General features: G+C 45.9%; 4 protein-coding genes across 6 annotated transcripts; 2 read left to right on the forward strand and 2 right to left on the reverse strand.

Annotated features, from left to right (window-relative positions):
- Positions 1-22,040: 22,040 nt before the first annotated feature.
- On the forward strand, positions 22,041-41,706 carry LOC307211883 (GTP cyclohydrolase 1-like). Its single transcript, XM_079969014.1, has 6 exons — positions 22,041-23,190; positions 31,318-31,427; positions 34,178-34,233; positions 36,422-36,453; positions 38,426-38,510; positions 40,879-41,706. Exons 1-6 carry the CDS (start codon positions 22,851-22,853, stop codon positions 41,003-41,005), a joined length of 750 nt encoding a protein of 249 aa, XP_079825140.1. The 5' UTR covers positions 22,041-22,850; the 3' UTR covers positions 41,006-41,706.
- Positions 41,707-46,325: 4,619 nt separating this feature from the next.
- On the reverse strand, positions 46,326-50,516 carry CRIPT (CXXC repeat containing interactor of PDZ3 domain). The gene is made up of 5 exons (XM_079969100.1): positions 50,388-50,516; positions 49,065-49,130; positions 47,987-48,041; positions 46,526-46,629; positions 46,326-46,428 (listed from the first exon to the last, which is right to left on the reverse strand). Exons 1-5 carry the CDS (start codon positions 50,401-50,403, stop codon positions 46,364-46,366), a joined length of 306 nt encoding a protein of 101 aa, XP_079825226.1. The 5' UTR covers positions 50,404-50,516; the 3' UTR covers positions 46,326-46,363.
- Positions 50,517-50,570: 54 nt separating this feature from the next.
- On the forward strand, positions 50,571-87,655 carry PIGF (phosphatidylinositol glycan anchor biosynthesis class F). Of its 2 annotated transcripts, none has more exons than XM_079968991.1 (6): positions 50,571-50,753; positions 52,136-52,393; positions 54,721-54,812; positions 56,426-56,542; positions 73,721-73,829; positions 87,293-87,655. In XM_079968991.1, the coding sequence occupies exons 1-6, from the start codon at positions 50,589-50,591 to the stop codon at positions 87,404-87,406; spliced, it is 855 nt and encodes a 284-aa protein (XP_079825117.1). In that variant the 5' UTR covers positions 50,571-50,588; the 3' UTR covers positions 87,407-87,655. The 2 variants fall into 2 exon arrangements, with proteins under 2 accessions (XP_079825117.1, XP_079825118.1); XM_079968992.1 differs by having other exon boundaries at positions 50,660-51,015.
- Positions 82,564-120,048, reverse strand: RHOQ (ras homolog family member Q). Of its 2 annotated transcripts, none has more exons than XM_079969042.1 (5): positions 119,037-120,048; positions 117,919-117,977; positions 95,566-95,730; positions 90,902-90,997; positions 82,564-87,999 (listed from the first exon to the last, which is right to left on the reverse strand). In XM_079969042.1, exons 1-5 carry the CDS (start codon positions 119,182-119,184, stop codon positions 87,967-87,969), a joined length of 501 nt encoding a protein of 166 aa, XP_079825168.1. In that variant the 5' UTR covers positions 119,185-120,048; the 3' UTR covers positions 82,564-87,966. The 2 variants fall into 2 exon arrangements, with proteins under 2 accessions (XP_079825168.1, XP_079825167.1); XM_079969041.1 differs by having other exon boundaries at positions 82,564-88,003; positions 119,037-119,995.
- Between the last annotated feature and the right edge of the window lie 1,848 nt (positions 120,049-121,896).

Below are 121,896 nucleotides of genomic sequence, written 5' to 3' on the forward strand. Positions count from 1 at the left end.
TGAGTGAGATGGGCGCACAACCCCAGAGTCTGTCAAGACTGTCCCGTACGGGCAGGGGTACCTTTACCTTTACCTTTTATACCTCGGCTTACTGTGGATTCTGAACCACTTGTGCCTGATTTAATTCCCCATCGACCATTGCTGCATTCTTTTCCAACTACTGTTGTCCAATACTTAAAGGTAAAGGGACCCCTGACCATTAGGTCCAGTCGTGGCCGACTCTGGGGTTGCGGCGCTCATCTCGCTTTATTGGCCGAGGGAGCCAGCGTACAGCTTCCGGGTCATGTGGCCAGCATGACTAAGCCGCTTCTGGCAAACCAGAGCAGCACACAGAAATGCCGTTTACCTTCCCGCTGGAGCGGTACCTATTTATCTACTTGCACTTTGACATGCTTTCGAACTGCTATGTTGGCAGGAGCAGGGACCGAGCAATGGGAGCTCACCCCGTTGCGGGGATTCAAACCGCTGACCTTTTGATCGGCAAGTCCTAGGCTCTGTGGTTTAACCCACAACGTCACCCACGTCCCAGTCCAATACTTCCTCCTCCTTAAATCCAGAGAGCCCCTATGCCTTGGAAATCCAAACAGGAGAGCCACACCGATTGCAAAGGGAATCTGGATTTCGGGAGGAGAAAGCGTGCAATGAACATCGCGTTTGTGGCTAGCAGTCTTATCCTCCATTAATCTTCCCAATCTTCTTTTAAAGCCATTTAAGGGCTTACCCACACTTCGCTACTTTCCCCTGGGGAAAACAGCTCTTTAGCACTCCATCAGACCCAGCAGTAATTTGGGCCCCGTCCCCTGCAGTGATTGCCATCTGTCACAGGTTTTCCTTTGCAAAGGAATGGAGCTAGGGGACAGCCACTCAGACCCATGCTTGGAAAGTGAGGGTCAAGCAAAACCCGCTCAGACCCATGCTTTCTAAGTCTGGCACAAGCAGAGAGGAGTTAGAGTGCTAAGTTAGTGGGTATTACTGCCTCCTGTGGGAGCAACCTCCATAATTTGACTATGCACTGCATGAAGCAATAATAATAATAATAATAATAATAATTTATTATTTATACCCCGCCCATCTGGCTGGGTTTCCCCAGCCACTCTGGGCGGCTTCCAACAAAACATTAAAATACAATAACCTATCAAACATTAAAAGCTTCCCTAAACAGGGCTGCCTTCAGATGTCTTCTAAAAGTTTGGTAGTTATTTTTCTCTTTGACATCTGGTGGGAGGGCATTCCACAGGGCGGGTGCCACTACTGAGAAGGCCCTCTGCCTGGTTCCCTGTAACTTGGCTTCTCGCAGTGAGGGAACTGCCAGAAGGCCCTCGGTGCTGGACCTCAGTGTCTGGATAGAACGATGGGGGTGGAGACGCTCCTTCAGGTATACTGGGCCGAGGCCATTTTGGGCTTTAAAGGTCAGCACCAACACTTTGAATTGTGCTCGGAAACGTACTGGGAGCCAGTGTAGGTCTTTCAAGACTGGTGTTATATGGTTTCGGTGGCCGCTCCCAGTCACAGTCTAGCTGCCGCATTCTGGATTAGTTGTAGTTTCCGGGTCACCTTCTTTTATCCCTCCTGAATCTTCCAACATTTGGCTTCGTTTTATTTCCATGAGTTCTAATGCTACGAGAGAGGGAGAAAAAAAACTCTGAACGTCTACAAAAACAAACCAACCCCTGGCAGCAGAAAGCATCGTTTGCAACCAGCTCATTCTCCCACCTCCATTTAAGGCAATACAGTACCATAAAACAGCAACATAATCCCCCTCTCAGGTTGTTAAGGGCTTTATATACTAACACAGAAACTTTAGATGTGGCCCGGCAGCATAATAGCAGCCAGGGCAAATCCATCAACAAAGGTGTTACTTGTAGCGGCCTAGTTTCTGCATTCTCCTTTAGCCGCAGGGTCTACACAGAGCACATTCCATTGTCTGACAAAGTTCTTTCTTTTCTCTGTCCTGGTATTTCACATCCCCCTAGTGTTCCTGTTTTCCAGGGACAGTCTCGGAATTATAGAAGCCATCCCAGTCTCTGATTTGATTCTGGAATGCCCCTGATTTCCATTTTTTCCTCCCCTCCACATTTCGCAGAAGAACTTAAAGTGGCGCATGTGTGTGTAGGTGCAAAGAGTCCTGTTTATACTGAAAATAAAAATAAAGGAAATGGTGAATCTGGCATAGGAAGCCCTTCCTATAATTGTGAAGGAAAATGTCACCAACTCACTTTCAATTCCTTAATTGCAATACTTCAGCAGCCGGCCATTTTTTTTTTAGAAAACACACAGAGTGTAAATGGAGTCTTACGCTGTCTACTGAGAAGCAAGTCCCGCTGTATTCAGTGGAGCTTACTCCCAGGTAACTAGGTAAAGACTGTGGAGCCTTACACTGCAATCCTAAGCACTTCTACTCAGAAGTAAGTCCCACTAAGTTCAATAGGATTTACTCTCTGGTATGTTCCTGATCAGATGGGACGCGGGTGGCGCTGTGGGTTAAACCACAGAGCCTAGGACTTACCGATCAGAAGGTTGGCGGTTCGAATCCCTGCAACGGGGTGAGCTCCCATTGCTCGGTCCCTGTTCCTGCCAACCTAGTAGTTTGAAAGCACGTCAAAGTGCAAGTAGATAAATAGGTACCGCTCCGGCGGGAAGGTAAACGGCGTTTCCGTGTGCTGCTCTGGTTTGCCAGAAGCGGCTTAGTCATGCTGTACTCCAGCTCCCTCGACCAGTAAAACGAGATGAGCACCGCAACCCCAGAGTCGGTCACAACAGTACCTAATGGTCAAGGGTCCCTTTACCTTTACCAATATTTCTGATAATTCTCACAGTTTCCATTATTATTAGTATTATTAGTATTAGTATTATTTCCTGCCCTTTTCCCGGGCAAGGTTCCATTCTGTTTATCTGTGGAAGGTGTTGTACATGATCCCTTCCCTCACACATTTTTTTTTCTTTACAACAATCCAGTGAGGTAGGTTAGGCTGAGAGGTTGTAATTGGCTAAGGGTGACAGATGTCTATGTGTATATGACTTCTATTGTGTGCGGCGAGATCAAATGTGGGAGAATCTTTCTGATGCAGAATAGAATTCCCCTATTTGCATCGGAAAAATGTTGGAGGGTGGGGAATTTCATCCAGTCTGCTTCAAAAGTGTCCCTGTGGGATTTAACCTATGGAAAGGCTGCATCATTGTGTAAGTCAGTCAGATACTACAGTGTGGTGTAGTGGTTAAGAGCGGTAGTCTCGTAATCTGGTGACCTGGGTTCGCGTCTCTGCTCCTCCACATGCAGCTGCTGGGTGACCTTGGGCCAGTCACACTTCTCTGAAGTCTCTCAGCCTCACTCACCTCACAGAGTGTTTGTTGTGGCGGAGGAAGGGAAAGGAGATTGTTAGCCGCTTTGAGACTCCTAAGGGTAATGATAAAGCAGGATATCAAATCCAAATCCAAACTCTTCTAAATACCAAATTCTGTCATATACCATCTCTGAACAGTGCAGGCTCCTGCAGTTTTTCAATGGCACACCATTTTCATATGAGCAGCTGCGAGGAGATGAGCCATCAGAGAGTTCTATGCAATATAATTTTATTTCGCCCACAAAATGAAGGTAATGCCAACCCAAGCTTTGCCTCAGTCTCCAAATGGAGCAACCTCAGAAGCACTTTAAAAAATGCTTTGCAAAAATGCCTACATTTTGGGCCACTCCAGTCCCACCAGGTGAGAGTTCCTGACATCTGACTCTGCAAGTGTTTGTTTAATAATAATAATAATAATAATAATAATAATAATAAATCTCTTCTATTTGCCTAAGGAAACATGCATTGTTTATTGGCACAAGCATCAGCAAACAGCCTTCTTTCAGGGTCAAAAAGGGGTAACATCAAGAGATTCTATAACCAGCTCATTTTGAGATCTGGGCAAGCACTTTGGAGTCCCGCAAGGCTCAAATAGTTATCCAAAGGCAATTAAATCAGTCCTTTGGAAGAGCTCCCTGTTTTCAAGTGCTGGCCTATAATAAGTGTACATAGTTAATCAGCTTGCATAGTGCGAACTTGTAAATATTCCGGGGAGATCCAAGCTGTGAATAAAAATAACCCGTTGGGATTTACGTGGGACGACAAACAATGATCTGTTTATTTAGGGGCCAGAGTTTTGGTCTTGAGTCATCCACTAGGCGTATCATGCTTACGAAAAACACATGCTCGATTTTAATACAAAGAGAGAGACTTTAGCAGAAACAACAGCTGCCCCCTGCTTGCCCCCAACAGCCTGAAATGCCTGTTCCAGTGACGCTTGAATTTAGGTTTTGTGCATTTGGCAGGATCAAGTGGTAAAAGTTTTTCCTGGCCTGCACTGCACCCCTTGAGCCTGCTTTGTTTGTAAGATCTAAAATGGATTCCTTGCACATACAAGACTGTTATGACAAGGAGAAAGGTTGAGTCCAGCCCTTTCGTGTGTATGTGTGCTAATGTGCTATTATTTTTCTATATACAGGGCATTTTATTGTGGAAAAGTTTTGATTTCTTTCCTCTCCCCTCCCTGTTCCTTTCCCCTTGTATGTCTTACTTACTTACTTACTTACTTACTTATTTTAAAAAATATTGTAAGCTTGTCTTGTTTTAATTCATTTCATGTAACCCACTCTAGATGAGGAGCTGAGTACAATTGCTTCAAATAAACAGACACATCACTTTGAACTGCACCTGTTGTCAGGAGCTCAGCTTACACTCGAGTAGGAGCCTGGTAGAGACACATGCCCGACTGGCATGTTCTCTCCCTCCTGGTCAATCATTCGGGAACTTCAAAAGCTTTCTTCAGCCCAAACATCACAGCGACCGATGCCAACAGACAACGGCACACTCAGGGATCCGCAGAGTTTGCGCATCATGCGTAACGGACCTCAGCAACTCAGCATTTTGGCTAATCTACTTTATTTACATATAAACACACACGGAGCACTGCAACATGGCTCCCTCTCTCTCTAGCATCAGACAGCAAAGAGAGAGAAAACAAAGGACAACAATCCCACTTCCCAGAACACAGTAACACAAACATCCTGTCTCCATCACTTTCCACTCTGTGGAGTCAAAACATATACCGTCATGTGATAGACAACAATTCCATGACTGCAATCATGGAGCAGGAATTCTAACACCTGTAACCAGTGTTCAAAATTAATTTCCGGAACCAAATTGCTTTTTCTGTGCAGCCTGAGCAGGAGCAGGAGCCGTTAAGAAAAAGAGGCTGGCATAGGCCAATAAGTGGACTGTCCCTTGATCATCTAACTTCTTTAAGTTCTCAAAGCTCTTAACCTAACTCAAGGTAGTCATCTGAACTTGGCAGGTGTTTAATTGAAGAATCAATCAGAGTCAGTCCATCATGTGAAAAATAAGACTTTAGAGCAACCAGACGTTCTGTTTTGGCCGACTGTAACCTTGGTTTAAAGAGCCATTTGCTGGCTAGCTTATCTATCTGAGTTTCTAACACTGTCTGTGATGCTCGCAGTTAACTTCTCAGTCAGCAGATGACACTCTCCAGCCGTGGAAGGGAGGAAGCAGGGAAGTGGGAGGTGAGCCCATTTTGCCATTATTATTCCCATGTGAAAGAAGCAAGAGAAGGAGATGCAAGGCAGGCAGTTTCTGGGCAAGGTGCTCAAGTGTGTCAGGAACCTGGGTCCTTCTAGATGCTGTTGGGCTCCAAAACTTGTCAGCCCCAGCCAGGATGGCAAATAATTACAGGTAAGGAGAGTGGTAGTCCAGGCAACACTTAGGACTAATCCAGAATGTGGCAGCTAGACTGGTGACTGGGGTCGGCCGCTGAGACCACATAACACCGGTCTTGAAAGACCTACATTGGTTCCCAGTATGTTTCTGAGCACAATTCAAAGTGTTGGTGTTACCTTTAAAGCCCTAAATGGCCTCGGCCCTGTATACCTGAAAGAGCATCTCCACTCCCATCGTTCTGCCCGGACGCTGAGGTCCAGTGCCGAGGGCCTTCTGGCGGTTCCCTCACTGCAAGAAGCAAAGCTACAGGGAATTAGGCAGAGGGCCTTCTCGGTAGTGGCGCCCACCCTGTGGAATGCCCTCCCATCAGATGTCAAAGGGATAAACAACTACCTGACATTCAGAAGACATCTTAAGGCAGCCCTCTTCAGGGAAGTTTTTAATGTGTGACATTTTAGTGTATTTTTGGTCTATGTGGAAGCCTCCCAGAGTGGCTGGGGAAACCCAGCCAGATGAGTGGGGTACAAATAATAAATTATTATTATTATTATTATGAGATTCACAGGCTCCCTCCCTCTATTGGAAAATAATTTGTCCCCATTTTGTTTTTCATTCTAAGGAAACCCCACATATTTTCCACTGGCAGGTTTGTTCACATTGAGACAACTGTGTGGCAAAAGAGGGAGAGGGTGGATTTCCTGTTCCTAATCTTAATGGAGTCAGAGTACAGTCGTACCTTGGATCTCAAACGCCCTGGAACTGAGACGTTTCGGCTCCCAAACACCGCAAACCCAGAAGTGATTGTTCCTGTTTGTGAACGTTCTTTTGGAACCCGAACATCTGACGAGGCTTCTGTGGCTTCTGATTGGCTGCAGGAGATTCCTGCAGCCAATCGGAAGCCGCAATTTGGTTTTCGAACATTTTGGAAGTCGAACAGACTTCCGGAATGGATTCCGTTTGATTTCCAAGGTATGACTGTATTATGGGAAAGCAAGCTTTTATTTCACCAGCACGTAAAATGGGGGAAAGGAATGCCATGTTTCTGGTGATGGCTGTAATGCAACTTAAAATGCCAGCTTATGAAAGGATTCGTACCTTGGGAACAAGCGACTAATACACCTAAATAGTAATGATGAATGAGAATAATGACCCAAGTACAAACCCACATCTTTATTAATATTTGGGTGGCAGTCAGATAAGTTTTATGCAGAGTAAACCCATTGAAATAAATGGGCTGGACTTAAGCCTCATCTGCATCATGCATTTAAAACACTGTTATGCCACTTTAAACAGTTGTGGTTCCCGCCCAAGAATCTTGGAAACCGTGGTTTGTTAAGCGTGCTGAGAGTTAGCCCCCTTCCCAAGAACTTTGGGAACTGTAGCTCTGTGGGGGGGGGGGAATAGGGGCCTGCCAACGCCTCTCAGCACCCATAGCAAACTTCTTGAATACAAATTCAGCAGCCGTGTATGTTGTTGTTGTTGTTTAGTCGTTTAGTCGTGTCCGACTCTTCGTGACCCCATGGACCAGAGAACGCCAGGCACTCCTGTCCTCCACTGCCCCCCGCAGCTTGGTCAGACTCATGCTGGTAACCTCGAAAACACTATCCAACCATCTCGTCCTCTGTCGCCCCCTTCTCCTTGTGCCCTCCATCTTTCCCAACATCAGGGTCTTCTCCAGGGAGTCTTCTCTTCTCATGAGGTGGCCAAAGTACTGGAGCCTCAGCTTCACAATCTGTCCTTCCAGTGAGCACTCAGGGCTGATTTCCTTCAAAATGGAGAGGTTTGATCTTCTTGCAGTCCATGGGACTCTCAAGAGTCTCCTCCAGCACCATAATTCAAAAGCATCAATTCTTCGGCGATCAGCCTTCTTTATGGTCCAGCTCTCACTTCCATACATCACTACTGGGAAAACCATAGCTTTAACTATACGGACCTTTGTTGGCAAGGTGATATCTCTACTTCTCAAGATGCTGTCTAGGCTTGTCATTGCCCTTCTCCCAAGAAGCAGGCGTCTTTTAATTTCGTGGCTGCTGTCACCATCTGCAGTGATCATGGAGCCCAAGAAAGTAAAATCTCTCACTGCCTCCATTTCTTCCCCTTCTATTTGCCAGGAGGTGATGGGACCAGTAGCCATGATCTTCGTTTTTTTTAAGGTTGAGCTTCAGACCATATTTTGCACTCTCCTCTTTCACCCTCAATAAAAGGTTCTTTAATTCCTCCTCACTTTCTGCCATCAAGGTTGTGTCATCTGCATATCTGAGGTTGTTGATATTTCTTCCGGCAATCTTAATTCCGGCTAGGGATTCATCCAGCCCAGCCTTTCGCATGATGAATTCTGCATATAAGTTAAATAAGCAGGGAGACAAAATGCAGCCTTGTCGTACTCCTTTCAGCCGTGTATACAAGAAAGCAAATGATTCAAGAAACTGCCAAGTCAAACCAATGACCGATTGCCTATTATTCAAATCCAGCTCGCAATTTCATTTGACTACAGTTTCTCTCTCTCAAATAGTCTGAAAAGAACCTCCACTCTTCAACAAAGGTCTCATCTTTTTGCTCTCTTATTTTTGCTGTCAACTTTGCCATGTCGGCAAGGGATGCGGGTGGCGCTGTGGTCTAAACCACTGAGCCTCTTGGGCTTGCCGATCAGAAGGTCGGCGGTTCGAATCCCCGCGACGGGGTGAGCTCCCGTTGCTCGGTCCCTGCTCCTGCCAACCTAGCAGTTCGAAAGCATGCCAAAAAGTGCAAGTAGATTAATAGGTACCGCTCCGGCGGGAAGGTAAACAGTGTTTCCGTGCGCTGCTCTGGTGTCGGTGTTCCATTGCACCAGAAGCAGTTTAGTCATGCTGGCCACATGACCTGGAAAAACTGTCTGCGGAAAAATGCCAGCTCCCTCGGTCTGTAAAGTGAGATGAGCACCGCAACCCCAGAGATGTCTGCGACTGGACTTAACAGGGGTCCTTTACCTTTTTTTGCCATGACGGCATAGTCCATTAACTTTAAAATCCATTCTTCCTGGATCTTGGGTTCCTGATATTCACTCAGTGGTTCTGCCTGGGAGGAGTGGCTAACTGCCTGCCCAGGGGCCCAATCCAGCTCAACAAGCATTCCTTACCGCAGGGGCTGGGGGCTGAGCTGCCTCCTCCCAAAGAATCTGGAAGCCATTCCTGGGTGGTAAGGATTCAACTGGCTGTTGTTCCTGGTTGCTGTCCAAGGTCCTGCACTCTCCTAAAGTGACAGATCGTTCTGTACCTGCAGTTGTATCTGCTTCCTGTTACAGATTGCCTTCAGGCATGTTCCCCAGATCCCAATAATAATAATAATAATAATAATAATAATTTATTATTTATACCCCGCCCTTCCCGGTTCAGAAAACCGGGCTCAGGGCGGCTAACAACAAATTTAAAACACTTAATTGATGCAACAACAAAAAAGCATAAAATACAGTATAAAACGTGAATAACAATAAATTCAGAATTCAAAAATCAATTTAGGGGGGAAATCCATCCAATAAACATTAGATGATCACCAGGCCTAGCTGGCTAAATTAGTCCTATTTGGGCCAGCGAGGAGACCAGGGGAGAATTAGCTGTGGGATCCCAGAGTGGGTAATCTTCATAAAAAGGGGAGGGAGAGGGAAGGAAGGGGAATAAAAGATCAGGCAGAAAGCTAGGCAGAATAGCTCTGTCTTACAGGCCCTGTGGAAGGAAGTTAAATCCTGCAGGGCCCTGTTCTCATGGGACAAAGCATTCCACCAGGTCAGAGCCATCACTGAGAAGGCCCTGGCCTTGGTGGAGGATAATCTGACTTCCTTAGGGCCTGGGACCTCTAAACTGTGATTATTCATTGACCTTAAGGTCCTCTGCAGGGCATACCAGGAGAGGCAGTCCCGTAAATACCATAAAATCCAGCACCAGGAGTGCCAACTTGGCCCCGTGACCATGGGTTCCCATGGGCTATGGGTACCATGCAGCATGCATGGTCCTGGCACCACATTTTGTGTGTGCACGGACCCTTCATGGGGAATTTTGTGGGTGCTTGGGTATCCAGGACCTAGGGAGTTGGGACCTATATCCAGCACCCTGGCAGGAACAAGACTCCTAAGACTTCATATAGGTGTCAGGATGCTGTCAGCGGCTCCTGGCTGGTTGCCCAGGAATTATAAAAACAAGGAAAAGTTTCTTACAGTCCTTTTTTATTTCAGTCTTTACAGAGAGAGGCTATAGAGGACAGCCTCTTGGTTAATGGTGTTGTCCCAAGTGAAGCTCTACCCCCCGTCTCTTCCACTTCCTCATTTGTCATTCTCATCATCTCCTCTATGGGTGCTGCTACATGCCCTCTGTCCTTGAGCTCTTTGCTCTCCTCCTTTTTTTTTTTTTTAAAAAAAAAATAATTTTTATTAACTGGCCAATCACATCAAATTAAATCACATCATATAAATTCCGAATTACAAAGCCAAATTTTTAAACTTTGTTGGGGGAACCCATACTTCAAGATCCAAAGGGGGATTCAGATCATCTTATTACTGCGTTAATGTCCAAATCAGTCCCAATCAGTCCAAACAAAGTTCATAATTCTATCCAGTCTTATCTTGGTGTTGCCACATCATATCTTGTTCGTATAATTTCTCTTTTTCCTTTACGATCTCTTCTGTTAGTCTCCTTAAGCCGATAGCAAGTGTAATAATCCTGTGTGGATTTCCCGTTCCTCCACTAAGTCCAGATGGTTTCCATATATCTCCTTCGTAGATAACATCACTTTTTCCATCGTAAATTTTGGCATTTGTCGCTCTTAAGTCCCACCGAGGAGTTGATTCACGATGTGTAAACAACTCTATTTCTCTCTTTCTCCTCCCAGACCCAAGAGCTCCCACAATGCCTCACAAAATGGCGAACGGCATTTTTTCCTGACTGCGTCACTCCAAAACTCTTAGCTTTCCAGCTTCATCTTGAAACATTGCTTTGGATCGAAAGTTTATCTCCACACAGCCTTAAATCCACAGCTTAAGTCCTTAATTTCTGACTCATTAGGGGAGGGGGATTCTTGTTAAGTCACATAAAAAGGTAGAGGCAGGTTTTTTCCCCCCTCCCCCCTCAGTCATTACCGTATCTTGACGTTCTTCTCGTATTTTATTGTTGTCTTGTTATCAGAGATCTCTTCTGTCAGCAGTATTTACTCCCCTTTTTCCTTGATGTATGTGCAATTAATCACATCCAAATTTGTTCCTTTTAAAGATCATTGCAACCAGCGGCGCAAATCGGGGACGGCGTCGAGGAGTGCCGAAAATCCCACAGGAGGGCTTTGTGCCTAGTGCCCCCACCCCCACAAATTCGGGGGTGGTATAGGGCACAGCAGGCAAGGGCCGTCCCCCCCATAATCCTGGGGGGGGGGTTAAGGAGGCTAATTACCCCCATCATAGCCTCCAAATTACCTCGTGTGGGTCGGAGAGATGTTATTGTCAGCCATCTTCCGATGCGCCACCTAGTGGCCCCCCCTTTGCTCTCCTACTTTTAACGCTTGCCGGATTCTGGGAGAGGGAGGGTCTGGAATGCTTTCTAATGACATGTCAGCCAGGTGTTGCTCTGGCTCTCACATGATTTCCCAACTTTCCCTCTCATCTGCCTTTGAGCTGTGACCTCCTGCAAACTTCTGGGGGTTTTTTTTGTGTGTGTGTTTTTATTATTATTATTTTTGAGAAGAAGAGTTTGGATTTGATATCCTACTTTATCACTACCCGAAGGAGTCTCAAAGCGGCTAACATTCTCCTTTCCCTTCCTCCCCCACAACAAACACTCTGTGAGGTGAGTGGGGCTGAGAGACTTCAGAGAAGTGTGACTGGCCCAAGGTCACCCAGCAGCTGCATGTGGAGGAGCGGAGACGTGAACCCAGGTCACCAGATTATGAGACTACTGCTCTTAACCACTACACCACACTGGCTCACCCCGCAAACCCCTCTTGTCAATCTAGACTCTCTTCCTCTTCCTCCTCCCTGGAAGGGCCAGGATGGGGAGGAGGTCTCCACCGTTCCTCCTCTGACAATAGGCCAAGCATATATTGCAGAGCTTTGCCACTTGTGGTTCGGACATCTCATTTATTAACAAATGGATGAGTTTGATTCTCATTCAAACGCCTGGGAAGTGATGGCGATGCAAGCCCTTTGCCCCACCCTGCTGATGAGCCCAGCTTTTGCCAACGTAAAACTCCTCTGCCAACCTAGGCAGATTCCCAGTCTGGTGTCCTCCAGGCATTGTGGGTTACATGGCTCATCACCCCTGCTAACTAGGGTTAATCCAAAACATCTGGTTGGGGATATGGTTTCTTGTCCTGATCTGGCCACAGTGATCCATGCGATGGTCACCTCCAGTCTTGATTATTGTAACTCACTCTACGCGGGGCTGCCCTTGAAGCTGACCCAGAAACTCCAGCGGGTGCAGAATGCCGCAGTGAGGCTCCTTACTGCGTCCTTGCCACAGGATCACAGTCATCCAGTGCTTTACCAACTGCACTGGCTCCTGGTGGAGTACAGGGTCAGGTTTAAGGTGCTGGTTTTGACCTTTAAAGCCCTATGAGGCCTAGGACCAACGTACTATGGGACCGTCTCTCCTGGTATGCCCCGCGGAGGACCTTAAGGTCCACAAATGACAACATTTTGGAGGTCCCAAGTCGCAAGGTGGTTAGATTGGTCTCAACTACGGCCAGGGCCTTTTCAGTACTGGCCCTGACTTGGTGGAACGCTCTGTCACAAGAGACTAGGGCCCTGCGGGACTTGACATCTTTCCGCAGGACCTGCAAGACAGAGCTGTTCTGCCTGGCCTTTGGTTTGGACTCAGTCTGACCCTTATGTTTTCCCTCCCCTTGCGGTTTTGATCCATGGGCTACTTTTAAAATGAGGCTGCATTTCAAATTGTATTTTAATCCGTATTTTAATAAACTGGTTTTTGTTTGTTTGTTTGTCGTCGTCCCCCCCCCCATTATGTTTTAATTGTAATTTTATTGGTGTTAGCTGTCCTGAGCCCAGCTCTGGCCGGGGAGAGTGAGGTATAAATAAAAAATTATTATTATTATTATTATTATTATTATTATTATTATTATTATTAATTAAAGGATGGTTCAGGAGCAGGCAGTGTGCAACCACCCTAGGGTTGCATCCCACCCCATGCTATTGGATTGCAGCCCACAACTATAACTGAAAACAGCATTCCAGTTTTCTGGCTTTTCTGTTTGTTACACTTCACCACCATACCTTCTGGATGGAAGTGGTGCAGTTCACTCTAGTAATTTGCGTCCCATGTGTCTTGCATTAAACGTAGCAGAGAAGTTCAGCCGAGAACATTTGACTCCATATGAGCAAGCTGTTCGTTACTACCAAAGAGTCTCTTGCAACTACGCTGCATAAATCACTCTGGATCCTAAGAGACTTTCCATCTGAGTATTTCCAAAAGGTTTAAAAATGAAAGAAGCGGAACTCTGTATGATAATCGGGGAATGTGTAGCCATCAGCTTATCAGACCAAGGAAAGTCTCGGGAGATGAATGGGCTTTGCTGGAGGGTTGAGAGAAAGAGTATCATGGGAAGACCTTGTGATTCCTGCCCCTTCCATGCTTTGACAAGTATAAAATGTTGTTATGTTTCTTGCGCATGTAATCCCTTTTACCTTGCCTTCATCGTCCTGAAACCTCTTGGCTTGATGTCCATTAACTGCACAGTGTGACTGTAAGTGCTATAAGAAAAAGGATTTTGAAAGGATTGAAAAGAGCGACATTAAATGGAACTACGCTTCTTGGATGCAACAGCATGTATAAGCGTATTTGCAATGGGGTTCCCGCAAATAGCTGTCACAAGATGCTCCCCTCTTCATCTCGGCATGTGGGACACCCGAGCCTTTAACTGTTGTTGCTCAGTGTTGGTGTAAACAGATAAAATGTGTTGGCTATCCAAGAGCTGTGCACATTCCCTGCTTTCTTCCCTGCACCTCAGTTTTGCTGAGAGGGGACGGATGCCACATTTTAGTAATGGTGGAGGTGATCTGATTATGCTGCTGCTGCCCTTTAAGCCAGGGTGTGGGATGTTTTTTCAGCCAGGTGCCATGGGTTGGCTGGATTCAAAAGAATGGTGGGAGGCACCTGCTGGGGAACCCCCAAGGAGAGAAGGCTCAGAACCAGGAGATTGGTGGTGGGTCGATAATGAGTGGTCAGAGGGAGAAGACTGGGGAGGAGGAGATGTCAGAAGCTGAAGAGGCAACTGGGTTTAGTGAGCAGGAGGATACTGTGGCAGAGAATGGTTCAGACTCAGACGCAAGAGAGGAGTGGGGCTGAGAGGCAGAGATGAGTCAGGATGCGACGGTAGCCACACCCCAGGACTTCCCCTGCATATCAAGGCAGACTCTGGCAGATGGAGCGGATGAGACCAATATTGGGTCCAACGGTCAAGAAGATATTTTCTGTGCATGCTATAGAGCAGCCTTTCTCAACCTGTGGGTCCCCAGATGTTGTTGGACTACAACTCCCATCACCCCTAGCTAGCAAGGCCAACAACATCTGGGGACCCACAGGTTGAGAACCGCTGCAGAAGTGAGGGGGAGATGGGGCTCGTCAACCTGCTAAGGTAGCCCATCTAGGGGAAGGAAAACTCTGGCCCTAAATCTCCTAAATCCTGTCTTGCAGGATATCTTCAGGAGATATCTTCAGAAGAAGAAAAGGCTAAGGAGTAAACTCTACACAAATCTGGAGTAGAGTCTTAAGATGGTTGGATGGTGCCTTGTACGCCTCCTTCTGGAAACTCCTGCAGCCAGACTGGTGCCAAATGTATTGCTGTGCTCTCCTTTGGACCACATTGGCAAGGCCAAGGGGTGTGTGTCTTGTTCTCTGGGTGGTCCAGAGCCTTCATACACACTGCCCAGGCTTGCATCCCAGAGAGGTCATTTGGTTTGACTTCACCCCTCCGAGGTGCACTCCAGTGTCTCTTGAGACAGATGTATGGCAACAAAAAATATTGTGTAAGAAGTATGTATACACAAATCTGATAATAACTTTTCTCCATCTATGTTCCTGGTTTATTCCGTGGATTCATTCTAATTTTGCTGGAAGGCCCTCTCCAACTTTCCACCCATCTTTAATACGTCAACATGCATGAAGATGAACTGCATCCAAGAGTATTAAAAGAACTGGCAGATGTGATCTCAGAACCACTGGCAGTCATCTTTGAGAATTCCTGGAGAACAGGCGAAGTCCCGGCAGACTGGAGGAGGGCAAATGTTGTCCCTATTTTCAAAAAGGAGAAAAGAGAGGACCCAAATAATTACCGCCCAGTCAGTCTGACATCAATACCAGGGAAGATTCTGGAGCAGATCTTTAAGCAAACAGTCTGTGAGCACCTAGAAAGGAATACTGTGATCACCAATAGTCAGCATGGATTTCTGAAAAATAAGTCATGTCAGACTAACCTGATCTTGTTTTTTGACAGAATTTCAAGCCTGGTAGATGAAGGGAACGCAGTGGATGTAGCCTACCTTGATTTCAGCAAGGCATTTGACAAGGTGCCCCATGATATTCTTGTAAAGAAGCTGGTAAAATGCGGACTTGACTATGCTACCACTCAGTGGATTTGTAACTGGCTGACTGACTGAACCCAAAGGGTGCTCATCAATGGTTCCTCTTCATCCTGGAGAAGAGTGACTAGTGGGGTGCCACAGGGTTCTGTCTTGGGCCCGGTCTTATTCAACATCTTTATCAATGACTTGGATGATGGACTCAAGGGCATCCTGATCAAATTTTCAGATGACACCAAACTGGGAGGGGTGGCTAACACCCCAGAGGACAGGATCACACTTCAAAACGACCTTGACAGATTAGAGAACTGGGCCAAAACAAACAAGATGAATTTTAACAGGGAGAAATGTAAAGTATTGCACTTGGGCAAAAAAAATGAGAGGCACAAATACAAGATGGGTGACACCTGGCTTGAGAGCAGTACATGCGAAAAGGATCTAGGAGTCTTGGTTGACCACAAACTTGACATGAGCCAACAGTGTGACGCGGCAGCTAAAAAAGCCAATGCAATTCTGGGCTGCATCAATAGGAGTATAGCATCTAGATCAAGGGAAGTAATAGTGCCACTGTATTCTGCTCTGGTCAGACCTCACCTGGAGTACTGTGTCCAGTTCTGGGCACCACAGTTTAAGAAGGACACTGACAAACTGGACCGTGCCCAGAGGAGGGCAACCAAAATGGTCAAAGGCCTGGAAACGATGCCTTATGAGGAACGGCTAAGGGAGCTGGGCATGTTTAGCCTGGAGAAGAGGAGGTTAAGGGGTGATATGATTGTTGTTGTTGTTTAGTCGTTTAGTCGTGTCCGACTCTTCGTGACCCCATGGACCAGAGCACGCGAGGCACTTCTGTCTTCCACTGCCTCCCGCAGTTTGGTCAGACTCATGTTTGTAGCTTCGAAGACACTATCCAACCATCTCGTCCTCTGTCGTCCCCTTCTCCTTGTGCCCTCCATCTTTCCCAACATCAGGGTCTTTTCCAGGGAGTCTTCTCTTCTCATGAGGTGGCCAAAGTATTGGAGCCTCAGCTTCACAATCTGTCCTTCCATTGAGCACTCAGGGCTGATTTCCTTAAGAATGGATCGGTTTGTTCTTCTTGCAGTCCATGGGACTCTCAAGAGTCTCCTCCAGCACCATAATTCAAAAGAATCAATTCTTCGGCGATCTGCCTTCTTTATGGTCCAGCTCTCACTTCCATACATCACTACTGGGAAAACCATAGCTTTTACTATACGGACCTTTGTTGGCAAGGTGATGTCTCTACTTTTTAAGATGCTATCTAGGTTTGTCATTGCTTTCCTCCCAAGAAGCAGGCGTCTCTTAATTTCGTGGCTGCTGTCGCCATCTACGGTGATCATGGAGCCCAAGAAAGTAAAATCTCTCACTGCCTCCATTTCTTCTCCTTCTATTTGCCAGGAGGTGATGGGACCAGTGGCCATGATCTTCTTTTTTTTGATGTTGAGCTTCAGACCATATTTTGCGCTCTCCTCTTTCACTCTCAACAAAAGGTTCAATGAAGCAGAAGTAGATGTCTTTCTGGAACTCTCTAGCTTTCTCCATAATCCAGCGCATGTTTGCAATTTGGTCTCTGGTTCCTCTGCCTCTTCTAAATCCAGCTTGCACTTCTGGGAGTTCTCGGTCCACATACTGCTTGAGCCTTCCTTGTAGAATTTTAAGCATAACCTTGCTAGCATGTGAAATGAGTGAAATTGTGCGGTAGTTGGAGCATTCTTTGGCACTGCCCTTCTTTGGGATTGGGATGTAGACTGATCTTCTCCAATCCTCTGGCCACTGCTGAGTTTTCCAAACTTGCTGGCATATTGAGTGTAGCACCTTAACAGCATCATCTTTTAAAATTTTAAATAGTTCAGCTGGAATACCATCACTTCCACTGGCCTTGTTATTTGCAGTGCTTTCTAAGGCCCATTTGACTTCACTCTCCAGGATGTCTGGCTCAAGGTCAGCAACCCCACTACCTGGGGTGTACAAGACATCCATATCTTTCTGGTATAATTCCTCTGTGTATTCTTGCCACCTCTTCTTGATGTCTTCTGCTTCTGTTAGGTCCTTACCACTTTTGTCCTTTATTATGGTAATCTTTGAGCGAAATGTTCCTTTCATATCTCCAATTTTCTTGAACAGATCTCTGGTTCTTCCCATTCTGTTGTTTTCCTCTATTTCTTTGCATTGCTCATTTAAGAAGGCCTTCTTATCTCTCCTTGCTATTTTTTGGAAATCTGCATTCAATTTCCTGTATCTTTCTCTATCTCCCTCGCATTTTGCTTGCCTTCTCTCCCCCGCTATTTGTAAGGCCTCGTTGGACAGCCACTTTGCTTTCTTGCATTTCCTTTTCATTGGGATGGTTTTCGTTGCTGCCTCCTGTATAATGTTACGAGCCTCCATCCATAGTTCTTCAGGCACTCTGTCCAGCAGGTGATATGATAGCCAAGTTCAAATATATAAAAGGATGTCACATAGAGGAGGGAGAAAGATTGTTTTCTGCTGCTCCAGAGAAGCGGACACGGAGCAATGGATCCAAACTACAAGAAAGAAGATTCCACCTAAACATTAGGAAGAACTTCCTGACAGTAAGAGCTGTTTGACAGTGGAATTTGCTGCCAAGGAGTGTGGTGGAGTCTCCTTCTTTGGAGGTCTTTAAGCAGAGGCTTGACAACCATATGTCAGGAGTGCTCTGATGGTGTTTCCTGCTTGGCAGGGGGTTGGACTCGATGGCCCTTGTGGTCTCTTCCAACTCTATGATTCTATGAAGGTTAATTACAACTTAGTTTCGGCAGTTTGGGAATAGACCTCACGAGTGTGGCATGGTCTGTTTGGTCTCTGAATGAAATAATTCATAAAACCAAGACCATTTCATGCTTCTTTTCACCCCCCATTTGCAATAATTGAGAGTGGCTTCAATGAGAAGGTTGGTTAAAGGCACCACATTATATGCCATTCTGTAACCAAACCTTAAGTTCTTGTAAAAGTCTTTTTTTTTTTTTTTTGGTAGAGGGTGTACGGTAGAGGAAATCACATTTTCATAGCCTTTTGCTCCATCAATAGGAGTCTTTATGGGTAAAAGCATCAGTAGGCTTGTGGTATGTCTTATTGGTATTCTGTGGAAAGTTTTAGGACATGCCTACAGCAAGCCTACAAAACAAGAAATATAGCAAAGGCTACAAAAGTCTACAAAATGTTTAACGTTCTGAATGACCAACTGAAACTCACTGGATTTGCTTGTTTGCCTTATTCCCCTTACCAGTATAGCATGAATCTCCAAACTCTGGGTGTTTCCACACTGGGGAGTTTAATGTGGAATTGCCACTCTTTGTTCACTCACTTTTTAGAGAGCACCCACACAATGCCATCATCCAATCAACGTCAACTTGTATTTTTTAAAATTAGGTTGTGTTTTTTTAAACAAAAACAAAAACAAACCACAAATAGTGGAGAACTGATTTCAAAGATGGGGAAAACGAGACGCAGATATAAACTGAAATTGACAGATTTCCCCATCCCCAGTCTTCACTCAAACTATCCCAGAGGGATAGGGCCAGATGCACCTCAGTCGGGAGGGAGTTCCACACATGAGGAGCCACCACCAAAAAGTCCCTTTCCTGGACACCCATATCATGTACCTCGCGGAGAGGAGGGACTAGCAATCTATGCCCTCAACTGAGCAGCCAAATCTAGAGCAGCACTATATACATGAACTGTTGCTAGCTAAAACTAAGCAAGAATGCTTTCAATCTGGTGGCTGAAATGGCTCCTTTCTGAAGTAGCAAAGAGCTGTTTGTGCAATCCACTCACACAGACTATCACAGGGCAGATGCTACATTATGAGGTACCACTGAAGAGCAGCAAAATGTCAATTTTTATAATAATAATAATAATAATAATAATAATAATAGTTTTATTACTACCATGGATTGGCTCAGATACACAAAAAGTCAAGCACTTTTCAGTCTTATTGATTGAAAGAGGAATTCAAGAAAGTTGTGACCACTGTGACTGAAGTGAGTGGAAAGTGCTTATCTTTGGCATACTATGCCTATAATCTGTTGCCAGGGCAGGAACTCAGTGATACACAATCTAATTAACACACAGAAAGATGGGTTTAAGATGTGCTTTTCTGAAGCGTACATGTTACTAATTTTAAATATACACGCAGTGTGCTGAAAAGCAAACTCAATTATGGTTCCATTTCAGGCCACATCAGTCTGGGGAGATGCAACGAGCCTCATCTTTTGATCAGCCTGCATCGTGCGATTTTGCAGAAGGCTCGTGGACGTCTTCTACGCAGGCCCGTGCTCACATGTTTCTCACATGTGTCTGCAGCCTATGCTCACATGTTTAGTCAAATGTAACACAAAGCAGAGCCCCTCCACTGCATTTCAGGCCAAAAGGCAGCAAGCCGAGAACTGCTTCAACCTCCTGCGCCCCTTTGTTTGTGGATCACTGATGACACTGTCATAGGATCATAGGAAGGTGTTGTGTTGGCAGAGTAGCTAAATCACAGCTAGGAAGCCCAATCTTCTGCAATACTAACTCTTTTCTTGAAATTAAAACAATGTCCAAACATTTGTTCAAAAGCTTTTACTTGAAGAACATATAGCTAAAGTAAGGTTACCAGATTTTTTTCAAAGAATCTGGGGACACTTTTTTTTTTGGAAAGAGAAAAAAAAGTTATTAAAAAAAGTTATATATATATATACATATTAAAAAGAAGTAATATATTTTCTTCTGTGGTCTCCTCTGTCACGTGGCCTTCTTCTGGGCCCCACCCTGCTCTCTTGGAGCACCTTGAGTCAGGCATGGGCTCGGCCACATGTCCTTGCCATTCTGGTGCTCTTATACCCCTCCTCCTCAGTGGCAGCGGTGGTGGTGGCACGGCAAGGTCGGGGCTCCCCTCTTTTTTCTCCTTCCTCTTTCTCTCTCTTCCTTCTCCTTCTCTCCTCCTTCTCCCTGTGTCAGCTCCAGGGTTTTCCTAGCCCCGGAGCACTGCTGGGCAGTCGGCCGGGTGGCCAAGCACTCTTGCTCCCTGCTCGATTTGGGTCACGGGGGGGGGGGTCAGCGGTTCCCCCAGTTGATGCACTAGGCGTCCCTGGTTCCCCCCAGCAGGGGTAGCGGCAGTCTCAGCAGCCTGGAGCCAGCCTGGTAGTGCAGATGGCTCTGGCTGACTTCAGGAGCTGCTCGCTGCCGTGGCGCCCACCATTTTGCCTTGCCGTAAGTCCCCATATGATGTGTCTTGTGCCGTTCAACCAATCACACAACATTCATTCCCTACTAATAAATCCACAACACTTAAAATATAAATCCGGTGACATTAAGTGAAATCTAGGGACATTGCTTGGATGGATTTTGTCCAGGGATAAATTTGTAAATCTGGGGACTGTCCTCAGGAAATGGGGACGTCTGGTAACCATAAGCTAAAGACGAAGTAAGCAAAGTATTTACATTCACATGCTTATACAAGTATGGGCTTTTTCCTTTTTTTTTTTTTAAATTGAAGATTATAGCTTCTTCCTTCGAACTGGAACTTAATTTGAATGTTCCCTTTTTAGGGAGTGGAGTGTCCTTCTGCCATTTTAATGGATGTTCTGGTCAAGGATGCTTTTATGGGATTCCACATTCCAGTGTCAGGATGTGCCACTGCAATTTGGAAAGCATAAAACACAGGGTGAATTCAGCCTAGCTCAACACAAGGTTCTTAAATCCTCTGGAACACTTTTCATATGGTCTCAGACCACAAGAGTGTCAGCTGCTGCAATAGCTTTTCAAACGTATTGTTGTGAGTTTGTCTGTGTTTGCGGGGTAGGTCTGTATGACGCTTGGGTCCCTTCTAATTCCGGCTGGATCCCGGATCCAGCCAGGGTGAAAATCCTATTTATCTACTTGTACCTATTTATCTACTTGCACTTTGACATGCTTTCCAACCGCTAGACTGGCAGGAGCAGGGACAGAGCAATGGGAACTCACCCCGTTGCGGGGATTTGAACTGCCGACCTTCTGATCAGCAAGCCCAAGAGGCTCAGTGGTTTAACCTACAGCGCCACCTGCATCCCTTCAACTAGCTGTTAGAAGGACAATAATTGAGGGCAGTGGTGTGTGAGAGCTGGAAGCAGGCTGTAGGCAGATGCCAGAAAGCAAGAGCCCTCCTTTGCACAGCTTGTCAATATCTTTCTTAAATTGTGGTACCCAGAACTGGACATAGTGTTCCAGGTGTGTTCCGACCAAGGCAGAATAGAGCAGGAATGAGGAAGCTGGCATTCTCTGGTTGCTCTTTGGAATAAAATTCCCAACATCCAAATAGTTGAGATCATAGGAGCCAATTCCTAGGGGCTGAGATCCCTTTGCTCCCCCAATAAAATGTTTGTGTGTGTGTGTGTGTGTGTGTGTGTGTCCAAAGTTGACGGGCATTTCCATTCAAATGGTGTGTGTGCACCGTGTCTTGTGATCACTTATGTGGGGCTTACCTCCCCACCCCCATATTTTATTCAAATTGGCCACGCTGTCTGAGACTGATGGGAGTTGGAGTCCAATAGAACTTGGAGGCCCGCAGCTTCGCCATCTCTGCTTCTGGGGCGAGGCAGTAGCCAGTGGCGTAGCGTGGGGGGTGCAGGGGGGCCCGGCCGCACCGGGCGCAACATCTGGGGGTTAGGGAAATCCACGGGTTAGGGGGCGCAAATCCACGGGTTAGGGGGCGCAAATCCATGGGTTAGGGGGCGCAAATTACTTGCCTTGCCCCGGGTGGTGATAACCCACGCTACGCCACTGGCAGTAGCTGAGTGATTGGAGAAGGTCCGTAGCTGAGCATCTGGAAAAGACAGGACTCAGGGAGACGGAGCTCGGAGGGAGGAATACTGCCACGGTGGCGGAGAGGGAAGCGGACCCGATTCCTGAATCGCAGGAGGTTGGACTGAATGACCCTTGGTGCCCTTTAGTCCAACGCTACCATTTTACCATCGTAAACGCAAAGGCGGCGAGTTTGCTGTTGCCGTTCGTTGCGCGCATTAGCCGCGTGCAGCGTGCATAACACTCGTGTCCCGAGCTTGTTTCCTGCGATTACCAAGCGAGGAAGAGGAGGGACGGCAGGTGACAAAGGGCGCCTCAGTGTAGCTTGCCCAGCTGACAGTCCCAAGACGTCGCCTTCTGACAGAGGAGAGGAGGGCTGCCGTGGCAAAACGGCGCGATAAATACCAGATGGCCGGCGCGCAAGCAGCCCTGCACCAGGCGCAACCCTGACGCCGCGGGCGAGCCGTCCACTCCACTCCTTTGCGCAAGGCGCGCCGCAGCTCAGCTCCGCAGTAAAGCAGCCCTCCTTTGGACCTCCCTGCCCTTCCACCTCTGCAGAAGGTGGGGACCCAAAGTCCCCTGCAGAAACCTCCGCTCCCAGCGTCGTCGGGGACGCTCTCCAGATACCCTTAGATCTCCCCTTTGGGATGCACCAGCGCGCTGCCCTTGCAAACGCCGCCGCCGCAGCTTTGCCAGGCACTTTGGCGCAGCCTTAGAAAATCTCCCTCGTAAATTCCCCCTCGAAGCCTGGGCTGTGCCGTCGGTTGCGCCCCTCCTCCGAAGCGCCTCGCACGTGCTGCGCCATGGAGCGCCCGCGGCTGGAGGCGCAGTGCTACCGAAACGGGGACTGCCACCCCGGACGCCTCCTCGGGGGCTTGAGCGAGCTGGCGGCTGGCAGCAACCCCTGCGAGATCCGCAAGCCGGCGGCGAAACTCCCGCGCCCGCCGTCGGACAAAGGCAGCCGGGCCCGGGAAGGCGAGGAGCGGGAAGAGAGGGACGGGCTGCCTGCCCTGGAGGATGCGTACACTACCATCCTGGAGGGGCTGGGCGAGGACCCCACCCGGGAAGGGCTGCTGCTCACGCCCCGTCGGGCCGCCAAGGCCATGCAGTTCCTCACCAAGGGCTACCGCGAAACCGTTGGAGGTGAGATGCCCGCCCGCCTTTCTTTCTTTTCTTGTTTTGACAACAGCCGCCAATGGTCTGGTTGCACCTTAAAGGCTTCCTATATTTATTAAGTCCTAAGCCTTCGTGGGCTAGATCAGCTGCGTAAAAATAAGTGTCTCTCCTCGTTTCATCTTTTGAAGACCCGCTAAAATCACTTCTGTTCCGTCGGGAACCATTCAGAATACTGTACATCTTCCCACAATTTTCTGATTTTAAAAATGCAGGCAATTAAGAATTCACCTTCCCATAATGTCTTTATTTTAATACTTTTTATGTTTTTACTGCATGGCTTTTGTTATTATTTTTATTTTATTTACAATAAAATATATTATTTTATTGTAAAGAATATATTGCACATTTTTATTATATAGCTTTGTTGTAAACCACTCTGGTGTTTTTAAAAAAATGAATGAAATAAAAATATTTTAAATGAACGAATAAATATTACTATATTAGATTTCTTACCCACCTTTTGCCGTGAGGTGTTGGGGAAGATAAGGGTAATTTTAAAATGCGGTATTGAAATTGGTTAAAACAAATTGCAATCCAGGGAATAGGATGGGCCCTAAAAATAATCTGCAGTGCTGCTGATTGTTGTTGTTTAGTCGTTTAGTCATGTCTGACTCTTTGTGACCCCCTGGACCAGAGCACGCCAGGCACTCCTGTCTTACACTTCCTCCCGCAGTTTGGTCAAACTCATGTTGGTAGCTTCCAGAACACTATCCAACCATCTCGTCCTCTGTCGTCCCCTTCTCCTTGTGCCCTCCATCTTTCCCAACATCAGGGTCTTTTCCAGGGAGTCTTCTCTTCTCATGAGGTGGCCAAAGTATTGGAGCCTCAGCTTCACAATCTGTCCTTCCAGTGAGCACTCAGGGCTGATTTGCTTAAGAATGGAGAGGTTTGATCTTCTTGCAGTCCATGGGACTCTCAAGAGTCTCCTCCAGCACCATAATTCAAAAGCATCAATTCTTCGGCGATCAGCCTTCTTTATGGTCCAGCTCTCACTTACATACATCACTGCTGGGGAAACCATAGCTTTAACTATACAGACCTTTGTCGGCAATGTGATGTCTCTGCTAATGCTGCTGATATATTCATCAAATCATAGAATTGCAGAGTTGCAAGGGACCCCAAGATGCTGGGGTCATCTAGCCCAACCCTCTGCAATGTAGGAATATTTTGCTCAAAGTGAGGCTCGAACTCACGACCTTGAGATTAGGAGTCTCATGCTCTACCAACTGAGCTAAAGGCATTTTCTTTTGTATTGGCACTGAACAATCTGGTCATCACTTTATTAAGTATATCCAGTATTGTTCCTCCTCTTGGAAGACTGCGTCTGTGTGATCTCTTTCGCATGCCTTTCTTTCTTTTAAAAAGTGGGTTTAGTCAGCAGCAGTTCTCATCCTGCCTCACCACTGATTATGCTTGGAGCTGTAGTTATTTTAAATAATAAAAAAAACAGATTTTATACATACATGAGAATAGGTAATCATAAATTGTGTAATAATAGGCCTGACCTGGAAATATTGAAATATCAGCAAGCCTGTAATGCTATACTGAGCTGCTTGGGATGGATTTTACTTATATGCTGCTTTTCTGCAGCAAACCTGTGCCCTGACTTAAAGCAAACATTCAGAGACCTCGAAATAGAGAACACTTGGAAATAAAATTATACAAAATACGGAATGTGTCAGTAAATTCACAAATAGCAAAAATCAACAAAAAAAAAAAATTGTAAACATGCACATTCTCTCTGCCGTAGCTGACACACTTCATATCTCTTTATTCTTTACTGCCAACCCTTGAGGGACATAGCAAATATACAGACTTTTGCCGTTTTCATTTCAGGGCCACATTAATCTCTGGCTATAACAATCAGCTCCTTGGTTCTTGCTGCCTGGAAGCAAGTTGATTAGCAATCCTCTTAAACCTTGTTCCAGGGTTACTGGATTATTTCTATAATGTAGCCATTCAACACTATCTGGGAACTGAGGGTGTTTGTGTATGAATGAATGAACAAGGTTCATAACTCAGTAAGCGTTGGAAGTTTACTTGCGTTTGTTTTACAGCAATGTGCAACTTTGTTTTTTTAAAAAATAATATTTATTACTTTTAAATCTTACAAAAAAAGAAGAAAAGAAAAAGAAAAGAAAAAAGAAAAAAAGGCAAAAGAAATACAATACAATACAATATACAATGCACAACACAACATTAACACATTAAACTAAACATAAAAAAAATACATCATACCGTTTCAATGCCCTATCTTTCATTCCCTCATTTCATCGACCTCCTCTCACCTCCCTTTTCGTATTCCACTTCTATTAATTATTTCAGCAATTCCTTTCCCTCTTTCTCTATTTTCTGTCATATAATTAACTTAACTTATTTTAACCTTATCTTCCATTAATACCATAATACTTATTTATACTTAACTCCTTATAACATTTCTACTAAAGCCTTATAATTTCATTCCAACATTTTTCTAACACTCATTAATTTTACAATATTTCTATAAATAAACTTTAAACTTTTTCCAATCTTCTTCCACCATCTCTTCTCCCAGGTCTCGGATTCTGCCAGTCCTTTCCGTCTATTCCATACGGTCCATCAACCTGGTGATCTTCTGTCCGAGGCTCTTAACTCTTTTCCAAGTCCCTTCTGCAGATCTTCTTCATATTTATACATGCACTTTACTTTGTCTTCTGTTGATCTTATTCTTAATTTCCTTCCTTTGATGCCGAGGAGTAGATCTCGGGGAGGCTCCAACCTAGCAATATTTTTATTCCTTCTCGACAGGTCAGCCAAATCTCCGTAGTTAGCACTAAAGTCCAAAAGATGTTTCAGGACGTGTTTCAAAATCCCTCCAAAACTGAAAGTCCCCACAACTCCAATCTCCTCCTGGCCCAAGTCCAAATCCCAAAGGTCAGTACATCCCTGCATGAGGGAATCTATCCAACTTTCCTTCTCAAATCCAAGCAGGGCTCCAATCCTCAAAATCTGACTTTCTCTAAATTCAGTCATAGAAGGCAACAACTTATATTCATCAAATTGCCTCTGTAAGACTGGGACTCTCTCCACTTGTATTACTTTAGGTTCAACAACAACTTTCTCCCTTGCCTTCTCAACAATTTGCCATGTCAAAGTAGATTCCTGAAACAATTCCTGAATAGTTTCTGTATAGATGTTCACTTTTTGTCCCAAATCAGTCACTTTTTGTCCCAAATTGTCAATTTTGATAGTCATCACATCTGTCCTCTTATGAAGCTGTTCCAATGAGGCACTTATCTTGCATAATGCAATCACCAAGGCTTCTTCTGTCGACATTCTTACCAATCCAAGGTCAATCCCTGGTTCTCACAGTTTTTTTATCTCTGCAGCTGGTAATCTCCCCAGCTCCACTCCTGTAACAGTTTCAAAGGCTCCCTCTAGAGGGAAACAATTTCTATTTGTATCAATCCTTTTAAACACAGTTCAAGCAACAAAATTAGTTTCAATTTTCAGTTATTTTACTCCTTTTTCAAAGCAGAAGGAAATAATGGAAACAATATATTTCTCTTATTTAGCTATCTGTCCACATACGTTTTATTCACAGTCAATGAACTTTCCCAAAACATCAGTCTTACTAGCAGCCCGTTTCCAGGTTTGAAGCAGTGGTAATTTATCTTTCTTCGCTCTCTCTCCTGCAGGCTTACACGATCCAAAATTTCCCCCCTCTTCTCCTGCTTCCAAGGGGGGGTTTAATGATTTTAACCGATGGAGGTTTAATCCTTTACAGAAGACTTTCCGAGACTTTAGCTTGCAGCCTCTTTGCTTCAGTCTATTTACAAAAGGGGAATGCGGACTTCCTGTTTTAAACCTCCCCGTTTCAGTGCCAAATTAAGACGTTTAAAAATCCAATTTTCCGTTCTACTCATGGGTAGTTGTTTTAAGATCAAATTGTCCACAGGAAAAAGTCAGCGCTCTCCGACAACAGCTATGCGGCTTCACTCCGTGAAAGAAGCAGTCAATTCTAAGCACCGCGCCACTCACCCCACGTCGCTCCGGATCCCCGAAACCGGGTTTCCCCACGAGTAGGGGAGGCGCAAAAGGTGCCAGCCAAATCCCACGTTCACAGGCTTCTCCCGCCTGTGATTTTTGGTGGGTCCCCGCCTTCGCCGTGGTGGCCAGACCCTAATTTCCACGAAGCAAATTCCTCCCGATCAGAGGAATTCAGCCATTGCTGGAGGCGCCAACCCGGAAGTCCAGCAATGTGCAACTTTGAACACACAGACACAATTCTCGTTTCAAGGGATAAGACTTGTTGTAGAACTTGTCTGAGGACCCTGAAGCAGGAGCCCCGATCCTACATGAGCATTGTACACGCCCCATACTAGTGGTTCAGTGGGATTTAGGGTACTACTTTGACTAAAATAGCTTCCATCCTCAAGGCAGAACCCCAGAATCTGAAGGCACCATGCCAAGCTGACAACTAAAAATGTAACACTGGCACTTAGCAATTTCCTTGCTGAGGACCAGGTTACAGTGGTACCTTGGGTTACAAACGCTTTGGGTTACGTGTTTTCAGGTTGCGGACCGCGGGAAACCCGGAAGTACCGGAAAGGGTTACTTCTGGGTTTCACCGCTCGCGCATGCGCAGGAGCGCCAAATCGTGTCACATGCGTGCACAGATGCAGCGTTGCAGGTTATGAACGCTACAGGTTGTGGACGTGCCTCCGTCACAGATTACATCCGCAACCCGAGGTTCCACTGTACTTTAGGGACCATCTTAACCCATCTAAACCTGCCTGGGCCCTGAAGGAGGACTTGCTCTTTTAGCTCATTCTCACTGGATATGTGATTGGCAGGTACAGTGGTACCTCAGGTTAAGAACTTAATTTGCTCTGGAGGTCTGTTCCTAACCTGAAACTGTTCTTAACCTGAGGTACCACTTTAGCTGATGGGGCCTCCTGCCGCCATGCGATTTCTGTTTTCCTCCTGAAGCAAAGTTCTTAACCTGAGGTACTATTTCTGCGTTAGTGGAGTCTGTAACCTGAAGCGTTTGTAACCCAAGGTACCACTGTACCAGGAACAGGGCCTTATCAGTGGTGATGCCGCCGGACTAATGAAAGCCATTCCCTGGAGAAATAATCTCCCACTTGTTGACAGGTTTTATTTGGGTCATGAAGAGTTGGGCATGACTAAATGACTAAACAACAACAACAAAAACTGTTCTATGCTCTTTCTAGTGCCACTGATAGCTTTTAAATGCATTTTTAGATTCATTTTTACTGTTTTTAATATTTTGGTTTTCATCGTTTTTATGTTTAGATCACTTTTGTGGAAATGTGGCATGAAAAGAAATTGAAATGAATGGAAGAGAGAACATTTTTACAGTTCGCTGCAGCACGTGGCCACTAGGAATGTGAAATATTTTTCTAGGCCTGCCTATCTAGTTTGACCTAAACATTCTTGGTCTGTTACCCGTGGGGTATTTAAAATGCAGTCAAACGAACAGTTCATGTTTTGCTAGATAGGCACATAATAGGAACTGAAGCTCACAGAGTTTCCCTGTAAGTTTGCTAGAGAGAACTCTGTGAGAGACACTCCCACTGTGCCCTGACAGAGGAAGGGCATAGCTACACACACACACACACACACACACACACATACTTAACTGCCTGGTCACAGCCTCTCTTTTCTCTCTCTTCTTCATCTCTTCATCAGCAAGCCAGAAATGTGAGAACATCTGCTAAGTCTAAGCTTCAATGCCCAGACACTGTTCAAAACTAGACTAAAGCACATCTTTGTAGCTGAATTACCATTTTAAGCCGGCCTGAACAAAGCTGTTATCTCTGTTACTCTGTTCTGAGTGAGCAAATGTTATTTTTCACCTTTTACAAGACTGTGTGATTATTGATTTAAGGGGGAGAAATGAGGAAAATACCAGGAGAATCCAGTCTGCCTTAAAGCACGCAGGATTCCTTAAACTACAAGGTTCAAACTAAACTATCTAGGTGTTAGGAAAACATTCTACAAGAAACAGATAAAAGTTCCTGTAAGATTTAAAGAGGGTTCCAGATTTTTTCTTTAAGGTGTACGAGTGGCACTCTAGGCTTGATTGGTGTCAGCTGGAGGTGCACATAAAGGGAGGAAGGTGCAGGGTGCAATTTCCGCACGAGGAAAGCACACACACACACACACTGTCAGCACGCACGCTGACAGCAAGGTTGGAAGTAAGAGAATGTGTGCTGCTAATAACTGAGTTTTGCTGCGTCAGGATTGTTAATTACTGGACTGAGATTATACTGTGCTGGAGAGATAAAGAAAGAATGTAAATAGCTTGTACAGTGGTACCTCAGGTTACATACGCTTCAGGTGCCCCATGATATTCTTGTAAAGAAGCTGGTAAAATGGGGACTTGACTATGCTACCACTCAGTGGTTTTGTAACTGGCTGACTGACTGAACCCAAAGGGTGCTCATCAATGGTTTCTCTTCATCCTGGAGAAGAGTGACTAGTGGGGTGCCACAGGGTTCTGTCTTGGGCCCGGTCTTATTCAACATCTTTATCAACGACTTGGATGATGGACTCAAGGGCATCCTGATCAAATTTGCAGATGACACCAAACTGGGAGGGGTGGCTAACACCCCAGAGGACAGGATCACACTTCAAAACGACCTTGACAGATTAGAGAACTGGACCAAAACAAACAAGATGAATTTTAACAGGGAGAAATGTAAAGTATTGCACTTGGGCAAAAAAAATGAGAGGCACAAATACAAGATGGGTGACACCTGGCTTGAGAGCAGTACATGTGAAAAGGATCTAGGAGTGTTGGTTGACCACAAACTTGACATGAGCCAACAGTGTGACGCGGCAGCTAAAAAAGCCAATGCAATTCTGGGCTGCATCAATAGGAGTATAGCATCTAGATCAAGGGAAGTAATAGTGCCACTGTATTCTGCTCTGGTCAGACCTCACCTGGAGTACTGTGTCCAGTTCTGGGCACCACAGTTCAAGAAGGACACTGACAAACTGGAACGTGTGCAGAGGAGGGCAACCAAAATGGTCAAAGGCCTGGAAACGTTGCCTTATGAGGAACGGCTAAGGGAGCTGGGCATGTTTAGCCTGGAGAAGAGGAGGTTAAGGGGTGATATGATAGCCATGTTCAAATATATAAAAGGATGTCACATAGAGGAGGGAGAAAGGTTGTTTTCTGCTGCTCCAGAGAAGCGGACACGGAGCAATGGTTCCAAACTACAAGAAAGAAGATTCCACCTAAACATTAGGAAGAACTTCCTGACAGTAAGAGCTGTTCGACAGTGGAATTTGCTGCCAAGGAGTGTGGTGGAGTCTCCTTCTTTGGAGGTCTTTAAGCAGAGGCTTGACAACCATATGCCAGGAGTGCTCTGATGGTGTTTCCTGCTTGGCAGGGGGTTGGACTCGATGGCCCTTGTGGTCTCTTCCAACTCTATGATTCTATGATTCTATGATTCTAGGTTACAGACGCTTCAGGTTACAGACTCCGCTAACCCAGAAATAGTACCTCGGGTTAAAAACTTTGCTTCAGGATGAGAACAGAAATCGTGCTCTGGCAGCGTGGCAGCAGCGGGAGACCCCATTAGCTAAAATGGTGCTTCAGGTTAAGAACAGTTCCAGTTTAAGAACGGACATCCAGAATGAATTAAGTTCTTAACCTGAGGTACCACTGTATATAATAGTAACAGAAATGCTTGTGCAACCAGTCAAGCAATAAAGAAGCTATTGACTGTGAATTTGAGTATGACTCCCGTTCTTGTCCTCTGCCTCCAGGGAAAACTCTGCTACAAACAGTAAGAAGTGGTTTTACCAAGGTGCGACCACACAAGCAGAAAAGTGCAGCGGAAGTGTGTGGGCAGTTAACCTCTAATACTAAGCTCCCCTTTTAAGCTGGCAAGTGGATGGTACCCTGCTGAACTCCCAAACATGAGGAAGGAAGGATAACATCTAATAAATATATCCTCTCCTAGCATCTATCTACACCCCAATATTACTAATTATTCTTTAGTCAAGGCCAGAACTTGTAGATGGAACAAAGTGCACTTTCCCACTATTCCATGAAAAGCTTCTGTTTTGTCTTTTCAGACATACTCAACGATGCAGTTTTCGACGAGGACCATGACGAGATGGTGATCGTGAAGGACATTGATATGTTTTCCCTCTGTGAACATCACCTGGTACCTTTCTTCGGCAAGGTACTGGTTACATGAAACGCTTTGTGGTCTAAACCAGTGTTGGCCCCCTGCTGGAGTGGCTGGGGAAACCCAGCCACATGGGCGGGGTATGAATAATAAATTATTATTATTATTTAAATTATTATTATTATTTAGCCTGAGTTGGCTTCACAGGTGTGTGCTGGATTCTCCCCAGCCAAGTTGCTTGGGACGGAAGATTCTGCCGTCCACACTGCACATTGCCCATTGCCCAGCCTTTGCAGACGTATCCAGGAATCCGTGTTTTACATGCAAAGGGCTCAATGCCTGCCATTTTCCCTGACGGCTGGGAAAGATTCCTGTCTGAAATAGGACTGGAAATAGGAGCAGGAAACCTGTGCTGCAAAAGGCTTTGCCAGCCCCTGCCTTTCTCCCCATTCAACTGAGCTTTAAACCTCTCCGCCAAATTTGGCAGTGTGATGCAGGCGAGCGTGATGTGTGCTTGCGTCTTTGTGAGAGTGGCGTGTGCCTCTGTGTGTGTGTGTCAAAGAGAGGTGTGAGTGTGCCTCGGTCCTGTATACCTGAAGGAGCGTCTCCACCCCCATCGTTCAGCCCAGACACTGAGATCCAGCGTCGAGGGCCTTCTGGCGGTTCCCTCATTGCGAGAAGTGAGGTTACAGGGAACCAGACAGAGGGCCTTCTCAGTAGTGGCGCCCACCCTGTGGAATACCCTCCCTTCAGACGTGAAGGAAATAAGCAGTTATCTTATCTTTAAAAGACATCTGAAGGCAGCCCTGTTTAGGGAAGTTTTTAATATTTAATGCTGTACTGTTTTTAACATTTGATTGGGAGCCTCCCAGAGTGGCTGGGGAGACTCAGCCAGATGGGCAGGGTATAAATAATAAATTGTTGTTGTTGTTGTTGTTGTTGTTGTTATTATTATTATTATTATTATTATTATTATTATTTCCTGGTTGTTTTGCGGCACGCATGTGTGGCGAGTATCTGTTTGTTGTGTGTGTGCATTCGTGTGTATTCATTTTGCTTGTGGTGCGCGTGCATTCACGGCAAGCACATTGCCCACACATGCGGGTTTGGTGGTCACTTGGATACCACCCGCAAAGGCTTGGCCAGCATTGAATACGGCCTTGGTGTCCAAAAGAGTTAGTCCTTTGGCAGATCATACTGACTGAACTGGATAGGCAAGTAGCAGCTTCCTAGATCCCTAAGAATTCTCTGTGGCTCAGAGTTCTTTGGGTGACCTTTCGTTTGCACTCCGTCAGGCAGCAGAGGAACCAGCCTCCACGGCAGGCTGCCAGGAATGGACAAGACAAGGGAAAGTCCTTAACATCTGCTTTTATTCAGTATTCACAGAGAGAGGCTTAGAAACGCATCAACTTGGAGCAATGGCGTTGCTCCGAGTCAAACCCCACCCCCTCCGTTTCTCCCATTATGCGTCATCACTACGGTGGCTGAGCTGTGCCTTCTGCCTCTGAGCTTTCTGCTCTCCTACTTTCAATGCCTGCCAGGTTCTGGGAGAGGGGGGCTGTCTGGAATGCTTTCTAAAGACATTTGAGTGCGTCAGCTGTACCCCCTCTGGTGCTGCTCCTTCCTCTCCCATTATTTGAAGAAGAAGAAGAAGAGTTTGGATTTGATATCCCGCTTTATCACTACCCAAAGGAGTCTCAAAGCGGCTAACGTTCTCCTCTCCCTTCTTCCCCCACAACAAACACTCTGTGAGGTGAGTGGGGCTGAGAGACTTCAGAGAAGTGTGACGAGCCCAAGGTCACCCAGCAGCTGCATGTGGAGGAGCGGGGAAGCGAACCCGGTTCACCAGATTATGAGACTACTGCTCTTAACCACTACACCACACTGGCTCTTTCCCCTCATCTGCCTCTCCCTCAAACCCTGTTGTAATTCTGAACTGTCTCCTTCTTTGGAAGGGTCAGGCTGGGGAGGTGGTCTCTACCATTCCTCCTCTGCCCAGTCCCTGACATACTGCTGTGTTGAACTACAAACATGGTATATTGTTTATTTACCAAAGAAACCCTCTTCCCTACTCCCTGTTAGATGTGCTATCCTGCTTTTATTTTAAGGGGATGACACAGGGGTGTATCGCTGTCCGCCAGCGCCTGGGGCAGATGCTCCTGTGCTGGGCAGGATGAAGAGGGTCTCTTCACCCCCCGCAATCACCCAGCCCTCACTGCCAGGTGACGGGGGTCTCTGTGGGGGGTGCCTGTTTTGTGTGTCTCTCCCCCCCCCCCCAGCATCCTGCACGTTATGCCACTGGGATAACGTTTGCTTCTAAGCCACCGGTTCTCAACCTGTTGGTCCCCAGATGTTGTTGGACTACAATTTCCATCATCCCCGAGCTCTGGCCTTGCTAGCTAGAGATAATGGGAGTTGTAGTCCAACAACATCTGGGGCCCCACAGGTTGAGAAACGCTGTATTTAAGCCAATAGCACTGAAGACTTGTGAGTTTGAATCATTGACAGAGATTTGAGGGAAGTATCCTCGATTGCTTTGGGGAAGAGGATTGTTTTGATTTTACTTGCCCTTGGCAGTCAGATCAGACAGGCCGCTGTAACGCAGACCAACAAGGCAAATCCACAAATCCCTTTGAAACGAATTGTGCATTAGCAATATTTCAGAATCGCAGCATTAGTGACTAGAGCAGGGAGTGTGTTGGAGAAACCTATTCCCTGCAACATAACTGGTGTGTTGCGGTGGGGATAGACTCCAATTGTGAACCCAGTATTAACCATTCTTCCCTCTCTGTTTGAATCTGCAGGTGCACATTGGATACTTACCGAGGAAGAAAGTGGTTGGCTTAAGCAAACTTGCAAGGTTCTTATTATTCAACTTATGTTCTTGTCTGTTTTATGGAATTCACCGGTGCAACGTGTACTGATGGCCGCTGTCTCAGATGGCTTTGAAAGGGAATTAAGACAAATTTGGGGAGGAGAGGTTGTGCCAGTGGCTCTTAGCCAGCATGGCCATTCACAACCTCCAGGTTCAGTAGCGGCTTATCACTGAATAAGACTTGCTGGAGAGCAGTAACAAGAAATCATTGTCTTCAGACCATGCTTGCTCACTGTGGGGAAATGGGGTGTTGCACCCGGTGGACCAACCTGCTGTCTCTGTGGCGCAATGGGCCATTGCGTCCGGCTGTTAACCGGAAGGTTGGTGGTTCGAGCCCACCCAGGGACGGCTGTGGGCAGGATTCCTGCATTGCAGGGGGTTAAACTACATGACCCTTGGGATCCCTTCCAACTCGACCTTGTGTCTGATCCATCATGACTCTTCTTAGGTTTTTGAAGCATGCATCAGTGTACACTTATGTGCATTTTGTGTGTATGTGAAATTAGAAGTTACATGCGATCTGGGATGTTAACACTGATAAGTGAGATGATTCATTTATTGGCCACGGGTGCCTCCTAAACTGCTGAGTTCAGGACCACACACATGGGGGTTATCCCTTTTCTTCTTTCGTCTTTGCAACAGTCCAGTGATGCAGATTGAATCGGACTCTGCTGCCTTGCCCAGCTCCAGATTTCTGTACTGCAGGCGGTATGAGGACATGCACCCTCTGCTGCGGGAGGCCAGTGGCTGGGAAACACAAGTATCCAAAGAAACTCCTGTGTTGCAAGGAGAATGTCAACAATGTCTAGGCAACACGGTGACCATATACATACGTAATAGGCAATCTTTATAGAATTCCTTCAAATCACAAAAAGTTCAGAATGAAATCTTTAGTCTCAAAGTCTCTGAAAATCTTTAAATGAAGCGAGGTACCAAACTTTGTACGCTGGAAGACAAGCTGTGAAGCTTTGTGTATTCAACAATGATGTCCAACACTGAACGGTAATTCCGGATATTGACTACCGTTTCGTAGAATTCTTCATCATCGGACACGGAGCAATGGTTCCAAACTACAAGAAAGAAGATTCCACCTAAACATTAGGAAGAACTTCCTGACAGTAAGAGCTGTTTGACAGTGGAATTTGCTGCCAAGGAGTGTGGTGGAGTCTCCTTCTTTGGAGGTCTTTAAGCAGAGGCTTGACAACCATATGTCAGGAGTGCTCTGATGGTGTTTCCTGCTTGGCAGGGGGTTGGACTCGATGGCCCTTGTGGTCTCTTCCAACTCTATGATTCTATGATTCTATGATTCTATGATTCTATGATTCTATGATTCTATGATTCTATGATTCTATGATTCATCAGTGCGGTGGGTGGATATAGAATGCTTCATAAAACCATCTTATTTTGAATGAATGTATATAAATGAAAATATCAAGTCACTGCATTATTTGAACATTTCATGATTTTAAAGATTTTCTATTACGTATGCATATGGTCATCGTGTTGCCTAGACATTGTTGAGGGAAACACAAGTAGGCAGAGAGCTGTTGCACTCCGGGTCCTGCTGGCAAGCTTCCCAGAGGCATCTGAGAGCTGAACTAGATGGGTCTTTAACTTGATCCAGCAGGGCTTTTCTTAAGTTCCTACATATTATTGTTCTGAGGAATTCTGGGGACCGCAAATGGCAGTCTCCAGTTGGGAGAAGCTGTTGGTGCTGATGTGTTTTGACCCTGCCCCACCCTCAAGAGAAGCGATTACCTCATGCTTTTATTTGAAAGCATGAGTACAGTTGTACCTTGGAAGTCAAATGGAATCCGTTCTGGAAGTCCGTTTGACTTCCAAAACATTTGAAAACCAAATGTCAGCTTCTGATTCGCTGCAGTAAGCTCCTGCAGCCAATCAGAAGCCTCAGAAGCCCCGTTGGATCTTCAGGTTCCAAAAGAACGTTTGCAAACCGGAACAATCACTTCCGGGTTTGCGATGTTCAGGAGACAAAATGTCCGAGTTCCAGGGCGTTCGTGATTCAAGGTACGACTGTACTCCAAAGGTAAAACCTTGACAACTGCAGCCTGAGAGTGAGTCTTGCTTTTCCCCGTTTTGCATTCCATTTGCTCATCTGTTTCTTGACACCATGCCATTTATTTTCTCTCACCGTTATCTTTTCTCCCTCCAGAATCGTTGAAATATTCAGCCGAAGGCTTCAAGGTTTGTATCCTTTCTGCCATATGATGCAGCTCTGCCTTCTTGCTAACTCCCCTATGTTCCTCTAATGCCACCCCTAGGAGTCACTCTAGGGCAAGAGTGGCTAACCTGTGGACATCTTGACCAGGGGTTCCCAAACTTTTGTCTTCAGCTGTTTTGGACTACATTTCCCATCATCCCTGACCACTGGTCCTGCTAGGTAGGGATGATGGGAGTTGTAGTCCAACAACAGCAGAAGACACAAGTTTGGGGAAACCCTGATCTAGACCTTCTTGAACTATAACTCCCAGACTGTTGGTCGTGCTAGCTGGGGCTGTTGGGAGTTGGTGTCTGACACCACCTGGAGGGGCAGTAGCTAGGCACCCCTTCTCAGGGGCATGAATTTCCCTGAGTGTGCTGTGAGAAACAAAATTACTTTAAGAATCCTGCGGGCCTCTGGATATTGTGGAATTCCAAATCCCATTGGTCTTATTATCCAGTATAGCCAGTAGTAAGGGAGTTGTAGCCCTATAGCACCTGGAGGGCCACAGGTTCCCCATCCCCAATAACTGCCAGCAGGGCTGCTTTGCTCTCCGGTCCTCCAAATGCCCCCCATATCCGCTTCATACTGAGAGCTGGAGGGGAAAGGCAGTGGGAGGTCAGCGCAGTGCGCATGCAGTGGCAGGAGCAGCAAAATGGGAAGATGGCAGCCTTGCCTGTCAAATCTTCCAAGACAGGAATGTGCAGATCAGGACAAGTTGGTCAGTCTCTGTTTGATTTGCAGCAGAGCGGCAAAGGTTTTTAATCTTCAAATGAAAAACAAAAAAAGATAGCTAGACAAGGTATGTCAATGGGAACTCACGTTGAGTGCTGAAAGCAAATTCCTGGGCTGAGTAACTCCTCAGAGGAATTGTTCTCCTTGATTCTAAGTCAGAGGGGAGCGCTCAGGGGCGGAGGAAGGGGGACGGTGGGGGCAGTTTGCCCCGGGTGCCATCACTGAGGGGGGTGACATTTGGCGCACCGCCCGCCCACGACTCTCAAGCCTACCCCGAGCCATCGGGGGATGGGGCGGAGCTGTGCCGCCTTGCCGGTGGCCTTCCCCTCTTCCTCCTTCGTTTTGACAGCTTAGGGGAGGTTTGGGACTTGCGGGGGGGGGGATGCGCCATTGCCCCCCACTCCTGAGCTGCTTCCTGGGTGGGGGAGCCTCCCCCATGCTGTCAAAAGGAAGAGGGAAGGGAGGAAGGCTGCTGGCAAAGTGGCGCGGCTCCCTCCCCCCTTGCCCAGGAAGCAGCCCGCCATGGGCAGCTCCCTCCGCCCCCCTGGGCAGCACCCCCCTGGGACGCTTGCCCCACCCTGGAGAGCACAGCATGTGCGCCGCTCTGGGTGCTGGAGTAGCTAGCTCCGCCTCTGGGAGCGCTAGTGAGTTTTGTCCTTTTCTCTCAATATCTGACACACACACACACCCTGAATGTGAGGAGGGAGACAGTCTTTCCCCCCTTTGCCTGTGAAAGCCCCCTTCCCCCCAGCTTAGCTGAAAGTTCTCCTTTGAGAACAATTGGCTCGGACCAAATTGATTCAGAAGTCAGTAAGTTCATTTATTCCAAAGTTAGCAATTTACAGTGGTACCTCGGGTTAAGAACTTAATTCGTTCCGGAGGTCCGTTCTTAACCTGAAACTGTTCTTAAGCTGAGGTACCACTTTAGCTAATGGGGCCTCCTGCTGCCGCCACGAGGCCACCACGCAATTTCTGTTCTCATCCTGAGGTAAAGTTCTTAACCTGAAGTACTATTTCTGGGTTAGCGGAGTCTATAACCTGAAGTGTCTGTAACCTGAAGCGTCTGTAACCCAAGGTACCACTGTATTAAGGAAAAGAATGTATTCAAAAGTTAACCAAAGCATATATCCGTAAAATAGCAGTGAGCGTGTATTTGAAGTTGCCAACCAATTAAAGACCATAGCCTTTTCCCCCCCTCACAATGCACCATTATTTTTCTAGTCCAGGAGCGGCTTACCAAGCAGATTGCCCTGGCAATTACTGAAGCCCTGAAGCCTGTTGGAGTGGCTGTGGTCATTGAAGCATCGTAAGTTCAGCATGTCCTGTCCAGCTTGCATTTTCATTGCATTTTCCCCATTTCCCTCTTTTGCTGGGGGCGGGTGAGTTTGCATATTATCACTATTAAAAACACACGCTATAAATAATCTAAGAAACCCAGCATGATCCTATACTCAGGAAGTGCCATTGATCTCAGTACAGCTCACTCAAAGGTGAGCAATAGGATTACAATCTTGCTTAGTTGCATGTTGCTGTACACAAAACAGGTTGAATGACCACCTATCATGGATGCTTTTTATTTTTTATTTTTATTTTTCAAATTTTACATTTCAAATCAAACGTCTATTAAACCATACATTCATTGACTTTCCTCTCTCCCCTACCAAGGTACATTTAATATATCCATCATTCCTGCATATTGTAATATACCCATCTAATTCTGTTTTCCTATCTTGCATCTCTTCAACATATGTTATATTGTTGAATTTTACTTTAATACTGCCAGCGTTTTCAACTGTACACAATTATTTTCAAAATATTCGACAAGAATTTTCCATTCCTCTTTTAAATACCTGTTCTTCTTGCTCTCTAATTCTATTTGTTAGACCTGCTAATTCTGCATATTATGTCATCTTCAGTTGTCCGTCTTCCTTTACTAGGGACTTCACTCACTTTCCATTTTTGGGCTAAAATCTGAGCTGCTGTTGTTGCATACCTAAATAAACGCCCCCCCCCCGACTCCTGGAAACCTCCGTATTAACAATTCCTAACAGAAATGCCTCCGGTTTTGGGGGGGAAAGTTTTTAAAACTTTTTCTTCATCTCATTAGATATTATTTCCCAATATTCTTCAGCTGTCTGTCATGGATGCTTTAGCTGAGATTCCTGCATTGTAGAGGGTTGGGCTAGATGAAACTTGGGATCCCTTCCAACCCTAAGATTATACACCAGAGAGGGAGCAGGGATGTTATCACCCAACCTGTTCATCTCCCCACTCCTGCACCCCCACCTGAACTCCTATTGGTGAAGCTGCCATCTGAGCATGTGCAGCAGCTGTCCCAATGGCACACACCTCAGCATAACTGCGAAGGGGAAGTGGTTTTTATTTTCAAATCGGGTGCAAACAGCTGTGTTTCTCAAGAAACTACATCAGGGATCAGCAAACTAAGGCCTGGGGGCTGGATGCGGCCCACTCGGACCCTGTCGCCCGCTCGGTCAGTCCCCGCACTAAACTGGCGCGGAGGCCTCACTGTGTGGGGACTGACTTCCGCTATGCTGGCACGGCCTGCTGCCAATCCGAAGCCATGGATGCCTCTGGGTGGGCAGCGACACTGACGCGGTTTTGGATTGGCTGCAGGAAGCTCCTGCAGCCAATCCGAGCTGTGGACGCCTCTGGGCGGCGCCCCTTCCTTCCCACTGAGGAGGCCACGTATGGCCAAGAACCGAGCAGGAGGAAGTGGCAGCGGCGGGGGGGCTGTCTCCGCTGCCCAGGCCAGAGGCATGAGCTCTGCGCCCCGTGGACCTCTGGCTGAGGCAGAGGACGATGATGACACTGCCAAATATGAGGTGGCAGGAGCATAAGTGGTGATGGCGGGGGTCCTTTTGGGAGGGGGGTCCGGCCCCCCCACAAGGACTGAGGGACCGTGGACCGGCCCCCTCCTGGAAATGTTTGCTGACCCCTGAACTAGTCGTACCTCATGTTACGTTTGCTTTAGGTTACGTGTTTTCAGGTTGCGTCCCGCGGGGACCTGGAAGTACCGGAAAGGGTTACATCCGGGTTTCGCCGCTCACGCATGCGCAGATGCGCAAAATGTCATGCGCATGCGCAGAAGCGGCAAATTGTGACCCGAATGTGCGCAAACGCAGGTTGCGTTCTTTTCAGGTTGCGGACGGGCCTCCCGAACGGATCCCGTTTGCAACCAGAGGTACCACTGTACAGGATAGGTAGGGATTGTGGCTGACTTCACGTGTACACGGCATCGGACACCACCGATGGAAGTGCACCAGAGCCAGTGTAAACAGTGTAAAATGCGTACATAACTGGACTGAGTTCTGAGTAGATATTTATGGGCTTGCACCGTAAAGTAGCTTGGGAGGCATTGTATGTCTGTGGGCAACATTTTAAAATTCATACGCACCCCTGCAGTGGTATAGCGCCATGTGATTTTGCAGCTTATGTAACTCAGCATTTATTTATTTTTTACAAAAATGTGTAGCAAGCTCTGAATTATTCTTTGCAATCTGACTGTTATTTTATTGTGCGGTTCTTGACCTTCTGAAGTTGTCAGCTGCTTTGGACATCGTTCACCGTGGAAAATAAACCACAATGGTATGGGTGTTAGCAATTCCTGCTGCTAATTTGATACTAAAAATGCCTCTTTGAATGTTCCCCGGCAGGCACATGTGCATGATCATGAGGGGAGTTCAGAAGATGAGCAGCAAAACCGTTACCAGTGCCATGCTTGGAGTCCTGCGGGAAGATCCCAAAACCAGGGAGGAATTTCTCGCCTTGATCAAGAATTAAACGACAGCAGCTTGCGGCTCTCTGTGGGTTTGGATCCCACACTTGAAACCAGTTGCCAAGACTTAATTGCCTTCTGTGAGCCAGAATCTGTGCCATAAAAGAAGAGGAAGAAGCAGACAAAAAAAAAAAGGTGAAAGCAAAAAAAGAGAAGAAACTAAATAACTGCACCACAGCTTTGTTCTCGCTTCTGGGTAACACCTTAGAGTGTCGTTAAACATTAGCTAGGCAGCACAAGCACCGAACTCCCATTTCGCAGCAAAGAAATTGGGTATCCCTGATCCGGCAGCATCTTGTGACATGGTGAGCCAAGGGCCCCTTTGCACCCTGCATCTTCTAACCCTTTGAGAACAAAGCAAGAGATCCATCCTCTCCTGTGAGTTTCCATGCATCACAAGAGTCGCACATCGAAGCACACAAAATGTGAATGCAAGAAATGCTTATTTGCAAAGGTGTGTTGTGTAGGTGCATTTAGGATTGGCTCCAGCTCTCTTTGTCAGCTGTATGCTCAGTGGATGGTCCAGGTGTGGCCTGTTATTCTAGTGTAGGTTAGGGGAGCCTCAGGCCCAAATGTGGCCTCCTAGGTCTCGTATTTCCAGTTCTAGAAAGCCTGCCAGGCCCCTTCTCCCAGGCCCCACTCCTTATTGGTCCCACTCTGTGTCTTCCTTAGGTACTTTTGCCTTTGTGGCATGAGAGCCTCACTTTTTTTTCTTTTTTAAAAAAGCACAAATACCAGTCAAAATACATCTACTTTACAAACTTTTATTGGTTTAATATTGACTGACTTGTTTTGGCTGACTCTCAGGCAGGCATAGGCAAACTCGGCCCTCCAGATGTTTTGGGACTACACCTCCCATCATCCCTGACCACTGGTCCTGTTAGCTAGGGATGATGGGAGTTGTAGTCCCAAAACGTCTGGAGGGCCGAGTTTGCCTATGTCTGCTCTAAGGGATCATGGGAATGATAGTTTGGTTAGGGTGATGAGAGTTATGTTAAAAGATAATGTGTCAATCCATTCCCCCCTGGGATTATCCAGAGAGCATAAATTGCTGGTTAACTAGTTCATAGTGGCAAACCTTTGCATGTTTGCTTTGGAACCAGGGTTGTATCCTGCTAAGCCGTTGCATGGCTGGAATGATTTTTAGAGGCGCAACAGAATGTCCCCACTCTCTTCCCCTTGCACCAGCCAAATCTGGCCCGGGTTTTTTTTTGGGGGGAAGAGACATTCTATTGCACTTGTGAAAGCTATAGTTGTTCCGCTTGCACAATGACTTGGCTGAGTGCATTAGATTGTGCTGCATGGGGGGGGGGGGCAGCTGTCCCCTCCCCAATCAAGTAAAACAATAGAAATACTTAACTAATTGTTAAGTATTATGTCGGTTCTGTCCCTCCATAACAAGAGTCCTGCCCCCCCCCCCAACAAAAATACTGGCTACACCCATGTTTGCACAAAAGGCTTTCCAGTGGGTGATACCAAGCCAATTAAAGGTAAAGGTAAAGGTACCCCTGCCTGTACGGGCCAGTCGTGTCCGACTCTAGGGTTGTGCCGCCATCTCACTTAAGAGGCCGGGGGCCAGCGCTGTCCGGAGACACTTCTGGGTCACGTGGCCAGCGTGACAAGCTGCATCTGGAGAGCCAGCGCAGCACACGGAAACGCCGTTTACCTTCCCGCCAGTAAGCGGTCCCTATTTATCTACTTGCACCCGGGGGGTGCTTTCGAACTGCTAGGTTGGCAGGCGCTGGGACCGAGCAACGGGAGCGCACCCCGCCGCGGGGATTCGAACCGCCGACCTTTCGATTGGCAAGTCCTAGGCACTGAGGTTTTACCCACAGCGCCACCCACGTCCCGCACCAAGCCAATTACTGTTGCCAATTTTCTAACTGGGATTAGAAGGGGATGAGGAATCTTGACTCTCGAGATGTCAATCCTGTGCACACCTACCAGGGAACAAGTCCCACTAGACACAGTAGGATTGGTTCTCAAACTTTTTTCTCCGGGCCACACTTTCAGAATAAAAATTTGCTTTTGACACACTGAATTTTTTATTGATAATACATTGGAAAACAAAAAGAAACAGCTGCTAGCAGTGCTTGATTTATAACATAGAACACAACTAATTTTTTTAAAAAATGATTCTATACTATACTACGCTGAAATGTTTAAATGTTTCTTTGATTGTCCTTGAGACTTCCTACCACACTTGCCAATCCCTCCTGCCACACTGTGCGGCAGGACTCCCTTCTGAGTAAAACATACAGCATTGCAGTATTCTTGAAAACCTGTTTTAAGTAGGGATTCTTTCCATTGGTTCTCTTTAGCTAGAATTGTTGCTAAGTGTTTCATGGCCCATTATGACTGCATTTGGGGGGCTGTGGCTTTTTATGTTATACAAAGTATTGTAAACACAATCAAATCTGTACTGTACAACAAAACTTGAGATGTGCCCTGTGATCTAGAGACTTGAGACAACACAGAAAGTGCTGGCATTTCCTGAAGAATATTCCTTTGTTATGACATACATACTGTGTATACACACAGGAGTTCACTTAAATCAGGTGTTTAAGAGGAAAACAGGGTTGCGCTGACCTGTATGTTGTCCGAGTGGCTCTTTGTATAGGAACACATTGGGAACCTGCCCATTCACACACCAGCAGCAGAAACTTTGAACTCTCTAGCAGTGGGAGGCTATCTCCTTTTCCTCTTAACTAATAGTTTGTTTTTTATATTTAGTAAGAGAAAATAGCTGCGTAAAAGTGGTGCTAAAATGTATACTAACTGAAAAAGTCGTGTTACTAGTAGATTTATTAAATGCTTTATAATGCAGAGTTATAGTTTGGCATTCCAACTCTGTTATTGTACTGAAAAGATTGAAGAGTTTTATTGTACCAAAACTATTAAAAATAGCCATATTACATGCTTCATATTTAGGTTTGCATATTGTACTGTATTTCCTTGTATTTTGTATCTGCATTACCCCTTAATGCCATGCAAGAAATTTAAGACTGAATGAATCGCAATAGTAGTTTTTTGTCCAAGTAATGTATGCATTAGAGTCAGCACTGGGCACAAACTAACCTAATCAGTGAAGAAATCCTTGAATTGCCTTTGTAAAGAAGGGCAAAGTAACCGTGCCAAGAGCAAAGGAAAGGATGGCAAGCATATTTGCACCATTTGGACAAAAAGCCTACTAGCATTGCATGGGTACAAGCAGAGAACCTGTGGCAGCCATTTTGTTTGGACCACTGGATGGAGCTACAAACTTACAGAATTCACGAACTGCTTTACAATCACATTTAGCATTTTTGGCCAGCATTTATTTTTTTACAAACACATCATTTAAACTCCAGAACACTTCAATCCAGTGTTTAGGAATGTTGCCTTGCAGTTACATTTTTAAAATAAATTTATAAAAATGTACAAACTGCTTCATCAATAAACTAACATAATGGAGTAACCAGTGAAATCAGTAGACAGCAAGAACCAAAATTCAACCACCAAAAGCATCAGAAAATAAAGATATTTAAAGTCTTCAAAAGTAATAGGGAGGGGGGACATAGGAATCTCTGGTCATAAACCCCCGCCACATAGTCTTGCCCAGATCAGCAGGGACAGGGGATGATTTTTTATTGAGGGGCCTGATGACTTTCAGAGAACACCAACATGAATCCTGTTACAAAAAGTGCACTGACTATCATGTCCACCAGGCCTGCCAATTTCTCCTGCCAGGTGTTACAAGCTAGGAAGGACAAAGTTTGAGATAGCAAGTTGTGGTTCACACTGCACTTACGCACCTTGTCCATGAAATAACTGATATTCATCCAAGTAACAGTTTTGATTCCAAGTACCCTAATCAACATGGTATTCAGGTCAAAATGCTTATTTTAAAAACATTTTACAAATAAGTTGCTGTTCCGGCTCCACAGAATAACTTTCAAATGAGCTCTGAAACATGTTTGCATGGATCTGGTCCAAGACTTCTGCCATCTGAGTTTTGTTCCAGCCATTTACATCTCAAGCATAAATTAAACCAGGAATTGAAATTACAAGGATTATAAAAGCAGAAAGATAAAATAAATATATATGCAGAAGGTGTTGAGAACCTTGAAAAAGAAAATATATTTGCCTGGCACTGAAAGTAGGCGCTACGCAAGCTTTCCTGGTGACCATATACTAGAGTTGGAGTGAGACTACTGAAAAGGCCCTCTCTTCAGCCATCACCTCTCTAACCTCAGAAGGTGGATGACTCCCAGAGAATAGCCTCTGAAGCGAACTCCAAAGTATGGGCAGGCAAGAGGGCAAGTGGTATGCCCTGCTGCCACATCTAGCCAGACCAAGGTGGGTTTCCTCCTTCAGAATCAAATCCTGGATTAGTTTTGCTTCTATTCTCTACAGCATGGCAACACCAATATGCAAGGGATGTATTAACTATCGAACAGATCAAAGAATAACACGCTAAGAAACAAAAATAACATACAAGAACACCCTAATACCACCCTCAACCAAGATTATATGGCAGTCACCTCTTTTTTTAAGCACAACAAAATATATACACTTTTTCATCCGTGTACAAGTAATGCCCCAACGCCAATTTTGAATCATGAAGTTAAAGGCTAATTTTTGCTAGGTTTCTTCATTCGACTTCAAGATTCACCCCCAACAAAACCAGATTAAAGGAAATAATGCTGGCAACGATAGCACACTTGTTATATACCAGGTTCTAAGAATGTTGGACTCACCTAGTTGAATGAAGCCAACCCCAACCAACCATGTATTTTAACCTGTCAGCTTCTTGAGAACATTTTGTTTTTGCAGTTATAGGCAGGCAACAAAACAGGGAAGCTGATAGAGCTCCTGGTGGTTGGCTTGGTGGGTTCCAAGTTGTGCATCGTTTTATAGATTTGCAAGTAAACCTACATTAAAAAACAAATCATTTTATGCCAGTTTTATTTTATCAATCCCTCTGCTGGTAGACTTGCAATCTACAAATTCTTGTTATAGCAGTGGGGAGAAGAAAAAAGTTGATCTGCTGGCTTTTTTGAGTTTTTCCTCAAAACTAGCCTAATGAGTTGAATTGAAACATTTTTTCTATTTATACCATTAAGTGTCACTAGCAGATCACTATTAATATCAGTAGATCAATACGCCAAATGGCAAATGTGACCATATCAAGTTGCCAATACACCAGTTTTCTTATTATAAATTTATACAGGTATGAATTGGACCATTTATCCAGGTCTATAATCAGCGCTAACAAAGTGCAACAAAGTCCATGCAAATTCTGACGGTGTCTGCCATCTTTTACATTTTTTCCCAACGTTGATAAAAGTAAAGCTGGTCAAGAAAAAGTTCGTAGTATATAATTAAACGGATGTTTGCTTGTAGTTTTTTGTATCCAACACTTTCTTCCCACACATCGCACAGATGCCTATTAACGAGAAGAACAGTGAGAATGAAACATTTTCTTTTAGTCCAAAAGTACAAAAACAACTGAACAAGAGAAGAATTGATGCCAAATGTCTCACCCTTTTTGTACGCACATCCCTGGCAGTAGTGGGAGCCTGGCTGATGAACTGAACTTTTGCAAATTCGGCATACTGCAAATTTGTTTTTACCATAAGGATCAAACCTAGAAAGGGGAAAAAAAGTAACTGAGTTGCCTATTCATGGACAGCTTTCCTACATACTTTCATACAGTTGGGAGCAGATGAGGGTGGGGGAAGGAAGACAAGAGAGAAGACATAATTGGCTGATAACAAAATCTTCAAAAGCAACTTCCAAGTTACAAAGCTGATCAGATGCAGTTCTTCACTTCAACTTTATCAAATGTAGACTGGTTTGCACATCAACATCTTTAAACTATGTAGGTATACTTGACATCTTTTTCAAAAAGTTTCTTACCACACCTCTTGCACAAAACAGGTAAACCAGCCCAGAGGATTTTTTGCATAATTGATACTGGAAAATGGTTTGAAAGTCAAGTGCTATGTAATTGAGATATAAAAGTCAACTGCTAATGCTGCATTTCACTTCTGCCACGCTCCAGCTGGGAGGACCATGAGGCAGAGAAGAAAAGATTGAAAACTGGTTTCAAAAAGGACACAATGGGTCTTTCCCAATCCGTCTTTCATTTCCCCAGAGTCTCATATGGCACCTTCACCGTTCATCTGTTTCATCTCTGCTCTGGCAGCTGTTCTAGCTACATCTCTGGTGCCCACAAAGAAGCAGCAATGGCAGCCATAATAGCTGGCTGCAAAGGTGGCATAAAGTAAGGTGATATGTGTATGTGTGCAGGGGGAAGGGGGGAAAGCTACAGCCCTTTTTGAACAGAAATGACTTGGCCATTGTACTCCATGCTCTGGTAACTTCAAGACTGAATTATTGCAATGTGCTCCATGTTGTGCTACCCTTGAAAATGACTTGGAAACTTCAGCTGGGCTAAAATGCAGCAGCCAGATTAGTGGCTAAGGATGCTTATAAAACTCACAAAGCCCATCTTTTAAAACAGCTGCAATGGTTGCCAACTGGTTTCCAGGCTCAATTCAAGGTTTTTAAAGCAGTAAACGAATTAAGCCCCAAATATCTGAGAAACCACCATCCTGACAAGATCCTCTTACCTGTTATGATCAACAAAGGAATCCCTCTTGGTAGTTTTAGCACCCTTTGAGATTTGGGTGGTAGTGTAGTGGTGGCCCAAGAGTGGGCATTCTCTGTGGCAGCCCCTAGGTCTTTGCTTTCCCTCCTCACAGAGGTGCATTGGGCATCTTCACTATGCAGGTTTCATGGAAGTCTTGAAGATGCACCTCTTTACCCAGGCCTTTGGACAACTGATATGTGTCTTTTCTGGACCCACTCTATTTCTGTGACACCTAATTTGTTTTAACTGTTTTCATTCTGAATTTTAATTCCTGCAAGCTGCCCTAGGAACTGCATGTGAAGAGTGGGTAATGATGATAATGATAATGATAATTTAATACTTCAGTTACCTTGCCTTCTTTGATGTCAGTGCCTTGTTTTCATTTAGTTTTCTCCCACCACTTTCTAAAAAGAACAAATAAGTTTATTGCTTGATATACATAATTTGCAAAACTATTATAAATTAAGACCCGTGCTCACATATCCCTTATTTTCCAAGAATACAACCAAAAGGTGTATACAAGTGTGCAAGGTGCCCAGTTTTTCTATATGATGTACTATGTTTACAGAAATATGCTGCATTTATACAGATGATTCAATCAGAACATTTCACAAATTTAGTTTTGATTAGTGCTTCAGTGTTCTTTGAATAACTGAACTAATTAAACCAATTAAAGTTTTACAGACATATTTCTTTAACTCCCAGGTTACTGGCACCAAACCCAGGATTCCTGTTGAGGTTCTCCAGGCAAACAAGGAGTTTTCCTACCCTTCTTTTGAGCCTGGAGATGGGCAGTGGGATCTCTGCTACTGGAGTTGATAAAATGAGTAAATGAGTAATATCCAACGAATGAGAAAATTGATGGAAGTTCTAAAAAGAACTTTAAAGCATCATCCAAATTCTGTGCTACTGTAAAAAACTTTCAAGTAATAAGTATATCCCACTTGTCCACTTTTCTCCATTTCCTACTGCCTATATAACTGCTTTTTTCACTACCCCCTTCTCTCTCTTTCCTACGGCTCACCACAAAACCAGTTATCTCTCCCAAGCCCTACTCCTTATCTCAGTTTGTAAGCACACTCTTGCACTGCTCTTGGCAGCCGTATGGGCCATCTCTCCCGGCCCAAAGAGGAGTCTGCAGTGCTCACAGAGGTGTGGGGTGTGTGAGTGAATGAAGGAGGCATTTTTTTTCCTATTTGTTACCCTGCCTAAGGAAATTGCTACTGGCATCAAAATAACAGATCTGTAGCAAATTTGAATCTCTGGACCATAACATAAATGAGACAAACACTTGCATATAAGCATCTGAAATAAGATTGCAAAAAATAATGCACCTTGAAGGTAATCTACTCACATTTCAAGGTTTGCTTATCAATAAATGTTAGAAAGAATACCTACTGAAGTGGTTAGATAGTATTTAGAAATACCTGTGGTGTTTCTTGCACCATCTTTCCATGTATCAGGTGTAATTACAGTACCAAGTTTTCTCTCACCTATGGAAAAACAGAAATGCAAAGGCTGTGATATTCCAATCTGTTTTGGAAGTCTTTTGAGAACACACCACATATTTCATTAGGCCCACCTTCAAATTAGTTCAACTATTTGAACATGGGTAATACAGTATAGGTCATTCTATTAATCCACTACTATTACAATTCCCTTTGAAAAGTAGACATCCATAGCTGATAAACAAAGCTCATGCAGGCCTACCAGGCTGAGTGGTCATCATCAACGAACATACAAAGGACCCTTCCAGATCCAACCAAAGACCAACTAGTTCAGCACTCTATTTCCCATGGAAGTGGGATATAAAAACAAGAGCCCTGTCCCACTGCTGTGCCCCAGCAACTGGTATTCAGAGGCATACCTCATTGTTAGTAGCCACTGATAGCTTTAACCTTGCATGTTAGATGTCAATGCATCCAGCCTGCCTAATAAATGAACAACGAATTCTCAGAACATCATGATTTCACAGTTAACTCCTACCCCACCCCCACGCTTTTACTGAATAGAAGTTGGAGGCACACCTCACTCTTTAGCCCCAAAATGTTTTGCTTCAGTGTGTAAATGAGTTAAGAAACCACTTGCCCATCAGCAGCCAATCCACTTGTGGTTCTGCATGAGTTACTGATGGAGAGGGCCAAGCAGGTTGGCCCCTGTAAATAAATGGGATACTGGAGCAGGCAAGCCGTAGGGCAATGGTGTCCAAACTTTTTTCAAAGAGGGCCTGATTTGATGAAGTGAAGGGCCCTGAGGGCCGACCAAAATTGCTGACCTTTCTTTAGGATTGAAGTTGTTAACCTTTCTTAAGGATTTTACCCCAAAGTTGTTGAGCTTTTTTTAGGGTTGAAGTTGAAGTTGTTGTTTTTTAAGGATTTTACCACAGGAAATAAACTGCCACAGGGGCCGAATTAACCCGACCGGCGGGCCGGATTAGGCCCCCGAAACGGACTTTGGACATGCCTGCCTTAGAGCCTGATCCAGCAGGGCTCTAACTTATGTTTGGAAGGGAGGCAAAGCCAGAACAGTGACCTATACAGAGACGCCTCTTCCTCCTCTCTGTAGGGCGATGCCTTGAGGAGGGACACACAAGACTCCAGAAATGCCTCCTTATACCATCTCTCTGAGAAGCGTCGCTCTATGGGTCTCTCGCGCGGAGGCTCCGCCGTTTAAAACAACGGCCGTGACGTCACATTCTCAGCAAACCGCCGCCCCACCGTTCCTTCAGCCCCCTCCCCGAACAAACTCACACTTCTCGCACACCATGGCGAACCACCCGCGACGAAGCCTGCGGAACAGAAGCGCCGTCCCCGTCAGCTGCCACCAAAACAAACCGAGTCGGGTCCTTTCAACTTCCGGCAGCCGCCTCAGCGTCGGCACTTCCTTTTCCGGGTTGAACCGCCGCTCTCTCTCCCATTTCCTCCCTCCCTTTCGCACGCCTATTGGTCAAGATGGATGAGAAGGGGCGGGCCGCTGGTTGTGACGTCACAGAGAACACGACGGGAGACGCTTGTCGCTGCCGGCTGCCGTCTGAAGAGGAGGGTGGAGGCGGTTTCCTGGTGACGGAGGGCTGTCTTTGCGAAGCCCCGCCCACTGGCTCCGGAGGGGACGGGCAGGTAAGGCGGACGCAGGTGACGACCCCCACCCCACCCCGGCTCCTCTCCTCCGAAACCCAGTTTCCTGTCTCCGGGGTTGTGGGCGGCGACGAGCCCCCTTCGCCTCTTCTACGCAGTTCCCTCCCTAGAGGACAGACGTGGGCGAGCTCAAGGCTGCAGGACCGGCTTTGCTTCCCTTCCTGCTAGAATCCCAAGGGCTGCCAATGGGAAACACGGGATTTGGGAGCCGTCTCTTGGGATGAGCCTGCATGCACGGGTCCAGGTACGTCATGCACCCTGAGCCGCCACAGGGGCAGGATTCCGATTCTAAAAACCAGCCAGAGACGCAAAGCCAGCCAAGTAGGAGAGTCGTGTTTTGTTTTCTACAGACAACTTTTCTACTGACGTCAAAATTCCATTTTAAGACTTGCCGATCTAACTGCAAATCACCCAGGGATCCGCCAGTAGGTTGCCATTAAGGTCGGCCCAGGCTTGCCCAAGAACACACCCAGTTACTTCCCTTCGGTTGTATTTGCAGGGAAGGGTGGAGTGAAGGAACTGTCAGGAAGGCTTGCGTCTCCTTGTTTGTTCCTCTGCCTTGTTGGAAAACCCTTGATAAGTTTCGCAAAGGAACCCCTGGTAGTGCAGGTGAGTCTTTGTAAGGGGAGTATTATGATTATAATTTATTGAATTTATATACCGCCCTATACCCAGAGGTCTCGGAGCAGTTCACAGAACAAATTCAAGATATAAAGCCACGAAATATATAATCAAAATAAAAACACTCAGTGGAAAGCCAGGGCATAATGATGCTTAACACGTGCATACATATAGCTTGCACCAGTGACTTGCATACTCCTAAGAGCAAGCTACTCTATTGTGACTCTGCATCCGAAGTGGTTGTCTACTCCGATCCTCCCCAAGGCAAAGGCGCGTTGGAATTAATCCACCCCAAAGCATAGGGTGGTCAGAGATGGGTTGAGTCACTGTTCTGGCAGCCAGTTTTTAACAGGTGGATGTTTAGGGGCTGAGAAGCAGTAGTGACCAATCATTTCGAACCATTGTGATCTTTTTCATGTGAATCAGCTTAACTGGGACCACCGAGCCAATTTTCCTTTGTGGAGCCCGTAGCCCTTTGTGATTATTATTCTTCCTCATCCTGCATGTAGTTTCTCTTATTCTACCTAGCCCTTCCTTCACCTTGTATGGTTCTCATCTACTGTTGCTGCTACTGTCGCTATCTCCAGGACTCTTGTGTGAACCTAAATCTGAGCTAAAGGTGCCTGTAGATTTAGGGGCGACCTTGCTAAGATGCAACATTTTCAGTACCATGTTTTCTTGCAAAAAGAGAATTTCTGTTTGTTTGTACAAGAATATAACTACCTTAATTTGCTTCTCAACAGGTGGAAATTGAAGACAGGACTAAAGGCACCATGAAAGAAACTGAAATAAAAAGACTACTCTCTGCCAATGTTATCTGTATATTCTCCATTATTGTAGCAACTGTCATTCCTTCTCTGTTTTTGGAAAACTTCTCAATCTTGGGAACACACCTGACTTGGTTATGCATCTGTTCAGCAAGTGTTGGCACTGTAAATATAGTCCTGTATTTCATTCTTAAACCAAATCCATCTAATAGAAGAACTTCACTTGCCCATAAGGTAAGTTTTAATCTTGGTAAAACATAATGTTTGGAATGTCGGATAATAGTAACACTTAGTACCTTTTACGTCTTTTAAATATGCATCTCCTACTTTTTTTTTTGTTGCAGTCCTTCAGACAGTCTTGTAAGGTATGCCAGATGGGAGAGTAGAGCTTTAGTTCCAGCTACCTGATAAGTTCATGGCTGAGATCAGATTTGAACTGAGTACTTCTGGGGAATCTTTTTGGCTTTGCAGGCCTAAGCTCATGGGCCAAATTTGACAGATGGACAGACATCAGGTGATTGGGCACTTTGAAGTCCCAAAGTTAGGACACTGACAAGGTTAGGACAACACAAGGCTCTTTGCTTCGTGGTCCTAATCTCAGATCTATGACTGCAGTGATAATATTTGAGATTTTTTACTTTATAATGTCCCATGTTGAGTTCTTCACTTATCAAAAAGGTTATAGATCTAAGGCAGGCATAGGCAAACTCGGCCCTCCAGATGTTTTGGGACTACAACTCCCATCATCCCTAGCTAACAGGACCAGTGGTCAGGGATGATGGGAATTGTAGTCCCAAAACATCTGGAGGACCGAGTTTGCCTATGCCTGATCTATGGCTAGGACCAATCCCTGTTTGATCTCAATAATTTCCATTCTCTCCTATGTGGTTTTTGCTGATGTGCGTTCCATTTGACTTCACTGGCACATGCCTGTTTGCAAAATGAACAAAAGTAGTTGCTGTGCATCTTCATAGAATTCATAGAATCATAGGGATCCCAAAGGGACATCTAGTCCAACCCCCGGCAATGCAGGAATCTTAACTAAAGCATCCATGACAGATGGTCATCCAATCTCTGCTTTAAAAAACCTCCAAGGAAGGAGAGTCCACAATCTCCCGAGGGAATGTGTTCTACTGTCGAACAGCTTTTATTGTTAGAAAGTTCTTCCTGAAGTTGCGTCGGGATCTCCTTTCATGTAACTTGAATCCATTGGTTTGTGTCCTACCTTCCAGAGCAGAAGAACCATAAGCTTGCTCCATCTGAAGGTGACTCTCATGTCTCCTCTCAGTCGTCTCTTTTCCAGGCGAAACATACCCAACCCCCTCAACTGTTCCTCATAAGGCTTGGTTTCCAGACCCTTGATAATCTTGTTACAGATAGGTAGCCGTGTTGGTCTGCCATAGTAAAAAAAAAAATTAAAAAAAATCCTTCCAGTAGCACCTTAAAGACCAACTAAGTTAGTTCTTGGTATGAGCTTCCGTGTGCATGCACACTTCTTCAGATACACTGAAACAGAAGTCACCAGACCCTTCTATATAGTGAGAAGGTGGGGAGGGGTATTACTCAGAAGGGTGGTGGGATTGGGTGATTGGCAGATAGCTGTGATGAGCCTGTTGACGACTCTTAACGACTGCAATAGGTCTTACAGGAAAAAGCAAGGGGTGAGAAGGTGAAAAATGGCAGCTTCTGAAATAGACTGGAAGCAAGGGGTGAGAAGGTGAAAAATTCAGCAGCTTCTGAAATAGACTGGAAAGAGAAGCTGCTGAATTGCAACTTATTACCAAACTTAAAACCATGGAGAGACCTGGTCTGAACAAAGACATTGGATTCTTATCTCATTATACATGACAAAGCCATTTTTCACCTTCTCACCCCTTGCTTTTTCCTGTAAGACCTATTGCAGTCGTTAAGAGTCGTCAACAGGCTCATCACAGCTATCTGCCAATCACCCAATCCCACCACCCTTCTGAGTAATACCCCTCCCCACCTTCTCACTATATAGAAGGGTCTGGTGACTTCTGTTTCAGTGTATCTGAAGAAGTGTGCATGCACACGAAAGCTCATACCAAGAACTAACTTAGTTGGTCTTTAAGGTGCTACTGGAAGGGATTTTTTTTTATTTTGTTCTGATAATCTTGGTCGCTCTCCTCTGAACATGTTTCGGCTTGTCAGTATCGTTCTTAAATTGTGGTGCCCAGAAAGGGTTCTAATCTAACTAAGTTCTAGTCAGGCAAGACCCACTGAAATTAATGGACATGACTAGCAGGACCTGTTGGGAGTTATTGAATCTAAGTTAGTCACACCCATTAATTTCAGTGGATCTAACCTGAGCAGAACTTGGCTGAATGCAGCCAGATGTCAGTAATACTACAAGGCTTAAGCACATGCAGCTGAAACAGCTGGGTATTGTTTACCCCTGCTTCTCCTTCCTATGTTGTTGTGCCCTGTGTCAAATTTTAGATTGTAAACTTCTTGGGGCAGGGACCTGTCCTCCCCTGCTTGTATAAAGTGTCATGTGTGCCATGGGCACTATATAAATAATTTCTTTCTTTCTTTCAAAGGTGGCAAGGTTTCTAAGATGCTGTGTATACTTCTTCATGTCTTGCATCCTATTTCATGGAATAATTGTTCTTTATGGAGCGCCGCTGATAGAGTAAGTTGCTTTATGTAAAACACATCATAAATCACAAAGCCAAATGTCCTGTACTGCACTGAGTCATTTGGACCCAGGTCTGCCCAAGTTTGCATGCTTCATAGTAGACCCAGGCGTTTGCTTGGAGTATTGTATGGTCACCTCTCCTTAAAAAGGATATTGTAGAATTGGAAAGGTTCAGAAAAAGGCCAACAAAATGGTCGAGGGGATGGAGCAACTCCCCTAGGTGGAAAGGCTGCAGCGTTTGGGACTTCTTAGTTTTGGAAATAGGGGAGTAAGAGGTGACATTATAGAGGTGTTCAAAATTATGCCTGGTGTGGAGAAAGTGGATAAGAGAAAAGGTTCGCGCGCCACTTCTCATAATACTAAATTTTGTGGACACCCAGTGAAATGGAATGTTGGAAAATTCAGGACAAAAGTACTTTAGACAGAACATTAGACTATGGAATTTGGCCACCAGCTTGGAAGGCCTAAAAAAAAAAGGACTAGACAAATGCATGGAGGACGAGGCCACCAGTGGCAACTACCGTATTTTTCGCCCTATAGGACGCACTTTTTCCCCTACAAAAATGAAGGGGAAATCTGTATGCATCCTATGGGGCGAATGCAGGCTTTCGCTGAAGCCTGGAGAGCGAGAGGGGTCGGTGCACACCGACCCCTCTCGCTCTCCATTCTTCAGGAAGCTATCTGCAAGCCTGGGGAGCCCGCGGGAGTTCCCGCTGGGCTCCCTGGGCTTGCGGATAGCAGCCTGCATCCCGAAACCCGGGGCGCAAAGCGGAGTGTGCCCCGGGCTTCACGCAGCTCTCCGCAAGCCGTGGGAGCCCGGCACGACTTTGTGCTGCGCTCCCACGGCTTGCGGAGAGCTGCCTGCATCCCGAAGCCTGGGGTGCGTTGAGCTCAGCGCGCCCCAGGCTTCGAGCTTCGCACAGCTCTCCGCAAGCCGTGGGAGCCCGGCGCAACTTCGCGCTGGGCTCCCACGGCTTGCAGAGAGCTGCCTGTTCTGGGGTCGGGGGAAGCTCGGGCTTCCCCTGCCCTAGCCCCTCACCTGGGGGGAAAATAATTTTTTCCCCTTTATCCCTCCCCCCCAAAAAACTAGGTGCGCCCTATGGGCCGGTGCGCCCTATGGGGCGAAAAATACGGTAACCATAATGGTTATGTTCCATCTCCACTGGCAGAGGCAATATGCTTATGAATACCAGTTGCTGGAAACTGAAGGAGAGCAGAATACTCTTGTGCTGAGATTCTCTCATTGACCATTGTGGGAACAGGATGCTGGACTAGGTGGATCCTTGGCCTGATCCAGCACAGCTGTTCTTATGAGTGGGTGATGATGCCTCTTGCTTGTATGGATGAATGTGTGTGTGTTTGTCTATAGTCTCCTGTGTAAAGGTAAAAGAAACATTTGTTACTCTTTCTGCTTTTGGCTCTGTACCCAATCACTACTCACATATGGTCCCTGAAAGGTGGTCTACGATGAAGTGTGGTCCTCTCTCTATTACAGAACGTAGGGAAATTGAAATCCACATTGAAGTATCCTTTCTGTTGAGTTTGCCAAGGCAGACCTTGGAAGAGAGCTTCACTGACCCATATGCTGTTGCCTCCCTTTTTTCCAGGTCAGTACTGGAGACCTTCCTATTTGCAGTTCTTCTGTCCACATTTACTACATTGCACTGCTTGTGTTTGCTGGGGCCAAACATCCACATGTGGCTCAGGGTGTTCAGTAAAAACGGGTAAGTTGCATGCAGTATCCTAATTTTACTAATTTCCTCCAATAGATTTTATTAAAGCTTAAAAGAAGATATACAAAGATTAATATCAAATACAACATATCTTTTGGAACACAAAAAGATAAAAAAGCCAATCTAAGTAAAAACAAAGAAAGAGAAAGGGGGGGGGGAATAGGGCTTCTGATTCTTTGACTGTCAACCATATAAAAAAAGTATTCAAAACATTCACCCCAAGGTAACCCCCAACTATTCTACTTTCTATAAAACAGTGTTTTCTTCAATCCTCAAACCCACATATCACAAGTTCACTTTCTTTTTCGTGCAAAAATTCCATAATGGGTTTCCAGTCATTAATAAATATCAACAATGATTTTTCTCTAAACATGTTAACTTCTCCATGTCAGCCAAGTCTATTCAGCAACCATTCCCCCATAGTAGGTAATGATAAATCTTTCCATCTTTGTGCATATAAACGTCTCACCACTGTAATCATTTAATGAAATAATCTTCCATAATCCTTTTCTAATTGTATATCCAATGGTCCTAAAAGGAAAAGTTCTGGCTTCAGTTGAAATCTTTTAAAATCTTCTGTATTGTTTGTATCCAATATTTCTTAGCTTTTTTATGTGTTCACCAAGCATGGTAAAATCTCCCTTCATATTTTTCACACTTCCAGCAAACATTTGGAATGCCTTTATACGTTCTGAATAATTTCACAGGAGTTAAATACCAATGAGCAGCTTCCTAATTTTGCATTTCCACTAGTGTATTTCTCTTATATTTAGGAAACTCTACTAAATCCAATTAAATACTAAGATTAAAACAAGCTGAGTGTAGCTAACATCTCTTAAACACCCAATCATTATCCTCAAAGCAATCTCGTATGATTATAACCTTCTGAAGAAAGGACCACATGTGAACGCGTGGAAAAGGCACAGCAGATTATTCACTAAGGGTGATCAGTTTAGTAAAAACAGTGTCTAAATTTATTAAAACGACCACTGTTGGATTTTGTTGTTGTTTGGAAAACTGGAGAAATGTGGTGCATGTTAGTTTGAAAACTCATTTTGAGCAGGGATGGGGAGCTTGAAACATTTAAATAGAAATTCAAGGATTGGAATCAAACCGGAAAGTGTGAGATCAAGCTTGCTTTCCTCACAGTTTGCCTTGTTTCCTTTACGTCCTTCTGTGTGTGTATTGACGTGGATAAAAGGGAGTCCTTGCATCCCTGAAGGCCAAAACATGAAAGGGCTGTAAATATTGCTATTGCTAAAATTATCACATCGTTTTGGATGAATCAGGCAGAACGTCACAGTCTTGCGATCAGTGATATTTCTGATAGGAACTTGCCACATACCAAGTCAGACTAGGGGTTCCTCTCGCTCAGTACTGCCTTCACTGGCCGGCAGCAGCTCTCAAGGGTTTCAGACAAGGGTTTCTCCCAGCCCTGCCTTGAGATGCCACGGATTGAACCTGGGACCATCTGCATACAAATCAGATACTTTACCGCTGAGCTACAGCCTTTCCTCCTTAGATGTGATCCATTAAGTCTGCTTCATTTTGTACCTGTGCTTATTCTATTGTTAATAGGTAAAGGGACCCCTGACCATTAGGTCCAGTCGTGGCCGACTCTGGGGTTGCGGCGCTCATCTCACTTTATTGGCTGAGGGAGCCGGCGTACAGCTTCTGGGTCATGTGGCCAGCATGACTAAGCCGCTTCTGGCGAACCAGAGCAGCGCACGGAAACACCATTTACCTTCCTGCCAGAGCGGTACCTATTTATCTACTTGCACTTGACGTGCTTTCGAACTGCTAGGTTGGCATGAGCAGGGACCGAGCAACAGCAGCTCACCCCGTCGCGGGGATTCGAACCGCCAACCTTCTGATCGGCAAGTCCTAGGCTCTGTGGTTTAACCCACAGCGCCACCCATGTCCCTCTATTGTTAATAGGGAGATGCAAACATAGACAGACCCTGTATCACTTTAGCATGGGATTTCAACCTCTCTTTCTTATTTTTAAAGTGGCAAACAGCAACAAGTAAGCAGTTCTCACCCCTACCCTTGACACTTTTGGTGAATGTTTAGCTTTATTTTCTGGATGCTGTGTGCTCTTTAAGAAAGGGGTGTGTGGAGAGTAAATTGATGCAGTCTGAAAAGTCTATTGGGTCTGGTTATTGCCTGAATGGTTATTGCCTGGGAACTACATCCGTGCCACCTTGGGGTTCAAGATGGAAGTAAGGCAGGCTACAAATACAAGGAAATAACAGGTTATTATTTTGCTAAAGGATTCCATCTATTACATTTGAATAGGGTTTCAATATTGGCATGGAAAAGAGACTGGAAGAAATTTTTTTAGAAAAGATTGCAGACTGCTTTGGTCGCATGGCTGATCAGGTGGAAAGAGGGACTGAACACGAGCGTGCCGGGTTTCATTGTTGATGTCCTTGTTGTTTTAAATTACACCCTGCTTAAATTCACCCCATCAGACTTTCCAGTAGCTTAGGACAAAAAATACAATGAAAACCTGTCCCCAGACAATTTGAAAGACTATCTTGCAAACCTCTTTTATCCCCCCTTCCTGAGTTCTGGAGGCCTTTGCAAAACAGGGAAGTTTTCGTGCTGAGGTGGGGGTGGGGTATGCTGCTAGTGGGCCGGATCCTTATGTCCCCACACTGTGCGTGAGTCACGTTTGACAGGTGAGCGGAGCCACCCACTTGCCAATTGCCTGATATCACAATGCCATCAGGTGGCCGGTTTTCATCCCCACACTTTGAAATCAAACTCTGCAGGCAAAGGCACAACCCACAGGATGCTGACAATCAACTCATTGTTAGGCCTTGCCAAGCCCTGGGGTGTAGCACTCTGCAAAATCTGACAATCAGCTGGCTGCCGGAGTCTCTAAAAAGCCAGGCAGACACCGCTTTGCAGGCACCACTGGTCACCTGATTGGCGGCTCCTGCCAGTCCCCTTTCAGCTTAGCAATGTATTCATCTGCCCTACACCTAATACCGCATATGACATCACATGTAGAGAAAGTGGGCATAGCTTGCTCTCCCAGTTCAAAAGGGGGGGCCCACAGGCCTGTTGCCCTGCTGCTCTAGGGCGTCAGAAAAAATTCCAGTTCACGCTGAAAATTTGCCCTAAGCGATTTCCCCCATTCCTTATTAAAATTTTGGTCTTCCTTATTTATAACTTATCTTAAAGACCATTGTAAACAGTTAAAATCGTTAGTAGGATTGGAATATCACTTGTAGCTTAATGGTGGATTCTGGACACAATGGAGATGTAAAAGATTTGGATCATCATAAAAGATGTATTAATAATAGGACTCACAAAGGAGAGCATGGAAGCCCAGGAGATTCCTTGGAATCTTGTTTTTATTATTTATGTTTGATAGGTAACTGTAAAATTTTTATCTGAAAAACCAAATAAACAATTTTTTGGAAAAAGAAAGAAAATTTTCCCTAAGCAAATTTACATGGGATAATTTTGCAGAAAATGTTCCACTTCAGAATTTTCTAGGAAACCCATCACTGGCTGCTTAACCTTTTCCTCCTGCTATGGATCTCCACCCCCAACCTCTCCTTGAAGTGCTTACTTTGGATTGGGCAAACTGCCTGAGGAGAAGGAATAATCTCTGTCTGCTCACACAGCTGTTGTGATAAAATCTGGAGGTTCCCCGCCGCACTGCCCCGCCTGGCAGCTACATTAGAGTAATGGAAAAGTGGGGAGATATTCCCCTTGTCTCCTGCCTCACACGTGGTTTGGTCCTGTCAAAATCACTGTTAACAAGTGCTTTTGTTAACAAGTCATCTGTCATCTCAAGAAACGCTAGCAGAAGGCTCTTCTGTGACAGAAGGAGTGCAACAACTACTTTCTGATTTCTCCTTCCCCCTCCCCCCCCCAACGTTGCTATGGCTCAGCTCTGTCATTCGGCACCGCTTTTGGAAAAACCGAAGATAATGGCAAATGGTGTTATTGTGTACTTTTGGTTTGGATTGGGTAGATATGTTCAGTGGCATATTATTACGCTTGAATCGTCTCTACAGAATACATTCGCTATAGTCCTCCTATAGCGGCAACAAATAGTTGTCCTTTTTATTTCACGCATCTTCAAGTAGTGACAATTGACATGTCTCCTGCTAAAGAGGCGCTTGCTTTGTTCTGTTGGGGGGGGGGTCAGTGTGTACAGTAGTTCTAGAAGGCAGATGCAGAAATTGTGCTGTTGACCACAGTCTGGTGTGTGTGTGTGTGTTTTGATGTTCTCGCACATGAAAAATTGTGGGTTGCATCCAAGTATTGAGAGCAAAACACTGACATTCATGGGCTTAAGATCGCCGTGTCTATTAAATTCAAGGGGTCTCTACTCCAAGTATGATTTAGTTGGATACAAGCACACGTTCTTATCTGATTTTGCAGTCACCACCCTAAAGTGGACCGTTCTTCACTAAACTGTAGGACTTTCAGTAACTATGAGGAGTCATTAGTTTGGCAGTCTGCCTGGATTATGAAGTTATAACTCTGCCAACTTCCATTCTCTGGCCATCCAGCTCTGTAAGGTATCTTCCTTGGTAATTTGGCCAGAAGGACAAACTCACGTGGGGTGAGATGACTCTGGTAGAATCTCTCCAGGTAAGGAAAAATTGCTCAAATAAATATTGTGTCATTTAAAAGGTAAAGGTAAAGGTAAAGGTACCCCTGCCCGTACGGGCCAGTCTTGACAGACTCTGGGGTTGTGCTCCCATCTCACTTAAGAGGCCAGGGGCCAGCGCTGTCCGGAGACACTTCCGGGTCACGTGGCCAGCGTGACATCGCTGCTCTGGCGAGCCAGAGCCGCACACGGAAACGCCGTTTACCTTCCCGCTGGTAAGCGGTCCCTATTTATCTACTTGCACCCGGAGGTGCTGTCGAACTGCTAGGTTGGCAGGCGCTGGGACTGAGCAGCGGGAGCGCACCCTGCCGCAGGGATTCGAACCGCCGACCTTTCGATCGGCAAGTCCTAGGTGCTGAGGCTTTAACCCACAGCGCCACCTGCGTCCCTCATTTAAAAGATAGGAATATTCAAATCAACACCAGAATAGTATTATAGCTATATGCTTAAAAAATAAAACTTCCCACAATGGCAAAGGCAGGCGTTTTAAAAACACTTAATGTTTATTTGTTTGCAGGACACCCATAACAAATAACAAAGACCCTCAACTCTCCCATGGCAGAAGATGCAGCATATAAGTCATAGTGTGTAGCCTCTACTATCTTCAAAGTGAAGACTGCTTAGCAATAGACTTAACTATGTCTTTACAGGGAAGTTAACTGGAAATTAACTTGCAGGTATAAGGTGCTACAAGAGCAATAGGGCAGGGACCTACCTACCACTGAAAGCTCTGAGATAGGAGCTGTGTTACTAAAGGCAACCAAAAATAATACCTTGTACATGACTTGGTGCAAGGCATGCTCATGTTTCCAGCAAGTCAATACATGGTTGTGATTATTTGGTGTCTGAAAATGTTAACAAAGGGTAGCTATGTGCCGCCCAGCCCAATCTAGGGAGATAACAATTTAACTTAGATTGTATTTCTTTCCCCCTCTGATTCTAGTGACCCCAGCTTACTCTGTTCACTGAGTCTCTTAGAACTTATTTTGGGTGAAGGTGACTCTGAGCTTCTGCCTCTCTGCCTAGCTCTTTGCCCATTGCATACATAGCCCCATCTCCATTCCCTGGCCATGTTAGAGTATGACATTAGTGAGACTCAAGAGTCCCAGTTTGCACATAATGGTAAACTATGGTTTAAAGTTACGAGGGTGAGGATCATGTGCTGGCCCTTCCCCCCTCCGGCGCAGCTGCCAAGAAGAGCTTGGATGCTTCCTTTTCTGATTTAGATTAGCCAGTTTAGTGTTATGTCCTGACCCTACACTGTCGGTGAAAACAAGCAAGCTCCATAAAGTATGGTTTGAAGATGGCTTGTTTTCTGTAACCGTAGTTAAAATTAACCATAATTTGTCCAGCTTCAATGGCATGACAAGTTCTGGTTAGTTTAAAACAGAAGCAAAAGTGTCTGCTAAACTCTTGGCCATTCCAAAGAAGGAGGGAGGAGAAGGAACTGGAACCCAGAAATTAGTTTGTATATAATTATTATTTTTCTGTACATTTATGTAAGCGTTGGCATTATACCGAGGTAGCATTCTACTATATTAAATCTAATTATCCCAAGATATTTAGTGTTTCACTGACAGTCTTCGACTTAAACTGATTTTTGTTTTCTTTGCAAAAAAATAAAATATTTCTGAGGTTGTATTCAACAAAGTCATCCCATAAACTTCCATTTCCTGTGTAACCCCTCTCTGCTCCAGTAGGTTGGGGGAGACCTCAGAACAGATTAGGTCAGGGCAGGGAGAGGAGAGGAAGGAGACGTCCATTGTGCAGGTGAAAGTCCTTGTGCTAATGGAACACCTGTTGGAGCACAACCCATTACCTTTAATTCCCACTGCCCCCTTAAAAGTCTATAATGTTTCAGTGGCAAATAATAGTTGGGGAGCGAAATGATTTTGCGGTGTTCTTTTTAATGCATTCTGAAAAACACTCAATTTGGAAACTCCCTATTAAGCATAAAAAGGCATTGGCCGGAACATGCTGAACAATCTGAATTCTCTGTTCCCCAGCCAGCAATATGGGCATTTTGTTGGAAGTCTCTAGTGGATGAACTAGTCAGTCAATTGAGCATTTGGATTTGGCCTGTCGGGATGTACGCTGGTGTACTAAAGCACTATGTCTTAATGTGCACCCACCCACGTCATCTCAATTCAGCATGACCACCACTTTAAGGGCAAAAATGGTGAGGTTTTCCTTAAACATTTGCACAATTGGCATGAACTCAATAAGGCTCCATGTCTGGTGATGCTGGCACATGTTTGCAGGTGCAAAATGGATTTGCCTGCCTCTACAGGTGATAAGCTTGGGCAGCATGGAGTGAGGAAGGGGTGGTGATGGTGGAAGTAGATGGTCTGATTAGTCAATGACCCAGGTTTCTGTATCCGAGTTCCTTTTGTCTCCTTACACTGAATTTTTATATGCAGAATTCAGGTGCTACTGGGATAAGTCTTAAGGCGAGATAGTGCTAATGGATGATGGAGAGAATGGGGTTTTTCTCATTGGAAGCTACCTTATGCCATATGCCAAGTCATCTTTGGCCAGTCTAGCTTACTCTGCATACTCTTGACTGGCAGTGGTTCTCCAGGGTTTCAGCAAGGAGTCTTTTCTAGGCCAAAGATTGACCCTGCAATCTTTTGCCTGCCACGTATGTGCTCTGCAGCTAAGTTCTAACTCTTCTAATTCTCACTCTTGTGGGATGAGAAAGCAGAGGGAAAAACAACAGTGGTGGGGTATGTACTGGTTACCTGTGCTGTGGACTCAGACCCTACTGTTGTCTTAGGTAAGTTACTTCCTTCACCAGTGCCAAAGCAATGATTCTTCAACATCAACTTCGTTGGACTGGTCATGTTGTGCGGATGCCTGATGATCGTCTTCCAAAGCAACTACTCTATTCCGAACTTAAAAATGGTAAGTGTAATGCTGGTGGTCAACAAAAGAGGTTTAAAGACTGTCTCAAGGCAAATCTAAAAAAATGTAGTATAAACATTGACAACTGGGAAACACTGGCCTATGAGCGCTCCAGTGGGAGAACAGCCTTTACCAAAGGTGTCATGGGCTTTGAAGACACTCAAACTCAGGACGCAAGGGAGAAACGTGCTAGGAAGAAGGCACACGGCAAATTCACACCGTGATCAACTCCCACCCGGAAACCAATGTCCCCACTGTGGAAGGACGTGTGGATCCACGATTGGCCTCCACAGTCACTTACGGACTCATTGTTAAAACCGTGTTTATGGAAGACAATCTTATTTGGCTACGAGTGATCCCCAAATACTTCCTTCCATCTGGTCCAGCTTTCTGCTTCCAACGTTAGCTATTCAAGCACTGACCAAAGGCGATCTCACTTCCCCTGTGGTTTGTCCAAGAGACCTCTTGCCTTTGAATCTGGAGCTTCCATTTCTCTATCATGGGGAACGTACAGTCAGAAGGGACCTCAAGGGTCCTCTCGTCCAACCCCCTGCAGAGCTGCCTGCTATCAGGGTGGAGCTGAGAGAAGGTATTATGGCAGGGATCCCCAAAGGGGATTACTGACTCTGTCATTTGCCATGCTGGCTGGTGGATGTTGCTGTCCCAGTAGTGTCTGCAGGGCACCATGTTGGCACAAGTATTATGGGGGTGGTTTGGTAGTGTGGAAAGGACATTTTGCACACATACTCCATGTCATCGGAGTCGCCAGCTGTCCCAGGGAACTCAAACGTTTAAAAATAAACCCCCACCCTTTTTTTTTGCAGGGGGTGCATGGAGTGTGCACAGAGAATGCTAAGAGTTTTCATTGTTTGGTGCAGTCTTTCTAAGTGTGTTGTGCACGCACACAAAGAGAATTATATATAAATAAGCCACATCCTGTGCTTTAAATAATTGCTCCTCACGGCTCCTGTCTCCTGTAGTTCTGTCTGCAAGGAACAAGACGCCTTCGGCTCGCCACTCCTGGACTTTGCTTTGTGCTCTGACATCTCTGTATTGTAACCGGTGTCACTAAGCTAATGGCCAGCTGTCACAAGCCCAGAGCGGGGAAGAAATGCTGCGAAGAGATTGTCAGGGCTGATGGAGGCAGGAGAGGAAACCTCTTTGGAAAACTGCTCAAGCATTGTTGGCGAAAATAGCAGGCTGCACAAAAAGCCCTTGCTTGTCTTACAGGCAATTGGCGATTTTGTTACTGCTGCTATTTGAATCCTTCTTTGCCTTTCTCACCTCTTACCTCCCTCCAACCCCTTGCCCGGGCTAGCTGCTCACTCTTTTAAAAAATAATTATTTATTTTTATCTTTTTAAAAAAGGAATACATCAAAGAAAAGGCACAGCTGCTCCAACCCCATTTAAAGAAACCCCCCTTTCCCCATGGTGACCCAGGAGGCATGACTCAAAGCAATAAACACTTACCTAGCAGGCAGACTTATAGTGGGTTCCACTAGGATGAGCGGTTTAGGAGGAAGTGGATCTCTGGCTCAGCCTGCTGATTCCCAACTCATCCGGTGTTAAGTCCCCAACTCCTTCTTGGTCAAAGATAAGGCTGCATAACTTGCTCATCCCAACTCAGCTGTCACTCAGTCAGCTTAGCTGAACCATAGTTGACCATTATTGATCGTCAAATTTCCAACCCTTCGTCTCCCTCCTGTGCCTTTTAAAATCCCAATACCGTATTTTTCGCCCTATAGGACACACCTAGTTTTTTTGGGGGGGGAAATAAAGGGGGGGAAATTTATCCCCCCCCCCCCCAGCTGCGGGGCTGGGGCGGGGGAAGCCCGAGCTTTTAAAAACGCACCTACCGTAGTTTTTAGAGGAGAAAAACAAGAGCAGCAGGCTCCCTAGGCTGCGGTTGTCTGCTCGGCGCACGGGCGCTCTGCTTCAGGGCACTCCGTGCGCCGGGCGGCAGGCTGCTATCCGCAGCCTAGGGAGCCCTGCGGGAACTCCCGCAGGCTCCCCAGGCTTGCTGATAGCTTCCTGAAGCCTGGGGAGCGAGAGGGGTTGGTGCGCACCGACCCCTCTCGCTCTCCAAGCGAAAGCCTGCATTCAGCGAAAGCCTGCATTCGCCCCATAGGACGCACACAGATTTCCCCTTCATTTTTGGAGGGGAAAAAGTGCGTCCTATAGGGCGAAAAATACGGTAAGTCTTCCCTGTGCCAATTCAGCAATACTGTGTGGAGGTGAGAGACTATGCTCGGCACTTGCCTTGCGTTTCCAAAAGGGCATTTAGTTGCATCGTTGATGCCAGGTGTGCTTGTGCAAACTAGTCTGGGATCCTAAATCTGTACTATCTCTTGCTTCTCTGTGAGATGTATTTCTTTTTACATTTCCTCCTTTCTCTTTTTTTGTCCTTAGGGTCTTTTGTAGTATTTCTTTGCCTCCCTGTAATTATGGTCTAGTTTGCAGTGAAGTGGTAAATCTGTGTCTGGGCTCTCTCCCTCCAGACTGCAGCGGAGGACTTGCATGACTGGCTGCTCCTTGAGCCAAAAATAAAAATAAAAATGAGAAAAGTGGAGTGCTTGCCCTTGCTTCTCCTTGGCATGGGGAATGGGCACAGCTCAGTACCAGTGTCTGCTTTGCATGTCGATGGTCTTGGGGTCAATCCCTGGTGTCACCAGATAAGACTGGGAATGTCTGCACTCTGAAACCCTGGAGAGTTGTTGCCTCTCGGCCCAGACAGTACGGATCAGGGGTCTGTATATGACAGCTTCTTAGGGCCAGCTTTTCAACACAACTTTTTGGTTCCTGAAATTCATCCTGATTGTGCAGATAAAATATAACAGATAGAATTCTACAGGACGTGTTGCTGGTGTGTGAAAACAGTTCAGATCCAATGATCTCCAGGTGGTAGAGACATCAGGTGCCATCCTGGCTTTTGGGCATCTTCACTTGGTCGCAAGCGACTGACGGACAGGTACAAAATGCGCCTGGCAAATTTTGAATGCTGTTCCCAGGGAACTGGTGAATTGTAGCTCTGTGAGGGGAATAGTAAAGGTAAAGGTAAAGAGACCCCTGACCATTAAGGTCCAATCGTGGCTGACTCTGGGGTTGCGGCGCTCATCTCGCTTTATTGGCCGAGGGAGCCGGCATACAACTTCCGGGTCATGTGGCCAGCATGACTAAGCCGCTTCTGGCGAACCAGAGCAGCGCACGGAAACGCCGTTTACCTTTCCGCCGGAGTGGTACCTATTTATCTACTTGCACTTTGACGTGCTTTTGAACTGCTAGGTTGGCAGGAGCAGGGACCGAGCAACGGGAGCTCACCCCACCGCGGGGATTCGAACCACCGACCTTCTGATCAGCGAGTCCTAGGCTCTGTGGTTTAACCCACAGCGCCACCCGCGTGAGGGGAATAGTTGTCTCCAAATAATCTTCGGCACCCTTAACAAACAGCAGCTTCCATATTTCTTTGGGAGAAAGCCACAGCTGTCTGAAGTGGCATCTTAGTGCTTTAAATGTATGGCGTAAATGTGGCCTTAGACGCGGTAGTTAGAATTTGGATGCATCACTGATATCTACGGAGTCACATTTTGTGGTGTCTTCATTGCTGTTAAATCCCAGCTTATTCTCCCTCTTTTGCTGCAGAAGACTTTCCTTAGTGTGCCGGGTGATTCACAGGATTTCTTTCCTGAGAGGCAATTGCTAATTCAGAGGCTAAAACTTGGGGTGGGGAATCTGTGTATGTATTTTGTGTGTCCCCCCCCCCCGCCGCCCCATTACCACCTGGAGTATCATCTGCTGTTTCTTTGCCCACACTCTGTGTTATGAAAGCTTTCTGCAGCTCCTCACAATCTGTTGTGGATTTTTAGCTGTTGTGATTTGTTTCTGTGTCATCTGCACATTTAGCTGCCTTGACACTTTTTTGCAGCTCGGATCCTCAGACTGTTGTTGCTAGTTCCCTCCATTATAGAAATTGACCATATGTAACACAGAGAGAGAGAGAGAGAGAGAATGAATGTGCTTTGGCCAGTTGTCTAGTCATGAAAAAGGTGCATAAACCTAAGCAAGCAATAAGTATTTCAGGACCTGAGCTATAAATGCTGCAAGGCTTTTGCAGTGTACGTCTGACGTATAAAAAAATAACAATGAGGCGTTTTGCTTAGGTTGCTTCTCTCTCTTCCTTGGCCAAAGTCGGTTGTTAGCGCAGATCCCATGTCTAAGCAAAGCCTCTAATGCGATAAATTCAGCTACAGACTAAGCAGGAGATATTCTCTTGCTGTCTGCGCAGAAGTGTTTGTTTATGCTGGAGCTGATTTTGCAGGCGCCGCTGTACTTAAGGAATTTGAAATGTTATGCCAGCCTGGTGATTTGGGCTGATTTTGTGTCTGCCGTGAATGCTTTTGAGCTAGGAGAAAAGTTGGATTTTCCCTCTTTCTGTGCATACAGCCTGGGTAATAATGTTGCAACCAGATGGCAAAGTGTCTGTAAACACTGAGCGCTGAAGGCTCCAGCGATGCCCTTTCTGTGACAGCTAAAAGTCATTGTGGTTCTTTTATTTACTACTTTAAAATTGGTACAAGCTGGATTAAAGAGCCTTCTAAGGATATCTATCGCCTTGTGTTTTCAGACATAGGAACATAGGAAGTTGCCTTATACCTAGTCAGACTATTGATCCAACTAGTTCAATATCGTCTTCACTGGCTGTCAGTAGGTCTCCAGGGTTTTGGACATTTTCATCCCCAACCCGGAGATGCTCAGGATTGAGCCAGGTGACTTGTGCTTGCAGAGCTGATTCTCTGCTTCTGAGCTATGGCCCTCCCCCAGATTGGTATCTGCAGTCCATGGTTTATAGTGTTCCCTAAGAGATGTGTCCAAAGCATTGGCTGTCTAAAGTGCAGCTCATTCCCTATGTTACATTTCTGTAACATGTGCACTCATCTGTGAATTATGTGCTTAAAAATAAAATGTCGTTTCCTTCCCATTTCTTGCAAAATGTCCATAGTTGGAAACAGATACACACACACACACACACACACACACACACACACCCCAAGCATGATTGAAAACAATATTATACCAAAATGGACAGGAACAGTAAATAAAACCTCTGGAGCTGCAGTCAAGCATCAGTCAGCAATAAAAGAAACACAAGTTAACTCTTTATTCAAGGAACCAAAACAGTTTAGGCCCATCAACTCTTCCCAGTAGGTCTTGCTCCAAGAAGGCAGTTGCGAGAAGTTCCCCATCTTCCCACCATAGTGGTACCTCGGGTTAAGAACTTAATTCGTTCTGGAGGTCCATTCTTAACCTGAAACTGTTCTTAACCTGAAGCACCACTTTAGCTAATGGGGCCTCCCACTGCTGCTGCACTGCTGCTGTGCGATTTCTGTTCTCATCCTAAAGCAAAGTTCTTAACCCGAGGTACTGTTTCTGGGTTAGCGGAGTCTGTAACTTGAAGCGAATGTAACCTAAGGTACCACTGTACTTCCTAAGACTCCTCGTCTCCAGGGTTTTTCCCAAGCAGTCGCAAACTGCGCCTGTACACAACCTGCCCTCTTCATTTCTCTGCATGTTCTAGGAAAGAAGGGAGCTGGTCGCAGCAGGAGGGGGAGACTTCATGGCTTTTTCGGCAGCCGGCCTCTCTGTCTTCTGGCCCTCCTCCTCTTCTGCCTCCGAGTCTGAACTGCCCTCTGCCACCATCTCTTCCTGCTCACCAAACCCTGTTCCCTTTTCTGCTTCCGACACCTTCTCCTCCCAGTCTGCTCCCTCCTCTCCCTCTCGCCATTCATGGTCATCACCAGTCTCCTGGCTCTGAGCCATCTTTCCCTGGGGGTTCCCTTGGGGAGTTCCCCTGCTGGTGCCTCCCACCATTCCTCTGCACCCAGGCAAATCCATGACAGGAACTGAGGGAGCTGGGGGGGGGGGAGAGAAATGATCAAGAACTGCAGAAACTATAGGCCAGCCAGAACCCAAAAGTTTTTAACCAGCAGGGAGGGGTCCAAATGGGGACATGCAGTTCGATGGATCGAGGGCCGCAACAGAGAAGGCTGTTTCATGTGTTCCCACCACCCACATTTCAGTGTGCAATGTGCAAAAGAGCTTTGCCAACTGATTGGAGATAATCGGCTGGATATTTCGGGTGCGTTGGTCCATTTTTGCAAATGATCCGGCTTCGGGTGCTGGGATTGAAGAGTGCATTGCATTTCCATATGTCAGGCAGGGATGGAGAATCCTGTGGCTCTCCAGCTCTTGTTGGACTCTAACTTCCATTGGCTCTGCTGGCTGAGCCTGATGGGAGGTGGAGTCCGCCAACATGTGAATAGTCACAGGATCCTGCTGTCAAGCAAAGAGAGGTCGCAGAATGTGTTTAGAATGGGATGCCATTGCATGAGACGCCATGCACCTTTGTCAGCGCCATCTAGATAGCTGACAACTTGCAAACTTTCTCTCATCCCCCCCCCCCCAATCCTATGGTTACATAAGCAGCAATTTTCTCAGCGGGGGCAGAAAAAAACCAAACCAATTTTAAGTGAAATCCGATTCCCGATGTAAGTAAACGTAAATCTCATCAGACTCGTGTGGAAAGACATCTGGGTCTAGCTCCAGGAAGTGGCAGTCCCTTGTGGTTCTTGCGCATAAGTCTCTATCAGGACTTGGACGACAACAATGCAGGGATCTTGATTTACATCTAATTAAATGTCAACGATTTGAGTTAGATTTCCCTCCAATGTGACTAGAATTCCTCAGCCAGGAGCCTTTGATACCCCGCTGAACTTAATTAAAAAGCTTGCACAGTGGGAGGAATGGCAGCATGTGAACAGTGAATCACGAGGGTTCGGAAAAGCCCCTGGTGCCACGTGGAGTCCCAGAAGGGTACCAATGCTGGTGAAATTTTATTGTTACTTTGCTGAAAGGGGTGAGGCTCTGCCCCCATTGATTTGATCTGCAGTTCGCTCAGCCCACGTTCCACAATGCAGAGTTGCCCCTGGGCTGTTTCAGCTGTGGGGCTTTCTGGACCCTAACCATCTGATGAGCTTTCTGTACTGCTTTGCAGGTGAGGCAGAGGCAAATGTGCGACGTCAATATTTATGTATTTTTAAAACCTATATCCTGCTTTTCACCACCTGAGTCTCAAAGCAGCTTACAGCAGACCCTCCAAGTGTCCTTGTATTCCAGGGACAGTCGCAGATTTACAGAAGCCATCCCGGTTTCTGATTTGATTCCAGAATGTCCCAGTTTTCCTTAGGACTTCCCTATTTTCATCAGGGAAATGTTGGAGGGTATGGAGTTATGTGACCCCCTGAGTCAAGGAGATCAGTAACTATGCAACCTTTAGAAAACATCCGAAGGCAGCCCTGTGTAGGAAGTTCTAAAAATGTTTTATTATGTTTTTATATATGTTGGAAGCTGCGCAGAGCGACTGGGGCAACCCAGTCTGATGGGCAGTGTATAAATAATAAAATTACTTTTTATTATGGAATTGGACATCCCTGTTTTCATCGGAGGAATGTTGGAGGGTATGCTTACAACATTAGGCATATACAGTACAGTACAGTCATACCTTAGAAGTAGAATGGACTCCGTTCTGGAAGTCTGTTCGAGTTCCAAAACATTCAGAAACCAAAGCACGGCTTGTGACTGGCTGTGGGAAACACCTGCAGCCATTCGGAAGCCCCATCGGACGTTTGGCTTCGAAATTAATGTTTGAAAATCGGAACACTCAATTCCAGTTTTAGATTGTTCAGGAGCTGGAACGTTCAACTCCCAAGGCATTTGGGAGCTGAGGTACGACAGTATACAAACTATTTTAAGCGGAAATTAAACATCAGAAATTTAAACAAAGAACTTCAGCGGTAATACAGTCATACCTTGGATTGAATGTGCTTCGAGATGAGCGCGTTTGAGTTGCGCTCCACGGCAACCTGGAAGTAACGGAGCAAGTTACTTCCGGGTTTTGCTGCTTGCGCATGCACAGACACTCAAAATGACATCATGCGCATGCACAGAAGCGCCGAAACGTGACACGCGCAGACGCACGGACATGGGTTACGTTTGCTTCTAGATGCGAACGGGGCTCGCAAACGAACCCCATTCGCATCTAGAGGTACCACTGTATTAAAGCCACCGATCTCTGTAGGTATTAGCAATGTTGCAGTTACAATCATCAGTAGCTATATAAATCAACATTAACCAAGTAAAACTGTAGGCAAAGCATATGTTCCAAATGCCTCTCAAAATGGCAGTGTTTTCATAAGCTGCTTTTAACGCAGCAAAGATGCAGCCTGATGGCCTTGAGAAAGAGAGCGAAATCCACAGTGTTGAGAGCACTGGTGAGAAGATAATCACTAAATGATTCCCCCCTTGGGCAAAGGATCCTTTAAGAAGTTCTTCTGTGATTACTTTTATAATCAGGAAGACACTCACAGTATTCTTTAGTTATGTAGGATCCAGATGATGTCTGGCTTTAAAAGGAATTCACTTTAAACCCCATGGCTTGACATATGAGAGGGACAACTGGTAGTGTATAAATCGAGTGCGACTGTTATTATTATTTTTTAGTACATACGCCTGCAGTTTTGCAGCTTGACCCTGTACATTTCACTTAGCTGGTGGGACCTGCTTCCGAGTAAACATGTTTACTAGGATAGCACACTCGGACAGCTCAGCTGGTAAAGCATGAGACTATATCTTTGGGTGATACGTTCGCGCCCCACATTGGGCAAACAGATTCCGGCATTGCAGGGGGTTGGACTAGATGACCCACGGGACCCCTTCCGTCCCTACAATTCTGTGACCCTGTCTTTGGGATTTGTGGGACGCAGGTGGCGCTGTGGGTTAAACCACAGAGCCTAGGACTTGCCAATCAGAAGGTCGGTGGTTCGAATCCCCGTGACGGGGTGAGCTCCCGTCGCTCGGTCCCTGCTCCTGACAACCTAGCCGTTTGAAAGCATGCCAAACTGCAAGTAGATAAATAGGTACCACTCTGGCGGGAAGGTAAACAGCGTTTCCGTGCACTGCTCTGGTTCGCCAGAAGCAGCTTAGTCATGCTGGCCACATGACCTGGAAGCTGTACGCCAGCTCCTTCAGCCAATAAAGCGAGATGAGCGCCGCAACCCCAGAGTCAGCCACGACTGGACCTAATGGTCAGGGGTCCCTTTACCTTTATCTTTGGGGTAGCAGCCTTGACTAGGCAGGTCCAATGCTGCGAATCATAGAATTGGAGAGTTGGAAGGAACCCCATGGGCCATCTATCCCCACCCCTTGCAGTGCAGGAATCTCAACTAAAGCTTCCATGACAGATGGCCATCAAACTTCTGCTTAAAAATCTCCGAGGAAGGAGAGTCTGCAACCTCCCGAGGGAGTGAGTTCCACTGCTGGACAGCTCTTACTGCCAGAAAGTTTTTTCTGGTGTTTAGTTGGAATCTCCTTTCCTGTAACATGATGCTGTTGGTTTGGGTCCTACCCTGCAGAGCAGGAGAAACCAGCGTGCTCTATCTCCCACGCAACAGCCCTTTAGATGTTTGAAGGCGGCTATCGTATCTCCTCTCAGTTCCCTCTTCCCCAGGCTAATGCATGCACCCCACCCCCACCCCGCTAAAGTCACTGAGCTTTTTTTACATTTCTCCCCCAGGGCAATGTCCATCTGGGATAGCAGTCTACAGATTACCGCGATGTGCAGCGTGGTGGGGGCGTGGCTTGGAGCATTTCCTATTCCACTGGATTGGGACCGGCCATGGCAGGTTGGTTTCTTCATCTGCATTTTAAATTGCATTTTAACTCGTATTTTAAATTGGTCCCTCCCCCCCCATTATGTTTTTACTGTAATTTTACTGGTGTTAGCTGCCTTGAGCCCGGCTCTGGCCGGGGAGGGCGGGGTATAAATAAAATTTATTATTATTATTATTATTATTATTATATGTGAGTGAACGTTGGTTGATCAGACCAAGGTGCCTCTAAGTCTTCTGTGCCATTTCCAAGAGCGGCCGTACACCCTTTGAGAATCTTGGAAGCAGGGCATGAAGCTGGTGGCCTTCCTTGTTGCTGTTCCTCAAGCCCCTAGTGAATTCTGTCACTGAACCTGGAGATTTACCTCTTTTGGAAAAATGGCCATTGATAGATAGGTTAATGGTCCAGGAATGTCATTGTTGGAGTTCAGTCCACGTGACCTCTCAGCACTGCTCCCTTGATGTCTCGGGGGGGGGGGGGAGGCACGTGTTTTTTCTGCCATCTGAGAATGTGGCCTGCACTGCTGCAGCTTCCCCCCATTAAAAGCACTTAATAAGATGCATCTGGAGCAGGCTATTGGCGCCAAATTGATCTGCAAAAGTGGTGTGGCCAAGCCCTGTGCCCGAAAACAATACTTTGCAGTTTTCGAAAAAGCAGAGGAAAATGTGACGCTTGAAGGAAAGCTGTAAATGCAGCTGGCTGAGCGGCTACTGGCAATTGATGCCATTTTCAGAGTTGCATAACCCCTGCAGGTCAGTTCAAGAGCTTTCTGACTTTAAAACCAATCTAAAGCAGTTTCTTTCTCCTTTCGCAAGTGGAGGGGAGAGGGAATAGTCCGTGAAAATGGATGAAGCTGTTCTCCCAGCTCCAACAACAGGGAAGGAATTTATTTTAGCCATATTGCAACTTAGATCTCTTAGTGGCATTAACGCAGACTTTATTTCAGATTAAAATAAACCTGAGCTGATTCTAATGTATCCCTTTCTATGAATACACAAGTACAGTGCGCACGTACACACACACACACATACACACACCCTTCCAAGTGTAAAGGGCACACACAAGTATCTTTAGAAAATTCCAAAGTAGCTAGTAGAGAAGGATTGAGTTACTACTTTCAAGTCTTTTAAAGAGGCCCATGTCTAATTCTACACCTCCACACTCTTCACCCTTGCTAGGATAATAATAAAAATAAAAATAAAAATAAAATTTTATTTATACCCCGCCCTCCCCAGCCAAGGCCGGGCTTAGGGCGGCTAACAACCAATAATAAAAATGAGTTGAATGAGTACAACTTAAACACAAGATTAAAATACAACATTAAAACATTAAAAACATAAAAAGTAGCTTCATCACAGGAGGAGAAAGGAAAAAAGAAAGGGGGAGGGAATCAAATTGACTCCAAGCCAAAGGCCAGGCAGAACAACTCTGTCTTACAGCCCCTGCGGAAAGAAATCAGATCCCGCAGGGCCCTGGACTCATGAGGCAGAGCGTTCCACCAGACCGCAACCAGAGTTGAGAAGGCCCTGGCTCTGGTTGAGGCTAATTTAACTTCCTTAGGGCCCGGGACCTCTAGGGTGTTGCTATTTATCGACCTTATTATGGCAATCTTTGTATGAAATGTTCCTTTCATATCTCCAATTTTCTTGAACAGATCTCTGGTTTTTCCCATTCTATTGTTTTCCTCTGTTTCTTTGCATTGCTCATTTAAGAAGGCCTTCTTGTCTCTCCTTGCTATTTTTTGGAAATCTGCATTCAAATCTGGGCCCATCACCTCCTGGCAAATAGAAGGGGAAGAAATGGAGGCAGTGAGAGATTTTACTTTCTTGGGCTCCATGATCACTGCAGATGGTGACAGCAGTCACGAAATTGGGAGAAAGGCGATGGCAAACATAGGCAACATCTTAAAAAGCAGAGACATCACCTTGCCAACAAAGGTCCATATAGTAAAAGCCATGGTTTTCCCAGTAGTGATGTATGGAAGTGAGAGCTGGACCATAAAGAAGGCTGATCGCCGAAGAATTGATGCATTTGAATTATGGTGCTGGAGGAGACTCTTGAGAGTCCCATGGACTGCAAGAAGATCAAACCTCTTCATTCTGAAGGAAATCAGCCCTGAGTGCTCACTGGAAGGACAAATCGTGAAGCTGAGACTCCAATACTTTGGCCACCTCATAAGAAGAGAAGACTCCCTGGAAAAGACCCTGATGTTGGGAAAGATGGAGGGCACAAGGAGAAGGGGACGACAGAGGACGAGATGGTTGGACAGTGTTCTCGAAGCTACAAACATGAGTCTGACCAAACTGCGGGAGGCAGTGGAAGACAGGAGTGCCTGGCGTGCTCTGGTCCATGGGGTCACGAAGAGTCGGACACGACTAAACGACTAAACAACAACAACATTTATGGACCTTAAGGTCCTCCATGGGGCATACTGGGAGAGGAGAGAGGCCGTGTGCATCTAAATACAAAGCAAACTGGGAATCAGCTGATGGGCAGGAAGCAGGACCTGGAATGGGCACTAAGCCTGGTCTGCAAGCAGATGGGGTGGCAATCGGGTGGCACAGTTTGCACTGCACAGCATTTGGGCTGAACTATGAGAAGCCTTTCGACTGCTGATGGAGAGCTTCAAAGAGAAGTAGATGGGAGGCTCCCTTAGGGACCTCGGAAGCAGTCTCCAGTGAGCTAGTCCTGTTAGTCCATTGCAGCAAGAACAATTGTGATGGCTGCGTTCAACCTCCTCCAGACGTCTCCAAATGCCAGCTGCTGACAGTCACAAGTGGGGAGAGTGTTCTTGGACCCAGGTCCTGCTCGCAGGCTTCCTGCAAGCATCTGGTTCATCGCTGAACTCAATAGGCCTTTGGCCTGATCCAGCAGTGCTCTTACGAGTCTTGTGGCATTTGAAAGGAGGAATCCCCAAGGGTCATCTAGTCCAACCCCTTGCAATGCAGGAATCTCAACTAAAGCATCCATGGCAGATGGCCATCCAATCTCCGATTAAAAACCTCTAAGGAAGGAGAGTCCACAACCTCCCGAGGGAGACCGTTCCACTGTTGCAAACAGCTCTTACTGTCAGAAAGTTCCTCCTGATGTTTCGTCGGAATCTCCTTTCTCGTAACATGAAGTCGTTGGTTTAAGACCACTTTGTGTACATGAAAAAGGGGGGTTTAGTCCATGAAAGATTATGCCTCAATAAATAGGTTAGTCTTTGAGGTCCTGCAAAACTCTTTGCTGTTTTAGGAAATTGCATGGCACTTATATTTTCCTAGGGATGCGGGTGGCGCTGTGGGTTAAACCACAGAGCCTAGGACTTGCCGATCGGAAGGTCGGCAGTTCGAATTCCCACGAGGGGTGAGTTCCCGTTGCTCGGTCCCTGCTCCTGCCAACCTAGCAGTTCGAAAGCACATCAAAGTGCAAGTAGATAAATAGGTACCGCTCTGGCGGGAAGGTAAACGGCGTTTCCGTGCGCTGCTCTGGTTCGCCAGAAGCAGCTTAGTCATGCTGGCCACATGACCTGGAAGCTGTATGCCGGCTCCCTCGGCCAATAAAGCGAGATGAGCGCCACAACCCCAGAGTCGGTCACGACTGGACCTAATGATCAGGGGTCCCTTTACCTTTATATTTTCCTATAAGACCAGCTCCCTCTCCCCCACCCCACCCAAGCTTTTGGAAGGGGCTGCGCTGGTTCCCAACACGTTGAATCGCTCCATATTCATCACTACCAAAACCAATTCTGGTTTCTTCCCCGCATGCAGTTGTGAAGTGGGCTCTGTCCACAAAATCATATTCCATAATAGCATTTCTTAGTCTTGAAGGAGCCACATCACTCTCTGCTGGTTTTGCTGCAGCAGACCCAACACGGCTCCCCCTGGGAAAGTTATTGCTTTGTTTTCTTTATTATCCTCTTTTATAGAGGAAATAGAAAGAATGTCTTCTCTTTTTTTATGATGCAAAAGTAGCTTGTAAATGGGCATTCGTCTTGGTTTTGTAGTAGACCAAGGCGATGCAATAGATGGGGAGCCACTGGAGTGGAAAATTTTATTGGGAAAAGCCAAACTTGTATCAATGACAGACTTTCAGAACTCAAAAGAAATACTGGTTGCAGAAGTTTGCCTTCTTGGGAGATCTGAGGCTTCCCAAAAATACGTTGCTTGTGAATCAAGAGAGAAGTGTGAGGACATTTGGAAATGCCCCTAAATGGCTCAGACAGATTTGAGATGTAAGCAGTGTCAAAAACAGCAAGTGTTGTCATTCTGTGCCCAAATAACATAGGTCTGGAGGGCTTCCTTTTGAACTTATGGCACTTCATGTTCCAGTTACAGGAAAATTGTTTAGGTTTTAATGGATTCATGCATTGTTTCCCACTGCAACATGCCTCCAGGTGTTTTGCTCAATACAATGACAAAGAGGGCACCAGGCGGTTTTCTCTGGGGAGACCATTCCAAGAGATGGGACTCTACTGTAGAAATTAACGGTGGTAGCTCACTGCTGTTCTCTGTTCTTCTTCCTTGCAAAATGTCATTTGCTTTCTGCCAGGGTAACGTGGCCCTTGGCTGAAAAAGGGATCCCCTCCCACCCCGGTCTAAAGGATCTTGCAAAGACGCTTGTCCAGCTTCATTTTTGAAACACTTCCTTCCCAACAGTTGATGTCAGTTCGTCAAAAAAGGGGCAATAAAAGAGTTTGCCTGAAAGACTACTGAAATCTCTACTGAAATCTCACATTTTCCTCACCATTCCATCTCTGCAAGCGTTGCAACTTGCCAGGTGGAATGACCCCCCCCCTGTCCCCCCCCCCCTGCACACCACCCCAATTTCAGGGGGAGGTGCAAAAGCCCCATTGGACAAACAGAAGTCCTTAGGCAAGACTTCCACTGATGAGACTGGTGAGTAGAATCCACCCTTACTTTTCACTTCTCCCTTTAGTGATTTGTTTGGGGGGTTTTCCTCAACACTTTTGAGGGTTTTTTTTTTCTTTTCCTTTCTTGCAACCAAGCAGTAAATTTCATGAAACGAAGAAAGATTTGTGTTAGTCAGGTAACTTCCCGCGCCCACAAATCAGCCTGTTTCCTCAAATGCGGACATAAAAACTGCTGCCTTCAGCAACATTTGGCTCCTGCAGAGGGGAGTATTTATAACGCGATATGAGCTATGAAATTAAAGTGGAAATAAAATTAAATGGGCTGAAAATAGAAATAGTTAGGCCTCATAAATATGTGTCATGCTAAGTATCACTTAATATGTTTTGCAAAAATAGATTGCTGTCTCGAATCCCTCCTTTTTCTTCTAAAATAATGTTTACAGTCTTTTAAAAAGACGTTGCTCTTTTAACTTTATGAAATTTCTGTAAGGCCCATGATTACAACTCAAAACCAAAACCTATCTACATAATCAGTGGCATTCCGCCCCCTGCCCCTAAAATTACTTTCTTGGTAAACGCTTTTCCTCCTGTAACGAAGGCAGCTGCGGTTGATGGAGAATAGTTTGCTTGAGGCTGCTTAGCAAGTTCATGGCAGATGCGAGATCTGAGCCCCAGACTTTTAGCCACTGTGCTACACCAACTCTTTATTTCACAGACTTTCTAAGGCTTTCATTTCAGGGCTGCCTCAAATGCTATTTTTTGCTCACAAACAAACTTGAGTACAAAATACATACATTGTACCGCTCAGAAATCCATGGCCAAAGGCTAGTTTTTTAAACCTACAAGATGCATGTTGTCAGGGCTGCCCGAGGTCCCAGCTCACAAAGGACCAACGCCAGTCCGTTGTTATATACAAAAGTCTTTATTGAAACGCAGTTTCGATTTCAAAGCCGCGGCGTGCAGCCCTACGTCTTAAACCCTAGACCACTGAAGCTCCGTCTGAATCTCCACCCCCCAGACACCAGTTTAAGACTCTAGCCTTGCTCCACCTCTTCCTTTGCTCTTTCCTCCTCTGGGTCCGCCTGTCCGCTGGGGTCTTGCCCTTTCTAGACTCTTCTGACGCTGAGTCCCCTGAGTCTTCCCCCTCCCTCCGGCGGGCTTTAGGACCTGGTTCCCAATCCGGGTTACCTGCTGTGCCACGCGCCTGTACATTTGAACTTGGCGCGCCCACCCGGCCACCTTCCTCCTGACCGTTACACTGCTCCTGTCACTGCTTCCCCCTTCAGAGAGGCTAGCTGGACCTGACTTCCCCTCCGTTCCCTCACTCTGCGATGGAGGCGTGGCCAGCCCTGATTCATCTTCTCTCCCTGCTGGAGGAGAAGCTGGTCCTGATACATGGGATTCTTCCCCCCCACTACGCTCTGGTGGGGGAGCTGGTCCTGATCTCTCGCTGCTGCTTTGGGAGTCCCCGCTGGCCCCTTGCTTCTGGTGTGTCCCCCCTGGGACCCCCCTTGCCCTGGCCGTTGGCGCCCCCCTCTGGGAATCTTCTGATTCGCTGGAGAAGCTTATGGAATCTCTCGGGCCACTCTCATACTCCCCTACGCTGCCCTCAGATTCTTCCCCTTCGCTCTCCATTTCCTCTCTCCCCTGTGCCTCTGCTCCTGAGCCCCTGACACATGTGAACGGACACCCTATTAAAGACACTAAAAAGTGGGGTTCCTTAATTGCAGGGGTTGGACTAGATGACCCTTTAGGTTCTTCTGCAATTCTATGCTTCTGTGATTTGTATTTGCTGCCTGGACGAGTGAAACCGGCCACCTGTCTCCTTGATTCTTGCGCATCCTGGCTCATAAAAGTGAGCTGGGAAGGGCTGGGTGATGGACTCCATGGGGTGGTGAATGGACCCAGCCAATATGGCCAACTATCGCCCAGTCTCAAATCTTCCATTCTTGGGCAAGGTGATTGAGCGAGTGGTTGCTGAACAACTCCAGGCACGCCTGGAGGATGCAAACCATTTGGATCCCTTCCAGTTGGGATTCAGGCCTCATCATGGGACTGAAACTGCCTTGGTCGCGCTGGGCGATGATCTCTGGCGGGCTAGGGGCAAAGGTGAAAGTTGCTTCCTGGTTCTGCTGGATCTCTAAGCGGCCTTTGATACCATCCACCATGACATCCTTCTGGACCGTCTATAGGGACTGGGAGCTGGGGGCACTGTTATACTGTGGTTCTGCTCCTTCCTCCTGGCCATATCCAGAAAGTGGGGGGGGGGGTGAGTGTTCGGACCCCTGGGCTCTCATTTGTGAGGTGCCTCAGGGTTCCGTCCTCTCCCCCGTGCTTTTTAATATCCACATGAAGCCGCTGGGAGAGATAATCAGGGGGTTTGGGCTGGGTGTCTACCAGTATGCATATGATACCCAGCTCTACCTCTCATTTAATTCAGAACCAGTGAAGGTCCTGTGTGAGTGCCTGGAGGCGGTTGGCAGATAGATGGTGGCTTACAGATTGAGGTTGAATCCTGACAAGACAGAAGTACTGTTCTTGGGGGACAGGGAGCGGGCTGGTGTGGAGGACTTCCTAGTCCTGAATGGGGTAACTGTGCCCCTGAAGGACCAGGTGCGCAGCCTGGGAGTCATTTTGGACTCACAGCTGTCCATGGAGGCACAGGTCAATTCTGTGTCCAGGGCAGCTGTCTATCAGCTCCATCTGGTACACAGGCTGAGACCCTCCCTGCCTGCAGACTGTCTCACCAGAGTGGTGCATGCTCCAGTTATCTCCTGCTTGGACTACTGCTAGGCGCTCTATGTGGGGCTACCTTTGAAGGTGACTCTGAAACTACAACTAATCCAGAATGTGGCAGCTAGACTGGTGACTGACCATATAACACCGGTCCTAAAGGATCTTCACTAGCTCTCAGTACATTTCCAAGCACAATTCAAGTGTTGGTGCTGACCTTTAAAGCCCTAAAAGCTGGGAGAGAAAGATGGTTACTTTCCTGCTTTGGAAATTATTTTCCTTTTTCCAGAAGGAAGAGTGTGACGTGTAGAAAGGGGGGGGGGGGGAATGTGCAACCAGGAGAATGCAATCCTTTTGGACGCACAGCTGGCCATGGAGGTGCAGGTTAATTCTGTTTCCTGGGCGACTGTCTACCTGCTCCATCTGGTACGCCGGCTGAGACCCTACCTGACTGCGCACTGTCATGCCATAGTGGTATATGCTCTGGTTATCTCCCACTTGGATTATTGCAATGCGCTCTAATCCAGAATGCGGCAGAAGCTTTAACAAATTACAGATCCCAGTATTTTTTGGCAGCGGGGTGCCGTGATTGTTTAAAGGGCATAACCATGCTTTGAATGTACGGGGTGGCTGTAGCCAGAGAGAGAAATGGAGCCAAAGTTTGGGATGCATGGGTGAATGTTATAGGCATCGTTTGTGATAATTGAAATGGGCAGAGCAATCCTGAGAAAATGTCTAGTGGTACCACTTAGCTGGTGCCTGGGATCTGAAAAGCTACTTATAGACGAACCCAAGACTTTGTGTGTGCCCCCACCAGGTTTAAAAATATTTAATTTATAAATTAATTGTCTTCTTCCCATGCCACCTCTGAAGCTCGTATGGGAAATCCTGCTTCAAATCCATGTTGGGCATGCATACAAGTTGTGTAGGTCTGTGGCTCCTGGCCATCCCATCTCCCCCTGCCCAAAATAGTGCAAAACAAAAGGAAGCAGTTTATGCCAAGGTTTATTTACTGAACAAGCTATGCCACTGTTTTTTTGTTTTGTTTTTTGGAACTGGCTTGTCAAAGACCAGGCTCTGTTCCTATTACAATGCCTCTGGCATTTATAACTGAGCAAGATGTGGGTGAATGTGAAAACGATGACTGTAGCATATGAAAAGATGGGGGAGTTATTTTTATTTTTCTGGTTCGGAAAGCACTTTTTCCAGCAAGAGGGGCAAAAGAGAAAAAAGCTATACCCTCTAGAAATCATCGTGGTAGCACTTGGCGGCTCCAGTTTTTGTTTTGAAGCGCACATTGATGAAATAGCAAGTATGCCCCAAGACAATTGATTCATAAAAGAGAAGTCATAAAGACTCCAATTTTCTGAAATCCGTCCTACGCATTGCTAGTCTTCTGCTGCAGTCTTCACCATTCTGATGGCCTCCAGAGGCTTTGGCCTACAACTCCCAGCAGCCTCAGCCAGTACGTGCTTGCTGGGGCTGCTGGGAGTTGTAGGCCAAAAACATATAGAGCAGTGTTTCCCAACCTTGTGCCTCCAGCTGTTTTTGAACTACAACTCCCATCATCCCTGACTAGCAAGACCAGTGGCAAGGGATGATGGGAATTGTAGTCCAAAAACAGCTGGAGGCACAAGGTTGGGAAACACTGATCTAGAGGGCACTGGATTGGTGACAGCTGTTCTAGTGTATCACTAAGCTCTTTGGACTAATGCACAGGTACAGGATTCCATCTCTTAAGTCACGACTAAGAGAAGGCTGCAGGATCTAAAAACTAAACCTGCCTCTTCTTCCTTCAGCAAATTCCCTTTCCTTGCCTAATCGAGCATTGAACAAACTTAGCCAAGTGGGTTACGAATCCTGGTCAAGCAGGGGACTAGACCAGCCTTGGCCAATGTGCCAGCATCTCCCTTAAGCATGGATAGCAGCGGGTGGAGGAAATATACATTTCCCATGGCCTTAATCTGCCCTCTGAGTTGTGCCTACAAGATCAGAGCTGTTCCATTTGCCCTGGCCTTTCCCGATGGACAGATAGAAGTGGGTTTAACCCAGCAGTGATGATATCTAGGAATGCATCAATCCATCGCTCATATTAAGAGAAGGATTCATAGTTAGGTTTAAATATACAGTCTCCCCCCGCCTTGACCATTGGACAATAAATGGCACCAGAAGATAACTCAATATTTCATAGAAACAAGCATATCAGTGCCCAGATTATCCTCTAATCACGATTAGTCAATTCCTGTTGAAATTAAGTTTTATTTTGAATGAAAATGTCCAGTGGAGCTACAGCCTTCATTAGGCCACAGAATACAACATACTAGCGTTGAATATGCATTGGCTTACGTATAAGTCTCCTGCAAAAAAATACGCGGCACCATTGTTAACGCACGGGATCAAGCACATCTTTGGTTTGAAAAGCAATTGCGAGAGAACCCATGAGCTTTTTCTGAAACCAGGACTAGAAAAACGGAAGCAAGGTCAATAAAGAGTACCTAAGGCACCTCATGAAAAGATGATTGCTGTCATCTTCGCTACACTCCTAAAGACCTCCAAATAATGCTCCATTATACTAAACGCGCAAGCCGAGGAATGTGATGCTTAAGTGCAGGAAGACCGCATCGCCGTCAATTCCGGGTAGCAAAAATAAAAAGTTTTATTAACATGTCGTGAGGAAAAGATTAACGGCTAGAAGAAAAAAATTGCAGAAGTGGAAGCCACCAGCTCTTTCCCCTGCCTCCTCACCTCAAATACTTCCGTCCTGGAGTTTGTGCAATGCAAGCTTGGGGCAGAAGCAAAAAGCTGGAGAACGAAAGCCCATTTTCTCACATGCTTGGGTTGCACTTTGTTTGCTGTCCAGGAGATGGGAGAACGGGAGAAACGAGGAGAACAAATCGTGCCTGTTGTAAAGATGAATGTAATGTAGCATATACTCGTCTCAGAAAAACAATGCACAGTGAGGATGGTCTGTACCCAGAGTGTGCAATAAAACAGCAGAACTTGGACTGCAGCACAGTATTTTGCTCCCTCACCTCTTGACAAGTTGCGGCTTTTAAGTTAATAAAAGTTGGCCTTTTATGTTGTGATGGAGGTGATCAGGTTTCAAAAGTGGGGGAGTCTATCATTTACTTCTTTCACTCACTGTTGAAAATCAGCCTTCTGTTTGGCCAGAATATTCAAGTCAAGATCAGAATGAATCATTGGCACCAAGAACGTTTTCTAACCTATTACTTAGAATAATTGCTCATTGCCCAGCTAGCTGCCTGCATGTTGGTGCCTGCAGCATTCTCTTGCAAAGACCACTTTCCCACCACTCCAGAGTTCTTAAATGTTCATTCGAACGCCGTCCCTATGCATGGATTGGGATAGCCTCACCCTGTGTCCCATGCCTGACATGTCTGCTTAGGCATTGCTTGGTACTAACACACAGTAGAGCCCGACCCATGAAGATGCTTTCTGTGTGGTCGCTGTATGCACACACTTGTGAGGAGCACGAGTTGTGCAGATCAGAGCAATGCCCATTGGGCTCTTCATGCAACAGCCTTGATTTGAATGTGACTCCAAGCACCTGACTGTCAGGGCAGGGAGCCAAGACAGTGCACTCGTTTAGAATATTTGCATAGGGCTTCAGCATCATAGAACAAATGTGGGCCACTGTTGAACCACTGGGACAGTATCAGCATTTGGCATCAGTTCGCCATCAGTGCACACAATTATGCCATTATGTTTTAATCTACAGCAATGACTGCCCCGGCATAATAACTGCAAGGTTGGGGGACACTGCATACTACTACATACAATTGTTCCTTTGATGCTTGCTTGGGCAGGGAATACATCAGTCTTGCACCCAGGATTATTTGTATTCCACACTTGTGCAATGCGTGAGTGCAAATTTGGTTCCCTGGCACAGATTTCATTATCTCAGGAGACTTTAGAAGTAGAAAGTTTGTCGTTTTCATGGTTGTGGAGGACTGCCGAGGGAACACAACCAAGTAGTGTGTCACTAGTTTGCAGTCACAGGCGAAGAGCCTTTTTGCTAGGAGCTACAAAGCATTTAAATGCATGGGGACGTTTCAGTGAGCCTATTTTTTTATTCAGTTTTGCTCCTCTATATCTGTGCAGATATTTAAATCTTGGATTAGTTTGATCCTTTAGGAGGTCAAAATTTGAGCAGGGTTAGTTTACGCCAACCACTTTGGGGTTCATAAACGTTTGCACATACATTTATCTCTTTTACTTTGGGTTGGGTTCAGCGTTAGTTGATACGTAGAGTGTGGGAGTTAGGTCAGCCATGACTTCACTTGCAATAAACCCATTTTTAAAGATGATTTTTATATTTTTTAAAAACCCACTATTTTATATGTTAATTTAATTTTTATGTTAATTTTTTTTAATGTTAATTTAATTTTTATGTAAGACGTTATAAAATCTTAGAAGGGGGCCTCTCTCCTCTCACACTGGAGGGAATTCCTCATTTAAAATACTGCCTGCTGTAACTTCTAACATCACAGGACAGTAGCTGTTCGTGAGTAAAAACTAGGACTACTTTGTAGTGCGGTTTGTCAGTGGCATCTTCTTTGCCACTAGTTAGGATGCTGGGATTAGAATGGAACCCTGTCTGATTAATCAGACAGTTCCTACTTTGTTTTCAAAATCTGAATTAAGCTTGTTGGCCGTGTGTGTGTTTCTGCATTTCTGCATCTTATCTCCTTGAAGCCGCTTTCCCTTTTGGCTCCCTGACTAATTTTGTTGGGCCTCATTCACCAATTTTCAGGTGCTTGCAGCCTTTTCAATGGAGAAAAGCACTTGTGGGGTCAAAGGGGCGAGGGGAGTTAGCAAACCCCAAAGATGCTGGGAAGACAACGTGCTTCCTGGCAGGGAGGCAAAGGCCGGTTTTGCAGACTTCCTCCCCCAACTGTTAGCAACCACTCAAGCAGAGCGTGACAATTTGTCGTCAACCGAATCTTGCTTTCCTCGTGGTGTATGGCAGAGATGGACTTAGTTCAAGCTTGCAGATCTACTTTGGGGTCTTTCCCCTCTCCCTCTACTTCTAGAATCCCCAGGTGTCCACCAGCAAGCACCAAGTGAAGAAGAGTAGCTCAGAAATAGAGGTGAATAAAGAATTAAGGGCTCTATCTCAGCTTAAGAATTCATTTCAAGGCCAGAACTCATCTCACAGACCTTTCACAGAGTTATCCATTCCTAGGCCTTCCCCCACACCCATCAGCAACTTAGTTTGGCTGCCAAGTTGTGGCCTTGTTAAACAATTGGGAGTCAGAAATCCTTGGTGATCTACTAGTAAGCACCCAGAAGTCTGCTAGTAGATCTCAATCTACTTTCTGTCTATGGTCTTTCTTGGTAATGCTTCGTTCAAATTGTGCTTTGTGGCTAAACGCTTTGTCACAGCTTTTCAGCAATGAAAATATGCTATGACTTTGGGGGGCAGGGAGCAGGGAGGAAGAAGTACAGGCTATATTAAGAATCCACTATTACAGAAATAATAATAATAATAATAATAATAATAATAATAATAGCAAAGCAGGAGCACATTAGCAGCCCAGGCCCCCAAACTGGCGGGTTAAAACGCTCCACGTTAGTTCTGGGAATTATCAAGTGTCATCATCTGCAATAGCCAGAAAGCCTAGTTACATTTTAATGCACACATGTTTAAAAACTGTACAACATTTAGTGTTCACGTAATAGATGCGTGATGAACCGCTAACACTTTTGGCATTCTCTGAGAAAGCAGGTCGAGCTCTGCAATGGATCCTGTACCGCGTTTTGGTTTCTTCGTTCAGTTGCACGGGAAACTTGTGCTCCTAAAAGTACGTCGAGGGTCTGACCTCTTCCTTTCTCTCCTCTCTCCACGTGGCAATTCTCTTCCTTCAGGTGTGGCCCATTTCCTGTTCACTCGGAGCGACCTTTGGCTACGTGGCCGGTCTCCTTATTGCACCTTTGTGGATATACTGGAACAGGAAGCAGCTTACGTACAAAAGCAGATAGCTGGCGCAAAGAGAGAAGGCGTTTTTTGTTGCTGTGCTGATTCCTGGCATCGTGACTGCGCAGAGACCACGGTCAAAGCAGAAGGCGATTGAAACACTTTCGGAGCATCGTCAGGCCTTCCTCCTCCTCCTCACAGCACGTTTTGCATGCTGTGGCAACATGATGATGCATCTGTCGCTTGTCCTAAATTATGTTACCCCTGAGAGATTGTACTTTTCCTTCCAGCCTGAATAAAGTGTTTGTAACAGATGCTGCTTGCTCCTTCACTGATTTGGGATTTCCCTCCCACACATTCTGGATTTTGCCTGATGCCAGTTTTTCCTAAAATCAGCTTCCCCAATTGATCTCGGATCTGTGGCTAGAGCGTTGTTGTTGTTTTAAGTGTATGTTTGCACGGTATTGGATATTTCACAGTATGTGTGGCCATCGTCCCAGCGGGTCTCACGTGATCAGGCAGCAATTAATGCACCTCGAGCCTATCCGTTTTTTCACCGTGTGTTTCTTTGGAGTTAAAATGGCTATGATAGCTTCATCAAAAACCGTCTTCAGTCCTTTCTGGGTTAAAGCCGAGCACTCCACGTAGCAGTAGGCTCCTATCTGTCAAGAAAACAAATGTCTTTAAAAGCTGCACAGGCACGCAAAGACACCTCCCTCCTCCCCAAACTCCATTTGCCGGCTTGTGGGCGCCTTTGTTTTTATGGAACACATCAAGGTTTGTTTTGTCTTTGCCCTGTGAAAAACATCCTACTGTTTTAACCCTCCAGGAAAAGAGGTTACGCCTTCACTTTGTCTTTCGGTGACAGATTTAGAATTCTTTTCATTAGGTGCAGTTTCTGAAGAAAACACATTAAGGCTGCACTCCTAAAGGGGGCAGGAGGAGGGTGAGGAAACGAAAGGAGGCCAGATCACCACATCCAACACCCTGCTGGACTTGCATGGGCAAAACAGAGAAAAGGGCAGAATAGCACACTTACGCCCCTTCGTCATTTTCTGGGATTTTTCTCCCTCTTCAACCATTTCCCTCCCATTGGAAAGCTCCATGGCTGCCATAGTCCCCCCCCCCCCCCCGGTTTGTCAGTGTGCCGGGGGGCCTGGGAACGGTTTGGATCATGTTCTGATACACTTCCCCACACCCCTAATTCCACCACCGGCATGCCTCCAATTTGTCTCTCTGGTTACAATTTGCCTCGGGTTACATACGCTTCAGGTTACAGACTCCATTAACCCAGAAATAGTACCTCAGGATGAGAACAGAAATCATGCTCCAGCGGCGCGGCGGCAGCAGGAGGCCCCATTAGCTAAAGTGGTGCTTCAGATTAAGAACAGTTTCAGGTTAAGAACGGACCTCCGGAACAAATTAAGTACTTAACCCGAGGTACCACTGTATATCTGAAGGAGCATTTCCACCCCCATCGTTCAGTCCAGACGCTGAGCTCCAGCTCCGAGGGTCTTCTGGCAATTCCCTCACTGTGAGAACTAAGGTTACAGGGAAACAGGCAGAGGGCCTTCTCGGTAGTGGCGCTCGCCCTGTGGAACACCCTCCCGTCAGATGTCAAGGAGATAAGTAACTACAGCGGTACCTTGGTTCATGAACGGCTTAGTTGTTGAACAAATCGGCTCCCGGACACCGCAAACCCAGAAGTGTTCTGGTTTGTGAACATTCTTCAGAAGCCAACCATCCAACGCAACTTCTGCTTGAGTGCAGGAAGCTCCTGCAGCCAATCAGAAGCCACGCCTTGGTTTTCGAACCGTTTCAGGATTGGATTCCCGGAACGGATTACGTTTGAGAACCAAGGTGCCACTGTATACAACTTTTAGAAGACATCTGAAGGCAGCCCTGTATAGAGAGGTTTTCAATGTTTTGGTATTTTATTATGTTTCTGTATATGCTGGAAGCCACCCAGAGTCAGTCAGATCAGTGGGGTATTATTATTATTTAGGACAAGGACCATGGTGGTTTCCACAGCAGCTGGAAGGAAGCATCTAATTCAGATCTTCTCCATGCTCAGAGAGGGACTTCCCATGTCCCCTGGGATGGGACCTTAGGACTGTAAGACTCAAGCAGTGACGTTTCTGTTAGTGTGTTTGACAGTTGGCAATGTGATCTTGAAGCATTTTAGGAACGCAGAGTGGGCAAAAGAAATCATAGAGGCAATTTTGTAGAGATTAAACTCTCCAGTAGGAATAAGCCGATAAACAAAAGTAGCTCTGGTAACCCGGCATCACCTCAACCGATATTTTAAGTAATATTCATTTTAGAATGCCCTAAAGGTAAGGCTAAACGTTTTAAGTCTCAATGGCTTACTTTGTTAATGTGTTTTATTGCTTTCCGTTGTGAAGAGTTGTTTTCTAATTATTAGAAAAGTATTAAATGGGCCACCCTCGTCAGGAATATTAAGGCTATGTTTTATTCATGAGCAAACCGGCTTCATTAACGGCTAATATTGTGCTGTGCTCACTAATTCGGCTATCTCCATATGCACCAAATCCAGCAACCTCCGGTCATTGCTGTTTTCTGCGGAACGGTTTTCCACTAAATAAGTCTGAAAAGAAGAATTGTGCCATTTGACATTTTTGTTGATTAGAGAATTCACACTCCATCCAGAATGAAGTTGAGCACTGGAGTCATCATGAAAATGCACTCTCTGCGACATTACTGCCCAAACCATTTTTGCTCTCCAAGATCAGGCTCTGCAAAATCAGAAAGCTTACAGTGGAAACTGGCATGCTACAGCACTGATTGGCTGGTGCCTGTGCTGTCATGAACTCACCTCCCATTCTCAGATGCAATTTTTAAAATTGTATCAGAAACAAGGCAACTTTTTTAAAAAACAACAATAGGCACAATTATTTTCCTAGTTTTTCAATCAGTGCCACATGACAAATGCAAATAATTGGTTGACAGGGCATCTATCTATCTGTCACTCGATTGGCAAAGGACAACTATCTGCAAGGGCTTGGGATATGACACTCCCCCATGGTGTTGCGCTGAGAGGTTTATTTCTGGTACCCCACCTCAAAGTGAAATGCAAATTCCAAGTGTTATCAGTACAGTATTGACCAATGCTATCATATAATGCTATCTAGGTAGGCACACACAATCGCATTGCATTTGCGGAACTACAGGGCCTTCTCAGTGATGGCACCTCCTAGCCTCCTTCACAAATGGGGTTAAGTGAGCCGTGTCAGTTTGGAGGGCATTTGGGGAAAACAGAAAACAAGTTGTCTTCATGTCCTTATTCAGCTATGTTTTGCTGCTGCTGGTGTTGTTACAGTGTTGCTGTTTCCTTATGTTTTTATATTGATGTTAAGGACCTGGCAAATCCTTTTGGATGCATCGGCAAGAATAAAATAAATGTTAAAGACTGATACACTTTTTTTTTTTTAAGTGAGAGAGAAAAGGTGAAGAGAAGAGGGAAGGAAAGAATACAGCATGCAACAGAGGAGGAAACTCCAGGCCAGATGCCTCCAAATCTCTATAAATGGCCAGCTTACCTCTTTTGCCAATTTCTGTCCCTGCTCCATACAAATTGGTTTCTCCTTCATGTCATTCAGCCTCGCTAAAGTTTTGGGGTCATCACGGAGATCAATCTGTTAGGAAATAAATGTGCACACTTTCTTAGGTTCACTTCAGAATCCACTTCAGATATTTCAAAACAAAACAAAACAAAAACCAGACACATAGGATTGAATCCACTTAGGTCCCAGGGAAATTAATGGGACTTTGAGTCAGTCATTACTAACTTCACATTAAATGCTAGGGGTCCAAAGTGCAACTAACTTAGGTTGGATCCAACCTGTAATGGTTCTAGGGGTTGCTCGTGCGTAAGTCGTCGCCACACCTGGCTGAGTTACCTGGGTGAACCCGATTCTGTCCGGACAGCCACTCACCTGTGGCTGTCTCAGTCGCTGGCAGAATCCGTCAGTGGGCGTTTCTTGAACTTCTTCCAGCAAAGAAGCTCTTTGACGCCTAGTCTCCGTCTACTCTCCCTGCGCGGAAGCCTTCTGCGCAGGGAGGGTGTGGGCAGCGGAGGACCCGTGCTCTCCCCGCTGCCCCCCTTCTCCACTGGTGCTACGCTGATTTCCTTCCCCAGAAGATGGGCTGCTTCTCCTCATCCCGGGACGCTCTCCGGAATCCCTCTGGAGCCCTCTCTCTCCCTCTGGCTCCGATGGCAGTTCCCTGACACAACCCATATTCTGAGAGTTAAATTGGCAAGATTTGAGAGCAAAACGGGGTTTTCTCTTAGTTGTGACAGTTATGCTATGTTCTGAGTGGAAACAGGTAGAAAACATACCTTTTCGCAGATGGAACTAGAAGTTGCTATTATTATTATTATTATTATTATTATTATTATTATTATTATTATGCCCCAGCCACTCTGGGCAGCTTCCAACACATATGAAAACATAAGGGTTTCCTAAGCCCAGGACAGGGTCTGCTGCAGGATGAAGGCCCCATGATGTTATAGCAGGGGTCAGCAACCTTTTTCAGCCGTGGGCCGGTCCACCGTCCCTCAGACCATGTGGGGGACCGGACTATATTTTGGAAAAAAAATATGAACAAATTCCTATGCCCCACAAATAACCCAGAGATGCATTTTAAATAAAAGGACACATTCTACTCATGTAAAAACATGCTGATTCCCGGACCGTCAGTGGGCCAGATTTAGAAGGCGATTGGGCCACATCCGGCCCCCAGGCCTGAGGTTGCCTACCCCTGTGCTATATATAAGCAGGTCTGGATCTAAACATCTTTCTGATGGGACAATGCCTGGGAACCCTATGCATTCGTAGGGGAGAATTAGTGGGACGAGGGGGGGGGGTTAACTCCCTGGCTGTATACATGGGGGGGGGGGGGAGAGGGAGAGAGAGATCCCAGCCAGTTCCAAGTTCAGAAAGGAGCTGAGAAAGAAAACACCTAGAGCAGTGTTTCCCAACCTTTGGTCTCTAGCTGTTTTCGGACTACATTTCCTGACCACTGGTACTGCTAGCTAGGGATGATGGGAGTTGTAGTCCAAAAGCAGCTGGAGACCCAAGGTTGGGAAACACTGACCTAGAGGTAGGACCCTCAGTCATTTCTCCCCTTTATTGCTAAAAGGTAAAGGTAAAGGACCCCTGACAGTTAAGTCCAGCCGTAGACAACTCTCGGGTTGCAGTGCTCATCTTGCTTTACTGGCCGAGGGAGCTGACGTTTGTCCGCAGGCAGTTTTTCTGAGTCATGTGGCCAGCATGACTAAGCCGCTTCAGGCGAAACCAGAGTAGAGCAGGGAAACGGCGTTTACCTTCCCGCCGGAGCGATGCCTATTTATCTACTTGCACTTTGTGCTTTCGAACTGCTAGGTTGGCAGGAGCAGGGACCGAATAACGGGAGCTCACCCTGTCGCAGGGATTCGAACCACCGACCTTCCGATCCACAAGCCCTAGGCTCAGTGGTTTAGACCACAGCACCACCCGAATCTCTGCACTGCTTCTATTAAGCAAACCCATATTTTGGAAACGTGTGTTTTCCATCCTATTGTGTCATTTCATCCTGACTCTAAAAGCAGTTTCACACTTCCCTTTTCAACACGGAAAATAATAAAAGCAGTAAGACCTGCAAATCAGTTTCTTTTTCCAATCCTCTGGCAATAAGAACTTTGTAAGGGCTGGACCTTACAGTGCTGCAGCGACCACTCAAGTATATATAAATGCAAAGTGTCTCAGAAGAAGGTGGATCTCCCCCCCCCCCTCACCCCCAGGCAGGTCTGCCTTCCGTCTGATAGGCCAGCAGCCCAGTACTTATTCTGTCCACCTCACACAAGAGGCTTGGATTTCCCCCCTCCTCCAGCGACAACAAAGATTGGCCGATGACCACGAGGATCTTATTTCCATCTCTCGCAGGATGTGATACAGAGCCTTGCCTGAGTCACCCGCCTGCATTCCACAACTGCTGCTTTTATCACCCAGTGTTCAATACGCAGAGCACATCCAAGATGCGGATCTTTGCTTGCATCCTAAATTTTGGCATCGGTCTTAAGATTAGCTGGGGGCGTGGGAGGGTCTCATGTACAAAGGACGTTCATCCAACTCAAGAGCACGGCTTGCAACACAATTTTGAATTCCTCCTCTGGGCAGTTTCTCCATTCCCTGGTTTCATTGTTGTGTGCTCGTCACACAAGGAATAGAGGACTCTATCACCTCTAAAATGTGATTATTCTTGAATAACCCTCTGCTCTATTTGTTGCAGACTAGAAATACAGTGGTACCCTTGGGTTAAAAACTTAATTCGTTCTGGAGGTCCGTTCTTAACCTGAAACTGTTCTTAACATGAGGTACCACTTTAGCTAATGGGGCCTCCCGCTGCCGCCATGCAATTTCTGTTCTCATCCTGAAGCAAAGTTCTTAACCCGAGGTACTATTTCTGGGTTAGCGGAGTCTGTAACCTAAAGCGTCTGTAACCTGAAGCATATGTAACCCGAGGTACCACTGTAATAGGTTTGTGTGTGTGCGCGCACACACGTGCTATAAGTTGCTACAAGCGACTAATTCAGTGAAATCAATGAAAGACATGGAACAAAGGGGCTGGGTTAAATGGGGAGTGGCTTGAGCCAGGAGGTGGAAGGAACCAGGCTGGAACAAAGGAATCTGCCTTTTTACTGAGTCAGACCATTGGTCCAGCCAGCTCAGAGCTGTCCACATTGCCTAGCAACTGCTACCCAAGATTTCAGATGAGAATCTCTCTGGGTCGTATTTGGAGATGCCCAGGATTGAACCTGGGACCTTCTGCACTGTATGGGCAATCAATCCGGAAGATAAATTGTATTTCAAGGAGCTGGAAGGAAGTGATAGTGGTAGGTGCCTTCTTTGATGCTGGACATTGTTTTGAGAAAATGAGGCATTAGGTAAAGGTAAAGGGACCCCTGACCCCTAAAGGGTAAAGGGTCCAGTCACGGATGACTCTGGGGTTGTGGCACTCATCTCGCTTTATTGGCTGAGGGAGCCGGCATACAGCTTCCGGGTCATGTAGCCAGCATGACTAAGCCGCTTCTGGCAAACCAGAGCAGCGCACGGAAACGCCGTTTACCTTCCCGCCGGAGCGGTACCTATTTATCTACTTGCACTTTGAGGTGCTTTCGAACTGCAAGGTTGGCAGGAGCAGGGACCGAGCAACAGGAGCTCACCCCGTCGCGGGGATTCGAACCGCCGACCTTCTGATCGGCAAATCCTAGGCTCTGTGGTTTAACCCACAGCGCCACTTGTGTCCCTAATGAGGCAATAGGAGGGGGTGGCTAATGAATAATGTGCACGTAGCCGGTAATGAATGATCTGCATGTAGCCAGTCAGGCGAGCCACACAGGCTAGCTAGCTATAAATCGGATGGTTGTGGGCAGAGTTTTTGAGATGCTCGTGCACGGACTGATCAGCCGTGGGGCCGTGCAAACTGAAACTACCTGGGGGAGTCACTTTGCTACTTCTTGAGGGCTTCCAAGCGGCAGATTGAAGTGCCTGCTTGGTAAGTTTATAATAAAATCTTTAATCTCACTCACTTGTGTTTTGTATTGCTTCTGAATCTCATTTTAAAAGAACCACCTTGTATTTGGCAAGACATGCACTCAAAGCAGATTGCTCTACTGCTGAGCCACAGCTAAACTGCAGCGGAGAAGGGATGCTATGAAGAAACATGACGGAGGAGGGAATGTAAGCCAGTCTTACAGAGAAGCAGTGAAGAAGGGAAAGGTCAGGCACGAGCCTAGGGGTGTCAGTTCAGCCTAGGGAAGTGTGGGAACCACCACCCTGGACCAAACACTCGCCCAAGCTAAACCTGTTACCAGCCCTGCTTTGCCCTCTTCTTGAGTGTTTTTGCCTGGCTGGAACGTACCTGTGAATTCTGGTAATGCTTCTTGTTTGCCTGCATGGACATTGGAGACGGGCTACTGGTTGTGTGTGTGCAGAAATGAGTCTTATGTACAAAGGTAACAGTCACAATCAGTGATCTGCCCCATGTTTTTCCTGCCCTGCCCGTCACACTGGCATGCAGCCCTTGAAAGGCTGCCCCAAAGGGAATGTGGGCCGTGGTCTGGAAAAGATTCAGAGAGGGGGATCTGGGCTGAGTATAACAGAACAGGGTGGGGGTGTTTTTCTGCATTCGTTCACATAAAACACGCAACATCCAGACCTACCTGGGTTCCGACTAACAAATAGGGTACATTCGGCGCATATTCCTTCAATTCCGGCACCCACTCCTCCTTCACATTCTGAAAGGAAGCTGGATTCACCACCGAGAAGCAGATGAGGAAGACGTCAGTCATGGGGTACGACAGCGGCCTCAGGCGATCATAGTCTTCCTGACGACAGAAGGACGTTTTTAGAAATTCATCGTTTCTCCAACAGTACCTTATGTTTGGACCTCTTTTATATCTGTTTTGCCATTAGTGGTAAATCCATTTGGTCAAATAAACTAAATACAAAAAAAATCACATCTTTCCTCTAAGCAGCTCAAGGCAGTGTGTGTGTGTGTGTGTGTGTGTGTGTGTGTACATATAGTAAGATGCTTTCTACTAAGTCAGACCATTGGCCCCTTTAGCTCAATACTGTCTGCACTGACTGGCAGCTGCTCTTCAGGTTTTGAGATCTCTCCCAGCCCTACCTGGAGTTGCCTGGGATTGAACCTTTAAAGATGGCGCATGCTGAAATACAGTTCATTTAAGCTAGCAGGCAGTTCATTTAAGCGACCTTTATGGCCCTTTAAATGGTCTTTAAATCTGTGCTTACCCAGCCCCAGGCTGACACTTTAACCATTATACCACACTGCCCTCTTAGGCAGGTTTCTGGCCTTAACCTGTTCTACAGCTTTGCACTTGCTGTGTATAGACAGAAGGGCTGCGATGTACCTGCTCATTTCGACACAAGACCGTCAGCCTCTACCTTTTGCCATCTTTATGTCTGGTAGAGAACAAAGCTGAGGAAGAACATTGTTAACATTTCTTCCGAAATAGAGTACTTTTTGAGGTCATCTACTGAATTACCTCAATTCTACTGGATATTGTGATGGCTGCTGGTGGCTTAAAAAAATTAGTAGCGTTGGTTCATGGAGGTCACTGGCCATTAACAACTAGAGATGCAAACTTTCATGTAAAAAAGACAGTAAACCTAACTTGTGACACACAGCACATGGTAATCCCTATTTTTGCATGCCTTAGTTCTTTCTACCCCCAGTCATTATACTGGCAAAAGTCAGAATAATGGGTGGAGAGCACAGGAAAATCTAAAAGTAACCTCCCAACTACAAATTAGGTTTCTTAACAAAATATAAAGTCTTCAGACTGTTGTAAGACGAAAGACATTGGTTTGTGAGAGAGCTAAGAGTGATTTGAGAGGGGCAGCGCTACCCGGGTATACATATATTGTTCTTTTGTCCCTCTTTCACCTCTGAGCAAATAGGTTTGGCAGGTTTTTGAAAGAATACAAAAGCAAAACCTGTTTGGTCAGGCCAGGCCCTCTCAGACGTCCAGAAAGGCTGGTTCTAGCTCCAGCATTTGAAGCCCTTCACCATAATACATAATAAAAACATGGCAATACAGGAAAATGGAAAAAAAAGAAGAAGTATGCAGCGGCAAAACCCATGCTAGGGATCATTAGGAGAGGAACTGAAAACAAATCTGCCCAAATCATAATGTCATTGATACAAATCTGCGGTGCGAACGCATTTCGAGTACCGTAAACAGTTCTGGTGGCCTCATGTCACAAAGGATATTTTAGAGTTGGAAAAGGTTCAGAAAAAGGCCACCAAAATGATCGGGGTGGGGTGGGGGTGGAGCAACTCCCCTATGAAAGAAGGTTGCATCATTTGGGACTTTTTAGTTTAGAGAAAAGGCAAGTCAGAGATATTATTATTGTTTTATTCATTCATTCATTCATTCATTCCTCACCCATCTGACTGGGTCTCCCCAGCCACTCTGGGCAGCTTCCAAACAAATAACAAAAACAATACAGTGTCAGACATTAAAAACTTCCCTAAACAGGGTCTTTTAAAAGTAAAATAGGCCACATGCTGACATGATAGAAGATTACAATATTATCTATAGTGTAGAGAAAGTGGACGGAGAGAAAAATTCTCACTCTTTCCTAACACTGGAACTTATGGGCATGAAGAAGCCGAGGAAGCTGAAGGTTGGCAGATTCAGGACAGATTTTTTAAAAAGTACTTCTTCATGCAACTGTGAAACTCACTGCTGCAGGGACAGCCACCAACTTGGATGGCTTTAGAAGAGGGTTAGACCAATTCATGGAGGAGAGGTATATCGAGGGATGCTAGCCACGGTGGCTATGCTCTGCCTCCACAATATTGCAGGCAGCAATGTTTCTGAATACCAGTTGCTAGAAACAACAGGAGGGGAGAGTGGTGCTTGTGTCCCACATTCTGCTCCCTGGTATTTTGTTGGAAGCCACTCAGAGTGGCTGGGGAAGCCCAGCCAGATGGGTGGGGTATAAATAATAATAAATTATTATTATTATTATTATTATTATTATTATTATTACTACTACTACTACTACTACTACTCCTCCACAGAATAGAACAAAGAAATCCCACAAACGAAACTGAATGGGAAAGATTTCATGCAGAATAATAATAATCATTAAGAGTCTCATGCTCTAACAACTATTGGAATACAACTCCCATAATCCCTGACCACGCTGGCTGGGCTGCCGGGACTTGCAGCCAAATAATATCTGGAGGTTAACCATAAGCTACCTTCCAACAGATAAATAAAATGCGCACAACTCCTCTGACACATTCAAGTTCCATTCCCAGGCCCCGATCCAGGAAGCAATCCCCAATAAAACCCCAACTGTATTTGCACACACAGAGAGATTCATTCGACTGACTTTCTAGCTCGGAGGAGGAGGGAGTGGGCTTCTTGAGGCATGAAAAATATTCGAAGAACTTGAGTGGAATATGTTGAGCACACGGGGAAGAAGCGAAAGGGGATGAAGTCATGTTTGAAGCGGAGAAACGGAGGGGTCCTGCTGGAGCGACAGCAAAAGCTCTCAAAAACGAGACGCAGAAACAGCTTCAAAGGCTGCCTTTCTGCACTGGCTGGAAAGGATGCAGGAGAGAGAGAGAGAGAGAGAGAGAGAGAGAGAGAGAGAGAGAAGCAGCAGTTTGCACATGGCTTCACATCAGGTTGCGATTTCTGAAATATACGCACAAGGAATCGCAGCAGCCGGGAGCAATCAACACACTGCTCTCCAAATGCACTGGACTACAACTCCCAGCAGCACCCAGCCAGCACAGCCGAGAGCTATAGTCCCAAACAGCTGGGAACTACAGCATATCGGCACCCTTCTGCTGTATAAACCTGACTTCAGGTAAACACAATACAGTGGACGCTTGGGTTGCAAATGGGATCCATGCGGGATGCACATTCGCAACCTGTGTCTGCACATGCGTGGGTTGTGATTCTGCGCTTCTGCAACAGCCGAAACCCAGAAGTAACCCGTTCCGGTACTTCTGGGTTTCAGCGGTCCGCAACCTGAAAAAGCACAACCTGAAGCGGCTGTAACCTGAGGTATGACTGTACAGTGTTATCTCTGGAGCTGTTTGCGCTGATGCAAAGCTTTGTTGTTGTTGTTTAGTCGTTTGGTCGTGTCCGACTCTTCGTGACCCCATGGACCAGAGCACGCCAGGCACTCCTGTCTTCCACTGCCTCCCGCAGTTTGGTCAAACTCATGCTGGTAGCTTCAAGAACACGAGCTAGCTGTCTAGAAATTGTGTGACAAGCTTGTAACTGTGTGAGGAGTCTTTTAAAAAAATAAACATGGTAGCTTCCAGCCAGTTAGGCTCCGTGTCACTATGTGCCCTCCTGCCACCCTCCAAGAGCTGCAAAGTGTGTCAATAACGCTGGCTGAGAGATTGGAGGCTACAGACTGCTACCTTCCTTTACATAGGCAAGACAAGAGCAGACTCTAGGCCAGTCTACTGCAACCTGAATGCCCTTCCTGGTGCTTTGCTGGACTCCAAGTCCCATCAGCCCCATCCGGGATGGTCAAGGATGATGGGAGTTGTAGTACGGCAACATCTGTAAGGCCACAGGGACCCTACTAATCAGAGCTGGAGCAGCCAAAAGAAATAGGGAAATCGAAAAGAACATTGTTCATGTATGGGATAACAGTGGTCAGAATCTTAGTAGCAAGAAATTGGAAAAAGCGTGTTCTCCTTCATGGAGAGCACGTGTTGCAGTGGGGGCCGCCAGGACACTCCAAAGTTGGGGGACGGGCTAATTGATTGTTGGCCACTGATGCGATTGGGGCTTCCCTTGTTGTTGGGAAGAAGTTAATGTTGCCATTTATTGATTGACAGCCAGAAATAGTAAAACTCCTTGCACGAATTTGTATTTTAATAAAGTTGTGGCCAAAATTATGCCAAAAATCTTAAACAAAAATGTCTGTGTGATGTGTGAGTTATTGGGGTGGACCTGGGGACCTCGACACGCAAATACAGCAATACCTAACACGGCAGATTTGCAAATCCTAACGATACAATACATGCAGCTCGCAAAGACGGCAGGAAGGATAAGAGGCCAAACAAAACAAATAGTCTATAAGGATTAGAGAATTTTTAAAGAATACTTAAAAAAAATATGGTATAAAAGGAAACTTCTTGGCAGAATTAGACTGAACCTTACATTGTATAAATATAAATTTGTAGGGAAGTTAACAAAAACTATATAAGAAATATGTAACTGTGCGGTATAAGATAATCGACAGATAAAGTACAGCGAGACTAACGAAGTCATTTTTAATTTCTTGTTTTATAAGTTCTATAATTGTTCACATCATTGGGAGTACAAATGATGTTAGTTATAAGAATTATGTTGTTCCGTATACTGCTATTGTTTGTTTGTCAATTTATAGTTTGTTTATTTGATTGTATGTTGGTTTGTTTGCTTTCCTGGCATAAATGTATCTATTTTAAAACAATAAAGCTATATTAAGAAAATAAAATAAAATAAAAAGAACAAAGCAATCCTATGATTCTAGGATGCACTGCAACAACTTCTGCTTCATTTTGCAAACAGGCGGGTGCCAGTGAAGTCAAATGGGACACACGCCGCCAAAAACCACACAGGAGAGAAAGGAGATTGTTGAGCTCTGCAGTGGCAACCTGAGAGGAGCTGAGGCTGGGAACTTGAGCCTCAGGGCTTAGAAGGGGGCAAGGGAGCAGGGTCAGCTAGCTGTTTGGCACTTACGTAATGAACTTCTGTAGCTATGTGAACTCTGAACTATCAAACAACAGGGAAACCAGAACTACTGCAGAATTAAGAAGGCACATTTTGCATCTCACAAGGGATCCTCCAACAACCAGCCAGCAGAGCTCTTTCTGGTGGTTGACAGGCTGATGACTCCCACTAGGCCAGCGGCTCTCAACCTGTGGGTCCCCAGATGTTGTTGGACTACAGCTCCCATCATCCCTGAGCTCTGGCCTTGCTAGCTAGGGGTGATGGGAGTTGTAGTTCAACAACATCTGGGGACCCACAGGTTGAGAAAGGCTGCACTAGGCAAAGCACCCCTAGCGCTCTCAAAACCCTGCTGTGACAAACCGGGCTGCACCTTTCCAGGACAACGTTGCTCAACTTCAGAGAGACCTCAGTTCTGTGCCTGTTGCAATTCCAACTGCAGTCTATTGTGAAAGACTTTCAGTTTATGCAGCCTGGCAATGTACACAAGGTGTTTGCAGCTTCCCACTCGAACCATGTTGAGTTGACCCCTTCCCCTCTTCGCTTGTGAAATCGAACAAAGGAGGGTTGACGGACCAGAGGGTGGTTAATAATGCTTCACTGCCGGAAGGGGTGGTCCCTGCAACCTTAAAGGAGATGGTTATATGGCTACTCCAAAAAAAGCAGACACTGATCCCATTGGTTTGGACTATCTACCAGCCGGTCACAACACCCCTTTTTTAGGGAATAGCGTGGAAAAAATTCTGGTGTGCCAACAGCAGACCTTATACAGAAGACTCATTCCAGTCTGGGTTTAGGCCTGGCCATGGGCCTGATTCAGCCTTGGTTTCCGTCAAGGGCAATTCCCAGCCAAAGGAATGCACATAGCAGAGTTCACTCATTAATACTACTACTACTACTACTACTACTACTAATAATAATAATAATAATAATTTATTTATACCCCGCCCATCTGCCTGGGTTTCCTCAGCCACTCTGGGCAGCTTCTAGCAAAGATTAAAAATACATTAAAACATCAGTCATTAAAAACTTCCCTAAACAGGGCTGCCTTCAGATGTCGTCTAAAAGTCTGGTAGTTGTTGTTCTCTTTGACATCTGGTGGGAGGGCGTTCCACAGGGTGGGTGCCACTACCGAGAAGGCCCTTTATTGTCAACAATAACACAGTTGCTTCTACAGCTCTAGATGCCTAGCATCTAGCAAGCTATTCCCAGGTCTGTGCCTTATGGAGCAACAGGGGACCCCCCCCCCACCAGTTGATGTACCTTCCCCTGACAGGCTGGGCACATGCAGCTGGAGACTATGCCTCTGCTCATCCCTTTTCAATCCTCTCCTGGTTCTGGGAAACAGTGGTGCAAGAGAGGATGGGGAAGCAGGCAACCCTTCACTTGCCTGATCGCCCTCTTCCTCCAGCTCTGAGCCTTCCCTTCCTCTGACTCTTGCCTCCTGGCTGGTGCTGTTGTTGTTGTTGTTTAGTCATGTCCAACTCTTTGTGACCCCATGGACCAGAGCACGCCAGGCACGCCTGTCTTCCACTGCCTCCCGCAGTTTGGGCAAACTCATACTGGTAGCTTCAAGAACACTATCCAACCATTGCGTCCTCTGTCGTCTCCTTCTCCTTGCCAACATCAGGGTCTTTTCCAGGGAGTCTTCTCTTCTCACCCGGCTGGTACAGGACCCCACAAACCACCGTGACCCTCTCCTGAGACAGACTCCAGCCCCACTCCCCCAGGGCACTCTCGCCCTGCCAGTCCCTGCCAGTTGCCTTGATGGAGGGCCTTTATTGAGAACGGGCCCGAGAGAGTGCAACCTTGCTCCTTCTTCTCAATCTCTCTGCGGCTTTTGAGACCATTATCCACAGGATCCTGCTGGACAGGCTCCATCAAATGGGTATCTTGGGGTGGCGCTGTGGTCTAAACCACTGAGCCTCTTGGGCTTGCCGATCAGAAGGTCGGCGGTTCGAATCCCCACGAGGGGTGAGCTCCCGTTGCTCTGTCCCAGCTCCTGCCAACCTAGCAGTTCGAAAGCACACCAGTGCAAGTAGATAAATAGGTACCTCTGCAGCGGGAAGGTAAACGGCGTTTCTGTGCGCTCTGGTTTCCCTCGCAGTGTTTCGTTGCACCAGAGGCGGTTTAATTCTGCTGGCCACATGACTTGGAAAGCTGTGGGTTGCAGTCTGACCTACGGGCCAAAGTCCCATGTTTTCAGCCCCCTGGTAGTGCTAACAGGGCACTATTGTACCCTCAATGCTATTTGACCTCTATATGAAGCCACTGGGAGTGGCCATAAGATTCAGAGCAAGTTGCCATCAGCATGCTGATGACGCCCAGCTCTATTTCTTCACAGTATCTAAATCGGGAGACACTGTGCTGGCCCTGGACCGGTGCCTGCTTGCAGTGATGGACTGGGTGAAAAAAAATAAATGGGCTCTGTTGGAGAATGGTTCTCATGCCTGAGAAACTGACCTACTGAATCCAGCTTTTGTTTCTGGACGCCCAGATGGCTTCTGTCGCTAGGAGCACTTTTTATCAGCTTCAGCTGGTACGGCAGCTGCGGCCATGGCTGCACTAGTACTGCTTGATCACAGTACTCCAGATGGACGGGGTAGAAATAATTTATTATTATTATTATTATTATTATTATTATTATTATTATTATTATTATATCTTCACTTCTGGATTGCTGCAATGCACTCTATGTGGGGCTTCCCTTCCTGTTGGACTGGAGTTCCTTCCAGTGACTGCAGAATGTTGCAGCACAGCTGCAGACAGGAGTGAGCTGCCTATTTGCTGCTGGGTCAAATTTAAGGTTTTGCTGTTGGTATAAAAGGTAAAGGACCCCTGACAGTTAAGTCCAGTCGCAGATGACTGGGGTTGAGGCGCTCATCTCGCTTTACAGGCCGAGGGAGCCGGCGTTTGTCCACAGACAGTTTTTCCGGGTCATGTGGCCAGCATAACTAAGCCGCTTCTGGCACAATGGAACACCGAAACCAGAGCAGCGCATGGAAATGCCATTTACCTTCCTGCCGGAGTGGTACCTATTTATCTTCTTGCACTTTTTGGCGTGCTTTCGAACTGCTAGGTTCTGGGACAGAACAATGGGAGCCCATCCCATCACAGGGATTCGAACCGCCGACCTTCTGATCGGCAAGCCCAAGAGGCTCAGTGGTTTAGACCACAGCACCACCCACGTCCCTAACTGTTGGTATAGAAAACTCTTAAATGCTTGGAACCAGCTTACCTGAGATGCCATTTTACCCCACATGTGCCTATTTGGCCGCTTTGTTCTGCAGAACTTGGACTCCCCCCCCCCATTATATTTTAACAAGTTTCAACATTTTCAACATATACATTCAATACGCAACTACATGCTCTTATTTTTGTCGACTTCCCTCCCCCATTTTCTATGGAGTTGTTGTTTCTCCCCTTCTGCTGCACCCTAACTTCTATTGTTAAATCAGGCACCCCCAAACTCGGCCTTCCAGATGTTTTGGGACTACAATTCCCATTATCCCTGACCACTGTTCCTGTTAGCTAGGGATGATGGGAGTTGTAGTCCCAAAACATCTGGAGGGCTGAGTTTGGGGATGCCTGTATTAAATCATACCCACAATATTATAATCTAATCACTTCTGTCGCTCACAGCTCAACTCCTGATCCCGAGTTTATCATACTTTAATATTTCTTTAAGTAGTCCGAAAAAAGGCATCCATAGAACTTTTACAATTTTACAGGTGACAAATAACGTATGTTCCACATTTAAAAGTTGCAAATCTCTTTGTGTGGCAGCAAGGAAGCTGCAGAACTCTATGCCTATTGGCATTAGACAAACATCTTCACTACCTTGTTTTAGATGCCAGCTAAAGCCTTTTTTATTTATAATAATAATTTATTATTTATACCCCACCCATCTGGCTGGGTTTCCCCAGCCACTCTGGGTGGCTCCCAACAGAATATTAAAAACATGATAAAACATCAAACATTAAAAACTTCCCTAAACAGGGCGGCCATCAGATGTCTTCTAAAAGTCAGTTTATTTCCTTGACATCTGATGGGAGGGCATTCCACAGGGCGGGTGCCACCACCGAAAAGGCCCTACTCAGATATCTAATTTACTTATGGACATTTGTGTTTTTCTTTCCAGTTGACTTCAAGTGTATTTTACTTATAATTATTTAATGTACACTTTTTAAAAGCTTTGCTGAGCTTACCTGTGTTTTACTGATAATATAATGAGCAATAAAACACAGATGAAATATTATGTACATTGCCTGGAGAGATTTCTGATTAAGTGATCTGCAGACTTTTTAAAATAAAGTGCCTTTAATAGCATCCAAACGGGGATGGCAGATTGTCTTATTAGTATACACGTTGGTTTCTTTGGTCCACATTTGCCTTTTAATTACGGAAGATCCATACAGAAGTGTTTTATGTGCCTACTTTTAAAAGCTGCCTCCCATCTTCAAATGTCAGCTTGGACAAAATACACACAGCGCTACAGGGGTTCAGGCAAAGTTATGAGCCATTCAACACACTGTGCAAATACCATTTTTAAAATAAAACAACACACGCACACAAACCTCACTGTGATTTTCTCTGATTATTCCTATGAGAAAAGGGCAACATCTCCCATTGAGAGCTGAGAAACAAGGTTCACCCAACTACTCAGCGACTCATTTCATTTGGCTAAGGAAGAAACTACAGATCCCCCCCCCCCAGCATCTGTTGAGACTGGGAGTAAAACGGCAAAACTTACACCCATCTCACACCTCAGTGTCTGTCGATAAAGCTGTAGAAACTAGAATCTTGAGTTCAAATTCTGATGTAATTTGTGTGATTCCATAAGATGCCTGATGTTCCAAGGGTAATTCTTAGCTTTGCCAGAAAGCCTCACTTCTGGAGCATTGAGCTTTACCAAGATCTACCTACTGTAGCTTATCACTGGATGTTTTTAATCAGAGGTGAGATGGCCACCTGTCATGGATGCTTTAGTTGAGATTCCTGCATTGCAAGGGGTTGGACTAAATGGCCTTTGGAAGTCCCATTCAACTCTAGGATTCTATTATTCTATGTGCATACTGAAAATTCAGGTTTGTGCAATTAAAGTACAGGGGAGCCTCGGTTTTCGAACGAATTCCATTCCAGAAGTCCGTTTGACTTCCGAAACGTTTGAAAACCGAGGATCAAAAGGCTCTCAGCAAGTTCCTTTGAGAAAAACCCACCTCAGAAGCCATTTGACTTCCGAGGCATGTTCGAAAACGAAGAATTCACTTCTAGGTTTTCAGCATTCAGCTTCCGAGACGTTTGGCAGTTGAGACGTTTGAAAACCGAGGGTTTTTTTTGGGGGGTTTTCACATGATTTTTTAAATTAATTTTCAATTATTAAAATCCAATGACCACCACATTTTATCAATATCAAATTACAAACCGAGGTTTGACTGTAATGTAAAGGACATCGTTGCCTAGTGCAACAAATTTACTTAAAAAAAGAAAAGGAAAATAAAGTGATGGTGAAGAAATGCACTGAACTGTGTGGGATAAACAAACAGTTAACAGGAAGCCAAAAAATACCCTGCAAGCAATTCATATAACTGCCCAGCGAACAAATCCAATATCAATGAAGACTGGACACAATCTAACAGGATCTTTGCAAGCTTTTCGGGATGAATGCTCAGTAAACAGTTTGTCTGGAGGAGCCCCGGGGAGCTAAAAGTTGGGGCAAAGAAATGCAATTGAGATCACCAGAGATCAAACGCTCTGGAAGACCCACTCTGGGTTCTGTAATCGCCACACTGCGAACCATCTGTTGCTCTTTGCAGCTTATGGGCAGGAGTCCTGAGAGAAGGCTCTCAATCAGAACCATCTGTTTTTAGAAGAGGAACCAAAAATAGATATCGGTCAGAGCTGCCGAAGGAAGCCAACCTTCATGTTGCGAAGGGTAGCCATTAGCGCTGCTAAAAAGGGTATCTGGGAAGAGTTCATGTGTACTTGAGGTTGGCTGCTGGAGAAGGCTAGACTCCCAGTTACAGATCCACTTTATAATCTCTTTCCACAACAGCGCTCACTAATGAGAGCCTGCAAAATCCTCAGGCAAGACAAATCACCCTCCCTAATCTCCCTCCCCGGCCCCAAGCTGGAGTTTCAAAGTTATCTTTCAAGGTGCTGAGGAAAGGTCCTGCCGCAGATTGTTTGCTTCTCTTTGGGGGGAAAAGAGAGAGCGAGTGTATAATCTTCTGCATTTGAAAACCAAAATAGCACAGTGCTTCCAAGGCTGCTACATAAATAAAGGAAAAGTCAGAGGCTAAGGAACCCCTAAAGAGGGGAGCAAGACATTCATGAGGCAGAGCTCTGGGAGCTAAAATAATAATAATGATGCCAACATTAAACATATTCTCAGACAAGGTAAGCTGAATCCTGCTGCCATTGTAAGTCACGCAAATTACCACCAATTCATTCTGCTTTTAGCAAGGGATGCGGGGAGAAAGCAGTTTGCAAAATTTATTCTGCTTCTAAGGGGCAAGGAGTTGAGTCAAACACTAAAAAACGGTTTCCTAAACTTGGGTCTCCAGCTGTTTCTGGACCACAGTTCCCATTATCCCTGACCACTGATCCTGCTAGACAAAAACAGCTGGAGCGAGTGGTGGCCATACTGGAGAAACTGGAATTGCTGAACTGTTTACAACAGGGGTCAACAAACTATTTCAGCAGGGGGCCGGTCCACTGTCCCTCAGACCTCGTGGGGGGCCAGACTATATTTTGAAATAAATATATGAAAGAATTCCTATGCCCCACAAATAACCCAGAGATGCATTTTAAATAAAAGGACACATTCTACCCATGTAAAAACACCAAGCAGGCCCCACAAATAACCCAGAGATGCATTTTAAATAAAAGGACACATTCTACTCATGTAAAAACATGCTGATTCTAGACCGTCCGCAGGCTGGATTTAGAAGGCGACTGGGCCGGATCCGGCCCCTGGGCCTTAGTTTGCCTACCCATGGTTTACAAGATGGCATGGCCGTGTGTGCTGTGACATGCAAGTGTGGCAGGAATAAGTCCAGCATACAAGCCAGTAAGATACAGGAGAAGGCAATTTGGGCAGCAGTAGTAGTGAGTAAATCTCCAAATGCGAAGCCACGTGCGGGACAAGGCCCTGGTGAAGACACATAAGGCACTGAACCTGTGGCTAGAAGACAGGAACCACCAGCATATCCTTGCTGATAACAGGGATCTGGCGCAAAGGGACACTGATGAGTACCTGAGCACATAGCCCTATCTAGTTGGCGACACAACATTCCCAAACCATCACATTGGGCTTTCAGCGGCACCTTGCACAATGCCAAAATTTGTTTTGTTTTTTTTTAATTTCATATTTATTAAGATTTTTGAATACAAATGCATAAATAAAAATTACTTATATCATAACATAATTTCGTCTCTTCTTTGGACTCCCTCTCATCTCCCGCTCCCACTTACATCGTTGCAGAAGATTTTTTCCAAGCAAATTACCCACTTGTTTACAATATTTATCACCACTCATTTAGATAAAATCTAACAATTCTCCAAAATAAATTTATATTTTCCTTATTTCTCACTTATCATCAAAATCAAATCTAATTCAATGGTAGGCAATTATTTATGATCTAGCATCCTTCTTAGCATTCAACCAAATTACAGTATTTCTGTAAATAAGTCTTAAATTTCCCCCAGTCCTCCTCAACCCTCTCTTCTCCCAGGTCTCGGATCCTGCCAGTCATCTCGGCCAGTTGCATATAGTCTATCAGCTGCGCACAATGCCAAAATTTGGCACCCATCCCTACCTCTCCCCTTCTGTTCTAAGCCACTGTTGTGACACCCGCCGCAGTGCGCCCTCTCGGCTTGGAACCTAGTCTGGAGAAACCGGTTGTGCTACCTTAAATCCACCTCTGACATTCAGTCCATGGCCTCTGGTTGGCTGGGATCTCTCTAATGAGGAAAAAGGTGTTCTGGCCTGGGATAGGGGGAGAGAAACCCACGGCAGCTGTAGGGGAAACAACCGTCACCAACAACTTAAAGACAAAACAAAAGGGAAATAGCATTTAAGGAAGTTTGGGAGAAAAATGTTACTTGGAAGCACTGTTTTCAGTTTAATAATAATAATAATAATAATAATAATAATAATAATAATAATTTATTATTTATACCCCGCCCATCTGGCCGAGTTTCCCCAGCCACTCTGGGCGGCTCCCAATCGAGTGTTAAAAACAATACAGCATTAAATATTTAAAACTTCCCTAAACAGGGCTGCCTTCAGATGTCTTTTAAAGATAAGATAGCTGCTTATCTCCTTCACATCTGAAGGGAGGGCATTCCACAGGGCGGGCGCCATTACCAAGAAGGCCCTTTGCCTGGTTCCCTATAACCTCACTTCTCGCAATGAGGGAATTGCCAGAAGGCCCTCGGCGCTGGACCTCAGTGTCTGGGCTGAACAATGCAATCCCAAGCATATGCACAGGTTGCAATACTAAAGTGCAAACTCAAAACGCCATTAGCAAGGCCAGACATACTTTAGCTCAAAGACGGCAGCAGAAATGCTTTGACTTAATCAGAGCAGTACAAACACCTGGCCAACAGACACAGAAGTCTGACCAGCCCCTCTTCCCGCACGAACTCGTGTGGTGTAGGCCAGCTTTAGCAGAAGGCCTGGCAAGTGACTTCCCTTCAGGGAACAAATACTTCCCCAAGGCATGTGATTAACTGCAGATGCAGACTTCATGCCAACCGCCAAACGCAGGCTTGTATGGAAAAATCCCTGGGTCTGATGCGAAAGGGAGCAGGAAGGCCAGTGCTCACAGCTCACACTCAGATTATGGGTAGAAGAAGCGGGGAAAAGTCGCCAGCCTCAGCTTGGCTTCAAGCCAGTGGAACCTTATGACAGAACAGCGGCTGAGAAGCAATCTAAAAATGTACAGGAAGCCTGCCCTGATGGTCAAAAGACAGGATTTCAGCTTGCCTTGTGACCTTACAGATCACTTAACCTCAGAGGTTTGGATTTCCTTTCCGCTGCAGGACAAGCCATTTAAAGGCCTTGCACGTGAAATATGCTTTTAAAAACAGCAAGTATTATTATCAACAGCAGCAGCAACCACCACCACCTCCAGATTTCTTCAAGTAAAGTTTCAAAACGTCACATTATCTGCTACGGTCTGTTATTTCTCATTATCTGTTAGAAGCATGGAGCTCCAAACACCTCAGGTCATACTGCCTTTGCCAATCTGGTGCCCTCAAGATGTTGTTGGACTACAACTCCCATGATGGCAGTCATAGTCCAACACCATCTACAGGGCACCGGAATTGGCCAAGGCTGATATAATAGACCTATCACTTTCTCTTCCCCACTATTAGAAATGAAAATATCAGTTTCCTCCCCTGCTGCTCATTGTGTACTGGTAAGACTTTAAAGGAAGAATGAAGTAAGGCTGGATACGACCCCAGAGAGTCTATGCTGGCCCTGATCCATGTCCTCCTAAAGTGCTTCTGCATGGCTGAGATGCGGCCTTGATTTGCGATGACGTCTCTTGCTTGCAGAAGTAGAAGACAGAGAGAGGTGTGCATTTGTGAAATTTGACTTTTGTGTGGCTGGAATGTAGCCTGCTGTAAAAAGCTAAGGGTTTCATCCATAACTCCACCTACTTTTAGTTCTGTCTCCACCCACCGTTGCCTCTGGCCCCACCCACCAATCGTATGTGGCTCCCCAAGGGGGAACCAGACCCTGGGCTAGCTCTAGCCCATTTTATTCTTGTCTGGAGGTCTACCCTACAAATGCCACCAAACCTCTTTCTTTCTTTCTTTCTTTCTTTCTTTCTTTCTTTCTTTCTTTCTTTCTTTTTACTAAGGAAAGAACTGTGATGATAATAATAATTTATTACTTATACCCCACCCATCTGACTGGGCTACTGAAGCTACTCTGTGCAGCTTCCAACAAAATATTTAAAAAACTTCCTGATACCGGGCTGCCTTCAGATATCTTCTAAAAGTCAGAAAGTTGTTTATCTCTTTGACATCTGATGGGATGGTGTTCCACAGGGAGGGCGCACTACCAAAAGGCCTTCTGCCTGGTTCCCTGTAACCTCACTTCTCGCAGCGAGGGAACCGCCAGAAGGCCCTCGGCGCTGGACCTCATTGTCCAGGGCTGAATGATGGGGGTGGAGACGCTCCTTCAGGTATACTGGGCTGAGGCCATTTAGGGCTTTAAAGGTCAGCACCAACACTTCGGATTGTGCTCAGAAACGTACTGGGAGACAGTGAATATCCTTTAGGTCCGGCGTTATATGGGCCCGACGGCCTCTTCCTGTCACCTTTCTAGCTGCCACATTCTGGATTAGTTGTAGTTTTTGAGTCACCTTCAAAGGTAGCCACATGTAGAGTACATTGCAGCAGTCCAAGCGGGAGATAACCAGAGTATGTACCACTCTGGAGAGGCAGTCTGCAGGCAGGTAGGGTCTCAGCCTGCGTACCAGAGGGAGCAGGTAGACAGCTGCCCTGGACACAGAATTGACCTGCGCCTCCATGGACAGATGTGAGTCCAAAATGACCACCAGGCTGTGAATCTGGTCCTTCAGGGGCACAGTTACCCCATTCAGGACCAGGGAGACCCCCACCCCTGCCCACCCTCTGTCCCCCAGAAACAGCACTTCAGTTTCGTCAGGATTCAACCCACTCCAGACACCCACACAGGACATTCACCACCTTCACAGGCTCAGATTTAACCGATAGATAGAGCTGGGTATCATTTGCATATTGCTGAACACCCAGCCCAATGCCACTGATGATCTCTCTCAGCGATGAACATGTGAAGCTGTCTCATGCTGAATCAGACCTATGGCTCATCTAAGCCCTGTGTTATTCTCACTAGCAGCACATCTTGAAGGTCTCAGAATTTTCTGTCTCTACCATCCGACTTCCCTTTTTAACTGGAGATTCTGAACCTGGGAATCTGTGCCTACAAAAAAAAGGAGTAGGGACCTTGTGGCCCTCCAGATGTTATTGGACTCCAGTACCCATCAACCCAGGGACGTGAGTGGTGCTGTGGGTTAAACCACAGAGCCTAGGACTTGCTGATCAGAAGACCAGCAGTTCGAATCCCAGCGACGGGGCGAGCTCCCGTTGCTCCTGCCAACCTAGCAGTTCGAAAGCACGAAGTGCAAGTAGATAAATAGGTACCGCTCTGGCCGGAAGGTAAACGGCATTTCCGTGTGCTGCTCTAGGTCGCCAGAAGCGGCTTAGTCATGCTGGCCACATGACCCGGAAACTGTATGCCGGTTCCCTTGACCAATAAAGCGAGATGAGCCCCAGAGTCGGCCACGACTGGACCTAATGGTCAGGGGTCCCTTTACCTTTACCCATCAACCCCAACCATCATGGCCAATGGCCAGGAATTATGGGAGCTGTAGTTCAACACCTGAAGGACCACAGGATCCTCATTACTGCTCTAAATACCACAGAGTATAACACTCAATATGGTATCCCACCGGGTTTTGTTTTGGTTTTTTTTGCCACAGAAGTGATATGTATCTCAGGTGGGCTTCTTGCTGTTGAGCTGCTGTTGTTTTGTTTCTTTTTTTACAATTCTATGTTTGTTTATAGAATGTTTGTTTATATGTTTGTTTATATATGTTTGTTTATGTTTGTTTGTTCACTCTCCTGAACAACATTTCCAAGTCATACCAATGCGATTTTAGAAGTTTTGTCTGACTTCTCCTCCTCTCTCTTTTTCTTCTCTTTTCTTTTTAAAAAATGAGCCTGTAAGGGTCTGCCATCTCATATTGCTCCCCTGGAGTTCCTAATTAAGAACCTCAGCCTCTTGCAATTTTACAGAAGGTCCTCCGTTCTTTTTCAGACATTTACTTAATGTTCCAGCTGCTGAAACTGTGAAAGTTTTATAGCAAGCGCGGCTCTAGAGAAAAGTTGTTGATGGCATAGCTGCAGTGTGTGCCATTAAAATCTAGACGGCTTAAACCAACGCCATCATTCTTTTATTGCTTCTGAGTTTCTAGCCAAATGCCTAGTCCCATGTACATTAATCCTTTACTTTTTAAAAGATAAAACCTTATCAATCCAAATCATACCTTCTGACAGTTCAAGTCCACCTTTGCATGATAGCAGCTCCTATAGAGCAATTCTAATTATTCAGGTTTCTGGTTAGCCATACATTTTGGATAACACATCCTTCTCACCCCCCAAAATATTCAGAAAAACTAGGTAGAACTTTCATCTGGTGTATATCAGTAGTAGAACATCTGTTTTGCATGGAGACAGTCTAGAATGAACCAATCATCTGATAAGGCAGCTTCCACGGTTAAATCATTTAATTTGAGTAATTGACCCAATATGTGGCCGTGGCTGCTCGCAACTTTAAAAATGGAATCAAGACAATTTTGTGGCAGAAACATTTATCTCTGGCTACTAGTCATGGTGGGACGCGGGGACTTCCGGGTTAGCGCCTCCGGCAATGGCTGAATTCCTCTGATCGGGAGGAATTTGCTCCGTGGAATTCAGGGTCTGGCCGCCACGGCGAAGGCGGAGACCCATTAAAAATCGCAGGCGGGAGAAGCCTGTGAACGTGGGATTCCGCCAGCACCTTTTGCGCCTCCCCTACTCGCGGGGAGACCCGGTTTCGGGCAACCGGAGCGATGTGGGGTGAGCGGCGCGGTGCTTCAAATTGACTGCTTCTTTCACGGAGTGAAGCCGCATTGCTGTTGCCGGAGAGCGCTGACTTTTTCCTGTGGACAATTTGATTCTAAACAACTACCCGTGAGTAGAACAGAAAATTGGATTTTTAAACGTCTTAATTTGGCACCAAAACGGGGAGGTTTCAAACAGGAAGTCCACCTTCCCCTTTTGTAAATAGATTAAAGCAAAGAATTTGCAAGCTAAAGTCCTGGAAAGTCCTATGTAAAGGATTAAACTTCCATCGGCTAAAATCATTAAACCCCCCTTGGAGGCAGGAGAAGAGGGGGGAATTTTTGGATCGTGTAAGCCTGCAGGAGAGAGTGAAGAAAGTTGGATCACCACCGCTCTGAACCTGGAAACGGACTGCTAGTAAGACTGACGTTTTTGGGAAAGTTCATTGACTGTGACAGTTAGTTAAATAAGAGAAATACATTGTTTCCATTGTCTCCTTCTGCGCTTAAAAAGGAGTATAAGTAGTTGAAAATTGAAACTAATCTTACTGCTTGAACTGTGCTTAAAAGGATTGATACAAACAGAAATTGTTTCCTCTAGAGGGAGCCTTTGAAATTGTTATAAGAGTTGGGCTGGTGGAATCTCCAGTTGCAAGAGAAAACCGTGAGATTGACCTTGGATCGCTTGAGAATGTTGACAGAAGAAGCCTTAGTGATTGCACTAGGCGAGATAAGTGAGTCATTGGAACAGCTCCACAAGAAGACGGATGTGATGAATATTAAAATTGATATTTTGGGACAAAAAGCGACTAATTTGGGACCAAAAGTGAACATCTACACAGAAACTATTCAGGAACTGATACAGGAATCTACTTTGACATGCCAAATGGTGGAGAAAGCGAGGGAGAAAGTTGTGGTTGTTGAACCTAAAGTAATACAAATGGAGAGGGAGAGAGCCCCAGCCTTACAGAGGCAATTTGATGACTACAAGTTGTTGCCCTCTATGATTGAATTCAGAGAAAGTCAGGTTGGAACCCTGCTTGGACTGGAGAAGGAAAGTTGGATAGATCATCTCATGCAGGGATTTACTGACCTTTGGGATCTGGACTTGGGTCAGGAGGAAATTGGAATTGTGGGGACCTTCAGATTTGGAGGGATTTTGAAACACGTCCTGAAATATCTTTTGGATTTTAGTTTTAACCACGGAGATGTGGATGACATGTTGAGAAGGAATAAAAACATTGCTAGGTTGGAGCTCCCCCGAGACCTACTCTTCAGCATCAAAGGAAGGAAATTAACAACAAGATCAGCAGAAGGGACCTGGAAAAGAGTTAAGAGCCTCGGATAGAAGATCACCAGGTTGATGGACTATATGGATTTGACGAAAATGACTGACAGAATCCGAGACCAGGGAGAAGAGACGGTGGAAGAAGATTGGAAAAAGTTTAAAGTTTATTTATAGAAATACGGTAAAATTAATGAGTGTTAGAAAAATGTTGGAATGAAATTATATGGCTTTAGTAGAAGTGTTATAAGGAGTTAAGCATAAATATGTATTATAGTATTAATGGAAAATAAGGTTAAAATAAGTTAAGATATTTATATGACAGAAAATAGTGAAAGATGGAAAGGAATTGCTGAAACAATTAATAGAAGTGTAATACAAAAAGGAAGGTTAGAGGAAGTCGATGAAACAAGGGAATGAAAGATAAGGCATTGAAATGGTATGATGTATGTTTTTAAATTGTTTTTGTTCTGATTTGTTTAGTTTAATGCGTTAATGTTGTGTGGTGTATTGTTTATATATTGTATTGCATTGTTTCTTCTTTCATTTGTTTTTTCTTTTTTTCTCCTTTTCTTTTTCTTCTTGTTTGTAAGGTTTAAAAACAATAAATATTATTTTTTAAAAAATAGTCATGGTGGGATGCGGGTGGCACTGTGGGTTAAACCACAGAGCCTAGGACTTGCTGATCAGAAGGTCGGCGGTTCGAATCCCTGCGACGGGGTGAGCTCCCATTGCTCGGTCCCTGCTCCTGCCAACCTAGCAGTTCAAAAGCACGTCAAAGTGCAAGCAGATAAATAGGTACCGCTCCGGCGGGAAGGTAAGCGGCGTTTCCGTGTGCTGCTCTGGTTCGCCAGAAGCGGCTTAGTCATGCTGGCCACATGACCCGGAAGCTGTACACTGGCTCCCTCGGCCAGTAAAGCGAGATGAGCGCCGCAACCCCAGAGTCGGTCACGACTGGACCTAATGGTCAGGGGTCCCTTTACCTTACTAGTCATGGTGGCAGCAGAGGCAGACTTAGGGGAGTGCAACCGGTTTTCCCATAGTGGGAGCTGAGCCGAGAGGGTGCTGCAACAATCACTTCGAACAGAAGACGCCAAATTTTGGCATCACGCAAGGTGCAGCTGAAACTTGAAGGCCCAAAGTCGGCCACTGGGGCAAGTTCAGAGGCAGCATGCTTTCTGAATGCCAGCTGCTGGAGAAGACAGCATGCGAACTATTCCTCTCATGTCCTGCTTAAGGGATTCTACAAGGCACCTGCTTGGCTGCTGTGGGAAATGGGGTCTTTTTCACCTAGCGCATAGTTACAACTGTGGAACTCACTCCTGCAGGAGGCAGCAATAGCCACCAACCTGGACAGCTTTAAAAGAGGATTGGATAAATTTATGGAGGTGGCTACCAGCCATGGTGGAAGCTATGCTCTACCCCCACATATAGAAGCTGCTTCTACAGAATGCTTCTGCTTCTGTATGCCAGTTACTGGAAATCGCAAGAACCGAGAATGATCTTATGCTCGGTTTCTGCTTATGGGTTTGCAGCAGACATCTGGTTGGCCACTGGGAGAAATGATGCTGGACCACATGAGCCACTGGCCTGATCCAGCAGCCTCTTCATGTGTTATCCTCAGCGATCTGATCCAGCAGTGTTTCATTTTACACTCTTATGAATTGTATATGGTGCCACGCAGTGATGTGGATATACAGAAATGATATACAGAAATAAAAAAGAGGGTCATCACAGACTGCATAACTGATTTCTAAACATATTTTGGGCAGACTCTTTTGGGGCCTAGAGACATTTTCGATCAGAACACCTGCATTCAAAGCATGAAGGCACAATATCAAGTTACTTTACTGGTTCAATGCCACAGAAGATGAGTACCTATGGGCTGCATTAAGGAGGCTGTTATCTTAACCACGTCTACTATGAAGGAATTCCCAGGTAAATGGGTTAGGATTGTGGCTTTAGTCATGCTGAGAATGGAGTTGGGTTGGGTGATATCTGGTTTTCAACACTGTGATATATCACCAGCTTAAACATCGTGATATACAGTGGTACCTCGGGTTAAGTACTTAATTTGTTCCGGAGGTCCATTCTTAACCTGAAACTGTTCTTAACCTGAAGCACCACTTTAGCTAATGGGGCCTCCTGCTGCCGCCGCGCCGCCAGAGAACAATTTCTGTTCTCATCCTGAAGCAAAGTTCTTAACCCGAGGTACTATTTCTGGGTTAGCGGAGTCTGTAACCTGAAGCATATGTAACCTGAAGCGTATGTAACCCGAGGTACCACTGTACTGATATATTATGATGTATGAAATAAGGATGGACCTATGTACTGTAGAGGCATTGAGTGGCTTCTTAGTTTCTCCTGCATCGTGATTTTTTGCATAGCACACACACATATGATTCACAATATATTGCCAGGTCAAAAATTATGAAACCAGCATCACAACATGGCCTTCAAACCAGTTTAGGATGATATATTGATATATCGCCCAGCCCCAGAATGGAGAACTGAAATGAATAGGACTTGACCTTAAGTCCCATGAGGATGTCTACTTTTAAGTAGAGGAAAGTCTGCATCCAGCCCATTACAGCTAAAAGAATGCAAACCAACAAGCACTAGCAAACTGGAAACAGCACAATTCCTCATGTTTGATCTGGATGCAAAAGCTGTAGTTTGGGATCTCTTCTTGTTGTTTTCCTTCTCCTGCGCAGACAAATTTGAAACAGAGGGAGAAACCTCCTCTCTCTGCTGTGCTCCAAAACTATTCAGTCATTCCTTGCAAATGTTTTGACTCAAAGGAATGATTTCAGGATGGGAAGCAATGTGTCCCTGGGGCCATAATAAACACAATCAGACAAAATGCCTTCCCATAACATTAGATGATGCCATTATTCTCCAATCAGAGCCAGAGGCTCATGTTGCCCGTCCACCAATGAGAAGCAAGGCAGAACTCAAAAGAGGACCCAGCCATTTGGAACTAAAAATAAAGTATCTCACAAGGCTGGTTGTTTTTCCCTGGGTGATAGGAGTTGGGATCACGAAATCGGCTGCTTGCAATTATTGATTTTAAAAATAATAGTATTTTAAAATACTGGGGGAAGGGTGATCCATTCGCCAAAGATCTGCGACAAGGCAGTAAATGAGGCAATTATTACAAGCTGCTGTATTGAGACACCTCAACATAAACGGCAGTCCTTGAATAATTCAGCGTGTGCAAGTAAGCATGAACAGAGCTCAAGCTTTGGAAAACACCATATGCTGATCACTTTTTATTTCCCCCTTTTTTAAAAAGCAACCCACCCTGTTGCTTTTCAGCTGCTGGATCGGAGGGGGGGGGGGGCTTACCTGTCCTGCAGTGTCATATAGCCCAAGCAGATATTGCTTGCCACCGACTGTCACACTGACTGCAAAGAGAGAAAGAGAATATCAGGCAGGGGCCCCAGAGCAACACACACACTCTCTCAAGCTCCCTCTTTCCTCTCTAGACCAAGGAGCAAACAAGTGGATTCTATTACTCTCCCAAACTCATTTTTTTAAAAAAAAAACACAAAAAAACACAGACATCTCAAATGGCAACCTTTTAAAAATAGCAATGATCCCTGTCCCTGCCCAGATACACACTTTCGAAGCACTTTTGTGATGGAGCAAAACAGAACTAGACTCCCCATTAACATGCTGAAGCCTACAAAAAGGTGCCCTCGATGTGTGTGTGTGTGTGTGTGTGTGTGTGACAATACACACACATCATGTGCTCATAACAGGACTTCAAAGGCTAGTGAGAGGGTATTGGGTCGTCCCGTCCCCCTATTTAACCTCTGTCCCATTTACTCCCCAACTTTCAGTTGCTGTCTGTCAAGGTCCTATCCGGCATGGATTAAATCCTTGCTCCCGTCATAACGGCCACCCTATTCTGCCCCCACCAATTAAATACTATATATATATATATATTCCAGTCCCTTTACACACACACACACACACACACACACACACACGTGTATATATATATATCTATAAAATGCGACATTTTTGGAGTGGTCAGGCATCTGCAGTCCCAAATCGCCCTTCCCCCTTTCCACTCTTGCCATACCCAGACCCCTCCAATTGAGGGGAAGAGAATAAGAGTACGCTTTAGAAGAGTCATGTTGAGCTGCTTTCCTTTTGCAAAAAAGGGGGTCGTCGGGGATCCCCGGGATTGCAAACACGAGTCGTCCCCCCGCCGCCAAAGAAATAAAAATGAACGCAGCCTCTGCTTTACAAGAAGGCAGGAGAAAAGAGGGGGAAAGGAAGGGAGGGAGGGGGGAAAGGAGATCAGAATCAGGGAAAGGGAAAAGTTTTCGCCGAAGTTGCTCGGCATTGTTGCTGCTGCTTCTGGGGTGCTGGAAGCTGGGGGGGGGGGGGCGGAGAAGAGGGTGGCGGAGCCGGAGCGCCCTTACTCAGCACTTCCCGGCCAGACGCGCGTTTACCTGCGTAATGGTCAAAGACGGTGGGCACGTATTCCTCCGGGAAGGCGTCGTTGGCGTAGCTCATCAGCAGGCAGGTTTTGCCCACCGCCCCGTCGCCCACCACCACGCATTTCAGCATGACCGTCGCCGCCCCCGTCCCGTTGGCCATGATGATGAGAAGGAGCTTCCCAAACCGATCGTCATTTTAGGAAGGAGGGGGAACAGTCGGCGAGGGAAAAAAAAGAGACTCCCCCTTTCCAATAATAATAATAAGGATGATGATGATAAAAGTGCGCTGAGCGGGGCGAAGAACGAAGCCGTCGGGGGTGGTCGAGGCGCGGAGATCACAGGGCGCCGCGCAGCGAAGGGCGCAGGAGACGACCCCCGGGGGGGCGCATCGGTGCCAGGCGAGGGGAGCGAGCGGTGGGCAAAGCGGGCGGCTTGGCTGGCAGCCGGGGAGCAGCTCAGCCCCAAATCACGGGCGCTGGCATTTCTTCTCGGCTCGCCCTCCCTCCCCTGCGCCGCCTCGCCGTCGCCCTCCAAACTTGGCTGGCAGGGATTTTCCTCCTCCGGCGGGCACGACGACCGAGTGTCTCCGGCGGCGGAAAGAGGAACTAGTTGGGCGCCGTGCGCGCACAATCCGCGGCGCTGCGCCCCGATGGCGAGGAGGGGGCTTCCCGGGCGCCGCGTAAAACAAAAAAACGCGCGGCCGAGCCGCCCGCCTCCTCCTTCGGCGGAGGGAAGGCCCGCTCTCCCCCTTTTCCCGGAGAGAGGAACTGCGCTGAGCCCACTTTGACTTTCCGGAGCGGCCGGATCTTTACGCACACACTCCTCCCTCCCCACCCCGGGCTGCAAACGCCACTTCTCCGAAAAAGAAATAAATAAATAAAGGGGAAAGGAAGGAGCCCGCCCGCCGTCCTATTGCTGCTGCTGCTGCCGCCGCCACCTCCGACTAGCTGGAGCGGAGAAAGGAGGAGCGATGCCGAATCGCTGCCGGAGAGCAACTGAGGGTTCCTCTCCAAAGAGCCGACAGCGCCGAGAAGCGTCCACAGTTTTCCCTTTCCCTTTTTTTTTTGCAACGCGCTTTCCCCGGCGATGATGTAATCGATAAATCCTCGGAACTTCCACTCAGCCTCCCCCAACCGGGCGCCCTCTTCCAGCTGCTGGGCACTACAACTCCCAGCAGCCTCGGCCAGCTGCGGGAAGCAGCTGGAGAACACTAAGTTAAGGCTGCCGCAATCTGTTCCGGTTTTTCGCTGTGTTGTGTCTCTTCCACTTTTTTATTATTATGATTATTAGTTTTTTACGCTGGCCGTTAAGGAAACATTTTAGAGTTTGGGAGGATAAGGATTTTTTGGTACTGCTGGTCCCCCCCCCCCCTTGGGGCAGGTGTAGTATAAAAAAGGAATATATTTGGAAACATTATTATCATTATTAAAAACCCTCTTAAAAGTAAGCGGGAGAAGGCTGTCAAGTGGAGTGTAGGACTAGAAAATCAAAATTTTAAACTGCCCCTCAGTCTTCTTAAGTTAAGATGACATTAGCTAAAGTATCAGATATGTTTTCCAGCTTTTCAGACTTACTTATTTTATTTTATTTTATTTTATTTATTTATTTTCTATGCCACCCTTCATCCAAAGATCACAGGGCACTTTACAATATGAAAACACAAATAACAAACAATAACCCTCCCCACACAGTATAATTATTTATAATACTAGAATTAATAACTACACACAAGCAACACACCTTGGCTGGTCTGACAAGTCAGTACAAATTGGTCAAAGCAATGATTCTTCAACATCAACTTTGTTGAACTGGTCATGTTGTGCAGATGCCTGATTATCGTCTTCCAAAGCAACTACTCTATTCCGAACTTAAAAATGGAAAGCGTAATTCTGGTGGTCAACAAAAGAGGTTCAAAGACTCTCTCAAGGCAAATCTCAAAAAATGTAGTATAAACATTGACAACTTGGAAACACTGGCCTGCGAATGCTCCAATTGGAGAACAGCCTTTACCAAAGGTGTCGTGAGTTTTGAAGATGCTCAAACTCAGGATGAAAGGGAGAAATGCGCTAAGAGGAAGGCACGTTTGGCAAACTCTCACCATGATCAACTCCCGCCTGGAAATCTATGTCCCCACTGTGGAAGGATGTGTGGATCAGAATTGGCCTCCACAGTCACTTACAGACTCACTTTTAAAACCATGTTTATGGAAGACTGTTAAGTTGTGGGCGAACATATCAGACGACACAGCAATTCTTCAAACAAATTCTTCTTCTCGTTTATTCAAAGGCCAGAACAGAACTGAACTGAAGAGCTCAGTCAGCCTGCTTATATAGAGCTCCAGAACAATGTAACTGTAGCAACTTTCTAAAACTATCCAATCACTGAACGTCACTTTCGATCCTTCATTTGCATACAAACTATCCAATCACTGAACGTCACTTTCAATCCTTCATTTGCATAACTATCTACAGTATCCCCCTGCTGGCCCAGGGTGAGAACTTCAGTACATAACAAAGACAATCTTACTTGGCTATTAGTGATCGCCAAAGAAGAAGAAGAATCCCATTTTATCCTCATAATGGCCCTAGAAGGTAGATTGGGTTGAAAAATTGTCACTGGGCCAAGGTCGCTCAGTTGGCTTCACAGCTGAGTAGGGGGATATGAACCCAGGTGTCTCCAGTCCATGCCCAGCTCTGTCCACTATGCTACTGTGATTATCTGTGGCTATCCTGCATTAGCAGCATTCACAGGTGATGCATTCCAGGCTAAAAGACATTGGTGCGTCCGCCAATAGAGCTCCACCCTCAAAACATTTCTTTAGCATTTAAGTTCCAGTCCAGTCCACATGGTGTTTCATCACAGACGTACTGGG

This window comes from Podarcis cretensis (genome assembly GCF_951804945.1).
Source record: "Podarcis cretensis genome assembly, chromosome: 3".
In the NCBI taxonomy this organism is placed as follows: domain Eukaryota; kingdom Metazoa; phylum Chordata; class Lepidosauria; order Squamata; family Lacertidae; genus Podarcis; species Podarcis cretensis.

Excerpts from the sequence above, each read along its gene's own strand:
- CRIPT (XM_079969100.1), bottom strand. Across the intron at positions 48,042-49,064 it reads TGGTGCAAGAAACACCACAG|AAAGTGGTGGGAGAAAACTA; the intron begins GTATTTCTAAAT and ends TGTTCTTTTTAG. Across the intron at positions 46,429-46,525 it reads GGGATGTGCGTACAAAAAGG|GCATCTGTGCGATGTGTGGG; the intron begins GTGAGACATTTG and ends TCTCGTTAATAG.
- RHOQ (XM_079969041.1), bottom strand. The coding sequence starts at position 119,184 with ATGGCCAACGGGACGGGGGCGGCGACGGTCATGCTGAAATGCGTGGTG. Across the intron at positions 117,978-119,036 it reads CGTCTTTGACCATTACGCAG|TCAGTGTGACAGTCGGTGGC; the intron begins GTAAACGCGCGT and ends CTCTCTTTGCAG. Across the intron at positions 88,004-90,901 it reads GACAGAAATTGGCAAAAGAG|ATAGGAGCCTACTGCTACGT; the intron begins GTAAGCTGGCCA and ends TTTTCTTGACAG.
- PIGF (XM_079968991.1), top strand. The coding sequence starts at position 50,589 with ATGGATGAGAAGGGGCGGGCCGCTGGTTGTGACGTCACAGAGAACACG. Across the intron at positions 50,754-52,135 it reads GCTCCGGAGGGGACGGGCAG|GTGGAAATTGAAGACAGGAC; the intron begins GTAAGGCGGACG and ends GCTTCTCAACAG. Across the intron at positions 56,543-73,720 it reads AGGGTGTTCAGTAAAAACGG|GGCAATGTCCATCTGGGATA; the intron begins GTAAGTTGCATG and ends TTTCTCCCCCAG.
- LOC307211883 (XM_079969014.1), top strand. The coding sequence starts at position 22,851 with ATGGAGCGCCCGCGGCTGGAGGCGCAGTGCTACCGAAACGGGGACTGC. Across the intron at positions 31,428-34,177 it reads TGGTACCTTTCTTCGGCAAG|GTGCACATTGGATACTTACC; the intron begins GTACTGGTTACA and ends TTGAATCTGCAG. Across the intron at positions 38,511-40,878 it reads GCTGTGGTCATTGAAGCATC|GCACATGTGCATGATCATGA; the intron begins GTAAGTTCAGCA and ends GTTCCCCGGCAG.